The sequence below is a fragment of the Pongo abelii genome, chromosome 4 (genome assembly GCF_028885655.2).
Source record: "Pongo abelii isolate AG06213 chromosome 4, NHGRI_mPonAbe1-v2.0_pri, whole genome shotgun sequence".
NCBI lineage: Eukaryota > Metazoa > Chordata > Mammalia > Primates > Hominidae > Pongo > Pongo abelii.
In genome coordinates, this window is record NC_071989.2 from 43,546,539 (window position 1) to 43,690,717 (window position 144,179).

Consider the following 144,179-nt stretch of genomic DNA (forward strand, 5'->3'; position numbering starts at 1 on the left):
CCGTGATCTGCCCGCCTCAGCCTCCCAAAGTGCTGGGATTACAGGCTTGAGCCACTGCGCCGGGCCTCTCTCCTTTTTAAGGCCTGAGGTAATAACTTTCTCCTTCAACTTTTTTGTCAGCTCCTGTGACTTTTTTCCTTAGGTTTTAACTGTTGTTGTGGTCTGATGCTAAAAAACACTTCATCTTTAGGATCAAAACGAAATGTTTTCTTCCAATAGAACATTCTGTGCTCTTGACTTTTTAAAATATATCTAAATTGTTCTATGAAACCAAAAAACTTCACTTATGTCCTGGGACACACTCTTCCTATGTCTAATTAATTCAAGTGCCCTTTTCATTAGTTTTGACTTGAAGGTTGTCTAAATGGAATCCCCATATGGAAAAGCACATCCTTTTTTGCCTTTTGGTAGCCAGCCTGAGAATAACCTATTTTATATTTTATCAAAATAATTCCTATGTCATTACTAGGTTTTTATTTGCTCAGAAAAACTGAGATTGAAGGAGGCTGAGGCAGGCAGATCACAAGGTCAGGAGTTCAAGAGCAGCCTGGCCAACACAGTGAAACCCAGCTCTACTAAAAATACAAAAAATTAGCCGGACGTGGTGGCGGGTGCCTGTAATCCTAGCTACTTGGGAGGCTGAGGCAGGAGAATCACTTGAACCTGGGAGGCGAAGGTTGCAGTAAGCCGAGATCTAGCCACTGCATACCAGCCTGGGCGACAGTGTGAGACTCTGTCTCAAAAAAAAAAAAAAAAAAAAAAGAAAGAAAGAAAAGAAAACTGAGATTTAAACAACTTAAGGTTAATTAACGTTATTATATCCATGTAACTTTCTGTATTTCTTTTAAAGTCCTTGTGCTACTAATTTTCATGGCTTTGACTCCTGAGTCTAAAAAGGTCACTAACTCCCGCTAAATTGAGAGCAATTGAAGCCTCATCTTCAGATCTAGGAGAAGATGAAAATCAGAATAAGCTGCAGTCATGAGACATGGGGCCAGAAATTAAGACTATTCAAACCCTCTAGTCCCAGGGACTATTGAAGAAGAAGTGGGTGTGTAAGCTTGTAAGGACCTATTTTAACAGATAAAATTAGTTCAGTTTCTCTATAATTTATACAGAATTTAATTTAAACAGGTTTTTTTTTGTTTTGTTTTGTTTTGTTTTTCCAGATAAGGTCTAGCTCTGTCACCCAGGCTGGAGTACAGTGGCATAGTCCTAGCTCACTGCAACCTCCACCTCCCAGGCTCAAGCGATCCTGCCACCTCAGCCTCCTAGGTAGCTGGGACTATGGATGTGCACCAGCACACATGGCTAAGTTTTGTATTTTTTGTAGACACAGTGTTTCGCCATGTTGCCCAGGCTGGTCTCGAACTCCTGAGCTCCAGCAGTCTGCCTGCCTAGACCGCCCAAAGTGCTGAGTTTACAGGTGCGAGCCACCACAGGCAGCCTATAAAGTAAACGTTAATATCAAAGGAACACTGATGCAAGACCAGCATGTGGGACCCCATGTCAGATTCACAATGTTTTCATGGATCATTAACTCATTCTTATTAAAAAATTATGAAAGATTATGAAAAGGTTTATAAAAGTTGTATCTTATGGTCAAGATGATCAAAATTTATTAGATTTGTCTACAATATTTGAGAGATTTGATTGGCTTCGTGCTGTCTTTATTAGCTCTTACTGTTTGGGAAAGCAAGTCTCAAAGAATAAAAGGTTTGGGCTTTTAGTTTTTGAACACTTTGAGTTACTGCTTAACTAAATGAATGACTTATTTTTTACAATGACCAGTGATCCTATTTTGTGATATCAAGTGTTTTAAGTCTTTGATGTTTGACAAACTTTCCAAAATCCAATTCTAAATTCAGTCATTTTTATCTCATTAATTTTTTTGACATTGAGTCCCCTGAAATCCAAAGAGACATATTTGGCTTAGTTGGTATAATCACACAAGAAGTATTATCAAATATAAAATGATGTGTAACCATCTTTGCATTGTATTTATGTAAATGTGTTATCAGTGTTTTAAAATTGTATGAGATTCTTATGATTGTGATATGTCTTAGTATATGTTTTCAGAACTAATTATGATTCTTATATTCAAATGTTATATATCACAGATATAACCACATTTCTTTGTCAGTTGTGTCTTAAACCATGGCTATTATAAGACTTTCGTCATCTACAATTATTGTTTTACTTTGATCCTTTCGTAGAGTGGTTTATAATCAGTTATAGAGCTCTGAGACTACCCTTTGTTTTGTTGTTGTTGTTGTTGTTTTTTGTTTGTTTTTTTGAGACAGGGTCTCAATCTGTCACCTATACTGCAGTGTGGTGGCATAATCACTGCTCACTTCAGCCTTAATCTCCTAGACTCAAGCAATCCTCCCACCTAAGCCTACCAAGTAGCTGAGGCTACAGGCACGCACCATACACTCAGCTAATTTAAAAAATTTTGTAGAGATACAGTCTCCCTCTGCTGCCCAGGCTGATCTCAAACTCTTGGGCTCAACCAATCCTCCCACCTCAGCCTCCCAAAGTGCTGGGATTACAGGCATAAGCCACCACACTCAACCTTTTAATACATTTATCGTGTCTTCATTAACAAATACCAAGTGTCTATATTGTACTACATAGTGAACAAGGTCCCAGAGATAAGTAATCAACAAGCAGACATGGACTTGGCCATAAAGTGTTTGACACCTTCATGGATTGTAAAAAAAAAAAAAAAAAAAAAAATAGCATGACAACAAATAAATAAATAAAACAGTGTTTATATGATAAATGTTATCAAGAAACTTAATGCAACTTAGTTGAAAAGGTGACTAGGAGGATGCTATATTAGCTACTATAGTAAGGATAGAATTGTCACAGATACTTCCACTTCGATATGAGTAATGCAATGAACAACACCAAAAAACAGCAAACAAACCAACCTAGGCTGGGTGCAGTGGCTCACACCTGTACTCCTAGCACTTTGGGAGGCCAAGGCAGGCGGATCACTTGAGGCAAGGAGTTCAAGACCATCCTGGCCAACATGGTGAAATGCCATCTCTACTAAAAATATAAAAAAAAACTGCTGGGCGTGGTGGCCCACACCTGTAATCTCAAGTTACTCAGTAGGCTGAGGCGAGAGAATCATTTGAACCCGGGAGGCAGAGCTTGCAGTGAGCTGAGAACACACCACTGTACTCCAGCCTGGGCAACAGAGCAAGACTCTGCCTCAAAAAAAAAAAAAAGGTGGAGTTACTTTCATGAGAGAATATAAAGTACAAAGTTTCTAAGACTAGAAAACTTTATTACGGGCTGGGCATAGTGGCTCATGCCTGTAATCCCAGCACTATGGGAGGCTGAGGCAGGAGGATCACTTGAGGCCAAAAACTCAAACCCAGCCCAGGCAACATAGTAAAATACCATCTCTAGTAAAAAAAAAAAAAAAAAAAAAAAAAAAAAAATTAGCTGGATGTGTTGGTGTCTGCTTGTAATCCCAGCCACACAGGAGGCTGAGGCAACATAATTGTTTGAGCCCAGGAGTTCAAGGCTGAAGTGAGCTGTGATGATACCACTGCATTCTAGCCTGAGCTACAGAGTGAAACCTTGCCTCCAAAATAAAAATAAATGTTTGTTACAGCCATGGACAAAGAGAAAGCAAATAATGGCTTTCAGTGAACCAAATAGGAGGTATCTAGACTAAAGAAATCTTGTAGTCTTCTGCCCAAGATGGCCTGCTGGCCTCCAGGCAAACATGATACATGATTAGATAAAGATGGAAGTTTTGATTTAGTTTTGATTGAATTGTTAAACTACTGATGATACAGTGCCCACTGTATCATAAATTATCAGGTTGGCCAAAGATGTAGCAAAGGCGTTTGTAAGAAAGCTGTAAATGATAACGCTTGATGGTATATTTCTACATTTTCTTCCTAAGTTGATCAGATTAGTTGATCCCTATATCAGCTGAGTTCTTTATTCTCTAAGTTATGACATGCAAATTCTTGCAGGATGTAACATAATATAAATAAAGTGTAAAAGCAAAATACTACAGGCAATCATTTCACCCATTTCCCATTTGTCCTGAGAATACTTGCAAGTGGGGCTTGCAGCTGCAGCGTTTACCCTCAGATCACTTGCAGATTTCTTTTTTTTCAGATAATATTATAATTGCAGTTTGTGTAAATCAACATTCCCTAAGAAAGTATCACCTGCCTTAACAGTTTTTCTCTGGGGAAGTTGAAAAGAAATAGTACATTCCTTTGCACACGTTGGAGGGAGAAGCATGTCTGCATAAGAGGCTGGACAGCAGGTCTCTGCCTGCGTGACATGGGTCTCCTTTGGGAATGGTCACTACTTTGCGTGTTATACCCATGCAGAGCACTGCCAACTCTCTACAATGTAAGGTTCCATCCACTGTTCACATCTGGAGAGACACATCCAGGCTACGTGCTCAAAGAAATGCTAAAGAGGCTGGGCGCGGTGGCTCACGCCTGTAATCCCAGCACTTCGGGAGGCCGAGGCGGGCGGATCACGAGGTCAGGAGATCGAGACCATCCTGGCTAACACGGTGAAACCCCGTCTCTACTAAAAATACAGAAAATTAGCCGGGTGTAGTGGCGGGTGCCTGTAGTCCCAGCTACTTGGGAGGCTGAGGCAGGAGAATGGCGTGAACCCGGGAGGCGGAGCTTGCAGTGAGCCAAGATGGCGCCACTGCACTCCAGCCTGGGCGACAGAGGGAGACTCCGTCTCAAAAAAAAAAAAAAAAAAAAAATACTAAAGCTAGTTTTCTGGAATCACCACTGGTACTTCTCGAGTAATACTGGCAGGTAGGAGTTGCTCCTGCTCTCAGGATCCATTCTCCAGACACCTAGAGTCCATAAACCTTTCACCTAACAAGAGCTTGCAATCTTCTGCCTTCTGTATCTGTTCTGTCATTCTCATTCTGTTTCCTTTTTTTCACTTCCTGTTGTATAGTTGTATATTTTCCTTTTTTCTAGTAGAAAGAAGCATGGCTTTGAAGGGAAGCTTCAATTCAGACCTTTTCTTTCTGGTCTTCAAATCAGCTCCTGGAATAAACACAGAGTCAGCTGTGTTCTGAATGATCTCCTGACAGAGTATTCTCTCATTAGTAAGAGTTGCGAAAACTGCAACCAGTTCCTCATCTTTGTATTTGTGGCTCCCTTTATAGCCCCTGGAACACGGTAGGGTATCAGAACATGCTTGCTAAATGTTGGGATCAATCAGATTTTACAATAGTAAACAATAATGTTTAATTAGGTAATTCTATAATTGTATCCATTGATGCTTTGCAAATAGCATGTTTAACTCAGACAAATTCCAGTTTCACAGAGGATATGAGAAGGAAAAAAAATCCACAGAAAGAATGCAACAAAGAAGGATTCATTTTACATTCGTTCTGATTAAGAATATCTTTCAGTTTATGATAAAATCAATAATGATAATATTGTTAAAAACTGACCTAATTACTTTCAACCGGATACTGTCCAAACATTAACTTTTTCCATCGAAAGTATCCCTGATAGTTACTTTGTAAAATGAAAGCACATTTGGCTTCCATTTCAGAGGTGGTTAAAATAAAGGCTACCGGGTTAGATAACTTACAGAGGTTCACACATCTAGAATGGCATGTAACCTCTCTGTAACTTAGCCAGTGGGGCCTGAGACTTCTTGCTATTACACACAAGCAGAAGTGTTGAAATCTTTTTTCTTTCTTTCTTTTTTTAGATGACATTTTGCTCTTGTTGCCCAGGCTGGAGTGCAATGCGGCGATCTCAGCTCACCGCAACCTCGGCCTCCCGGGTTCAAGCAATTCTCCTGCCTCAGCCTCCTGAGTAGCTGGGATTACGGGCATGTGCCACCACGTCCAGCTAATTTTGTATTTTTAGTAAAGACGGGGTTTCTCCATGTTGGTCAGGCTGGTCTCGAACTCCTGACCTCAGGTGATCCTCCCTCCTTGGCCTCCAAAAGTGCTGAGATTACAGACGTGAGCCACCGTGCCCAGCCTAAGTCTTTTTTCTTTTTGTGTTTTGAGACAGGGTCTCACTCCGTTGCTCAGGCTAGAGTACAGTAAGCTGAATCTCGGCTCACTGCAGCCTCAACTTCCCAAGCTCAGGTGGCTCTCCGGCTCAGTCTTTCAAGTAGCTGGGACTATAGCCATGCACCACTTTGCCCAGTTGATTGTTGTATTTTTTTTCGCCATGTTACCCAGGATAGTCTTAAACTCCTGGGCTCAAGTGGTCTGCCTGCCTCACCTCGTAAAGTGCTGGGATTATAGCTCTGAGCCGCTGCACCTGGCCAAAATCTTTTTAATATAGCAATTCAGCAGAAGACAAAACTGGAAACGTGAAAGACCACATTAACAATAGGGCAACTATGCTTACCCAGCTCCTCAATAACACCCCATAACTGCTTTATACATTACCCCCAAGCTTTTCTCCTGGTAGAAAGCGTTCTAGTCTCTGCTCTAGGACTAGCAATGTGATTTGGGGCAGTAATGAGCTTTCTAAAGCCAGGCACCATAAAAACAGCTTTTCCTCCACAGACATGGTAGTACTTTTTCCTTTCATCTGCAAAACCAATCTGTCCTAATCTAGATAGTTTCACCCCAGAAGGTAGGATTTTATGTTAATATCATTAATTCCATCTCCTAAGGAAATTTGCTCCTAAGACTAAAGTTATCATCGAGTTTCTTGTTATCTGGTTACAACCACCCAAGAGAGCAGAAGAGTATAAAAACACAAATACTGGAGATTTCTAAGTTCCAGATACTCTGTCACCAATTGTGAGATGGATGCCATGAAGCAGCACTTTCCTCCTGGGGTGCAGCAGGGGCAGGACTTTCCTCTGGGGTGCATCAGGCCTGGGATTCAACAGACCAGGCACCAGGACTCCAGAGGCCACCAACCCTGAGCCCAGGGGATTGTGTGCCCTGTCTGCTCCATTGTATATTATTGCACACATACAACCAAATTCTGCAATACTTTAAATTTAGCAATTCAGCAGTAGAAGACAATACTGGGAGAGTGAAAGACCACATTAAGTATTGGGCAATGACCAGCCTGGGCAACATGGTGAGACCCTATCTTTACAAAAACTACAGTAAAAAAAAATGAGCCAGGTATGGTGGCACAAACTTGTATTTCTAGCTACTCTGGAGGCTGAAGGGGGAGGATCAATTGAGCCTGAGAGTTCGAGGCCGCCAAGGCCATGCCAGTGCATTCCCACCTGAGTGAAAGGGCAAGACCCTGTCTCAAAAAAAAAAAAAAAAAAAAGAATTGGTCAAGTAATAGGCAAAGCATCCTAAGCAAAAAAAAAAAAAAAAAAAAAGAAGAAGAAGCCCGAGGCATCACATTATCCAACTTCAAACTACTCTGTAAGGATGCCATTACCTAGAGCAAATTAATGCAGAAACACATATTGCATGTTCTTACTTGTAAGTGGGAGGTAAACCTGATACACAGGAACATAAAGATGAGAACGGGGCAGGGTGCGGTGGTTCACGCCTGTAATCCCAGCACTTTGGGAGGCCGAGGCAGAGGGGCAGGGAGGGATCACTTGAGGTCAGGAGTTTGAGGCCAGCCTGGCCCACATGGTGAAACCCCATCTCTACTAAAAAGAAAAAAAAAAAAGAAAACAAAAAAAAATATGTATATATATATATAAATAGCCTGGCATGGTGGTGGGCGCCTGTAATCCCAGCTACTCGGGAGGCTGAGGCAGGGGAATTGCTTCAACCCAGGAGGTGGAAGTTGTAGTGAACCAAGATCATGCCACTGCACTCCAGTCTGGGTGACAGAGTGAGACCCTGTCTCAATAAAATAAAATAAACATGAGAACAATAGAAAACTGAAGGACAACAAAAGGAGGGACGGAGACAAGGGGGTAGAGGCTGAAAAACTTCCTACTGAGGACTATGTTTACTCTCTGGGTGACAATATCAATAGAAGCCTTAGCATCACACAATATACCCTTGTAACCTACACATGTACCCTCTGAATCTAAAATTAAAATTTAAAAAGAGGCCACATAACACACAATAGTATTATGAAATACCATAAAAGGCCAGGCGCGATGGCTCACGCCTGTAATCCCAGCACTTTGGAAGGCCGAGGCGGGCGGATCACCTGAGGTCAGGAGTTCAAGACCAGCCTGGGCAATATAGTGAAACCTCGTATCTACTAAAAATACAAAAAAATTAGCTGGGCATGGTGGCGGGCGACTGTAATCCCAGCTACTCGGGAGGCTGAGGCAGGGGAATCATTTGAATCCAGGAGGTGGAGATTGCGGTGAGCCGAGATCTCGCCATTGCACTCCAGACTGGGCAACAAGAGCAAAACTCCGTGTCAAAAGAAACAAACAAACAAACAAAACAAAACAAAACAAAACAGGTATTTTTATTTTAAAAATGGGCGACTACCGTGGCCTGCTCCTCAGTAACATTATGACCCATCAGGCATCTGACAAGCACTGCTCTGGTGTAGAAAAGGATCCAAGTCTGCTCAGGTACTAGTAATGCATTTGGGGGCAATAATGAACTTTCTAATCAGGGTCCCCCAAAACAGATTTCCCTGCACCCGATAGTATTTTTTCTTTTCAATCCCTAAAGCAAACTATTTAACTAGATAACTTCATCTCAGATGATAGGACTTTATGTAAATCTCATTAATTCCATCTCTTGATGTAATTTGCTCCTAAGAGTAAGGTTTCCATCCACCTCCCTGAAATCTGATTTGGACCCCCAGGAGGCCAGAAGAGTATAAAAACGCAAAAGATGTTGACTTCTGAGTCCCACATACCCGGCGTCAGCTGGTGGATGAAAGACGCGAAGGAGCTGCTGTGGAGCTGCTGTCTCCCCTCGGAGTTTGGCAGGCCCGGGATTCCGCAAAGGAGGCGACGGGGCCAGATGCCTCCAGCCCTGAGCTCAGTACATTCGGTGTCCTGGATGCTCCCTTCCTTTCCTTACCACTGCGAGCTCTCCTGGGACGGCCTAGATTTCCACTGGGACCTACTTTCCGCTCCCTGCGTGCTTCTTTGCTGAAACTGCCGGCGAAAAGATCTCTTTCCCAAGCCTCAGAGCACCTTGAGGCCGGGCGCAGAGTCGCCCGCTCTGGATCCCGCGCCAGAGACCCAGGAGGATCCGCAGGAGCCCTCGGGAGAGCAGGAGGCTGCATAGGGTCTCAACGTACTCCCGTCCCCGCAGCCTGCCTCGCAACTCGTCCCTCGCTCGGTAGGCAGACAACTCCAGCCGGACAGGTCCGTCTGAGGAGACCTTTCAGAGTGTCAGCCTACTGCTGACCTCGGAGCCACCAACCAAAGTTCCAAGACTGCTGGCTGCAGATTGCATGCGCTTGGGGCAGACGCCCTAAGAATGTGTCCACCGAGTCCAATGTGTCTTCGGAGTCCTGAGCCCTGAGATTTCCGCTAAGACCTTCCATTGGACGATCTCTTGTAACAGGTGTTGTTACAGTAACACGTGAGTTCGCTCAAACGTGATGGAAGAAGTTTCGCCTTTCGATCACTTTGTGCCTTTTTCTTTCCCCTTCTCAATAAAATCGTACACAAATGTGAAATTCCTGTTGCCTGTGTTCCTGTTGATGTTGGGTAAGGATGAGCCTCAGGGGCGGGGTGGCTGGTTGCTGGTGCCAGGACTATCACGGGGACCCTGAATCCCCTAGATTTGCTGGTTGCAGGGCAAACAAAAAGTACAAGAAGTGTGTGTCTTATGCAGAGATTGGAGGGGAGAATAGGCCAGGGGTCGTGCATGGCTGGTGACTCACAGGCTGAGCCTACAGGAAATCCGGTGAACAGGCAGCAGACCTGAGAACTTACTGCAGGAAATTCTCCTGTTCTGAGGCCCTGGAACTTTTTCCCTCTGAAGGTTTGCACCTTTCTATCTTGAGGCCTTGCTAAACTCATAATTTCTAGAAGTTTTCTTCTAGACTCTTTAAGATTTTCTCCATAGGCTCATGTTCTGCAAGTATGGATAGTTTCATTTTTTCACTTCCAATGTATATGCTTTCTTACTCCTTTTCTCACCTTATTGCACTGGCGAACAATTCCAGTACCTTGTTGCGTAGAAATCATTGGAGCGAATATCTTGGCCTTCTTCCTGATTTCATGGGAAAAGCATTGAGTCTGTCACGATTACATACAATTTTGCTATAGGTTTTTGTAGACGTTCTTTGCACGGTTGATGAAAATCCCTCTATTCCCACGTTGCTGAGAGTTGTTTTTTAAATTTTAAATCACGAATGGATATAGATTTTCTTAAATGCTTTTTGTGCATCATTTGACAGGATTATACAGTGTTTCTCATTGAGCCTATCAATAGTGTGAAATATACTGATTGACTTTTGAGTATCAAACCAGCCTTACATATGGAATAAACCTTACTTGGGCATGGTATTGTTCTTTAACATACATTTCTGATTTCTATTTGTTAGTATTTTGGTGAGGATTTCTGCATCTACGTTTAGGTGCAATCTTGGTCAGTAGTTTTCTCTTAGTGTCCTCGGTTTGCCAGGAAAATGCTGATCTCATAAAATAAGTTGGGAAGTATTCCATATTCTTCTATTTTCTAGAATAAATTGTGTAGAATTTATGTTATTTATTCTTTGAATATTAGGTAAAATTAGTCAGTGAAATGGTAAGAACCTCTAGGTTTGTTTTTTTTTTTTTTTTTTTTTTGGCCATGAATTCAATAACTTTAATAATTGCAAAAATTTACAGATTATTTTTCATGAGTTGGGTAGACTGGATCTTGCAGGATTGATGCATTTTATCTAATTTGTTGAAATTATGAGTACAGAGTTGTTGTTAGACCATTTTTAAAAGTTACCATTGTGGGCCAGGCGGGGTAGTTCATGACTGAAATTCTAGCGCTTTGGGAGTCCAAGGTGGGCAGATCACTTGAGGCCAGGAGTTGGAGACCAGCCTCGCCAACATAGCAAAACCCGATTTCTACCAAAAATACAAGATTAGCCGGGTGTGGTGGTGCATGCCTGTAATCCCAGCTACTGGGGAGGCTGAGTCACAAGAATTACTTGAACCCAAGAGGCAGAGGTTGCAGTGAGCCGAAATCGTACCAATGCACTCCAGCCTGGGTGTCAATGGGAGACTGTCTCAAAAAAAAAAAGAAAAAGTTACCATTGTGAGTAGGTTGATCATCATAAAGACACTGCTAGGTAACAGTTTGCCTCTCTAGATCCACTTAAGGCTCTTCAGTCAGCACTATGCTGCAAGAAGCAACCTGTATGGACTGCACTGGAGAGCTACTTTTGCTCCCAGGCTTCTGATTGAGTTTAGGCACTGAGAGACAACAGCTGTTCAGAGATATGGATTAGTAATTTATTACCTTGTTTTGTTTCACCTAGACCTCAGGGTACTGAATTATTTTATCTGAAGTCAAAAATAGGCTGGCTGTGTTGATTCACATCACACCTGCAACCACAGCACTTTGGGAAGCCGAGGCAGGAGGATTACTTGAGGCCAGGAGTTCAAAACCATCTTGGGTAATAGAAAGATAACCCGTCTCCACACGCACACATACACAGACACAGACACACACACACACACACTCACACACAGTAGCCAGGCATGGTGGCACATACCTGTAGTCCCAGCTACTTATGAGGCTGAGAAGGGAGGATTGCATGACCCAGGATGGTTGAGGCTGCAGTGAGCTATGCTTGTCCCAGTGCACTCCAGCCTGGGTGACACAGCCAGACCCTGTCTCAAAATAAGTGGAAAAAAAAAAAAAAGCCAAAAAATACTGTGGAGTGGCCCTTCCTTCAAGCATCTGCTTGCTTTCTCTAACACCACTCATTCTATTGCCCCTACTGAGCTTGAAATGATAATGCTTTCTTCAGGTGCCAGGTCTGGAGTGCTGGTGCACCTATCTCAAAACGCTGTCTCAAAACTCCAACAGGGAGCACCTAACGGTACTGGGTACAACAGTGCTAGCACGAAGCAAACAGCAGTCCAGTAGCCTGGAAATAACAGGCTCTGCGAAACTAAGGACTCTGACCAAGAGAAATTGCCAATTCCAGACATAGCCTGTTTTAGAGAAATGAATGGCGTTGTCATCGAAAAAACACAGACTCGATTGTGACAGAAATACCTCCACAAACGCCGGTACAGGGGCAGCCGACACCGAGAACCAAGGGAAGCGGTTGAGAGCTTGCGCCTCCACGGAATAACTGCCAGCCGACACAGTGTGAGTGAGAAACCGGCCACTCCATGAAACGACAAGTACTGCCACGGAAAGGAATTCGACGTCGCCAACAAGCGGTGCTACCAGGAGAAACGGCTGCTTCTGAAGAAAACAGCCAGGAACGCGACTGAAAGACATTTGCTCCCAGGAAGAATTGGCATTTGTTCCAAAACACAGCCGGATAAACCGAGAACCTTCGGAGTGGTTGCACCGAAACGGGGTCACCCAACACCTCAGCGTCCTGGGCTCTAGCAAGCCTCACAGAAGCAACCGGCAGTGCTACCACGGAGGAGCACCTAGAGGGACAAAACTAGCAGTAATGCCATGGACGAAAGGCCAGTTAGGCCAAAAGAATAGAATATTTAGTTCCGGGGATTATAGGCCAGCGCAAACCAGACAGCATAAAGCTGAGGGTCAGCAAAACAAAAATTAGGAACAATTTTTTTTTAAAGGGCAAGTTAGCTGAAACACACACACAATAAAAACAATACATTTGGGAAGATTCATCAAATGAAATTTCAAAACTAAGCAAAACATGGAAAAATGGACTCTACAAAGAAGAAAATGCATACACTTCTAAACAATGTGGTTTCACAGAGGTGATATCGCTGTCAGGCCTATATCAATATCTGCTCGGTCTCACCAGGACTTCTAACTAAGGGACGGCAGACCTTAAGGGACTGCTAAACCGCTACTTGCTACTCCTAAAATATCTTCTTCACCTACATGCCCGGACTCCTATATTTAAAACTCAGGCATAAGTAAAGCAGGGTAAGTTATTATGAAACCGAAAGGTACTGGGACTAAGGAGTCGCAGGCATGGCTATGCTAGTACTGGTTGCGACTAAATATGGACTTGCAAGAGCTAAGAAATCGCATTCACAGGGGCACTTAGAATCGAAGCATGCACTTGTTACTCTAAGAAATCCCTAACCCACGACTCGCTCAGAATATTTCGAACGCAGAATTAAGCATCTCTATCGCAGGCGAAATAAGCCGATACTTATTCCGCTTAAGTTCGAACTTGCTATGCAGAGAAACCACAATCAGGGCTATATTCCGAGTGCAGGAGGTTTAAAACTCCCGAAACGGCAGTCAAAGCAGGCAGGGCCAAGCCGGACCTGCTGTGCCTACTGGAATTGCTAAACCCAGTTGTGGTACCATTAAGTAATTGGTAGTTCTCTTCTAAGCCACGCTAAACTGTTCCAAAGAAAAAGACGCAGGAAACACTGCTAGCCCTGAGACCCGTGAACAAGTAATCTTTTCAATTATTTTTGTATTTTGAGACAGGGCCTCGCTCTGCTGGAGGGCATTGGTGCTATCCGGCTCACTGCAGCCTCGACCTCCTGAGCTCAGGCAACCCGCCCACACCAGCCTCCGGAGCAGCTGGCACTACAGGTGCGCACCACCTCACCGGGCTAATTTTTGCATTTTTTGTAGACACAGGCCTCACCCTGTTGCCCAGGCTGTTCTCAAACTCCTGAGCTCAAGCAATCCGCATGCCTCCGCCGCTGAAAGTGCTAGGATTACTGCCGTGAGCCACTCTGCCCCGCCAGAATAAGTAATACTAAGAACTGGTCATCTGTGAAGTTGTATTAATATAAGTAATTGAGTGGTCCTTCCACGAGAAACAGCAAAGATTGATAAACCTCTCAGTCTTATGACCGTGAATAAAATTCCTGAGTGTAAAACACAATGAATTGATATACTGAAAAACAGAAAGACCGCTGTTAAAAATAAAATTAACAATTAAAATTAAAAAGACGTTATAGTAACGTAAAAGACATGATATAAAATTAAATGTAAACAAACAGTGTATTTAAAAAGCAATAATTAGAAAAATAGTAGGAATAAGATTTAAAAATACAATGGAAAAAACAAATACATTTTAAATTTGCCAAAAACTCAAAGAATTCTACAATCGTAAAACAGATTTCTCAAAGTTAAAACAGATACGAATGAAATATTTAATGAAATAAATATACATGTTTAAAATACAAGGAAACTGAAAGTAATAAGCGACGCGAAACAAGAAAGAAACATCAGGGAAAAGAGAATTTAAAAACTGACAACCAGCAATGAAAGCACATCTTAATGTATTTTTATTTTCTAGGTGCAGACGTTTGGTAACTGAGAATCTTTTTAAGGAGGAGAATCCAAAAAAGCCTTCTGCTGCTATCTAAGGCTGCTTAGCGCCACAGATCCGTGGGCAGCACGCCCAGAGTACAGAGAACGCGGCAAAACCAACGCGAAGAATCCACTCCAGGCAGTCTGAGAAACCCGGGAGGTGGCGCCACCGATGGAGGGCAGGAGGATGGCGGCGTTCCAAAAGGCACCCGCTGTCACAGACCTCGGTGTCCTGCTGTCTGTCCCAGGGATGGGGAGGACTGCACCAGGGAAGCTGCTGGAGCTTGAGTCTGTCGGGTTCCTCTGCCTGCCCCACCTCTTCTACGGGTGCCTCTTGCCGCTTCTGTGTTCCCGGCCAACTGAACTCAGTGGGCTTCGATGTACTCGGTTCCAAGGTGCTCTGGCCTCCAGGAAAGAGTCCGTTTTGCCAGTAGACTCCAGGTAGCCGCCAGCAAGGACTGGAAAGCAGTCCCAAATCACAGCTGTCCAATGAGTACTCTCCTAGTACCGGATACAAAGGAAGAGGCCACGGCCCACGATCTTCTGAACTCACAATAGGCGGAGGCTGGGGCTCTGGCGCCACCTCTGCGGAATCCCAAGCCCGCTTCACACAGCCAAGATAATGTTGCTCCATCGCTTAAGCCTCAGACCAAAGTTTGCGCTGATCAAGGAGGGAGAGTCTTCCTGCACTACCATCAGCCTGAGTATTTATGCTCTCCAGAGCCCGTGGGCGGAGGCCAGTCAGATATTAAGGAACTCAGTAGTAAGAAATGCACGAAAATTAGTAAACAAATGAAAAACGATAACATTTTACAGAGTACATAGAACCAAAACGAACCGTAATTCCGACAGAAAAACATAGCGAGAAAATAAACCGAAATGAAATGACACTAAGCAAACCTCGCAGAGAACTAGCGCTACAGAACGCAGGTATTAAAGAGCGCTGCAAGGGCCAAGAACCACCCGTTTCCGGGAAATGAGCGTAGCTGCCACCGGAAAACTGTCCGCTAGGGCTCTGTGCTAACCACCTTGCAAACGAGAAACTGGCGCGTTGAACTTAGCAAGCGCCGGCACCTAGCGGATAGCGCTAGTATTGCCAAACAAATATCCGTTTCGGCGCCATAAAGGGTGCTGCTAAAGAGAAACAGCATGCTCTTAGAAAAGAGCGGTGCTTCCACACCTAAACACCCTGTTTGGAGGAAGGAACCAACTCTGTTTCAATGTGTTGTACCAGAAGAATGTGTTGCGGCATTTTAATGTGCTTTAATCCGTTCAATGTGTTTGATAGGTTTAATATGTTTTAACCCGTTTTAACGGGTTGTGACAGAAAAAGCGCCGGCTAATGGTACCACACAATTACCAGCGCGAGCAGCGGCTCCGTGCAATCACCGTTCTGCACCACAAAACGGGGTTCAGAAAGTTCCTAGGAGATACTAGTGGTTGTAGGACCGAGAAAGTGACAGCACTGAGAACGTAAGGACCCCGCGAACAGGAAATGTCACGTTGGGTGCAGCAACTGAGAAAACGCTCAGTGGGCGCTACTGGCAAACGTGCTGATACAAAACCGCCAGCTCCGCATAGGAAGCGGAGCCGCCAGACAGAACCCGGAACCTGATACCAGCCAGCGAGGCTAAGACCGAGCTCGGCTCCCCGGCTCCTGAGAGAATGAAAGTCAAGAAGCAAGAATCTGAGACGCTCAAAATTAGTACAAAAAAAAATACATAACATTTAAATAAAAATAAAAATTTAAAATAATGAAAGTCTGAAATGCAAGTAAAAATGAAAAACACATCGGTAACATTGTCCTCAGAGCAAAAGACACAAAAATAATTTTAAGATAAGCAAAAATTACAGAGAACCAACCCTACAAAGAAGAAATTACAAATATGGCTAAGCGGTGCAATGCCTACCATTAGAATATTTCTGTCAGATCTAAACCCCTGCAGGTTGCTCCTGTCGTAATTTCCTACGACAAACAAACAAAAATAGCCACGGTTAAACGTGTTTAGCTACGTCTAAAAAGTCGTATTAGCTGGCACATCCCGATTTGGTCTACAAGAGGAAAAAGTCTCGATGGGCAGGACTTGCTATTGTCAAAGGGAGCTTGGTAAAACTGAGAAATCGCGTTCGCCGGCATTTCCTGACTTCCACCGGAGTTTTAAAAACACACAAGCATAGCTAAGACGGGACTCGATGTTGCGAAACCAAACTTGGTATAAGAGCTCCTAACACTGATAAACTGGTTATCACTAAACCTTCAAAACAACAACAACAACAACAACAACAAAACAAAAACGCATTCGCTGGTACCCACATTTCCACAGGAGTTAAACATTTCCTGCGCAGCTAAAGCAAGTCTTACCAGTAGGAAACGGGAACTTGCTAGGACTAAGAAACTTGAGGCTACGCTGACCCTATGGTTGTTACGATTAGAAATCCGAGGCTACTGGAAACCCGGAGCTGCTGACAAATGAGTCGCAGAATAACTTCGCCTTCGCATGGGGAAATGGTGACTTCCTACGGCCTAGATATCGCAGCCAGGGCTAGACCGGTGTTTGTCTCAAGTTAGGACTTGCTTGGGCTGAGAAATCACATTTTGGCTATTCCCCTACTTGGACAGGGGGTGGAAATCCCAGGCACCGCGAAATCGAAACTTGCTAGGACCAAGAAGCCAACGACGCGCGAAACCGTGGAGTCCTGCGACAGAGACGCCGGCGGCGCCGCCACTGGACTGCGTTCTGGAGGCTGAGCCGGAACCCGTGCGGCGGCGCTGGGAAGAGACTGTGCCCCTGCAGCTTCCCTGTCACCGGCTCCGAGGAGCGTCGGGCTCCCCCCGCCCAGCCCTGCAGCACCCATCCGGCAACGCCAGACTCTGCGCAACTGGGGCAGCTGCGACTTTGAATCTCTCAGCTCCGCGGCCTGAGGGCTGCCGCCACCGAGAAATGGAGGCACAGAGCTGTGAACAAGAGACCACGGCTCGGCGAAATGGCAGTGCCAGGAGCCTGAAAGGGAATGCAGCCGGCGGGGTTGTCAAGGACAACATTTGTTTTGGCGCAACCAACGGTGCTGTCACCAAGAAACCGTCGACTCTTGAGAAAAAAGAGAAGTTCGGCTACCGAGAAACTCCGTGCAACAAGTGCTGTGACAGCAAAACCGCCAGCTCCGCGCCGCTGGCGAAAGAGCCAACGGAAACGCCGGGTGCTGCGACCGCGACGCCGGCACTAGAGGTCCTCGGATGGAGAAAGCCCCGCAGTGAGACGAGGAAACTGTGCACAGCACAGCTAGCAGTTGACACAAACAGAAAAGTGTCTGGTCTGCTCTCTGGGAGAAAGCGCGGATCAAAACCAGCAACTCAGTGGAGGGAACCCCGCAGCCACTGAAGAAGTTGCCCACGTGGCGGTGGGGCCAGAGAAACACCGCAATTTCGACGACAGCCGTGGGGATATGACAGAGAAACATACGCGGCCACAGAAGTACATCCAGCTCCGCGCAACCAGTGGTTCTGCGATCGAAAAACCTCCAGCTGGGCTCGACCAGAAACTTCTAAAAAACTGTGGTCCCATAGCAGCTTTCCTACCCACGACAGACAGTCGCCTTTAGAGAGCACCTAACGGTGCTGAGACCGGCCTAGGCCAGCAAAAGCGCAGAGCGGTGCCGGTGCTAGGAAACGCCCGACTTGGTGAAACCAACCTTGTGACCACCGATTCCACTGGCTTCGCAGGACGCAACGGGCGAAGGCGCGGCGGAGAAACCGCAGGCTCCCTTCACCAATTATGCTGCGGGCTGGGGATGGTGGGCGGCACCCGCGAAGTTGTGAAACCAGCGGGGCTGGGACCCAGCGATCACCTGCCCATAGCAAATGCCTGTGCAGTTGCAAAAGACAACTTTTGGCGGAAAGAAGGTTGCCGCCACAGAGCATCCGATAACGCTGACAAAGGCGTGGCGTTGCCAGTGAGAAACCGCCGGCGCTGGGAAAGGAACGGTGCAGCGACCCACCAACTGCGCGCTTGGTGCCACCAAAGTGCTACCGGCTCTACCCACTCTGTCCCCCACGGGCTTAGGGAAGTCTGTTGTCTTTTCCTTTTCTTTTTTCCTCTGTCACCTAGGCTGGTGCAGTGGTGTCATCTTGGCTCAGCGCAGCCTCGACTTCCTGGGATCCAGCGATCCTCCCGTCTCAGCCTCTAGAGTAGCCGAGACCACAGGTGAGTGCTACCACCCCCGTCTAATTTACATATATGTATATTTAAACATATATTTATATTTATTTAATATATATTTATATAATATAATATATATTATATAAATATATAATATATAAATATATTATATATTTATATAATATGATAAATATGTTAAATATATTAATATAATATATATTAATATAATATATAATATATATAATATATAAAAATATTTATATATTTATATTATATATTTATATATAAATATTTATATAATATTAATATATTATATTAATATATATTATATTAATATATATTTATATATTTATTTTATATATGATATATAAATATTTTATATGATATATAAATATATATTTTATATGTATAATATATATAACAAATACATAAATATAAATATATATTTATTTATATATTATATATGAGCTCAGGTCATATATATATTATATATGACTTCCCACCATACTATTTCTTCTGCTACCTGGTTTCTCCCTGGTATTTGAGGATCCTCCAATTGCCTTCTGGTCTTACAGACGGGAGAATAAAGGAAAAATGGCATCGTTTCCACCTTAAAAGTTACAAGCACTTCACCAGATGGAACAGCCTAGGTAGAGCCTTTTTAAAACAAATGCCCGCCCAATGCTTCACCCTCCTCATTTCCACCTCAGCAAAGCATTTTATCAGAAAAGCTGACCCAGAGCAGTAGCTCCCTCCTATAATCCCAGCACTTTGGGAGGGTGAGTCAGGAGGATCTCTTTAGCCCAGAAGTTCAAGACCACCCTAAGCACAAAGCGAGACCCCGCCTCTACCAAAAAAAAAAAAAAATTGAAAAATTAGTCGGATTGGTCTCGAGTGCCTGTAGTCCCAGCTACTCGGGAAGCTAAAGTGGAAGGATCTCTTGAGCCCTAGAGATCCAGGCTGCAGTGAATGATGATCTGGGACTGCAACACTGCAGTTCAGTCTGGGTGACAGAGGGAGACGTTGTCTCAGAAAATAAAATAAAAAATGACATACCAGGGATTACAACCTCTGTAAGAAGGGGTCACCTGAGACATTATTACATATACCATTAACAGAGGAAAATGCTGCAAATTATACTGTGTCCCAATGGTAAGAGGCCACCCATTTAAAAATATATACATATTTCAGAGATACTAAATGAGAAAAACGTTTACCCTGGAACTGATTAAATTCAGGTATCCACTCCTTTATTTTCAATCTTTAGTGCCATTTTTTAGTTTGTTTATGTCTTGAAAATAGCATAGAGATTAGAGTTGTGATTTTTTATTTTTTAAATTATTTTTATTTTGTTCACTTATTTATTTATTTTTGAGACAGAATCTTGCTCTGTCGCCCAGGCTGGAATGCAGTGGCACGATCTCAGTTCACTGTAACCTCTGCTTCCGAGGTTCAAGCCATTCTTGTGCCTCAGCCTCCAGATTAGCTGGGACCACTGGCTCCTGCCACAACACCCGGGTAATTTTTGTATTTTTAGCAGAAACAGGGTTTCACCATGTTGGCCAGGCTAGCCTCGAACTCCTGGTCTCATGTGATCCACCCACCTCGGCCTCTCAAATTGCCAGGATTACAGGCATGAGGCACCATGCCAAGCCGAGTTGTAATTTTTTGAAACCTATTTTTTTGATCGTATTTGTTTTTTTCACAGTGTAGCTCAATACACTGAAATGGTTGGGTACGTGGGAAAATCATCTTCCCCACTCCTCCAGTATCTGTAAGGTGCAATTTCTCATAAACACTTTCAGCTTCTTGCCTCCCCTTTTAGTTCTGTTCACATATTGTGTGGTTTGTGGCATGAAAATCATTATTTGTGACAGACACCATGCCAACTATATTTTGTGCTTTATCTTGTTTCATTCTCAACCGAAAAATGTGGTGAGCACATGCTTTGTGCTGGGCTTGCTTCTCAGTTCTCTCCATTTTGTAGATGCACAGCCTCACTTAGGGAAGTTGGAGTGTGTATAGCTCTGTCTGTGGCTGAATAGATAAATGTAATTTTAGCATTCAGTGTTAAGAAATCAACTCTTGCTGCAAATTTAAGGCTCATCTTCTAATGTAGTGTGTGTGTGTGTGTGTGTGTGTGTGTGATTTTACTGTGTCCCTTCTGACTAACACTCCAGTTCAAGATACCAACCTACGTTCTAAGTTGATTATTCTGGACACACTCTCTCAAAATATGACTGTTGGACACCAGAATACACCACCCCAATATACCAATATACCTCTGGCATATTTATTATTTCAGGCCTAGCATGGTAGCTCACACCTGTAATCCTAGTGCTTCAGGAGGCCAGGAGTTCATGAGCAGGCTGGGCACATAGGGAGTCCCAAATCTGCAAAAGTATTTTTTAAAAATTAGCTGGGTATGGTGGCATGAGCCTATAGGCCTGGTTACTAGGGAGGCTAAGGCAGGAGGATGGCTTGAGTCCAGAAGTTTGAAGTTACAGAGAACTATAATCATGCCACTGCATTTCAGCCTGGGTGAAAGAGTAAGACCCTGTCTCTAAAACAAAAACAAAATAGGGCTGGGAACTGGTGGCTCACGCCTGTAATCCCAGCACGTTGGGAGGCCGAAGTGGGCAGATCACTTGAAGCCAGGAGTTTGAGGCCTGGCCAACATGGTGAAACCCAGTCTCTACTAAAAATATAAAAATTAGCTGGGTGTGGTGGTGCATGCCTATAATCCCAGCTACACAGAGGTTGAGGCATGAGAATTGTTTCAACCCAGGAGGCAGAGGTTGCAGTGACCCCAGATCATGCCACTGCACCCCACCCTGGGCGACAGGGCAGGAAGACTCTGTCAAAAAAAAAAAAAAAAGAAATTTAAAAAAACAAAACAAGATGAGAGAAAACCTTCATCTGTACTGTACTGCTGTACTCCTTACTCCTCTTTATGACAGAACAACACAGAAAGATAAAGACAAAGAAAAGACTATTCTGGGAGGAAAGGGGATGAAACAACATGATTCATACTACAAAGTACCAAAAAGTACACCAGAGTTGATACACCAGCACTAGTCACACAAATCCTTTTCTCCCATCAGTCAATATTTTGGACAAGAAAAATAGAGAGTGATTTTTACTGTCTACTTCCCCAGATTCCACAGAGTGGGGCCTGGAATCTGGCTGGTAAAAATTCTTTATCCTTATGCTGGCTGATCAGCTCCTGGTTTCCCTTAACTGTGGGCTTCCAAAAGAGCCAAACTTTGGGTTCCTGCTTACAGCACCAAATTTTCAGGGGCCAAGGGAAATCTTTCTCTTAGCACTCTGAAAGTTTGCTCTAAAATCGACTCACAGAGGCAGATTAATAAGAGAAAACACACACAAAATGTATGATTGCCCAGCCCCTCAGTGAGGTGCAGGAGGTTATATACCATCTTGAGGTTACAGAAAAAAGTGCATCATGCCAAAACAGGTTATAGGAGAGAGAAAATTTTTAAGCATTCAGACTCTGTTAATCCTTCCTAGATCCAGACAAGAGAAGACCTGTATGAATCAATGCAGATTTTCTACAGATGCAAATTTTTCCCACAAACCACAGCATTGCAGGGCTACTTATTTTGCTGGTTCTCTGACAGCCATCTGAAAAAAATGTCAAATATATTTTGGGGTTAAACATTTTTATTTCTTTCAAGGTGGAATATTAACTGTGTATGTCTCTTATAGATACAGTTTTAAATAAATAAGGGAATCCACTTTTTCTAATTTGTTAAGATATGTTTTGTTTTAATAATGACAAGGGGTTAAATTTTTAAAAGATTTTCTGCATCTACTGATATTATCACATAGTTTACTTCCTTTTTAATGTTAATGTGTTGACTAATATTAACTGATTTTCAAGTGCTAAACCAATATGGAGTTCATGGAATAAATCCCACTAGATCATGATGTATTTTTTAAAACATATATTGCTGGATTCAGTATACTAATACGTTATAATTTTTAACACCTGTGATCATGAGAGCTCTTGGCTAACCAAAAAATTGGGGGATTGACAAGAGTGATATACAAAATGGGCATATAAATATTCATACTTGCTTGATACTTAAAAGGGCCTTTTAATTTTTCTGCCCCACTCAGGCAGACTTATTAAATACTGGCATCATGTCTCATTCAAGGCCATTCAAAGGTCAATAGTCACCTGAATCATTTTATTTTTGTAGGCATCCTCATAATCTTTTCAATACAGATTGAATTATTTAGGATTCAGTCCGCAGAAGAAAAAAGTCAAAGCATATAAGGTAAACAGAGAGGCATATTTTATTGGCCTGGCTTCCACAGGAAGCATTAGCTAAAGTGAAAACTTATGTGCCACTTTTTAATTCAAAAGTGTTTTTTTTAAGAAAGTGGGAGTTAAAAGACAGGGTAATTGGAATAGGAAGGAGTAAGAGACAATTCAATGGTGTGCTACTGAGGCACAAAATTTAAAAATAAATACGCGTTCATTCACTCCAAGAAAAGTAACAGGCAGGGCAAGGGTTAAAAAGAAAGGAACAAGTTTTCCTCTGCCTAGCAAGCTCACTTCAAGGACAGTTATAAGATACCCCTGTCCGGAAAGCCAAGGCCAAAGGAATGGGCTCCAGACACCCACCCCTGCTCCAGAGCAAGGTTGAATGAAAAAAAAAAAAGAGAGAAATACAAATTATTTTACTGTTACTCCTCTCCCAGGCTTCTTAAGCAAGATTATGTTTTACAAATGTCTGTATTTAGCCAGTTCTTGTTTTTCTTTCAATGCAGGCACAAGACCACTTGGGCTATGCAAGGCCACAAGTTATGCTATGCTATAGATTATGTGACCTATCATATGATTAGCTGCTTTTGTTTTACTTTTGTAAGCCAGCTTATAAAAACCCCACTCTGTCTTTGTTCTAGGCTCAGCTTTTTGGATGCAAATCCACTGAGCTGGTGCGTACCTAAAATAAACAATCCTCCTGTTCTCCATATCAGTCTCTCTTGTCCTCAGTTTCCCGCAACACTACCTCATTGGCCCGTACTGGGTATCATGCAGGGTCAGAGGTGAATTTACCATGCAGCTAAGGAAGCTTAGCTTTTAGGATCCATTTGAACAGGTCTGTAATTTTGTACTCAAAATTTTTATTCTTTCTCTTAAAGAGAAACCCTCACTACTTTTATGAACATTGTGTTCTATTAACTGAACCTACCCTGAACACAACAGTTTGCTTGATCACATGGAACCATCTTCTAGGAAGCCCTATCTATGACAGCTTCTAAGAATAATCCAGTTAGGATGAAAGAAAGGGGAAGAATATATATACTGTGGGAGAAATAAAACAATCCTGACAACAAAAAGACCCCTGTGTACCCAACAGAAGAGAGAGAGAACACTAGTATTGAATTAGCCTTAACAGATTTACATGCATGTAAGGTAGCATGACAATAACTATAAAGCTGGGTCATATCTCATATGCTTTGAACAAAGAATGGGGAAGAATGAGAACTTCTTTTACTGCTTCAAAAGAAAAGAGGGTACACCTGTGACAGTTTCCCCTATACTGAGAAACCCTCAGCTCATCCTTGGAGGTGCTGTTAAAAAACATCTGGATGTTATTTTCCTATGGCCTTGGATACATTCTGGAGACCGGGCTTAATCCCTAGAGATATTATATTTCCACTGTTAGAACAAAGATTCAGAGTTGTTACCATGTTGAATGTAATATCACTGTTTTCTTTCTTTTGTGGTTTTTAGGAACAGGAACAATACACTCAGACTTGAGAAACTGGTCTGATTTAAAAGGGTTTCTGGCCTTACAGGTGAGTAAGAAATGTCACTTCCTGGCAGGCCGAGGAACATCAGGATATTTGGAGGACCTTGACAAGGGAAGAATTCACCGAAATCTATAGGTATTCCAGGCAAAGTGTGATAGCAAGATCCTGGTATGGTTTCCTAGCCTTGAGAGGCTTTTAAAAGTCTCATTTGAGATTCCTTATTAAAAGATCCAGAAAAGCCAACTTAAAGAGAGCCTATGTGGTAAAACACTACTCCTGCTGCACTTGTGTAAATATTAGGCCAGCTTTAAAGACACTAAATTTATTTTGCAAACAAACTACTCTTACTAATACTTTGATGATGTTTGATAAAAAGGGAGTAAGTATAGAGAAAAAAATTTCAGAGAAAAAAACTATAGTGCACCTGTTATTAGACTCTAGCTCATTGTTTTTGAGGTTTTGTCATCTACCTGAAATCTAGACTGGATCTTGAATTTTTTGTTTCCTGTAATATCTGGCAATGGGCTGGGTGTCAGAGCTCGCACCTGCAATCCCAGCACTTTGGGAGGTCGAGGTGGGAGGATTGCTGAAGCCCAAGACTTCGAGGCCGGCCCGGGCAAAAGGCGAAACACCGTCTCTACAAAAAGTTCAAAAATTTGCTGGGCTTGGAGGCATGCACCTGTGGTTGCAGCTACTTGGAAGGTGGAGGTGGAAGGATTGCTTGAGCCAAGGAGGTTGAGGCTGCAGTAAGCCTTGTTTGTGCCACTGCACTCCAGCCTCAATTACAAAGCAAGGACCCCATCTCAAAAAAAAAAAAAAAAAAAAAAAAAGGGCTGGACGCATTGGCTCATGCCTGTAATCCCAGCACTTTGGCAGGTTGAGGCAGGTGGATCACTTGAGGCTAGGAGTTCGAGGCCAGCCTGGCCAACATGGTGAAAACCCATCTCTACAAAAAATACAAAAATTAGCTGTGTGTGGTGGTGCGCGCCTATAATTCTAGCTACTTGGGAGGCAGGGGCAGGAGAATTGCTTGAACACAGAGGTGAATGTTGCAGTGAGTGGAGATGGTGACACTGTACTCCAGCCTGGGTGACAGAGCAAGACTTCACCTAAAAAAAAAAAAAAAATCTAGCTATGGCTCTTAAAACTAATATTTCTGATTTTTCTTCTACCCTTCTGGCTTTGAACTGCTGAAATTAAACTACACTTTTCCTGAAGTCTTGTCAGCTGAAGCTGGATGGGTTAATATAGACTGCAGAGAAATCACCACCACTCATACATGGACTACTCAGAAATTTCACCAGAACACCTCATGCAAACTGCAAACCAGGAAATTCTGTCAGATTGCCACTTCCTGACCCCATTCAAACTGAAGATACTTCAAGCTCAACATCTAAAAATTTCTGACTGGCTGCCCTCTAGACTAAAAAAACTGAGTTTACAGTCAGTTCCAATCATTAACCTTTGTTTTTCTCGTTTCAATGAAACTATCTTTTTTTTTTTTTTTTTGAGACAGAGTTTTGCTCTTGTTGCCCAGGCTGGAGTGCAATGGTACCACCTCGGCTCATTGCAACCTCCACCTTCCGGGTTCAAGCGATTCTCCTGCCTCAGCCTCCTGAGTAGCTGCGATTATAGGAATGTGCCACCACGCCTGGCTAATTTTGTATTTTTAGTAGAGACAGGGTTTCTCCATGTTGGTCAGGCTGGTCTCAAACTCCCTAGGTGATCCGCCCACCTCGGCCTCCCAAAGTGCTGGGATTACAGGCATGAGCCACCACACCCGGCTGGAAATATCTCTTATTAAATGAATGATTGCTTAGGCCTAACTTTGGTGGATGCCATTCTGCAATCCCACCACCTGACTTGAGACAGTCCTGTTAACTGTTTAACTGGACTGACCTATTCTCAGGACTGAGAGACTGGTATAATGACTAGATAATATAGTGACCCAGTTCCTGAACCGAGAAACTTTATAAGGAGGTTTCATGGTACCTTGGCAATTGAGAAAACCACAGAAGCAAGGTCAGTATTACCACAATCACTATGCATTTCTGTGTGGCAGCTGGCCATAAAGGAATGCTCTGACCTACCTCCTCTGAAAGTAGGGCATAAAGCCCTTATTCCAGAGGAGTACTTCCTTACCCAGAGGCCAAACGAATCTGAACAGACAGCCATTTCTGGGTTCCCCAGTGCCCATTTATTAGCACTAGATAATACACTTATTGTCCAATCATACTTCTACATGACTTGTCCATAGAATCCAAACCTAAAAATAAATACTTTTCACTGGGTCTTTGGTCCTCATTTCTGAGGGCTCCCTTGTCATGGAAAACTTTGTTAAATAATTTTTTAATGGTTTTCTCTTGTTAATCTGTGTTTTGTTATAAGATTGCAAGCCATAACCCTGGCAATGGGTGACAAAAAACTATTAACTTCTTCTCTCCTACAATAGACACTGTTAGTAACTGGACTCTACGGTCCCATGGAATTTCCCTCACTTCTTCTTTTCTTGCCTGATTCAATCATAACAACCCTGCTGACTTTCAATTGTGCCTACAATTTTCACCTTAATCCTACCAGGTCCTGAAGAAATTTTTCCAGATGAATTAGTGATCATCTCCCAACTATTTGGACTTTGGTGTCTGCCATTCTGTATATGACAGAACATACTATAAAAGCACAGTCTGTACTGGACAGAATCATTTACTCCCTTTCCTAGACCAGCCACATAGCTTGGCCTGATCTGGAGGCTAAAATATGGAGCCCCATTCATCATCTTTGGAAGAGCTGTCTTGAAGGCAGCATGTCCAGAGCCCCACATGCCACCTGGCTTAAGCCTAAAGTAAGCTGGGATTGGGCACTGGACAACTTCACTGCACTGAGCCTCCACTGCCAATGTCCCCAGTTCTGTACACATATGAAGTGCAGTGCATTCAGGCTGCCATGCTGGGCTTACATAGGCTAGAGTCATTTCTGAAGTTTAAAGGGGACAAAAGTGTTGTTGAGACCCACACTCTGGGGCCAATGGCTGAAACCACAGAAGAGTTACACTCACTTGAAAAATAAGTGTATGCTGAGATCATTCGAAGATGACCAAATAGGAACAGCTCCAGTCTAAAGCTCCCAGCGTGAGCAACACAGAAGACGGGTGATTTCTGCATTTCCAACTGAGCTTTGAAGAGAGCAGTGGTTCTCCCAGCATGGAGTTTGAGATCTGAGAACGGACAGACTGCCTCCTTAAGTGGATCCATGGCCCCCAAGTAGCCTAACTGGGAGACACCTCCCAGTAGGGGCTGACTGACACCTCATACAGCCAGGTGCCCCTCTGAGACGAAGCTTCCAAAAGGAAGGATCAGGAAGCAACATTTGCTCTTCTGCAATATTTGCTGTTCTGCAGCCTCCACTAGTGATACCTAGGCAAATAAGGTCTGGAGTGGACCTCCAGCAAACTCCAACAGACCTGCAGCTGAGAGTCCTGACTGTTAGAAGGAAAACTAACAAACAGAAAGGAATAGTATCAACACCAACAAGAAGGACATCCACACCAAACCCCATCTGTAGGTCACCATCATCAAAGACCAAAGGTAGACAAACCACAAAGATGGGGATAAACCAGAGTAGAAAAGCTGAAAATTCTAAAAATCAGACCATTTCTTCTCCTCCAAAGAATTACAGCTCCTCGCCATCAACGGAACAAAGCTGGACAGAGAATGACTTTGACGAGTTGACAGAAGTAGGCTTCAGAAGATCGGTAATAACAAACTTCTCCGAGCTAAAGGAGGATGTTGAAACCCATTGCAAAGAAGCTAAAAACCTTGAAAAAAGATTAGACGATGGCTAACTAGAATAAACAGCATAGAGAAGACCTTAAATGACCTGATGGAGCTGAAAACCATGGCACAAGTACTACATGATGCATGCACAAGCTTCAGTAGCCGATTTGATCAAGTGGAAGAAAGGGTATCAGTGATTGAAGATCAAATGAATGAAATGAAGTGAGAAGTTTAGAGAAAAAAGAGTAAAAAGAAATGAACAAAGCCTCCAAGAAATATGGGACTATGTGAAAAGACCAAATCTACATTTGATTGGTGTACCTGAAAGTGACAGGGAGAATGGAACCAAGTTGGAAAACACTCTTCAGGATATTATCCAGGAGAACTTCCCCAACCTAGCAAGGCAGGCCAACATTCAAATTTAGGAAATGCAGAGAATGCCACAAAGATACTCCTCGAGAAGAGCAACCCCGAGACACATAATTGTCAGATTCACCAAGGTTGAAATGAAGGAAAAAATGTTAAGGGCAGCCAGAGAGAGGTCAGGTTACCCACAAAGGGAAGCCCATCAGACTAACAGTGGATATCTCAGCAGAAACTCTACAAGCCAGAAGAGAGTGGGGGCCAATATTCAACATTCTTCAAGAATTTTCAACCCAGAAGTTCATATCCAGCCAAACTATGCTTCATAAGTGAAGGAGAAATAAAATCCTTTACAGACAAGCAAATGCTGAGAGATTTTGTCACAACCAGGCCTGCCTTACAAGAGCTCCTGAAGGAAGCACTAAAGGAACAACCGGTACCAGCCACTGCAAAACATGCCAAATTGTAAAGACCATTGGTGCTAGGAAGAAACTGCATCAACTAACAAGCAAAATAACCAGCTAACATCATAATGACAGGATCAAGTTCATACGTAACAATACTAACCTTAAATGTAAATGGGCTAAATACTCAAATTAAAAGATACAGACTGGCAAATTGGATAAAGAGTCAAGACCCATCAGTGTGCTGTATTCAGGAGACCCATCTCACCTGCAGAGACACACATAGGCTCAAAATAAAGGGATGGAGGAAGATCTACCAAGCAAATGGAAAACAAAAAAAGCAGGGGTTGCAAACCTACTCTCTGATGAAACAGACTTTAAACCAACAAAGATTAAAAGAGACAAAAGAGACGAAGAAGGCCATTACATAATGGTAAAGGGATCAATTCAACAAGAAGAGCTAACTATCCTAAATATATATGCACCCAATACAAGAGCATCCAGATTCATAAAGCAAGTCCTTAGAGACCTACAAAGAGACTTAGACTCCCACACAATAATAATGGGAGACTTTAACACTCCACTGTCAACATTAGACAGATCAACAAGACAGAAAGTTAACAAGGATATCCAGGACTTGAAATCAGCTCTGCACCAAGTGGACCTAATAGACATCTACAGAACTCTCCACCCCAAATCAACAAAATGTACATTCTTCTTAGCACCACATCACACTTATTCCAAAATTGACCACATAGTTGGAAGTAAAGCACTCCTCAGCAAATGTAAAAGAACAGAAATTATAACAAACTGTCTCTCAGACCATAGTGCAATCAAATTAGAACTCAGGATTAAGAAACTCACTCAAAACCATAAAACTACATGAAAATTGAATAACCTGCTCCTGAATGACTACTGGATACATAATGAAATGAAGGCAGAAATAAAGATGTTCTTTGAAACCAATGAGAATGAAGACACAACATACCAGAATCTCTGGGACACATTTAAAGCAGTGTGTAGAGGGAAATTTATAGCACTAAATGCCCACAACAGAAAGCAGGAAAGATCTAAAACTGACACCCTAACATCACAATTAAAAGAACTAGAAAAGCAAGAGCAAACACATTCAAAAGCTAGCAGAAGGCAAGAAATAACTAAGATCAGAGCAGAACTAAAGGAGATAGAGACACAAAAAACCCTTCAAAAAAATCAATGGAATCCAGGAGCTGGTTTTTTGAAAAGATCAACAAAATTGATAGACCACTAGCAAGACTAATAAAGAAGAATCAAATAGACGCAATAAAAAATGATAAAGGGGATATCACTACCAATCCCATGGAAATACAAACTACCATCAGAGAATACTATAAACACCTCTATGCAAATAAACTAGAAAATCTAAAAGAAATGGATAAATTCCTGGACACATCCACCCTCCCAAGACTAAACCAGGAAGAAGTTGAATCCCTGAATAGACCAATAACAGGCCCTGAAATTGAGGCAATAATTAATAGCCTACCAACAAAAAAAAGTCCAGGACCAGATGGATTCACAGCCGAATTCTACCAGAGGTACAAAGAAGAGCTGGTACCATTCCTTCTGAAATTATTCCAATCAGTAGAAAAAGATGGAATCCTCCCTAACTCATTTTATGAGGACAGCATCATCCTGATACCAAAGCCTTGCAGAGACACAACAAAAAAAGAGAATTTTAGACCAATATCCCTGATGAACATCGATGCAAAAATCCTCATTAAAATACTGGCAAACTGAATCCAGCAGCACATCAAAAAGCTTATCCACCACCATCAAGTTGGCTTCATCCCTAGGGTGCAAGGCTAGTTGAGCATACACAAATCAATAAATGTAATCCATCATATAAACAGAACCAAAGATGAAAACCACATGATTATCTCAATAGATGCAGAAAAGACCTTCGATAAAATTCAACAACACTTCATGCTAAAAACTCTCAATAAATTAGGTATTGATGGGACTTATCTCAAAATAATAAGAGCTATTTATGACAAACCCACAGCCAATATCATACTGAATGGGCAAAAACTGGAAGCATTCCCTTTGAAAATGGGCACAAGACAGGGATGCCCTCTCTCACCACTCCTATTCAACATAGTGTTGGAAGTTCTGGCCAGGGCAATCAGGCAGGAGAAAGAAATAAAGGGTATCCATTTAGGAAAAGAGGAAGTCAAATTGTCCCTGTTTGCAGATAACATGATTATATATCTAGAAAACCCCATCGTCTCAGCCCAAAATCTCCTCAAGCTGATAAGCAACTTCAGCAAAGTCTCAGGATACAAAATCAATGTGCAAAAATCACAAGCATTCCTCTACACCAATAACAAACAAAGAGCCAAATAATGAGTGAACTCCAATTCACAATTGCTTCAAAGAGAATAAAATACCTAGGAATCCAACTTACAAGGGATGTGAAGGACTTCTTCAAGGAGAACTAAAACCACTGCTCAATGAAATAAGAGGACACAAACAAATGGAAGAACATTCCATGCTCATCGATAGGAAGAATCAGTATCGTGAAAATGGGCATACTGCCCACGGTAATTTATAGATTTGTTTTTTGTTTTTTGTTTTTTTTTGAGACAGAGTCTCACTCTGTCGTCCAGGCTAGAGTGCAGTGGCTCAATCTCGGCTCACTGCAAGCTCCGCCTCCTGGGTTCATGCCATTCTCCTGCCTCAGCCTCCCAAGTAGCTGGGACTACAGGTGGCCACCACAATGCCCGGCTAATTTTTTTGTATTTTTTTAGTAAAGACAGGGTTTCACCGTGTTAACCAGGATGGTCTCGATCTCCTGACCTCGTGATCCGCCTGCCTCGGCCTCCCAAAGTGCTGGGATTACAGGTGTGAGCCACCACGCCCTGCCAATAATTTATAGATTTAATGCCATCCCCATCAAGCTACCAATGACTCTCTTCACAGCATTGGGAAAAGCTACTTTAAAGTTCATATGGAACCAAAAAAGAGCCCACATTGCCAAGACTGTAGGGGAAAGAGAGATCAGGCTGTTACTGTGTCTATGCAGAAAGAAGACATAAGAAACTCCATTTTGTTCTGTACTAAGAAAAATTCTTCTGCCTTGAGATGCTATTAATCTGTAACGCTAGCCCCAACTCTGTGGTCACAGAAACATTTGCTGTGTTGACTCAAGATTTAATGGATATAGGGCTGTGCAGTATGTACTTTGTTAAAAATGTGTTTGCAGGCAGTATGCTTGGTAAAAGTCATCACCCTTCTCTAGTCTCAAGTACCCAGGGACACAGTGCACTGTCGAAGGCCGCAGGGACCTCTGCCCTAGAAAGCCTGGGTATTGTCCAAGGTTTCTCCCCACTGAGACAGCCTGAGATATGGCCTCATGGGAAGGGAAAGACCTTACCGTCCCCCAGCCCGATACCCATAAAGGTTCTGTGCTGAGGAGGATTAGTGAAAGAGGAAGGCCTCTTTGCAGTTGAGATAAGAGGAAGGCATCTGTCTCCTGCTCGTCCCTGGGAATGGAATGTCTTGGTGTAAAACCCCATCGTACATTCTATTTACTGAGATAGGAGAAAACCGCCTTATGGCTGGAGGTGAGCCATGCTGGAATACTGCTCTCTATTGCACTGAGATGTTTGTGTAAAGTCAAACATAAATCTGGACTACATGCACATCGAGGCACAGCACCTTTCCTTAAACTTATTTATGACAGAGTCCTTTGTTCACATGTTTTCCTGCTGACCCTCTCCCCACCATTACCCTATAGTCCTGCCACATCCCCCTCACCAGGATAGTAGAGATAGTGATCAATAAATACTGAGGGAACTCAGAGACCAGAGCCGGTGCGGGTCCTCCATATGCTGGGCGCTGGTCCTCTGGGCCCACTGTTCTTTCTCTATACTTTGTCTCTGTGTCTTATTTCTTTTCTCAGTCTCTCATCACACCTGACAAGAAATCCTCATAGGTGTGGAGGGGCTGGCCCCCTTCAAAGGCAATCCTAAGCAAAAAGAACAAAACTGGAGGCATCATGCTACCTGACTTCAAAGGATACTACAAGGCTACAGTAACCAAAACAGCATGGTACTGGTACCAAAACAGAGAGATAAACCAATGGAAGAGAACAGAGCCCTCAGAAATAATACCACACATCTACAACCATCTGATCTTTGACAAACCTGACAAAAACAAGAAATGGGGAAAGGATTCCCTATTTAATAAATAGTGCCGGGAAAACTGGCTAGCCATATGCAGAAAGCTAAAACTGGATCCTTTCCTTACACCGTATACAAAAATTAATTCAAGATGGATTAAAGACTTAAATATTAGACCTAAAAACCATAAAAATCCTAGAAGAAAACCTAGGCAATACCATTCAGGACATAAGCATGGGCAATGACTTCATGACTAAAACACCAAAAGCAATGGCAACCAAAGCCAAAATAGACAAATGGGATCTAATTAAACTAAAGAGCTTCTGCACAGCAAAAGAAACCACCATCAGAGTGAAGAGGCAACCTACAAAATGGGAGAAAATTTTTGCAATCTACCCATCTGACAAAGGGCTAATATCCAGAATCTACAAAGAACTTCAACAAGTTTACAAGAAAAAATCAAACAACCCCATCAAAAAGTGGGCAAAGGATATGAACAGACACTTCTCAAAAGAAGACATTTACACAGCCAACAGACACATGAAAAAATGCTCATCATCACTGGCCATCAGAGAAATGCAAATCAAAACAACAATGAGATACCATCTCACACCAGTTCGAATGATGATCATTAAAAAGTCAGGAAACAACAGATGCTGGAGAGGCTGTGGAGAAACAGGAACACTCTTACACTGTTGACAGGAGTGTAAATTGGTTCAACCATTGTGGAAGACAGTGTGGTGATTCCTCAAGGATCTAGAACTAGAAATACCATTTGATCCAGCCATCCCATTACTGGGTATATACCCAAAGGATTATAAATCATGTTACTATAAAGACACATGCACACGTATGTTTACTGCAGCACTATTCACAATAGCAAAGACTTGTAACCAACCCAAATATCCATCAAAGATAGACTGGATTAAGGAAATGTGGCACATATACACCATGGAATACTATGCAGCCATAAAAAAGGATGAGTTCATGTCCTTTGTAGGGACATGGATGAAACTGGAAACCATCATTCTGAGCAAACTATTGCAAGGACAGAAAACCAAACACCACATGTTCTCACTCATAGGTGGGAATTGAACAATGAGAACACTTGGACACAGGGTAGGGAATATCACACACCCAGGCCTGTCATGGGGTGGGGGGAGGGAGGAGGGATAGCATTGGGAGGAATACCTAATGTAAATGATGAGTTAATGGGTACAGCACACCAACTTGCCACATGTATATATATGTAACAAACCTGCACATTGTGCACATGTACCCTTGAACTTAAAAGTATAATAACAAAAAAATTTTAAAAAGAAAAGTAGCATTTTAAAAAACTTCCCAATAAATAGCCTATAAACAAAAAAAAAAGAAAAAAGAAAAATAAGTGTATCCTATAGACAACACAACACAATGGGCCATGACCCAGCCAGGAGATGCCAACCTGTGAAGCTGGACAGATAGATGCCTAGAGCAGAGCCCAGGCTGCCCATAAGAAATTGCTGAAAACTAAGGCTTAGGACAGACTGGAACCCAGAAAAGAAAGGAATCCCAGTCTTGGTCATGGCTCATGGCACCACTCCTTTATAACAATGCCCTGGAAGAAGCCCATGCACCCCAGTGGGAGCCCTCATGCTGTTCTTGGGGAACTTTCACAGGACTGTGCCCTGCCTTGAGCTGGAAGTCTCTGCAGTAGAGATCCTTCCATATTTTGTTCTTCATCTTCTGAGCACCTTCAAGGTTTTTCAAATGGAAAAATTCTATCTGCATAATCAACAATGTGCTAAGGAACTCTACTTTTAGATCTTAGAATTCACAGTTCTTTGTACATGAGGATTAAAGCATTCTTCTATATTCTGTACCTGTGAAATAGATTTGAGTTTGGTGGAGTCAGGATTGGAAACATACAGGTGGGCAGGGGCATGAAAGGGACTGGGACCCAGATCAGAGCTATAGGCTGAACTCCAGAGAGCCTTTGAATAGCCATGGATATCACCAGGGTGGGAAGGGACAGTGGTCCACTGTCCTGGGATTCTCTTGAAACTGAGCTTGGCCTCCCTGCTGAGAGCAGAGAACAATCGTCAATAAATATTCCTTCAATGGTCTGAAGTTTACGTTTACAGGGTGGAGGTGGAAATTAAATTTAGGGGGCCATGAGGAAGACCCCCAGCCCTGTGCCTTTTGAATTGACAACCATGGCATTTCAGGGCATCAGCTCCAGGTCAGGCATTCTCAGGCAGTTGCATAATTCTGCCAATGTGGGGCCCGCCCACCTCAAAAATCCACATGGATTGGATCCAGCAAAATCAAATATTCAGCAAAACTTTAAGATCTAGCAAGACTGAAGGCTCAAGTACATCACCGGTGCATACTTGGCCCAAGGAGGCTATTCTCTCACAATCTCTACCCATCTCGGGGCCTGCAGCATCTGAGACTCACTGCTTCCTGCAGGTATCCCAGGAAAAAGATTTATGCATCCTCATAGCTTCAACATGCAGTGTTTCAGGCACAGAAAAACGGTTGTCTTCAGAAAGAGATGAAAAAACATGCAGTAGCAATCACCCTTTGGACTTTGAAACTTTTCTGTCACCTTAGATGTCAGAAACTAAAACCCAGAAACTTGGTGTTGGCATTAATTTGGTCTAGCTATGAAGACTTTTTTTTTTTTCCACACAGTGACCGTTCTGAATTTGAATATAAAGGAGCTTAGTTGCTACAATCTGAATGGAACGTGGGAATAAAACTGTCTTTGCCTTGTACTTCTTGTTAGATTAATTAAATACCAATTATCAGTATAAGAAAATGGCAATAAAATTGTCAAAGTGGAATTGGAAAGTGTTTTTGTGATTTGGATATGAAGCAGGCTTCCCATGTGACCATTCTCACTTCCTATTCTGAAGTCTAACAGTCTGCTTTTCTTTCTCTCCCTCTCTTCATTGATTCTTCTAGTGGCTGGTTTTTGGGTATTGTGGGACTGAACTTTCATCTCCTATGTTAGCCATACAGATGAGGGCTTTGAGGGCACCATGGAATCCGATTGTTGGAAATGGCTCATAAATCACAGGCACTTAAGCCCAACAGAGCTTAAAGGAAAGGAAAATTTAAAAATCAGGTGCAACAAAAGCAAAATGAGAAAACTCCTAAACTCTACAATTCTATAAAGAAGAATTGCATAAAAAGGAAATAACAGGAAAAGGTAAGAAAATTTAAAAGGATATCAGAAAATATAGCATACAGGGCAGAAAGATTTGAGAATATGACGAGATGGTTTTAGAAGGCAGGATGGGGCCGGGCACGATGACTCACGCCTATAATCCCAGCACTTTGGGAGGCTGAGGCGGACGGATCACGAGGTCAGGAGATCGAGACCATCCTGGCTAATAGGGTGAAACCCTGTCTCTACTAAAAATACAAAAAAAAAAATTAGCCAGGCGTGGTGGCGGGCACCTGTAGTCCCAGCTACTCCGGAGGCTGAGGCAGGAGAATGGCGTGAACCCGGGAGGCGGAGCTTGCAGTGAGCCGAGATCGTGCCACTGCACTTCAGCCTGGGAAACAGCGAGACTCCGTCTCAAAAAAAAAAAGGCAGGATGGGCTGAGCGCAGTGGTTCACGCCTGTAATCCCAGCACTTTGGGATGCCGAGGCGGGCCGATCACCTCAGGTCAGGAGTTCGAGACCAGCCTGACCAAAATGGAGAAACCCCGTCTCAATTAAAAATACAAAACTAGTCGGGCATGGTGGCGCGTGTCTGTAGTCCCAGGCAGGAGAATTGCTTGAACCCGGGGAGGGGGTGGGGCGGAGGTTGCAGTGAGCCGAGATCTCGCCATTGCACTCCAGCCTGGGCAACAAGAGTAAAACTCCGTCTCAAAAAAAAGAAGAAAAAAAAGAAAGGTGACAGGATGGAATTTGGAAAAAATTAACATTTTAAAAATAGAAATGTAAAGGCGGATGGAAGGAGAGAAATTGAACAACAGGAAATGGATACCATGCATCTCTGAAATAATAACTGTTGAAAATTAGTGTGTCAATTTTAGGGTTTAATGCATTATTATAAACAAGTGGATTAACAAATATAAGTGCACATACCAGTTATAAAAACATGTCTTAAAATAAGGACTATGATTAGGACTTATCTGTTACTCAGTGTCATGCTTCTAATGGCCAGTTGTGTTTTTTTTAAAGAAAGAAAAGCCCCTATAAATGTGGCTCCTAAATATCCAACCCTCGAAGTTGTTCCTTTGCAGGAGTCTGTTCCTTTTGGCCGGCTGCTGAACCTAGGCAGGCAGCGTGGGATGGAGCTGGCACACATCCTGCAAGTCCACGACCCATGAAGAGCCGCTATGGTACCACTAGCAGTGCTAGGACCCAGAAACTAGCGAAACTGTTTAGGAGAAGCTGCCGGCTGGACCCACCAGCGGTGCTGCCACGGAGGTCAATCCTGCTTTGACAAGTGAGCGGTGCTGCAACTAAGAAAGTTCCAGTCTGAGGAACCAGGGGTACTGGGACACAGGAAAAGGAGTTAGCCAGCTTGCTTTAGGCACACAGTAAGGGAAGGGTCCCCAGAGAACCTCCGGAATAAAAGAACTTGCACAGGGACCTGGCCTAAATGTGCCCTTGCTAAGGGCCCGCATATGCACTGGGGGAATGGGGGTGGAACCACCAGGAATTTTCGCCTTATACAAACAGGGAACCTAGCCCCATCAGCTTTTATATAAAAGCCCTTGTATTTAAATATTAAGGGGGCAACCGGAAGCCTGCTCTCAGAACCCCTCTTTTTGCTGTGAGCTTTCCTTGTTGCTTAGTAAATTCTACTGCACTCAGTCTTCGATATCTGCGTGCCCATTTCTTCCTGATGGTGAAACAAAAACCTGAACTTAGCCGGATGCGAAGGCTCACGCCTGTAATCCCAGCACTTTGGGAGGCCGAGGTGGGTAGATTACCTGAGGTCAGGAGTTCAAGACCAGCCTGGCCAACATGGTGAAACCCTGCCTCTACGAAAAATACAAAAATTAGCTGGCAGTGGTGGCATGTGCCTGTAATCCCAGCTACTCAGGAAGCTGAGACAGGAGAATCGCTTGAACCTGAGAGGCGGAGGCTGCAGTGAGCAGTGATGGCGCCATTGCACTCCAGCCTGGGCGACAGAGCCAGACTCCGTCTCCAAAAAAAAACAACAACAACAACCTGGACTTAGCTGAGCTGAGGAGCCAAAATCCTGCATCAATATCAAGTGTCACACTGAATAGCGGTGTATCCTGCGACAAACTTTATTTTTGGCGCAGTTAAGGCATTGCTACTTAGAAACTCGTCTCTGAGAAATATCGGTGGTTGGAAGGTTGTAGGGTGCTTCCACCGAGAAAGCGAAATACGCCTGTGACAGAAAAACCGAGGCCTACCCAGTGAAATACGCCTGTGACAGAAAAACCGAGGCCAAGCCCTGCCAGCAGTCTTGCCCAATCACAGTGCTGAGACAGTGAGACAGCCAGCCCGGGGAAAGTAGCCCTGCTAGGACACAGGAAGCGATACCACAAAGAACGTCTGAGTCTTGTGAACGAGGAATGTTGTTTTGTTCAGCGCTACCAAGAGCGCAGCAACGAGAAAACACGCAGTCGCCCGCCGCTAGTGGCGAAAGTGCGGATGCGAAACCGCTGGCTCCGCATAAGAGCAGAGCCGCGGAAGAGAACCCTAGCGGTGGCGCACCAGCTAGCCTTCAGTGCTCACGTGAGAAGGCAAGCTAGAAAGAGCCTGAGACGTGACACTGAAAATCAGTAGAAGAAATACGCCACATTTATTCTACCGGGGAAGACAGTGGTAAGAAAAAAATACCGTAACATTTAAATTAAAAAATAATTAAAATTTTAAAAGCAAATAGAAATTAAAACAAAATACACTGATAACCTAGCTGCCAGAACAAGATACACCAAAAAAAATTTTTTTTGAGTATACAAAACATACAAAGCATCCTACAAAGAAATTGCAAGCAGTGTCGAATGGTGCGATCCTACCATTATATTTGTCAGCACTAAACCCCTGCCTCTTGGCGCCTATCCGAAGTTTCCTCGGATTAAGAAGAAACAGCCACGGTTAAACCGGTATTTGCGACACCAACAATTATCTGTAGTCTACGTACCCCAACTTCTACATGAGTGAGAAATCGCCAGCATAGCCAGGGCGAGACTATTGCGAATTCTAACTTGGTATCATTTAAAAATTCCAGACACGGCTAAATTTTTTTAAATTGCATTCTCCAGTACCTAGATTAATACAGGAGTTATAAACCGCACGCATGGCTATAATGGGGGTTCCTATTACGGAACAGGAATTTGCTACTACTAAAATTATGTAGGCATGGTTAAAGCCAGAATTGTTACAACTAGAAATCGCAAACTGTAATAACTCAACTTGCTACGGTAAGAAATAATTAAACTCTGACTTGGTCAGACTAAGAAATCAGGAGTTTGAGACCAGCCCAGGCAACGTGGCGAAACCCTGTCTCTAGGAATGATACAAAAAATTACCCGGGCGTGGTGGCGCATGCCTGTGGTCCCAGCTACTCCGGAGGCTGGGGTGGGAGGATCGCTTCAGCCCGGGAGGCGGAGGTTGCAGTGAGCCGAGATCGCGGCACTGCACTCCAGCCTGGGCGACAGAGCCGGACCCCGTATCAAGAAAGAAAGAGAAAAGAAAAAGAACCAAAGAAAAAGAAAAGTCACCATCGCACAGTTAAGTCTGCCTTGCTATAGCTCAACAGTGACTTCCTAGGACCAAGAAATCGCAGCCAGGGCTAGACCGATGTTTGCCCTAAATCGGGACTTGCTTAGGCTGAGAAATCACATTTTGGCTAGTGATTTGGACAAGAGGTAGAAATAGCAGGCACCGCGAAATCGAAACTTGCTAGGACCAAGAAGCCAACGACGCGCGAAACCGCAGCGGCCTGCAACAGAGACGCCAGCGGCGCCGCCAGGGGACTGGGTTCTGGAGGCCGAGCCGGAACCCGGGAGTCGGCGCTCGGGGCGCTGTGAAGAGACGGCGCCCGCGCAGCTCCTCTGCCTCTGGCTCGGAGGAGCGGCGGGCTCCCCCGCCCAGCGCCGGCGTCGCCCGGAAACCCCAGACTCTGCGCAACTGGCTGCGATTCCAAATCCCTCAGATCGGCTACCAGAGCGCTGCCGCCACCGAGAAAATGGAGGCACCGAGGAACAAGCTGTGTCGCGACCAAGAGAACTCGGCTTGGCGAAATGGCGGTGCCGGGACCCTGAGTGACGCCAGCCGGAGGAGTTCCCAAGGACAACATCCATTTTGGCGCAACCAACGGTGTTGTCACGGAGAAAATGTCGACCCTCGGAAAAGAGAGGTTCTGCGACCGAGAAATTCGGTGCAACAAGTGCTGTGACAGAAAACCTCCCGCTCGGCGCTGCTGGCGAAAGAGCCAACAAAACGTTGGGTGCTGCCACCATGACACCGACTTTAGGACACCGGCCTCGGATGGAGAAAGGAGGGCACGGAGCCACCACATAACTTCCTAATGTCTTCAAATAGCGAAAGTGCTAGCCGGAAACTGCCGGCTGGGTTTGCCTATTGGTGCTGGCGTGAGACCAGCAGATTCGAGAAACCAGCGGGACTGGAATCTAGTACACTTCGGCAGTTGGGAAATGACTTACCAGGACAAATACTGCTTCTGGCTGGATGGTGCTGCCCATGAACATCCGCCGGCTCTGAGAAACGAGCTGCACTGTCAGTGAGAAACCGTGGGCACTGAGAAACAAGTGGACTGCAACTGATAACTGCCCACCCAGAGCCACTACGACAAAGTGCTGCTGGCACTACTCCCACCCTCCGTCCTCAAATCAATCCCCTCCCGCCTAAGAAGACCTTTATTTTTCATAGCGAAGTCATACTGAGGGCCCCATCAACCGACCCCTTGCGATGTGCATGGGAAAAGGAGGCAGTATAGGGACCGAGAATCGGGCGGATTGGGCTGGCCCTGGTAACAAGGTAAAAGCCATCAGGGTCGCCAACCGTCTTCCACTGCAAGAAACAAACCTTCCAGTGGCTGGGCTCCGCCCTTCTCCTTGGTCAGAGCCCTCCAGGCTCCTAAGGGCGAAGCCGACACCTCATCCCTTTGGAACTTGAAGCTCTCAGTCCAAGACCTCCGTGGAGAGTGAAAGACTCAATGCCTCCTGACCCAGGCTTCAGGCCTGCCCCGGCAGCTAGGTACCTCTCCAGGGGATGGAACTCTGTGGGAACTGCTATTTAATTCTGATGGCTAACTCTGTCAGATGGCCTTGATATATGGGAATAATCGTTGGAAGAGGGTAGAGGAAATAAGAACGGCAAGACTCTAGCACAGGACGTGTGGATTGATGGTGAGGCCTCTGCCCCCTCTCCCCTTGAAATCCTCAAAGGGCAGTTCCCGATTTCTATCACCTTTGAAATTCATCCCTGATATCTTCTCCATCTTTGGGAAGTGCAATGCAATTTCAAGCTCTTGAATCTTCCCTCTCCCACATTTGTCAAATATACTGACGCTACAAACTCCTTTCTTACAGGAAGCCTGAAACTGCCATTGAGCAGAAGGAAAACATCCCTTTCCAGAACCTTTCTCGTTTTTCTAAAAATCTGCACTTTTGGAAGTGATCCCCCGAAGAGACCTCCAGACTCTACCATGAGTGTCTCCAGCTGAACTCATCATGTCTAATCCTCACCCTAGCTTATCCTGTTCAAATCGTTTCCATCTTTTTCTGGATGAACCTGGGCGGATGTCAGACCAGAGAAGAGCACAGAATGTACCAGAGAGGTAAGAAGACCCATTTGGGGCTCTCATTTCTCACCCACTTCCAAGATGGTCACCTCCAGTCTTCCCCCCTATACCTTACCCTTTCTTCAGCTAGCCAAAACCTGCCCTGGTACTTGAGGCTTCTTCAATTGCCGCCTTTTGCAGGCAGTAGAATAAAGGAAAGAGGGCAGTGTCAATAGAAGAAAAGTTACAGCCACTTTATCTAATCGAAGATACCGTGCAGAGCCTTTGAAAAAACAAAATATCTCACCCACCATTCCTCTCTCGGTTTCTACCCTAGCTTCCTATTTTAGCAAAAATGCTGGGATCAGCACCTCTGGAGGGAAGGGGTCACTCTTCCAGGTTAGGAATGTGGACAGGAGTTATGGAGCTTACTTCCCTAAAGGAGGGGGCATTCTAGTTCTGGCATTCAGATTCTGTCTGATTCCAATATGGTGTTGTGTGGGGTGGTCAGAGAAAGGGCAAATTGGGAACTGTATATTCCTCAGCAATATACAGACATTTGCATTTGGAAAATCAGGAGAGATGCTGATATAGTTTGGCTCCATGTCCCCACCCAAATCTCACCTTGAATTGTAATAATCCCCATGTGTCAAGGGTGAGACCAGGGGGAGATAATTGAATCATGGGGGTGGTTTTCCCCATGCTGTTCTCGTGTTAGTGAGTGGGTCTCACGAGATCTGATAGTTTTATAATTTTTTTTGAGACAGAGGCTCACTCTGTTCCCCAGGCTGAAGTGTAGTGGTACGATCTCGGCTCACTGCAACCTCCACCTCCCAGGTTCAAGTTATTCTCATGCCTCAGCTCCTAAGCAGCCAGGATTACAGGTGCACACCATCACACCTGGCTAATTTTTGTATTTTTAGTAGAGACAGGGTTTCACCCTGTTGGCCAGGCTGGTCTCAAAGTCCTGACCTCAAGTGATCCACCTGCTTCGGCCCCTCAAAGTGCTGGAATTACAGGCATGAGTCACAGTGCCCAGCCGCAAAGTATATTTTTGTAAAATTTTATCAAGATAAACCTAGCCAAACCAATAAACTAATAATAACAAAACTTGGGTTATTATTGACTAAAGGAAGGTGGCACAAAATGGAAACATTTTTAAACATTCAAAAAAAAAAAGACTGCCAAACCAATAAACTAATAATAACAAAACTTGGGTTATTATTGACTAAAGGAAGGTGGCACAAAATGGAAACATTTTTAAACATTCAAAAAAAAAAAGACTGGTCAGGTGCAGTGGCTCACACCTGTAATCCCAGCACTTTGGGAGGCTGAGGTGGGCGGATCATGAGGTCAGGAGATCGAGACCATCCTGGCTAACACGGTGAAACCCTGTCTCTACTAAAAATACAAAACATTAGCCGGGCATGGTGGCGGGTGCCTGTAGTCCCAGCTACTCGGGAGCCTGAGGCAGGAGAATGGCAAGAACCCAGGAGGCAGAGCTTGCAGTGAGCCAAGATCGCGCCATTGTACTCCAGCCTGAGTGATAGAGCGAGACCCTGTCTCAAAAAAAAAAAAAAAACAAACCAAGAGTAGTCTTTACACAGAAGTGGTATGCACAGGTGAATTGTCTGGGAAGTCAGGATGTTGCACAGAAGCTATGCAAGTCATAGATTAGAAAAGCAAGAATCCACATTCATGCTTTCCAGCATAGATGAGGAGATACTTTTTCTCCACCTGCTTAGATTCAATGGCTGGGCAGGGAGTGCTGTGAATTCATCTGACAACAGGCAGATTAACAGGAGAAAAGGAATATACGTTTTTTATTTATTTATTTTTTTTTGAGACAGAGTCTCACTCTGTCTGCCAGGCTGGAGTGCAGTGGTGCCATCTCGGCTCACTGCAAGCTCCCACCTCCCGGGTTCACACCATTCTCCTGCCTCAACGTCCTGAGTAGCTCAGACTACAGGCACCTGCCACCATGTCCAGCTAATTTTTTTTATTTTTTAGCAGAGACGGGGTTTCACCTCCCAAAGTGCTGGGATTACAGGCATTAGCCATCACACCCGGCCAAGTTTTTTAATGTTTAATCTAACGTGCATGGAGGCATCATAGAAAGAACTGAATATCCAAAAGTGTGGTGAAATTTGAGACTTTAGATATCATCTTAATGATAGTGGCAGGAGGCAGACAAATCCTAGGGAGACAAGGGTGGGTCCCTGGTGAAACCCCACCTTCAAACCAAAGACAGTTTAAAGCATGAAAGCCAAGCTACAAGTCTCCAGTAAATCCACGGACCGGATTAAGAATCTCTCTTCCCCTTTAGCGCACTTCCCTCTGATTGATCCACACACTTCACCTAGTGCACTTTCCTCTTATTGATCCCCACACTTCACCTATTTTACATATACCTGCATTTCCCTAATTGGTTTTTTACACAGTTGTGCCCACCTTTGAGTGGTGCCTTTGTTTTAGCCTTTTTTGCATATGCACAAACCAATCAGCATGTACGCCCCCATTCTGAGCCTATAAAAGCCCTGGACCCAGCCACATTGGGAGAGAGACCACCCAACTTCTGGTGGGGAACCATCCTCTAATCCCCTCTCCACTGAGAGCTGTTTTGTGGCTCAATAAAACTCCTCTCTGCCCTCCTCACTTTTTGATTCTCAGCGTAACCTCATTCTTCTTGGATGCAGGACAACAACTCGGGACCCACCTAACACGGGTACAAAGAAGACTGTAACACAGGAAGCAGCTGTTGGGCCAAGCCAGCCCTGGAGCTGTAGGCCAGAGCGAGACCACAGGACTGACAGAGCTGTTAACACACTGACATCTTTCGGGCTGCAGAGGGCAGGACTGAAAGAGCTATTAGCATGTTGTAACACCCACTCTGGGGCTTTGGGGTCACGGGCATCCCTGTTTGGGTGCCATCACACTCCCCTCATCTGGATGCCAGAGTCCACCATAGGAGTCACTTGCAACATGCCTGGTCCAGCCACAAGTCCCACACAGAGCCTGCTCCTGTGCTGGTGCTTGGAGCAACCAGTGGAACCCCACACTCACTAGCTCACACACCCCTCCTGCCAGAGGCTGAGTGCACAGTCGTGGTGGCCACAGGATCTGCACCAGAGGACACGCCAGGCACAGCCCAGCAAGCCGAGTAGATGGGGCATCTCCTGTGGTTAACCTGGGCTCCAGCAAGGCCTGGGTAGGACATCGCCAGCCAGAAGTCTCTGGCTGGCAAAGTTGCCGAGAAACATCCTATGTCATTAAGGAGATGAGGAGGGGCAGAGGGGCACTTATGGAAATATGAATGATTTTTTTTTTGAGACAGAGTCTCGCTCTGTCACCCAGACTGGAATGCAGTAGCGTGATCTCGGCTCACTGCAAGCTCTGCCTCCGGAGTTCACGCCATTCTCCTGCCTCAGCCTCCCGAGTAGCTGGGACTATAGGCACCTGCCACCACACCCAGCTAATTTTTTGTATTTTCAGTAGAGACAGGGTTTCACTGTGTTAGCCAGGATGGTCTTGATCTCCTGACCTCGTGATCCATCCGCCTCAGCCTCCCAAAGTGCTGGCATTACAGGCATGAGCCACCGCACCAGCCACAAATGATTTTTTAGAAGATAAATGGTCCTTTAGAAGAATAGATAAAAGATATGACAGTTTTTACAGAATGTCTTTTTTTGGGTAGGGTGGGTGTAATCACCCAATGGTTTCATGTTGCCCATTGTCCACAAAGGCCAATGCACTGAGAACAGCAGCTTTTTTGCAGCAAAGAAAGACTTTAATAATTGCAGGGCTGGCCAAGTGGAAGCACAGGAGTTAATTCCCAAATCCATCTCCCTGATAATTCTTTTTTTTTTTTTTTTTTTTTGAGACGGAGTTTCACTCTTGCTGCTGCCCAGGCTATAATGCAATGGCACCATCTTGGCTCACCGCAACCTCCGCCTCCCAGATTCAAGTGATTCTCCTGCCTCAGCCTCCCAAGTAGCTTGGATTACAGGCATGTGCCACCACGCCCAGCTAATTTTGTATTTTTAGTAGAGATGGGGTTTCTCGATGTTGGTCCGGCTGGTCTCAAACTCCCAACCTCAGGTGATCCTCCTGCCTCGGCCTCCCAAAGTGCTGGGATTACAGGTGTGAGCCACGGCACCCGGCCAGGCTGATAATTCTTAAGACAGGATTTTTTAAGGATAGTTTGGTAAGCATGGGGCTAGGGGATGGGTTGATGTGTTGGGTACTATGGGGAATGTGGAAGTGGAGAATAGTGTGGACTTTCGAAAGGATGTCTGCCTAGGAGTGGAGTTGGGCATGAGGGCAGGACTAAAAAAGAGTGAGTGAAGGAAAAGGTATGCAGGGAGCAGAAGAGTGGAGGGGTGGCTCGGGGTTTGGAGACTTGCCCGTCAATTCCCACAACAGAGACTTGGGAGGACTGGGTGGGTCCTGAAAAATTAGGTAAAGCAGAGTAGGTTGCCAAGTATTAAATAAGAAAAAATACTGGCCTACCTGCCACCATCAGGGTTACCCTTGTCTTAGATGAAGCAATGGTAGTTGCCTGGGCGTCCGTTCCAGGGCCCCGTCAGTCTTCAGTGGCAAGGCCAGTGAGAACTGAGTAGGAGGTTTTGGCCAGCTCAGGAAGGGATGGGAGTGGTCCTTGCGGGGGCCGCTCACAGTCCAACTTCTAGTGGGGTCCTCCGCAGAGGGGGCATGGCCTGGTGGGCTTACCTGGGTTTGGGCATTGTCTAGACCAGTGGCCTTCATTACCATACTTGAAACATGCGCCAGGTGGAGGTGGATTGCTAGGAGGCTTCTGTGTGGAGCTGCGGCCCTGTGGGCCTGCAGGGCCCCTGATGGCGGAGGCAAGCATTTGAAACTCTGCATGTTTTTGCCTTTTATTTTCCTCATCACGATTGTTAAAGACTTTGAAGGCTAAATTAAGAAGGTCTCGTTGTGGGGTTTGAGGGCCATCATCAAGCTTCTGTAGCTTACGCTGAATATCAGGGGTGGATTGGGAGATGAACCGAAGGTTTAAAAGAGTGGTTCCTTCTGGGCTGGTTGGGTCTAGGTTGGTATATTTTCTCATGACTTCAGTTAAATGAGAGAGAAAAAGGGCTGTTTCTTCGTCAGGATCTTGGGGGATTTCTGAAAGTTTTTCATAGTTTATCGCTTTATGGGCACCCTTTTTGAGACCTGCAAGGAGACACAATCGTGGTCTCAATGGCGGCATCCAGAGGCCCTGTCTTGATAATCCCAGTGGGGGTCCTGGTTGGGGACTGCCTGTGCGCCAGTAGGCTGGGCAGGAGCTTGGTGATAAATTGATCAGCATGCACCTGAGCTAGGGTCCAGATATGGTCCCGGTCTTCTGGGGTGAGGGTGGAAGAGAGGATAACGTAGAGGATATGCCAGATTAGTTCATAAGACTGGGTAAGGTACTGAAACTCCCTAATATAAGAACCCAGGTCTTCTGGAAATGAACCGAGTCTTTTGTTAATTTGGGAGAGATCAGTGAGGGAGAAGGGAACATGAACTCTAACAATACCTTCAGTTCCTGCTACTTCCTGAAGAGGGCACTCTAGCACAGGCACTGAAGTAAGGGTGGGGCATGGCCAAACAGGGCACGTGAACAAGTGTGGACTGGAGAGAAGGAAGAACCTGGAAGTGGTTCCTGCTGAGTGTTTGAAGGGGAAAGGGGAGTTAACAGGCAGTGGAGGATACATAGGGGCGTAAGGTGGTGGGATGGGTTTACAAGCCTCAGGAGAGGGCAGTAGCGGAGGAGAATGGGTACAGGCAATACTAGAATTGTCCTGAGGAGGGGACGGTGTAGGAAAAGAAGCGGATACTGCTGACTGGGAAGATGGTGGCTGGGAAGATGGCGGTTGAGAAGACAACGAGGAGGCTTGGGCTAAAGAAGACAGTTGAGAGGAAGAGGTAGGGGTTTGGAGGGGTGGACAGCAGTCTGCTGGATCTAACGAGGAAAAAGAGGTAGGGTTGGGAGGAGAAAGGCAACCAGGGTGGCGAGAATGGAGGAGAAGGATTTGAACAGGTGAGCAAGAATTGCAGAGGTCAGGTTGTGATCTGAGTGCAAAAAGGCCTGGACATAAGGAATTTCTCCCCATTTCTCTAGTCATTGTCAATAATTGCTTAAGTCAGTTAAAATTGTAAAGTTGAATGTTCCATTTGCGGGCCATTTGGACCCATTATTCAATTCGTATTGTGGCCAGACTGAATTGTAAAAAAAGACAAGGCGCTTAGGGTGGATATTTTGCCTGAGGCCTAAGGTTTGCAGGTTTTTTATGAGGCAGCCTAGAGGGCTGTTTTTTGGAATGGAGGACCGGGAGTTTCCCATAACAGAGGGTAGGCTCGGGAGAACAGGGAAAAAGGAGACCATCCTGGACGGCCAGAGGGAGACAATAAAAGGAGCAATCATCACCGCTGCCTTTTTCATTCCTGGAACGGGATCAAATGGATTAGAGGCATCTCCCTAAGACCAGATGATGAGATGATTAGCGAGTGCCTGGCACACGTCGGAGGCTTGCTGGACCAACGTTGGATTTTTGGACCGTAGACACCAAGAGAGGCCATGTGGCTTTTTCCTTGTTAACTGGGCTCCTAGGGAAACTTACCAATAGGCAAGACTAGTGACCAATGTGCATGCACAGAGAGGCAACTGGAGGCTGAGGAGCTTCCTTTGTCCTACTGCTGTGGCCTGTTCTCCAGGGTGGAGGGGTAGGTCCATGGGGGATGTGGACCAGAGCCCCTCCCTGGTTTTGGCACTAGATGTAAGGTTTTTGTATTGGTTCAAACCCTGAGAGCACGCCAAAAGACAACAGGAGGTGGTGTGGAGCAACGTGCTGTTTTAATGATCACGTGGGTGCAGGTGGGCTGAGGCCTAAAATGGCATCAGCCCCAAGTGAGGACGGGACAGGGGGTTTACAGTCCTCTGTAAACAGGAAGTGTCCCAGTCTAACATGACTGCTATGTAGTTTGCGACTGCCTCTTTCTCGATCTTCAGGGGTATGTGTCTTCTGGCCAGGGTACATGTCTTCCGGCTGGCTCTCTTCCTGCTTCTGCTATCTTGCTGACACACGCTGCTGGCGCAAGTGGCCTTGTGCCTTGGGACTGGGCCTGAGAAGGGAGGAGTTACTCATCCCTTCAAGCCTTCGGTCCCCGGGGAGAATCTTTCAAGTACGAACCTGGCCTTGTGAAAGCAGAGCTCCAGTTACACAGTGTATCCCGAATCCATGAATGTTATGATGGTGCTAATTTGAACCACTAAGAGGCCTTTGAGAGTCTCTTCTTTCCCAGAAAATGTGGGGAACACAGAGAGTGTCTTTCTGGATAGATATACCCAAGAAACTTCTGCTGAGGAAAGTGAAAGCAAAGATACAACTTATCCCAGAAAGGGGAGTGCATATGTAGATGGCGATAAGTAATATAGCCTGAAGTATTCACATGGATATAATTAGAGTTAGGGTTATAGTTAAGGAGGAAGGGAAGGGAGACAGAAAGAAAGCAAGTAAGAAAGGAAGCAAGAAAAGATAAAACTGTGTCCTAGTTTCTTACTTGTATTAAACAAAGTATTTTTCTAGATATCATTAACCAAGATAAGGAATCCCTAAAGAGAGGCAGGCTTGATTTAGAGTTGTCTGAGGGCTTCCAGAAGAGCTGTTCAGTGAATAAGAAGGAATCCAACCATGGAGCATCAGAGTCTAAGTTGGATATATAGATTTGTGTGTCTTCAGTATTGTCTTGTATTTTAAGACAGAATTAGATGTGCCCATCAGAAATGAGTGTATGGCATGAAAAAGTTGCAGATGGTAGGCCGCAGTGAATCCAATTGTTTGGAAGGCTTAACTTGAACCTTGCTAGGCTAGAGAATTTTAAATGACTGAGATATTTCTAATGTGCCTAGAACTTCTTTTCTAATGAGCCCAGGGAGCGCTAGAATCTCAATCAGAGTTAGTCTGAGATGTAAAGGGGATCAGGATGTGCCACCCCAATATATGCCACTTTAGCCTATGGATTATTTTGAGCCGTTAAAAAATTAGAAATAGCAGGCCTGGTGCAGTGGCTCATGCCTGTAATCTTAGCACTTTGGGAGACTGAGGCAGGTGGATCACCTGAGGTCAAGAGTTCAAGACCAGCCTGGCCAACATGGCGAAAACCCATCTCTACTAAAAAAAAAAAAAAAAAAGGTACAAAAATTAGCCGGGCGTGGTGGGGGCACGCCTATAATACCAGCTACTCAGGAGGCTGAGGAAGGAGAATCGCTTGAAGCCAGGAGGTAGAGGTTGCAATGAGCCGAGATCGTACCACTGCACTCCAGCCTGCGTGATGGGAGCGAGACTCCAACTCAAACAAAAAAAAAAAAGAGAAAAAAAGAAATTAGAAATAGCAGACATATGAGGATCTCTGACCTCCCTTTCCGGCGGAAAAGCAGGGCATACATTTTGCTTTTGTAAAAAAATTTCCATTTATAAAAGCTTCCACCTCTCCCCTACCTGGAAGAGAAGGAAACTCTTCTACTCTAATACTTGAAGGGGGCCTGCCTCTCCACACCTGTGGGTATTTTTGCAAGGTGGAGACGAGACACTGAGAGAAGAAATAAGACACAGAGACAGTATAGAGGAAGAAAAGTGGGCCAAGGGGACTGGTGCTCAGCAAGTGAAGACCTGCACCGGCACTGGTCTCTGAGTTCCCTCAGTATTTATTGATCACTATCTCTACTATCTTGGCGAGGGGGATGTGGCAGGACTATAGGGTAATGGTGGGCAGAGGGTCAGCAGGAAAACATGTGAGCAAAGGACTCTGTGTCATAAATAAGTTTAAGGAAAGGTGCTGTGCCTGGATGTGCACATAGGCCAGATTTATGTTTGACTTTACACAAACATCTCATTGCAGTAAAAAGCAGTATTGCCGCCAGCATGGCTCACCTCCAGCCATAAGGCAGTTTTCTCCTATCTCAGTAAATAGAATATACGATTGGGTTTTACACCAAGACATGCCATTCCCAGGGACAAGCAGGAGACAGATGCCTTCCTCTTATCTCAACTGCAAAGAGGCCTTCCCCTTTCACTAATCCTCCTCAGCACGGACCCTTTATGGGTGTCGGGCTGGGGGATGGAGGTCTTTCCTTTCCTACGAGGCCATATCTCAGGCTATCTCAGTGGGGGGAAACCTTGGACAATACCCAGGCTTTCTTGGGCAGAGGTCCCTGTGGCCTTCCACAGTGCATTGTGTCCCTGAGTACTTGAGATTGGAGAATGGTGATGACTTTTACCAAGCATACTACCTGCAAACATTTTTACCAAGGCACATCCTGCACAGCCCTAAATCCATTAAATCTTGAGTCAGTATAGCACATGTTTCTGCGAGCAGAGGGTTGGGGCTAGGGTTACAGATTAACAGCATCTCAAGGCAGAAGAATTTTTCTTAGTACAGATCAAAATGGAGTTTCTTATGTCTTCCTTTTTCTACATAGACACAGTAACAGTCTGATCTGTCTTTCTTTCCCCCACAATGCTTGTTTGAGGACATGTATTATCACCAGAGAGGACTTGAGACTGCATAACAAACCTTACTTGCCAGACATTTCCTAATCACCTTCTCACTGTTTACTCCCTCCCCCGATAATCGCAAAGCTCCCTTTTCCTTTGACTATTCTATTCTCTTCACAATTTATCACCCCTTGTTAAATGGCATATAAGCCCCCAGCCCTCAACTCGTACTTGGGTTTTCACTTCTCTTCTGTGAAGCCTCATTATGTATGCAAAATAAAATTTTTCTACTGTTAATATGTCTTTTATCAGTTTAAGTGACAGGCTGGGGCTGGGCACGGTGTCTCACGCCTGTAATCCCAGCACTTTTGGGAGGCCGAGGTGGCCGGATCACGAGGTCAGGAGATCAAGACCATCCTGGCTAACACGGTGAAACCCCGTCTCTACTAAAAAATACAAAAAATTAGCCGGGCATGGGCCGGACATGGTGGCTCACGCCTATAATCCCAGCACTTTGGAAGGCCGAGGCGGGCGGATCACGAGGTCAGGAGATCAAGACCATCCTGGCTAACACAGTGAAACCCTGTCTCTACTAAAAATACAAAAAATTAGCCGGACGAGGTGGCGGGCGCCTGTAGTCCCAGCTACTCGGGAGGCTGAGGCAAGAGAATGGCGTGAACCCCAGGGGGCGGAGCCTGCAGTGAACCGAGATCGTGCCCCACTGCACTCCAGCCTGGGTGACAGCGAGACTCCGTCTCAAAAAAAAAAAAAAAAATTAGCCAGGCATGGTGGTGGACGCCCGTAGTCCCGGCTACTCGGCAGGCTGAGGCAGGAGAATGGCGTGAACCCCGGAGGCAGAGCTTGCAGTGAGCCAAGATTGTGCCACTGCACTCCAGCCTGGGCAACAGAGCGAGACTCTGTCTCAAAAAAAAAAAAAAGTGACAGGCTCTACACACTGAATTTAAGAAGGTAGAGGTCGGGTTTTTTCATCATCTACAAAGGTATTCTGCTTCTAAAATGAGTTAGAACAATGGATTTGACCACAATCAGATGGGCATTAAGGGTAAGAAAGAAAAGTGGCTCAAAGCAGCCTGAGGAATGTAAAGTATGCAAAATTTATCAGGCTCAGAGAGACTTCAGCAAGAGCCTTCAGTCATATCCCTCTCAGCCATACCCAGGAATAATTGTTTCAAGGCATTTTGACAAGGGCGGCGACTCAGCTCTTGCCTGTGATCCCAGCTACTCAGGAGGCTGAGATGGGAGGATCACATAAACCCGGGAGTTTGAGACTGCAGCAAGCTATAATCAGGCTACTGCATTTCACCCTGGGCAACAGAGAGAAAACCCATCTCTAAAAAAAGTTAAGATAAATAAAAAATAAATAAGCAAAAAATAAATTTGGAGCCGGTTTGGTATCTCATGCCTATAATCCCAGCACTGTGGGAGGCCGAGGTGGGTGGATCACCTGAGGTCAGGAGTTTGAGACCCACCTAGCCAACATGGTGAAACACCATCTCTACTAAAAATACAAAAAATTAGCCAGGTGTGGTGGTGGACGCCTGTAATCGTAGCTACTCGGGAGGCCGAGGCAGGAGAACCACTTGAACCCAGGAGGTGGAGGTTGCAGTGAGCCAAGATCGCACCATTGCACTCCAGCCTGGGCAACAAGAGCAAAATTCCATCTCTAAATAAATAAATAAATAAATAAGTAAGTAAATAAATAAATAAATTTTGGTGTTTTTTTTTTCTTTCCTGTTGTTTCCAGACTAATAACCTAAAATGTTACCACAAGTTGGGCAATGTGAGTCTCACCCATTACTTTCTTTTTCCTGAAATTAGTGACATAAAGAAAAATGTATAGCCAACAATAGCTTATGTTATTTTAATAAACCAATGTAAAATTTTGTTTGTTTTGTTTTTGAGACAGAGTCTTGCTCTGTCACCCAGGCTGAAGTGCACCCAGGCTGAAGTTGGAGGCTATGGTGAGCTGCACCACTGCACCACTATGGGAGGCCGAGGCGAGCGGATTGCCTGAGCTCAGGAGTTTGAGACCAGCCAGGGCAACGCTGTGAAACCCCATCTCTACTAAAACACAAAAAATTAGCCAGGCCTGGCGGCGTGTGCCTATAGTCCCAGCTACTCAGGAGGCTGAGGCAGGAGAATTGCTTGAACCCGGGAGGCAGAGGTTGCAGTGAGCCGAGATTGCACCACTGCACTCCAGCCTAGGTGACAGAGTGAGACTCCGTCTCCAAAAAAAAAAAAAAAAAAAAAAAAAATATATATATATATATATATATATATATATATATATATATGGTGAAGGCCAAGCAGGGTGGCACATACCTGTTGTCTCACCTACTCAAAAGGCTGAGACCAGAGAAGGATTGCTGGAAGTGAGTTCAAAGCCAGCCTAGAGAATATATTGAGACTCTGTCTCTAAATTTTATATATATATGGTGAATTCACCTTTACCATATCTTTTATGTACAAGCAATGGGATTGATTAGCAAGTAATGGGACTCTGAAATCAAAGGGGTAAATTTGAGTAGATCTTTATAAATATAATAACCTTGAACCCCACAAATCTCTCTAAGCTTCCTTTAAAAAACAGACTTTCTGTCTGAGTAGGTGAGTCCTTTTTTTTGTTTGAAGATACTAGAAAGCTCTTACTTGAAACAGCTCCTAAAAGAATGTCAATTCAATGGAAGTCTCATAGCCAGTATAACTAATTCTAAACCCCTAGCTAGAGTCAGATACTAGGATACCCCTAAGGGACAACAATGAAATCTGAATTTGGGTATCATTGCTTACATATCAAAACAGTTGCAAGAGATAGTTAATTTATATTTGCAGAAACCATATGAATTTGTATGAAAATGATTTTTTAAAGTGCTGTATCAAGAAGACTAGAACATAATGCAGAACAAATAAAATTTACTTATATGGGTGCCAAGAATAGAAATTCTGGGTTCCACTTACGTCAGCATCTAGAAGAATCTGCAGTAGGTATGGATGGTTGATTGAGGCCTTTATTCAATGGTAGTCTACAAAGAATAAGACTGAGAAGTAAGAACTTTGCTGTTAAAATGGAAAGATAGAGTAAACAAGTTTAGGAATATCTCATAAGCCACTGATTCCATTCTTAGGTCTATATCCAAGGGAAATTCTTGCACGTGTACACAAGGAAACATGGAAGAGAATGTCCATATATGTACTGTTCACAGTAACAAAAATTTGCTGAGGAGGAATGAACTAAAACTCCAACAATAGGAGAGCGGATAGAAAGGAACATATTATATTCACAGAATGGAATATTTTACAAAAATCAGAATAAACTACAACATTACTCAAAATAATGAAAAAGTTTAAAAGACTACATAGAACTGTCAGTTGAGGAAAATGACAAGACGAGTCTCAATCATTTTAGGAGGTTTATTTGCCAAAGTTAAGGACATGCCCGGGAGACAGGTTTATGCCTTTCTCTGATGATGATTTTGAGGGCTCCAAATTTAAAGGAGAAAGGGTAGGATATTGAGAAGCGCACAGTTTTCACATAAACCAAAGGGGCAGAGGAAAAATATGGGGAATCTGCATTTTACATAAGATAACAGACAAAATGGGGTAGGGGGAACAATCAGATATGCATTTGTGTCTGGCGAGCAGGGTGACTGCACATGTAAAGATAAGCTATCAATTTGCATTGCCATGGTGAAGTTTTAACAGCTCACCAGGAATTTCCTTGTGGGCAAAATATGTGACAGGTATGTAGCTCTTCATCTTGTAGCCATCTTATTTAGGAATCAAAAGCGGGAGGCAGGTTTGTGTGACCCAGTTCCCAGCTTAACTTTTCCCTTTGGCTAAATGAGTTTGGGTCCCAAAGTTTAATTTCCCTTCACAGAACACAGTTTTATTTTACAAAATTAACAAAAACACACAATGTGTAGATACATATTGATAAAAATAAAACTATGTAAAAAGGTAACAGAATATTCAATTTAGTAATAAAATAACCAACTGTGGATGGTTATCTTGAATCGAAGGGTTGGAAATAAGGGATACAGGAAAATCACACACAATAAACTAAATTGAAAGATGGGCCTAATGCTAACACCAAAAATGGACCTCTTGACACTGAACGGCAAAATTGCATTTATCTATCCAGCCTCAGGAAGAGTTACACAACCTCAAGTTTCCTCAAGTGAGGCTGTGTGTCTACGAAATGTGGGGCATGGAGAAGCAAGCATAGCACAGTTTTCCAGGAGGAGCTGGCTTAATAAAAGAGGGTGGAATGTGAGGGGACAAACTTTTCATGGGCAGATCCCCTCTCTAAGTCTACAACCAGATAATTCATTAGTTCAGTGGTGAGAACTAAAAGATGAAACATGAAACAAATTATCCAGGTATAATTGTACCTTATAGAAACTGGACAAGGGGGATGCCACTTTTCCCACTTATACAATCATTCAGTGTATTGAACTACCCCATGAAAAGATAAGTACAATTGCATTAATAGATTAAGTAAACTACAAAAAGGTATGGGGTCACACACCTGTAGTCCCAGCTACTCAGGAGACTGAGACAGGAGGATTGCTTGAGCTCAGGAGTTAAAGGCTGTAATGAGTTATAATCATGCCACTGCACTCCAGCATGCATGACAGAGTAATACTTCATCTCTTAAAAAATAAAGAGAGAAAGAAATTATAGCTTCAAACTCTATGCTATTTTGAAGACATAAAGTAAAATGATAAAAAGAGTTGAAAATAAAGGAGTGGACAAAGATACATCTGAATCTAATCAATTTTTTGAACTTTTAGGTTCAGGGGTACATTGGGTACATTTTAGGTTCAGGTGGGTGGAGGGATGTCTTTTAGTTCTGTCCTTTGTCCAGTACCCATGAAGATAAGCTGTTAATTTACCTTGTTAGGGTGAAATTCAACAACTATTTTAGGGTAAAGATATCAAGGTCCACAAGAAATTTCCTCGTGAGCAAACTGTGAAGATGGTATATAGCCTTTTGTCTTTGTAGCTATCTATTTAGAGGAAAAAATAAGAGGCCATTTTATGTGACTTGGGTCCAAGCTTGACTTCTCCCTTAGACTTAGGGAATTTGGGGTCCTAGTATTTTTATTTGCCCTTCCTAGCTGTTACATGTAAGTTGCTCTGGTGATTTTTCCTGAAGTTTATATTGCCTAACTTCAGTTGGCAGGGCTTTAAGAAAAAGCACAATTTTAATCTTTAGTGAGTCTAACCAAGAAAAATGGAAACATCAGTTCGGAGACTTGTAGAGACAAAAATATTTAGTATTTGGTCTAAATTGTAGCCAAATAACAAAAACTCAAAAACAATGGGCAGGGCTAGAGTCTAATAACAGGTGTACTATAGTGTTTTTTCTGAAATGCAATTTTTCTTTCTTTTTTTTTTTTTTTTTGAGATGGAGTATTGCTCTGTTGCCCAGGCTGGAGTGCAGTGGTGCTATCTTGGCTCACTGCAAGCTTTGCCTCCCAGGTTCACACCATTCTCCTGCTTCAGCCTCCTGAGTAGCTGGGACTACAGGCGCCCACCACCACACCTGTCTAATTTTTTGTATTTTTAGTAGAGACAGGGTTTCACCATGTTAGCCAGGATGGTCTCGATCTCCTGACCTCATGATCCACCCACCTTGGCTTCCCAAAGTGCTGGGATTACAGACTCGAGCCACCACGCCCGGCCCCCACAATTTTTCTTTTTTTAGTCTCTCATTTATACCAAAGACAAATCATAGTAAGACAAATTTATTTGTAAAATGTTTTAGTCTTACTATATTTGGCCTGATTATTTGCATAAAGTATAGCAAGAATAGTGATAAGTGATATAGGCATTTTTTAAGTTGGTGTTGCTAGAACTTTTTCTTTTTTTTTTTTTTTTTTTTTTTTTTGAGATGGAGTCTGTTTCTGTTGCCCAGGCTGGAGTGCAATGGCATGATCCCTGCTCACCGCAACCTCTGCTTCCCAGGTTCAAGCGATTCTCCTGCCTCAGCCTCCCAAGTAGCTGGGATTACAGGCGCCCACCACCACACCTGGCTAATTTTTATATTTTTAGTAGAGACGGGGTTTTGCCATGTTGGCCAGGTTGATTTCGCACTCCTGCCCTCAGGTGGTCCGCCCACCTAGGCTTCCCAAAGTGCTGGGATTACAGGCATGAGCCACTGTGCTCGGCCACCAGAACTTTTTCATAAGGAATCTCAGGTTAGACTTTTAAAAGCTTCTTAAAGCTGAGAAGCCAAGCCAAAGATTTGCCATCAGACTGTGCTTATAAAACCAGTGTATAAAACCGTATAAAATATGTGTGTATAAAACCAGTGAATTCCTCTCTTTTTGAGGTTCCCAAAATATCTGGAGAGTCCTGGGCCTGTCATAAGGTGATATTATTTACTTACCACAAGGTCATCAGGAACCTTATAAGGGAGCCGTGTAGATGAAGCACCAAGCCAGTCTTTCCAAGGGGCTTTTTATTTGCTCTATGAAGACAACCTAAATTGCTCAAAGCAGTCTGGTCATATCCAAAAATATATCATTCCAGTTAAAGCCTTGGCAAAATAACCAGTATATCCAACTGTGAGCTGTTACAAAAGAAAACAGATTCTTACTGAGTGTATGCAAATAAGTATATTGCCATAAATTAAGAATACTCACAAATAGCTTCCAAATTTTGGAGAAATCAGGTACAGAAAGGTAAATGTTTCCATTTTTTTTTTTTTTGAGATGGAGTCTCGCTCTGTCACCAGGCTGGAGTGTAGTGGCGTGATATCGGCTCACTGCAACCACCACCTCCCAGGTTCAAGAAATTCTCCTGCCTCAGACACCTGAGTAACTGGGACTACAGGCGTGTGCCACCACACCTAGCTAATTTTTGTATTTTTAGTAGAGATGGGGTTTCACCATGTTGGCCAGGATGTCTCGATCTCTTGACCTCGTGATCCGCCCGCCTCAGCCTCCCAAAGTGCTAGGATTATAGAAGTGAGCCACCACGCTTGGCAAATGTTTCAATTTTATTCACAAAAGTATACTTTACCCAATTGTTGTAAACTATAAATATTAATATTTAAAATAAAAGTTTTTCTTGACTCAAAAACAAAACACGAAAAGAATCAGCAATAGTTTAAGCAAAAAAGTTACAAAAATTATTTTAGTCTTTTATCGGTTTAGTTCCATGTAATTCATTCCTGTTCTGCTTGAAGTTATCAACTTTCATGAACCTATTAACTTTGTTTACTAGAGTCTTGAAAAATTTCACATTGCTCAATGTTATGATCTCCAAAGTTATCAAAAACCTGTATTCAAGAGTACTTGTCAGGATCCTTATTATGAATTTTTTTGAAGAAGAATCAAATTTTGGACTATAGCTGATTATAAACTGTCTTTCAAGAAGAATAAAAATAAAACAATAAATGTCTATGGATGGCAAAAGACTTACAATAGCCGTAATTAAAGACACAATTGACAGCCAGGTGTAGTGGCTCATGCCTGTAATCCCAGCACTTTGGGAGGCCAAGGTGGTCAGTTCAAAAGGTCAGGAGATCGAGACAATCCTGGCTAACATGGTGAAACCCCATCCCTACTAAAAATACAAAAAAAAAATTAGCTGGGCGTGGTTACAGGCACCTGTACTCCCAGCTACTCGGGAGGCTGAGGTAGGAGAATGGCGTGAACCCAGGAGGTGGAGCTTGCAGTGAACCGAGATGGCACCACTGCACTCCAGCCTGGGTGACATAGTGAGACTCCACCTCCAAAAAAAAAAAGGCACAATTGACAAGAAAATTTGCTTATTTCTGTGGCATATAACAATTTAACACAATAATCATATGACTCATAACATAGGCCAAGACATATCATAATTTTAGGAATCTCATACAATTTTGGAGCACATATTAATAACATTTCTGCAAATGTAACTCAAAGTTAAACACCACTTCTATTTGACAGTGTTTTCCATATGATTTTTATATACCGAAATTAAAAGTTAGTTTCAGGTCAAAAAGACTTAATTTTTGAATATAAAATTTGATTTTGAGAAGTTTGTCAACTATTAAAGGCTTAAAACACTTGATAGGAAAATAAGAAAGGTTTCAAACCCTGGATCCAAATAGAATTACACATAAGTAATCCTTATCTTACACAAATAAGTTACTCATTTGCCGAAGTGATAATTCAAAGATTTCAAAAAGCAAAAACCCTTAATCTTTGATAGAGAGGAGACTCAGTTCTCTAAACAATCAAAAAGACAAAGACAGCATGAGGCGAACTCTCTTTTTTTCTTTTGCAATGTATTTAAAAGGTGAACGAAAAATCTTGTATTTGTTATCTTATATGGAAATTTTGTTAAAAAATTTTTATCTCTATATCAGTATATTATTAATGCTAAAGCTAATTTTAGTAAAGCCTTAGGAACAGGTCTATCTAACCTCAATTAGTTTTGACCACAGAAGATAAGATTTGTATAAACCTTTTATAACCTTTTATAATTTTTTAATTCAGTTTTATCTATTATTAACTATTAAAAATTTAAAACATTAAAACAAACATCTAAACTAAGCTAGGTGTGGCAACTCACACCTGTAATCCCACCACTTTGGGAGGCTGAGGCAGGAGGATCCCTTGAGTCCAGGAGTTCAAGACCAGCTTGGGTAATAAACTGAGATCCCATCTCTATAAAAAAAAAATTTTAATTAGCCAGTTATGGTTGTGTGCACCTATAGTCCCAGCTACTTGGGAAGCCGAGGCAGGAGGAACCCTTGAGCACAGAAGTTTGAGGTTACATAGTGAGCTGATAACACCACTGCAGTCCAGCCCAGGCAACAGAGTGAGACCCCGTCTCAAAACCCTCAAAACTGAACAACATTTTTCTTACCAACAACTATATTTTTATGTCTTTTTAATAACTTTTTTTTTTTAGACTAAATCTTGCTCTGTCACCCAGGCTGGAGTGCAATGGCACATTCTCGGCTCACTGCAACCTCTGCCTCTCAGAATCAAGCGATTCTCCTGCCTCAGCCTCCCGAGTAGCTGGGATTACAGAAGTGTGCCACCACACCCAGCTAATTTTTGTATTTTTAGTAGAGACAGGGTTTCGCCATGTTGGCCAGGCTGGTCACAAACTCCTGACCTCAGGTGATCCACCCACCTCCTCCTCCCAAACTGCTGGGATTACAGGCATGAGCCCCTGCGCCCTTGCCAACCTTCTGTATTTAAAACATCTTTTTTGTATACATTGCATATAGAAGTGTTTTTGTGTATGTTGTATATATTTTGTATATAGAAGCATTTTTTTTGTATCTAGAAGGCTTTTCTTTTCCTTTTTTTTTTTTGTGTGTGTGTGTGAAATAGAGGATCTTACTCTCTTACTCTGTTGCCCAGGCTGGAGTACAGTGGCATGATCATAGTTCACTGCAGCCTAGACCTCCTGGGCTCAAGCAGTCCTCCCACTTCAGCCTCCTGAGTAGCTGGGACTACAGGCATGTGCCACCATGCCTGGCTAATTTTTTTTTTTTTTTTTTTTTTGTAGAGACAAGGTTTCACCATATTGCCCAGACTCATCTTGAACTCCTGGGCTAAAGCAATCTACCAGCTTTAGCCTCCCACAGTGCTGGGACTATAGGCATGAGCCACCATGCCTGGCCTAACCTAGAAGTTTTAATTATACATAATAATTATAATATTAATGCTTAATAACTCTGATTTTTAGTGAAAACTCAAGGAAATAAGTAATTTTAACTGTTATATACCAGATGTAGAGACCAATACAAAGGAAAGAGCTCTCAAGACAATCTCTGTAGGTCCTGATTTCTCTCAGCATGGCCAGGAGGCACAGCTGGACTAGGGAAAATGAGGCACAGGTCATGTCCCCAGTCCTCACAATGGCCACTGGTCTAGGCCACTGGTATGGGCCGCTCATATATATATATATGGCTTGAATATCAGCTTTTAATTAAGCTCACTTCTGACCATGTAGCTCTTTTTTAATTTAAAAAATCAAAAATTTTCTTATTATCAGATTTTAGCTGAGACAAACAGCTAACACTGCTGGCTTTTGAACTTTTTAACCAAAGGCACCCTACATAACCAAGAATGCATGAGGTGTCTCCAAAGAGGCACAAAGAAGTCCTCACAAGATCCAGAACTAACTTCAAAGATAGCTCAAAGAAGTAAGAGTTTTGCTAATCACAAATGGGGTATAATTTGTATCTGTCTGATTATATTCTCTCTAGGGTCTCAGCTTCTCGTCTGGCCATCACAAAAGCCCAAAAAGCCCCATGTGCCCTTACAGATGGAAGACAATCAAAAGCTGTCCATGGAAAGGAAAAAGATGAAAAACAAATGGGTACCCCCAAAAGTAAAAAGTCACACAGTTATCAAACCAAAAGGGGCTGATTCCCTGCCCAGGAGTCAAACCCAGGCCACTCTGGTGAAAGCACAGAATTTTATCTAAACTACAAGGTGGAGCAGACTATTTAGTGAATCTCGAACGGGATCCAAAGTAAGGAGTTTGAGCTCATAAAGGGTTTTAACTTTGCTTTCAGTTAGGGGTTCGCTCTTTAATTTTGTCAAGAGAATTTCTAAAGCTAGCCATGACACCATTATATGTCTTTCTTTTAATGTAATCTTCCTATAAGTACAAATAAGGCAATTGTTGAGAATGAGAGATCTTTAAAAATGTTTTTTGAGTTTAGGAGTCTTTCTAATTTAAAGGATCCATTGTCTGGACATTGGAAATTAGAATTTTCACTGGTATACTTAATTCAATGCAATAGCCTCTACATTGGAAAACCCAAGATATAAATTTCTAGGTTTAATGTAAGTTTTTATCATTTAAGAAAAAGATGTTTCTTGAAGAGGCATAGAAGTGGCAATCCCAAAGAGTCTCTCCCTCAAAAATTTACTCCCAGGAATAGGCCGAGATAGAAAGATTCTTATTGCCACACATGGTTAAGGATGCTGTTTGTGCATACAGTGTCTCTGCTGACTTAGAAATTTGTGGGGATCACCAGTCACAGACCTCTTAATTTGTGACACCAAGTAGGCACTTTTAGGATAGGACTTTTCTAGCACTAACCAGGCAACAAGGGTTGAGGCAACAAAAAGCCTGTAGAGATGGTACTTTTAAAGACAAACTACCTCAAGAGCTTGACACATTTGGAACAAAAAGTGTATTGCTTCAAATCTTATATGACTCTGATTCCCAGCCATTTTCAGACTGGCCACCACACATGATCCGAAAATTGTGCCACCCAAATGACAGAGACAGAGAGTGCTCCCACTTGGTCACAGGTCAAGCTCAAGGACATAAGACAAGAGGGGAACCTCATCCAGTTTTTATTTTGGAGACCCACAGCAAAGTTTATACGCTGCTCTGATCACAATCAAAACTGACCAGTTTTCAGGGTTGGCTTGAAAAACGGGCTTATAGGAGGTTTAGGCCCATGTTCCACCCTATGGTGTCCTTCTTTATCACAGAACAACACAGAAAGACAAAGAAGAAAACTGTTTCTGGGAGGAGAAAGACCAAACGATATGAATATTCATACCAAAAAGTACATCAGAGTTGTTAGACCCACTACTAGCCACACAAATATTTTTCTCCTATTAATCAAAATTTTGCAGAGGAAAAAGAGACATACAGTGATTTTTGCCATCCACTTGACTGGATTCCACAGAGAGAGAGACAGAGAGCCTGCTTGGTAAGAAAATCTTAGCTTTCTGCCATCTAGTCAGGTCCTAGGTTCCCTTCACTGCAGTTTCCAGAACAGCAAAGAGATTTTGGGATCCTGCTGACAGCGCCAAAACTGTAGAAGCTAAGGGAATATTTCCCTTCATCCTCTGAAGGTTTGATGAAAAATCAACTGACAAAAGGCCGATTACTAGGGGAGATGGCATAGAAATTTACTAGCATGCATTGGGGGAAAGTCACAAGTGATTACCCTAACAATGGGGTATGAATGTTTATATACCAACTTAAGGTTACCAGAAAGAATGGGGGCTTAAGTCTGGCTACATCAATACAGGTTTTCTCTACAGATGAAGATCTCCCTCATAAAACACAGTTTTTAGGACTACTTCTGTTTGCAGGCCCTCTGAACCACTATCATGAAGTATGTCAAACAAATAGATTTTGGAGTGAAATGTTTTTATTTCCTCAGGAAACCAGCCCTAACAACTCTGAGGCAAGAAGAGGCTTCGGGACTGGATATGGGACTTATGTGACAGAAAGTCTTCTACCTCTTCAAAAGCGCAAACACACTTTATTTCTGTTAAAGAAAAAAATGTAACACAGTTGTTAAGATAGTAAAGCAGACTTCATTCAGCATTAGTGCCATAGGTGTACTTTGCAATAGAGGATAGAGACTGGGATCAGCTCCTAATACAAGGAAAATAAGGGATTTACAGCCAAAGACTGAGAGGTAGGGATGGAACGTGGGGAAGGACAGGGGTTAGTGAATGGAAAATTACTAAAAGGATAGGTTAATTTTTTCTAAAGTGACCTAACAGTATTCTTGCTATAGGCAGACCAGGGTGATCAGATATCAATTGGAGAATAAGGAATGTGGTCAGATATCGAGGGTGAATCAGATATTGAAGACAGGGGATGCTGGCTAAAACTGGGCTCTTGAGGCAATGTCCAAGGTCCAAGCATAGGTGGGAAAGGGGTGAGGAGACTGTGTCTAAGGTTTGGTCAAGAAGGGTCTTTGTCAGTCCCTTCTACTTCACTCTGTAAAACCCCCTAGTAATTTTATTGGAACCTTAGGGAAGGTGTTACACAAACACAATTTAAGCTCAAGGTTGCCAGGAGATTTTGACCCCTTCATCCTACAAATTCATGTGGTGGCCACTGTGATGAAGGAAACCCACATATTCTGGAAGAGGGAAGGCCTTGCTCATTTCTCACAAATCTGCTCATCCAGAATTGGCCTCACCAGTTAGGAGACTCAATTCATTTGGACCAATCCTGTCTTTCCACTAGAACTTTCCTGGCTCTACTTAAGCCCATTTTCCCCAAATGTGTTCTTCCGGAATTGGCTTTGCTAAGTGACTGCTTGGTTCTCTCCGCTTCTTCCTCATGCGTCTTCCTAGTTCAGCATAAGCCACCACACTGATCCTAGGTTGACCCTTTCTTCAACACCTGGAACAGCATCCAGGAACCTAGACAGAAGTCAATTTGGAGATTTGTTTGGCATCCTGGTCCCCACCCAAAATTGAGGTCCTAGCTCTGCAAACCACCCCCAGAGTACTCTGGTATCTCTATCCTGCACTCCTGGCTTCTCTTTCCATTCCCAGCTTTCCTATGGTGCAGGAAGGTGCCTCCCCTTTGGCCCCACATCCCCAGTAACTTACTTGAGACAAAGTTGCAATGTAAAAAGCCATGTTTGCTCATTTCTGTTGCCAGCATAATTTCACAAAGCCCCTGACTCTGTGATGATGTCCTTCTGTCTGGGAGAATGCTTTAAAAACAAAACGGGCTGGGCACAGCGGCTCATGCCTGTAATCCCAGCACTTTGGGAGGCTGAGGCAGGTGGATCACCTGAGGTCTGGAGTTTGAGACTAGCCTGGCCGACATGGTGAAACCCCGTCTGTACTAAAATACAAAAATTAGCCAGGCGTGGTGGCAAGTGCCTGTAATCCTAGCTACTCGAGAGGCTGAGGCACAAAAATCACTTGAACCCAGGAGGTGGAGGTTGCAGTGAGCCGAGATCGCACCACTGCACTCCAGCCTGGGTGACAGAGTGAGAGTTTGTCCAAACAAACAACAACAACAACAAAAACAGGCAGGATACAGCACATTGCCCCCCACATCTCCTGTCTGAGTCACTATGTTCCTTAAAAGATAAATGGGCTGGGCGCAGTGGCTCATGCACGTAATCCCAGCACTTTGAGAGGTCAAGGCAGGTGGATCACCTGAGGTCAGGAGTTCAAGACCAGCCTGGCCAACATAGTGAAACCCCGTCTCTAAGAAAAATACAAAATTTAGCTGGGCGTGGTGGTGGGTGCCTGTAATCCCAGCTACATAGGAGGCTGAGGCAAGAGAAACGCTTGAACCCGGGAGGCAGAGGTTGCAGTGAGCCAAGATCGCGCCACTGCACTCCTGCCTGGGCGACGAGAGCAAAACTCCATCTCAAAAAAAAAAACAACAAAAAAAAACCCCACATAAATGAACTCAGTCCTTGCACATAATATGTGTCACATATTTTCCTACACATAATATGTGACAGAGTTAGTGATTATGCTCTATAATCTATAACCCGATGTACTCTTGCACCCAAGCATTGATGTGATTCTGCTTTAATGTAAAATCTGAGCAAGTTTGATGTAAGTTCTGAAGGCATACTGAAACCTCAATGACCTGTATATAAGTTATGAGCAGAAACGCTGTTTCTAAGCAGTTTGCAAAATCTCTCTAAAAGACTCCTCCAGGGCTATAAGTCCCCAGTTTGTAGTCCTCAGAAAGACTTCTAAATAAAACTAAATTTAAATATTTAAAAGCTTGATTTTTTTTTCTTTAGTTGACATTAACAAAGATTATCTCCTTGACCAATCTCTAGACAGGTTCCTGGGAGTACTCTTTACTAAGCTTCAACCTTGGTCTATAAAGACTTGAAAAACACTAACACAGTGTCTAACAGCTCAAGGCCACAACTCTGGGATGACCCTAGCCCTCCTTTAGGTGCCTGACTGAGAAAGATCAAGGCTACAAAAAGAATATACTGTGTGTTCCAGGCAAGACCTGAAAATAGGGCTGTGTCTCCCAGCCTCTGTGGGAGGGCAGGAGCCTAGCTTTGTTTAGCCCCAGTTAGGAGACTCAGTTCATATGGACCAATCCTCCCTTTCCACTTTCTATAATTTTTCACTTTCCTGTTTCTACTCAGGTCTTCCTCACTCACACCCCTCCCTATTCCCTCAGTCTCCCTTTAAAACACCCAGAAGTTTTAAACAACTCTATACAAATAAAAGTTGTGTTCATGCTGGACTCCTCCCTATTGCACCAAGGGCCATGCACTTGTCCTGGCCCAGCCCCTGGCCACCAGCTCCTCTGCTCGCTGTCCTTCCTCAGCAGCCAAACCAGAAACATGCATGGGTAAGAATTTTGAATTTTTGCACAGTTTTATCATGTGGGCAAAAACACATGTACAAAGTTCTCTGCAGGCACAATCTCTACCATTGTGTTTGAGCAAACCTAGAGGTGTCTTGGTAGCAATACCTTTTGGCACAGGATCACCCTGTGCCAAAAGCAATACCTTTTGGCACAGTCTCAATGAAAGAAATTTCAAGGAGGCCAAAGGCAGGTGGCAGAGGCAGCCTTGCATCAACTCAGCCACTGCTCTTGGGCTCTACTGCCAACAAGACTTGGAACATTGGGTGGTGGCTGTTGGGAGGCAGGAGGAGGGTGATGCTTGGTAGGTCTCCATCATCTGATTTCTCAGGCTCCAGTTGTCTGTTCCTGGAGCAGAGTGATCCAGCCAAGTGAGGCAGTCAGGGAGTGCATTGGCAGGGCTCAAGGGAGGCTGTGACTTGGGGGCATCTCTGGGGGCATCTGTGTCTCCTCCTGGGTTGCAGTCATCAGTTCCTAGGTGGGTGGTTCTGTGCCCGGCCTAAAGGTGCTATGCACTCTGGGTTCTTGCCTCAAGTGGGCCCATTTCAGAAGTCCACAGGAATGGGAAAGCAATTCAATGTCCTGGTGGTCCCAAGAGAGGTGACCCAGCTTTGGATAGAAAGCAGGCTGCCAGGGACTTGAATCCTCTGGTACACTGGAACATGCTCTACAGAATCTCAGGCCTCAAACACAAGTTGTTGAAAGTGCTTCACATCTGTCCTGTTCCAGGTGACAAAGGATGAGTGCCCTTTTTTGTGGTCTTCTGGCTGATTAGGCAGTCCCAAGCAGATAGGGGCAAGCTGGGTGGTGACAGGAAGCCCAGAACTGATCACAACAGAAGACTGGCCTGGTGTTATAAACATAAAAGCCAATCACCTTTGATGAAATTTTCTAGAATGAAATCCTTTTGGTGACAGACTGGGTTAGAAGTTGAAAAGAAAAGTATTAGCTTCCTAGAAGGAAGCTCTTTTGGGGGACACTGGCTTGTAGTATGCTGATTATCGCCCCAAATCATGTAGGTAGTTCTGAAACCCAGGTCTCTTAGCAGAGGAATTCTTGGGGAGATGCCTAAGGAATGGTCTGGGTTTTGGATTAGAGGTGGGGCAGAGATAGTTGTACATTCCTAACTTGGACTTTCACAAGCCCAGTTTTGGCTTTTACTGATGAATTGCTAAGTTAGAAGGATTTCAGAATGTGTGTGTACATGTGTAATAGCAAGAAGCCAAGTTCTCCAGCTGGCTGACTCGGTTATTTTATCATCTCTGAAATGGAAGTGAAATTTGCTCTCATTTTACAAGGTGGCTTTCATGAAGGCATTCCATATAAAAGTGAATATTTAACAGAGCATAGCAGAAAATAATTTGGTCAATTGCTATTAATACTAATATCATTATTATTGATTTTATCATGGATTCAAAGATAAAGTAATGAGAACAAATGTAAAACGGTACCTTTCTTGGAGTATTCTGTCTGAAAGTGGATTGTGTTTCCTTCTCATATCATAGCCATAATGAAATTGTAATACGTTTTCATCTGAGTCAAACTTTCTGTTTGCAAAAACATCAAGGGGTATGAGAACTAAAAATAAAATCCTAAGGCCTCCAACCAATTGAATGGACCCTCTATTGGCCAAGGGGACCCCAGAGAAACCTGAGTTCCTAGCTATGACAAGACAGGAGGTCAGATATAGCTTGTTATACCTACTCCCTTTTGCGGTTTAAACATGACTGACTAGCATTATTATTACAATAGGAATCATGAGACTGACAGAACAGACTCCTTGTAGCATTAAGACACCAAATTATAAATGAGACCTAAGGCTGTGCCAGGCAAGGGTTAAATCACACATCTCTACACTTAAAAAACAAATTATGTTCTAACTACCACAAGGTTTTTTTTTTTTTTTTTTCTAGCAGCTAATCAAGCACTGGCCTTGAGATAATCACTATTAAAACCATTACAGTTCATCCATCGCCAGACAGTGACTAACTGAGGCCCTTGTTCCACAAGCTATAACTGCAGCTTTGATTGGACAAGAGACTGATTTCAGTAACTTTCTCCTAATAAGAAGACCACCAGCATGGACTGTTCACAGAGGCTGCGCATTTGAGTGCCTTCGTGTCCCTGCTTCACCTTTTGACATATATAGCCTAATTGCAATACATTTGAATGTTGTCTCCACCCCAGAATGAATATGGGCTATATGTAACAGGCATATTTATTCAGTACACATGCATTAGGAACACATTCATGAATATTTATATGCCTCCTGTAACCTGTTGAATATGTATACTTGGTCAACCCATTCAACATAAATCCCTGTTCCACCCTCCACTTCCTCAAAGTGCCTGCTTCTGTCTTTGGCTGGGGACTACACTTTCCAGCCTGTCAGAATAACCACCCTACAGGCCGTAACACTTTATAAGAAATAAAATTAAGTCTGGGCATGGTGGCTTACACCTGTAATACCAGCACTTTGGGAGGCCAAGGTGGGCAGATCACTTGGGGCCAAAACCAGCCTGGACTTCGAAACCAGCCTGGCCAACATGGCAAAACCGTGTCTCTACAAAAAAAGAAAAAAAAAAGAAATAAAGTTGTCCGGGGACAGTGACTAACACCTGTAATCCCAGCATTTTGGGAGACTGAGGCAGAGGGGTCACCTGAACCCAGGGGTTTGAGACCAGCCTGGGTAACATGGAGAAACCCCATCTCTACAAAAAGTACCAAAATTAGCCAGGCATGATGGCACATGCCTGTAGTCCCAGCTACCAAGGAGGCTGAGGTGGGAGGATCTCCTGAGTCTGGGGAAGCTGAGGCTACAGTGAGCCATGATTGTGCCATTCCACTCCAGCCTGGGTGATAGAGTGAGACCCTGTCTCAAAAAAAAAAAAAAAAGAAAAGAAAAGAAAAGAAAATCTCCTTTCTAAATTAATAATTGTGTGATTTTTTTAAGTTGACAGATACAAATACAGACTTTTTTGGTCAAATATCATTCTTACTGTAAAAGTCTGATTAGTTTCAACATTTCACAAGCATGTGTTGATATCCTTCCATATGCCAGATGCGGTGATGGGAGGCATATACACAAAGATGAAGGACTGGCTACAGCTTTCACAGATCTTACAACCTACTGAGAGAGCAAAGACACAGTGAAGAGACCATTCAGAATACAGCCAAACTCCAAGATCACTGGGAGAGCTTATTTAAAGACCAGAAAGGTTACTGAACATGGTGACTCTCTTCAAAGCCAGACCTTTGTCCTTGAATTTAGGGCTTAAAAAACAATAGTAGGGCCGGGCGCGGTGGCTCATGCCGGTAATCCCAACACTTTGGGAGGCCAAGGTGGGCAGATCACCTGAGGTCAGGAGTTCGAGACCAGCCCGGCCAACATGGTGAAACCCTGTCTCTACCAAAAATACAAAAAAAAAAAAAAAATTACCTGGGCTTGGTGGCAGGTACCTGTAATCCCAGGTACCCGGGAGGCTGAGACAGGAGAATCACTTGAACCCGAGAGGCAGAGGCTGCAGTGAGCCGAAAACGCACCATTGCACTCCAGCCTGGATGACAAGAGTGAAACTCCATCTCAAAACAAAAACAAACAAACAAACAAAAACAGTAGAAAACCTAATGAGAAATCATGGCACAGGAAAACAGAATAGCAGAATGGTCAGAGGAAGCATAGAAGTTTACCTATTTGAAAGATTTATGAGACACTTAAGACGGAAGAGCTTCTGCCTTAAAATGGTGGGACAGACAAGATTTATTTGAGCTCAGCAGCACTTGAAGTCCACTGGAGAGGTGTAGAGCAGCTAGCCCATGTTATGGTTGCAATGGAAAAAAGTCAATAGGGTGAGAATCAAGAATGGATCCATCTTGTGGATGATGACATCATTCAGCAACAAGGTGCAATTGCTACAATAGAGGATCATATTTCCAAGCCAGGTCCAAAGAGGCATCAGGGCTGTCAAGCTTAGGTATAAATGTTGACAAAATCTTCCTTTGGATTACCTAAGGCTCTGAATTTCTGGGAAGATCTTGATGCCCTCTAACCCCAGCAAATTGATGCTAGCTATACATTGAATCTGACAGTGGCAGCTCAGACAGATTTTAAACACATTTTGTATGTATCCATTCGTACACATCTACATATTAAAAACATGTCTTCAAGTTTGAGCTTTCTTGGTGTATCTCAGGTACCTTTTGACGTGGTTCTCTTTTTATTGTATGTACTAATAGAGTGAGAACCTACTTATTACTTGGGGACTGCACCAAGCTATTCATGATAGCTTGACTCCCATGACCCAAACACCTCCCTTTAGGTCCCACTTCCAATATTATCAAAATCTTTTTTATTTAATTAATTAATTAATTAATTTTTTGAGATGGAGTGTCACTCTGTTGCCCAGACTGGAGTGCAGTGGCGCGATCTCGGCTCACTGCAAGCTCCACCTCTCGGGTTCATGCCATTCTCCTGCCTCAGCCTCCCAAGTAGCTGGGACTACAGGTGCCCGCCACCATGCCTGGGTAATTTTGTGTGTGTGTGTATTTTTAGTAGAGATGAGGTTTCACCGTGTTAGCCAAGATGGTCTTGATCTCCTGACCTTGTGATCAGCCCGCCTCAGCCTCCCAAAGTCCTGGGATTACAGGTGTGAGCCACCGCGCCTGGCCTTTTTTATTTTTATCAAGACAGGGGTCTCTCTGTGTTGCCCAGGCTGGTCTTGAACTCCTGGCCACAAGCTATCCTCCTGCCTTGGCTTCCCAAAGTGCTAGGATTACAGGTGTAAGCCACTGCTCTGTCCCGAACCAAATTTCAACATGAGATTTGGAGGGGGACAAATATTGAAACAATATCATTGAGATTAAAAATTATTAGAGAAGTTTCAGGGTTAGAGCCATGCTTCAGTTTAATCCTCAGTATAAGAATTATGTAGAACTAAGACAAAATGATGAGGAAAAGATTGCTAGAATAATAAGGAATTGTTATATATCATGGAAATATTGACACAAAACTATCAAAAATAATTGAGGGACCGGTGTGGAGGCTCATGCCTGTAATCCCAGTACTTTAGGAGGCCGAGGCAGGCAGATTACAAGGTCAGGAGATCGAGACCATCCTGGCTAACACGGTGAAACCCCGTCTCTACTAAAAATACAAAAAATTAGCTGGGCGTGGTGGCAGGCGCCTGTAGTCCCAGCTACTCAGGAGGCTGAGGCAGGAGAATGGTGTGAACCTTGGAGACGGAGCTTGCAGTGAGCCGAGATGGCGCCACTGCACTCCAGCCTGGGTGACAGAGCAAGGCTCTGTCTCAAAATAAATAAATAAATAATAATAATAATTGAAGCTGGACATGGTAGATCATGCCTGTAATCCCAACACTTTGGGAAACCAAGGCAAATCTTTGGTTTCTGATGACCCAGAAGTGTAAAAGTACGAAACTGGAAGACTATCGCATCCTTCTCCTCAGTTTCAGCACAGATGTATTGTTTCACCATCTAGGAACTTGAAGGTTTGAAGGACTGTTAAGTTTATCTGCATGCAAGAGCAGAGATCCCACGTTACTGCCTGCCTGCACAGGACAGAAGTCTGGACAGCTTCCACGTGCTGAGTGATACACAGAGAACACCCAGTTTTGCTAAGATGGGAACTACTCTGTGTGCAGGGAAATGACTGGGACTCAGAGACTTTCTCATCGCCATGAGCATTTTGGAAGACTGTCCAGACAGGCCTGTCTGTGGACAGATGTCCCAGTTTCAAGTGCCTTCAAGGGAAGTGAGTGCTACAAACAATGTGGCTGAGTGAGACTAAGAAAAGCTAGAAGACACAAGAGCTGGCAGACGTAAGAGACTAGGGTCATGTTGTCCATGTGGACAGGGATCCTGGAACTCTGCCCTTCTCTAAGGGCTTTTCTTTCCTACTTAACATCCTGCCCTCTCAGCACTGGTGCTATAGCCACCAGGCTGCCCAGTGCTGAGTTCTTCTTACTGCACATGCCACCTCTTGGATATCTTTCAAATCATGTATCCCATTTTATTTCCAAGGGCTTAATCATTTTGGAATTTGCAGTTGCACTCTAACTTATTTTTTCCCAATCCTTTATTGAAAAGCACATTTGGGCTGGGTGCAGTGGCTCACACCTGTAATCCCAGCTCTTTGGGAGGCCGAGGCGGGCGGATCACAAGGTCAAGAGTTCCAGACCAGCCTGGCCAACATGGTGAAACCCCGTCTCTACTAAAAATACAAAAATTAGCTGGGCATGGTGGCAGGCGCCTGTAATCCCAGCTACTTGGGAGGCTGAGGCAGGAGAATCATTTGAAGCCAGGAGGTGGAGGTTGCAGTGAGCTGAGATACTGCCATTGCACTCTAGCCTGGGCGACAGGGCGAGACTCCACCTCAAAAAAAAAAAAAAAAGGAGAAAGAAAGAAAAAAAAAAAGGCCGGGCGCGGTGGCTCACGCCTGTAATCCCAGTAGATTACAGTAGTAATCAGTAGTAGAAGTGTGACAATTCTAAATAGATCTAGAAGCAAACTTCTTTAGTACATTAGTACATGTCATTCATGAAGAGAGTTTTTCTAATTGAAAAATCTTTAAGTCATTCAGAAGAATAAAACCGAAAATGTTTCCAATAACTGAGCCCTAGAAGCTCTTAGGTCTGAAGGGTTCAGTCCCAGCGAAGTCCACAAGGGCAATATGAGGGCCCTCACTGGGGTGTCTCTGCATGGGGAAGTGGGCAGTACTGTGAGCCAGGAGCAAGTCTGGGGTTCCTTTCCTTTCCTGGTTCCACCATGTAGTTAGCCTTTCTTCACAGCTTCAGGGGTGGCCTGTGCTCTCCAAGGCACTCTGGACATGTGTCTGTCCACCTCCCCAAGTACTGGCTTTTAGCTAATATAAGCCCCATTGGGATGCAGCATCTGTGTCTTCTTGAAGGAACTGCGGCATCTTGGCAATTTCAGTCATTGATTCTTAGGCAGGTGGGTCTCAGTGTTTTGGCCTCTCTCAACTCTGGGAATGTCTCCTTGCCCTGTGCATACCAACACAACAGCCAACATGCACGAGAGTTCAAAAAGGGCAGCTGGGGTGATACTTACCTGATTCAGTGTTTTCAAATTTCTAACAGTTTCACCCTTAGGGAGCCAGTTTGCAGTTTGGTTCTTTGAGTTTGGTTCTGAGAGCCATTCCTGAAGTTCGGTTGAAAATCTGCCTTCACCTTTCCATCAAATTTTAAGTTATCTTTAACCCCTAATAAATCTCTATATGCTTAAACTGTTTGAGTGTGCTGTTTCTTTTCCTAAAAACCAAAAAAGGAAATATGAGTGATATCACATTCAATTTTATGTCTACAAACTTATTACATCCTTTTCAAAAATAATATTCTTAAAGAAATGAATCTAGGCCAGGCACGGTGGCTCACGCCTGTAATCCCAGCACTTTCGGAGGCCGAGGAGGGTGGATCACGAGGTTAGGAGATTAAGACCATCCTGGCTAACACAGTGAAACCCCGTCTCTAATAAAAATACAAAAAAAATTAGCCGGGCGTGGTGGCAGGTGCCTGTAGTCCCAACTACTCTGGAGGCTGAGGCAGGAGGATGGCGTGAACCTGGGAGGCGGAGCTTGCAGTGAGCCGAGATTGCGCCACTGCACTCCAGCCTGGGCGACAGAGCAAGACTCCGTCTCAAAAAAAAAAAAAAAAAAAAAAAAAAAAATGAATCTAGATTCCTTAATAAAACATGTAAATAAATATTCAAGATATATTTTGTTTTTGGGATATTTTGAGAATGTTTATTTTTTATGATCACAACTTTCAGATAAGAAAAACACAAAAGAAAAACTCTCAACATTTCATCTTGAAAGTTTATAAATATTTTTTCTTAATGCTCTCCCACAAAGAAGTAAGTAAAATATTTAAATAGACATTTTGATCTCTTTTGTATGTGTTAATTCCTATCTTTTTAATTTAATTTAATTTTTTTTTCGTTTTACTTTGTGTGTGTGTGTTTTGACAGGGGCGGGGGGCGGGGGCGTTTTCCCCGTGTTACCCAGGCTAGTTTTCAACTCCTGGCCTCAAGCAATCCTTCTGCTTCAGCCTCCCAAATCCCTGAGATTACAGGCATGATCCACCACGCCCTGCCAAATTCCATTAACACAGTGTTCAGAACAGGAGCAAGGAGCTCCTCCAATCCTTGCTGAGTACCGAACTAGTCCAGAAATGGGGGCATCAGGAGTGTGATGTGCTTAGGAACTGGGAGTGCTCATGGTTGGGTGGGGTGTGGGAGAGAACCATGAAACTGAAAGTGAAACATCAAGATGAAAGTGCCGCTTCTTAGACGAAAATTGTCCAAGGAAAGGTTTCCCACGTAACCAGATTCCAGACCTACCCCAATCCCAAGTCCCAGGTGTACCGAGATTGTATGATTGAATTTGAAACCAATAATTACAGCTCCATTGTCACTGACCATGCTGGAGCCTCCCACACACAATCCCTAGTCTATAGGCCTACCCTGCCTGCAAACAGAAAAATGTCATTCTCTAAACCCATGCCAGGATGACTGCAGAATAGGCCAGAATCAGACGTCTGTCCCCTACCACTTGCTCTTCTCCAGCCCGATTATTTGATCCAAAGCATTAAGAAGCAGGAGAATGGTAGAGATGGCAGGGAGAGCAACAGGAAGGCTTCAGAAAGGCGCCCTGGCACACTCGGACTAAATTTTAGGAGGACCCAGTAGAGGCATTTCAGGGCTAAGCACAGTTGCAGGGGCTGTTGTCTGTCTGCTGAATCTTTCGGCAGCCCAACCCATGTCCGCAATTTTGACTTCTGGCAGCTCTCTACCCTTGGCCGGCTTCCCCCTCCCAGAAGCCCTCAAACCCTGACCGCAGACAACCCCCCCACACACCCCTTGGCCAACAAAGCCAAGATACCCAGGACCAAGGGCCAGTTCCCCCAATGGGCCTCCCCACCACCACCTGCCCCACCAATCTCCTCTTTCCTCAACGACCAACCAGGAACACAAATGTAATCCTAGCACTTTGGGAGGCAGAGGCAGGTGGATCACGAGGTCAGGAGCTCGAGACCAACCTGACTAACATGGTGAAACCCCGTCTCTAGTAAAAATACAAAAATTAGCCAGGTGTGGTGGCATGTGCCTGTAATCCCAGCTACTCAGGAGGCTGAGGCAGGAGAATCGCTTGAATCCGGGAGGCGAAGGTTGCACTGAGCCGAGATCGTGCCACTGCACTCCAGCCTGGACGACAGAGCAAGACTCCGTCTCAAAAAAAAAAAAAAAAAGCCTGCATGAGTCCTGATGATGGCCTTGGAAAAGATGATGAGGTCACAGGATCTAGCAGCTATCCGAGCAAGTGAGTCTAGGGAGAAAAATAATGTGGAAGAAAGAAAACTGAGAGGACAAGAAGCCTTGGTTGGGAAATATAAACAACAACAAACTAGGAGAATTGAAGAGTGAATCAAACTACAATGGACATGTCACCTTTTGTCCACTAGAGACACTACTGCCACATGCCCTCCCTCCCAACGGTAACCTAATTCATTTGCGGGGGGGCGGGGGAGTGGGGAGAAAGACAGTTTGGCTTTGGGTTCCTGCTGGCAGATCCATTCTGTCCTCGGTCCTCGTCCCCTTGGTTTTGTATCTTTGAAAGCAGGGAATGGCACTGAAGAGGACTAGCGGTGCGATCCTGCATTTCAGTTGAAGGACCAAATCTCATCTCTCCCAGTGTTGGGCCTGATGACTCCTGCACTATTTGATGATCTCGGGTGCCTTGAGGGGGAGGACCATGGACTTGGCTGGTTTCAGCAGCCCAGCGGATTTCAGCGTTTGACAACCTGGAAGTTTTGCTGCCCCCTCACGGTGGGAGAAAAGCGGTGGGTCCTGCACAGGCCGAAGAACCACTAGAGGGCAGCAGCACACCAGGCTCCATAAGACTGTTGTTGCAGTGTCGACCCTGGCTCATACAGTGCTAACAGAATTGATCAATGCTGTCGTTCTAAATTCAGCCACGAGGAGGTGGTGCTGCTTTCCACAGACTGGGATGTTTCTAGAACTTTCTAGGACTTTCATGTCTAGCATACACCTGAGATGACTCTAGAAAGTCCCTCAATGAGTCAACCCTTGGTTTTATCCCTAATAAAATGGGTTCATGGGGTCAGTAGTTGAGGTATTTACTGCCTTCCCTCCCCCTCCACACACACATCCTTTATGCTTAGATTTTTCCGTACCAGAAATTTGAATCATGTTGGGAAAGCATGAAAGACAATCATCCACTGTAAGTTTAGTAACAGTTTGGCAAAGCCTGAAAATTATGTGTAAAATAGTGCTTTAGGAGTTCTAGAAACTGAATAGCAAACTCATTTTCTGGTATGTTGACTTTCAGAAGGCAAATGAATCATTCTTAAAACAGTTTAGTTTAAAAACAAATGTCAACAAGCATTTGTTGAGTGTCTGCCATGAAGCAACCACTGTACTAGGCTCATGGTACAAAGATGAATAAGACCAGGGTCAAGACAAGAATTTAGGCTGAGGGAGACAGCAGGCACATTTGATGTGACACTTCTTATATGTGGAAGGCCTCACAGACAGAGCTACAGGGACAGGACTTAAAGATGCTAATTCTTCAACTTTAAATTTTTGTCCCCCTAGGGCACGATGAATTATTAACAAATGTTGTTTCTTAGAATTCCGAAAATTAGCTTTTGAAAAGCATGATTATATTGTATTATATTCTGATTTGTGAAAAAGTAGAAATTTGTTAAATGTAAATATTTAAAATAGGCTACAATTTTTGGAAACTTGGGATTTCTTGAATTTTTTTTTTTTTTTTTGAAATGGAGTCTTGCTCTGTCCCCCAGGCCGGAGTGCAGCAGTGCGATCTCGGCTCACTGCAAGCTCTGCCTCCCGGGTTCACACAATTCTCCTACCTCAGCCTTCATAGTAGCTGGGACTACAGGCACCCGCCACCACGCCCGGCTAAGTTTTTTGTATCTTTAGTAGAGACAGGGTTTCACCGTGTTAGCCAGGATGGTCTCAATCTTCTGACGTCGTGATCCGACCTCCTCGGCCTCCGAAAGTGCTGGGATTATAGGCCTGAGCCACTGCGCCCGGCCGATTTCTTGATTTTTTAATATACCAGGAACCTCTAAAATGAAAGTGGTCCTGATGACCTCTAGGAGACCACAGAGAAGATATAGTCTCAGTTTCCTCAAAAAAATTCTAATCTAGGGAAGAGAGACACATTAACAGGCCACTTTAGTACCGTGTAAGAGGAAGCTTTCTTAAGCCCTATGCATGAATCCTTTAAGACAAACCAATACCAACAATTTGCCAAAAACATGTCCTAAACTGCACTGCTCAGTGCTGAGAGAAAGCATGCTGAATTTAAAAAAATTTTTTTTTAGTCAGAGCCATGAGAGTGCTGAATTTTATCATTCTATGTATTCTTTATTTTTCAATTAATTCCATGTCCTATTCTGCTATTCTTATTTTTTCAATAAAGATTCTAAATGCGTTGATACGGCTACCTTGTCTGTTTTTATGTAACTAATGTCATCTTATTAAGTGATATTATTAGTAATCCCTATTTCAGGAAAACACGAGTTATTTGATTAGAAGTATATTCAAATCAAGGGTCTGCACTAAAACCATCCAGATCTTCTCCCTATCACAGGTTATCAACACAACCCTCAATGTCTCTATCTTCACCACTATAATGTTATTTTTTGGCCAGGACTCTGTTTGCTTGGCCCTCAAAGAAGACAACAGGAGCTTAAAAGATTCAGAAGAACCCAATGAACATATAAGAAAGTGTTACCTTCATCACTAAAAATAATGCTCTGGACTCTAAAGTTTACACACAAGGGGTGATGAGGGAGGGAGCCTGACTAAACTCATGCTTTCTCACTATCTCTCCCTGGTTTTCTCCTAGCCTTTTGAAACTCATCGATCACTATCACTATCAAGCTAGCCATGAGCATGGGCACTGATTCCCTTTTAACTCTGTCTGACCCAACTAAGGACAAAACATTGATTACCAACTTAACACAAAAATGGAATATTTAAAGGAGCCTTTAGTGATAACATCTCAGAAATGAACAATGAGAATAAATCCAAACAATCTTTTTTTTTTTTTTTTGAGATGAGTTTTGCTCGTTGCCCAGGCTGGAGTGCAATGGCGAGATCTCAGCTCACCACAACCTCCGTCTCCCGGGTTCAAGCGATTCTCCTGCCTCAGCCTCCCAAGTAGCTGGGATTACAGCACGCACCATCATGCCTGGCTAATGTTGTATTTTTAGTAGAGACAGGGTTTCCCCATGTTGGTCAGGCTGGTCTCGAACTACCGACCTCAGGTAATATGCCCGCCTTGGCTATCCAAAGTGCTGGGATTACAGGTGTGAGCCACCGCGCCCAGCTCCAAACAATCTTAATAAAGAGGAGGCCTCAGATGTGGGTTAAAAGCCTAAGCTGCTACATCCTAGGAATAAAGGAGAACTGGTAATAAACTAGTCCTCAAAAGGAAGTAAGTTAATCTTCGAATTATCTCCATTTCTCTTTTTTTTTTGAGACAGTTTCACTCTGTCACCCAGGCTGGAGTGCAGTGGCGCAATCTTGGCTTACTGCGACCTCCACCTCCTGAGATCAAGCGATTCTCCTGCCTCAGCCTCCCGAGAAGCTGGGATTACAGGCATGTGTCACCACGCCTGGCTAATTTTTGTATTTTTAGTAGAGACAGGGTTTCACCATGTTGGCCAGGCTGGTCTCAAACTCCTGACCTTGTGATCCATCCGCCTCAGCCTCCCAAAGTGCAGGGATTACAGACGTGAGCCACTGCACCCAGCCGAATTATCTCCATTTCTAAAATTGAATTAAGGTTATCCCAATTGCCAATACCCCTAGCTGCCAACCAAAAGCAAAATTCTTCTATAGAGAAAGATAAAATTATTGCAGGCTTCAAATTATTTGTAAAAAATTTCACATACAGTATCCAGCATTCAATTTAAAAAAAATGATTAGGTAAGTAAGACAATAGAACAACATGAAGAAACACTGAGAGAAGCAACAACGAAACAGTCTCTAGATACTGAGACATAGACTGTAAAATACCATTCAATATGAATAAGAAAATAAAAGACAAGATTGAGAAACTTACAGAAAATTAGAAATGATAATAAAGAAGCAAAAATAACTAAAACATAAAGCAGCCATGGCCAGGCACGGTGGCTCACGCCTGTAATCTCAGCACTTTGGGAGGCCGAGGCAGGGTGGATCACTTGAGGTCAGAAGTTTGAGACCAGTCTGGCCGACAGGTGAAATCCCATCTCTACTAAAAATACAAAAATTAGCAGGGTGTGGTTGTGGGCTCATGTAATCCCAGCTACTCGGGAGGCCGAGGCAGGAGAATTGCTTGAACCTGGGAGGCAGAGGCTGCAGCGAGCTGAGATTGCGTCACTGCACTCCAGCATGGGTGACAAAGTGAGACTTTGTCTCAAAATAATAATAAATGAAACATATAGCAGCCAAATCAATAACTCAATGAGTTTAACAGAAGATTAGCACAGCTGAAAAGAATTAGTGAACTGGAAGAAAAATCAGAAGAAAATGTCCATGAGGAAACAAGGAGAAAAGACAAGAGATGGGAAATACAGAACAGATGGGAAAACACATAGAGTGTACAACAAGAAAGCCTAATAAACGGGTATTTGGAATCTCAATAGGAGGTTGAGAATTGAGCAGCAGCAACATAAAAAATATTGTGCCGCTTCCTTCTGTCCTCTGTGGTTTCTGATCAGAGGTTTGCTGTCATTTGACTTGTTTTTCTCTGTAGGCAAGGTTTTGGGTTTTGTTTCTTTTTCTGACTGCTTTCAATAATTTTTTTTTGCCTTTAATTTTTATAAGCTTAATTATGTTTCTTGGTGTTGATTTATTTTAGTTTATACTTTCTAGGGTTTGGTCAGCATCTTGAATCTATACCAAATCTTACCACATTTGGGATGTTTTCAGCCATTATTTCCTCGAGTACTTTCTCAGCCTCTCTCTTTCTTCTCTCCTTCGGGGTTTCTGAGAACACAAATGTTAAATCTTCTATTACAGCCCCACAGATTCCTGATGCTCTACTTATTTTTTTTTTCCCCGTCAATTTTTCTCTGCTTTTTAAATTGGGTTGTTTTGATTCTTTTGTTTTCCACTTCACTGATTCTCTGTATTCTCTAGTATGCTGGTCAGCTTATCCACTGAACTTTTAATTTCAGTTATTGAATTTTCAGTTATAAAATTTCAATTTGCTTCTTCTTTATATTGTCTATTACTTTACTGAGGTTTAAAAAAATTGTTTCGGCCGGGCACAGTGACTCATGCTTGTAATCCCAGAACTTTGGGAGGGCGAGGCGGGCAGATCACGAGGTCAGGAGATCGAGACCATCCTGGTTAACATGGTGAAACCCATCTCTACTAAAAATACAAAAACAAATTAGCCGGGCATGGTGGCAGACGCCTGTAGTCCCAGCTATTCGGGAGGCTGAGGTGGGAGAATGGCGTGAACCAAGGAGGCGAAGTTTGCAGTGAGCCGAGATTGCGCCACTGCACTCCAGCCTAGGCGACAGAGCGAGACTTCGTTACAAAAAAAAAAAAAAAATGTTTCAAGCGTGTTCATAATTGCTCCTTGAAGTATTTTTTATCATGGCTTTTATCATGGTTTTGTTTGCTAATTACAACATCTCTTTTATCTGTTGGCATGTATTTATTGTCTTTTACGTTTAGTTTGAGAGTTTCCTGATTTTTGCTTTGAAGTATGAGTGATTTTAAAAATTGAAACCTGTATATTTTCAGAAGTTATGAGACTCTGAGTTTTCTTTGAACCATCTGTTTTACCTGGCTTTTTATGACACTGCTCCCATAGAGGAAGGAGGTGGGGTGCCAGCTCATTACTGCTAGATGGAGGTAGAAGTCCAAGTTTCCCACCTGACCTCCATTTGACACCCAAAGAGGAGGTTGCACCTGGTTATTACTGGGGCGGAGCAGGAGTTCTGGCTCCCCTCATGGCCTGCATCAGCACTGCGAGTGAAGATGCTCCTATTCCTGCGGAATAATGGTGAAAGTCCTGACTCTCCATCAGGCCTCCTCTGACATTACCTTAGGAGAAGAGGAAAGAGAACCTTGTTACTGCTGGATGTGGATGAAAGTCTGAGCTGCTACTTGGCCTCTGACACCACCCTAAAAAGGTGGGAATTGAGGTGCCTCGTTATAGCCTGAAGAAGGCAGATGCTTAGGCTCCTCACCACAACAGGTCTCGCTCTGTCACCCAGGCTGAAGTGCACTGAATTACTGCAGCCTCAACCTCCCCGGGCTCAGGTGATTTTCCCACCTCAGCCTCCTGAGTAGCTGGGATTATAGGCACGCCACCACACTTGGCTAATTTTCATGTTTTTAGAAGAGATGGGGTTTTACCAGGTGGGCCAGGCTGGTCTTGAACTCTTGTGTACAGGCAACTCGCTGGCCTCAGCCTCCCAAAGTGCTGGGATTACAGGTAGGAGCCCCTGTGCTGGCCACCACAGCCTTTCTGACATGGATGCAGGTGGGGTCGCATTTCTAACTGTGGTATTTGGCCTCAATACTATGACTTTTGTCTAAAAGTTTTGTTTTGCTAGACAGCCCCTTTCCTGAGCCTTTGGCTAAAGAGCAGGCTTTCATTAAGAGTTTTGTTTTTGCCTGTGCTCACTGGCATTCCTGGCTTGCCCAGCTTCTTTAACTCGAAGTCTGTAACATGTAAAAAGAAAATTCAAGGAGTTTGCCACTGTGTCGTTCTTCAGGTTCTGAGATGCCTATAGTCAGTTTGCTTTTTTCTCTCAATTTTTTTTTTCTTTCTTCACTCTGTCCCTCAGGCTGGAGTGCAGGGGTGCGATCTTGGCTCACTGCAACCTCCACCTCCAGGGTTCAAGTGATTCTCCTGCCTCAGCCTCCCGAGTAGCTGGGATTACAGACGCCTGCCACCACGCCCGGCTTATTTTTTTGTAGAAGCGGGGTTTCACCATGTTGGCCAGGCTGGTCTGAAACTTCTGACCTCAAGTGACCCACTCACCTCACCCTCCCAAAGTGATGGGATTACAGGCATGAGCCACCGTGCCCAGCCAATTTTGTTTGTTTTCTAGATCATATCCAGAGTTTTAAATTGTACTTAGTAGGAGAAATAAGGAAAAATACAACTACTCCAGCCGCCCAAAAATCAAAGTCTTGTGTTCATTTTGCTTTTATAAATGTTGTGGCCGGGCGCGGTGGCTCACGCCTGTAATCCCAGCACTTTGGGAGGCCGAGGCGGGTGGATCTCGGGGTCAAGAGTTCGAGACAGCCTGGCCAACATGGTGAAACCCCGTCTCTACTAAAAATACAAAAACTGCGTCCAGAATTGGTTCCTTCCAGTGGGTTCTTGGTCTGGCTGACTTCAAGAATGAAGCCGCGGATCCTCGCGGTGAGTGTTACAGTCATTAAAGATGGTGTGTCCGGAGTTTGTTCCTTCAGATGTTCAGATGTGTCTGGAGTTTCTTCCTTCTGGTGGGTTCGTGGTCTATGCTGACTTCAGGAGTCAAGCCGCAGACCTTCGCAGTGTTACAGCTCTTAAAGGTGGTGTGTCCAGAGTTGTTTGTTCCTCCCGGTGGGTTCGTGGTCTCGCTGACTTCAGGAGTGAAGCTGCAGACCTTCGTGGTGAGTGTTATAGCTCATAAAGGTAGTGCAGACCCAAAGAGTGAGCAGCACCAAGATTTATTGCAAAGAGGGAAAGAACAAAGCTTCCATAGCAGGGAAGGGGACCCAAGCCAGTTGCCACTGCTGGCTTGGGTGGCCGGCGTTTATTCGCCCCCCTCCACGTCCTGCTGATTGGTCTATTTTACAGAGCGCTGATTGGTCCATTTTACAGAGTGCTGATTGGTCCGTTTTCACAGAGTGCTGATTAGAGTATTTACAAACCTTTAGCTAGACACAGAGTGCTAATTGGTGCATTTTTACAGAGCGCTGATTGGTGCATTTACAAACCTTTAGCTAGACACAGAGTGCTGATTGGTGGGTTTATAATCCTTTAGCTAGACAGAAAATTTCTCCAAGTCCCCACTCAACCCGAGAAGTCCAGCTAGCTTCACTTCTCAAAATTAGCCTGGCATGGTGGCTTGTGCTTGTAGTCCCAGCTACTCGGGAGGCTGAGGCAAGAGGATTGCTTGAACCCAGGAGGCGGAGGTTGCAGTGAGCCGAGATAGTGCCACTGCACTCCAGCCTGGGTGACACAGTGAGAATCTGTCTGAAAAAAAAAAAAAAGTTGTGTTGGCCTGGTGCAGTGGCTCACACCTGTAATCCCAGCACTTTGGGAGGCCAAGGCAGGCAGATCATGAGGTCAGGAGTTCAAGACCAGCTTGACCAACATAGTGAAACCCCATCTCTGCTAAAAATACAAAACATTAGCCAGGTGTGGTGGCGGGTGCCTATAATCCCAGCTACTTGGGAGGCTAAGGCAAGGAGGTGGAGGTTGAACCCGGAAGGTAGAGGTTGCAGTGAGCCAAGATTGTGCCATTGTGCTCCAGCCTAGGCAACAGGCTCCACCTCAAAAAAAAAAAAAAAAAAAAAAAAAAAAAAAAGTTGTGTTAAACCATTACTTACCTTGATTTCTGAGTTTTTGGCACCCCAGACAAATGCCTCACTCTCCTCACTCTAGTCCTGGTCTTCTTTGGAAATCATCTTAGAGGCTGCCTATCCAGCAAGTGAAAATAAAGGTGACTTCAGACAAAATCTGTGAGAATTTGTCACCACCAGAAAGTGAAAATAGTTTGAAGTTTGGAAGCAGAAATTAAATGATGAGTAACATAAAAGATTTACTCTTATGTGCAAATCTGAATGAAAGTTAACCACGTGAAACAATCAAAACAATGTCTTGTGGGATTTAAAATATATGGATTTAAAAAGCAAAAGACCTGGGTGGACGAAGAATGAAGGAAATTAAAGTGTCATTGTTTGGGAAAAGGGTAACTGTGATTTAGATGTTTTAAATCTAGAATTCATGATGTAATCTCTAGGTTAACCACTAAAAGAATATATAACTATCAAGTTAATAGAGAAATTAGAATCATTAAAAAATCCAAAATAAGGTAAGAAAGAAAAGTAACAGTAAGACAAGTAGAAAACAAATGTTAACATAACAGATTTAATCCCAAATATATTAGAATGACATTAAAACTGATGAACTGGCCGGGCGTGGTGGCTCACGCTTGTAATCCCAGCACTTTGGGAGACCAAGGCAGGTGGATCACGAGGTTAGGAGTTCAAGAAACAGCCTGGCCAAGATGTTGAAACACCATCTCTACTAAAAATACAGAAAAAAATTAGCCGGGTGTGGTGGCAGACACCTGTAATCCCAGCTACTCGGGAGGCTGAGGCAGGAGAATCGCTTGAACCTGGGAGGTGGAGGTTGCAGTGAGCCAAGATCACACCTCTGCACTCCAGCCTGGGCGACAGAGCAAGACTCTGTCTAAAAAAAAAGGGTTGAACTGGGGCACTCCAGCGCTAAGAGGTAGAGGAAAAGAGGTTGAGCCACAAAAAGATCAAGGAGCAGGGTCCAAAGAGTTCCATGTTTGCAATAAAAATAAAACAATAAAGGCAGCAACACTTGGATATTAGTGGACCCTTTGACAATAACAACATCCTGGAGGTCTCCAATCTAGGAGAGCAGCAACTATTTCCACACCTGGTTGTTACTGCATTTCATATTATTATGCCAAGATGGGACAAGAGCCAAACTTGGACAAAGGATTTAGCCGCCACTGTGAACAACACTGCTGAAAAGAAAACTTCTGGCCTGGTGTGCAATCCCTACTTTAGCACACTATCTTCTGTGATTTTTGCTACCTGGCCCCTGTCCTGCCTTCTTTCCCAGCACCAGAGGAATGATGCCGTACCCTCCAAATTGGGAGTTTCCAAGCCAGAATTAGAGTTTACTAAGTAAAGGCCAATATCCACCAGCTGGGAAACAACTAAGTAACTTTCCTTAAGTAAGTGCTACTTTCCTGAGTCCAGCAGGTTGCCTGAAAAAGAAAAGAAGGAAATAGCCCTAACAATTGTGTCAGTTTCTTATTTGTGGCATATGTAAAATATCATGTGCTCTTCCAAAAAAGTTTGGACCTGTCATGATCCTTTTTTCATCTTGCTGCATCTGAGGGCTCACTGGCGATGCCCTGAATTTTCAGTTCCTTTGGGCAAACACAAAGACAAGCTCATTTTTTGTTCCATAAATGCTTTTTTTTGAGACGGAGTCTCACTGTCACCCAGGCTAGAGCGCAGTGGTGCAATCTCAGCTTACTGCAACCTCCACCTCCTGGGTTCAAGCGATTCCCCTGCCTCAACCTCCTGAGTAGCTGGGACTACAGGCGCACGTTACCACGCCTGGCTAATTTTTGTATTTAGTAGAGACGGGGTTTAACTATGTTGGCCAGGCTGGTCTCGTACTCCTGACCTTGTGATCTGCCTGCCTTGGCCTCCCAAAGTGCTGGGATTACAGGCGAGAGCAACCGCGCCTGGCCACTTTTTTTTTTTTTTTTTAAGTCCAGCAGGTAGAATGTAAATCTTATGCTGGAATACAACGATGATGACTGCTTGCTGAAAGCTAATGTATACCAGCTACTAATCCAAGTGTTTCCTGTATGTTACCTCATTTGCTTCCCACAACACTGTTTCAAAGGTGAGGAAATGGAAGCTTAATGAAGTTAAACTACTTGCCTGAAATCACCCAGCTATTAGGTTGAAACAAGATTTCAACTCAGGCTCCCAAACCAACCTCCTTAACCACTCTGTTATTTCCTTCCTAATGTTGCCTTAAAACGTATAAAAGTGCCTGGATACCACTAGGGTAGCCAGAACTATTTGTCAATTCTTATTAAGTTTGAATAATCTATTTTGATTCCACAGAAAATCTACAAACCTGCTTATTAACTGGCATAACATCTGCACCACAGGGAACTGTGTTTTAACACTAACTCATTCTAAGTCATTTACCATGTACCTGACTATGAATGTTACTAGTGGAAATCATAATGTCCGGAAGATTGCTATCATAAATTCCTGGCCACCAACTCCTACTGCATGCTGTTACTGCTGTGCTTCCTGTTGATGCTACTGTGTTATTACTGTGTCCAGGGTCCATTTCAAATCATTTCCATTCTGTTCTGTGGTAGGCAGCGTCTATGATTGTTCCCAATGATCATGCCTTCTGCTATTTGTGCCTTTGTGTCATTACTTTCCTTTGAATATAGGCTGACCCTGGTGGCTTGCTTCTAAAATATAGAATATGGCAAAAGTGATGGAATGTCACTTCTGAGATTGGAATACAAGAAGACTTTGATTTCTGTCTTGCTCACCCTTTCTTGCCCTCTCACTCTGATGGACTCTAGCTGCCATGTCCTGTGGAGAGCCTGGCATGAACAGAGGCCTTGTGGAGAACTGAAGCCTTCAGTCTAAGAGCCAGGGAGGAACTGAATTCTGTCAAGAACCACTTGAGTGACCTTGGAAGCAGATCCTTCCCCATTGGAGCCTTGAGATTAAAGCCACCTTATCTGACAACTCAATAGGAGCCTTGTGAGTGACCCTGAAAGCCCAACTATGTGACACTTAGATTTCTGACCCATAGAAAGTGTGAAATAATAATATTGTTTTAAGCCACTAGGATTTGGGGTAATTGGTTACATCACCTTCGATAACTAATACATTTTCCAGTCTCAAACTTCTTCATCGCCAACACATAAACACTTTTTCTCTCCTATTCTTGACTTTTTAGTAGATGACCTGACCGTCTATTTCAGGAAGAAAATAGAGGTCTTCAGTTTGATAAGCATTTCCTTAACTTCTTGAAAGCAAATCTACTCTCCTGATAACTTTCAATCCATTAATCCCTCTCTTGTACAATTAGCTCCTTTTCCTCTTGTACTTTTATTTTCTTCCTCCGCTGGATCCTTCCCCCTCACCATTTAAATAGCCTAAGTCTCTCCTATCCAAACACACAAAAATAGTAAAACTGGCTAGACTCTATAGGTACTCCTTTCAACTCTTCTCTCATTTTTAAATGAAAGTTCTAAAATTGCTGTCCCAATTTTCCTAGCTATTCCTTAACCTACCTGAATATAGACTTCTCACCTCCCCTCTCTTCCCCTCAGAACTCCATTAAATCTTTTCTTGCTAAGGTCTTCTGCCAAAGACATTCATGATGCTAAATATACCAGACCATTTCCAATCTTTTTTTAGCTTGACCACTTGGCAGCATTTGGCACTGCTAACCACACTTTTTTTTTTTTTCCTTGAGATGGCGTTCTGTTGCCCAGGCTGGAGTGCAATGGCACCATCTTGGCTCACTGCAACCTCCGCCTCCTGGTTTCAAGCGATTCTCCTGCTTCAGCCTCCAGAGTAACTGGCATTACAGGCACCTGCCACCACACCTGGCTAATTTTGTATTTTTAATAGAGATGGGGTTTCTCCATGTTGGTCAGGCTGGTCTCAAACTCCTGACCTCAGGTGATCCTCGGCCTCCCAAAGTGTTGGGATTATAGGCTTGAGCCACTGCACCTGGCCCACACCCTCTCTTTTTGAAACACTCTCCTTTCACGGCCTTATTGATGTCATACTCTTCCAGTTTTCCATCTTTCTTCAGCTGCAATACTCAGTTCTTTCAGCTTCTTCCTTTCCTACTCAATCCATAAACATTGATACTTTTTAGATTAAAAAGTCCTACACTCTCTTCCATTCTGACCCTATACTCAAAAGCCTTCAGGCTTCCCAAACTCAAAAGCCTTCAGGGACTAAGCAAATAAGGAAAATGAATGATAGCTGAGTCTAAAACATTAGAAATTGGTGGGGATTATAGTGAGCTGGACAGCTCAAATCCTATGTAGAAAAGGGTTCTCCATTTGGTTAAATTCAATTGCTGTAAAAGAAGAGTGGCCCTATATACTGGAATTTCCAAAAAGCCTATTTTTGTGTCCAATTTCTTCATCTTAAGAAATACTGTGGCCAGGCACGGTGGCTCACGCCTGTAATCCCAGCACTTTGAGAGATGGAGGCAGGCGATCACCTGAGGTCAGAAGTTCGAGACCAGCCTGGCCAACAGGGCAAAACTCTGTCTCTACTACGAATACAAAAAATTAGCCAGGCATGGTGGCGGGCTGTGTGAATAATAACAATTATGATAATATTTAATTTAATTTGTGTTATTTTATATTTATTTATTTTTTTGAGGCAGAGTCTCGCTCTGTCACCCAGGCTGGAGTGCAGTGGCACGATCTCGGCTCACTGCAAGCTCCGCCTCCCAGGTTCATGCCATTCTTCTGCCTCAGCCTCCCCAGTAGCTGGAACCACAGGTGCCCGCCACCATGCCTGGCTAATTTTTTTTGTATTTTTAGTAGAGACGGGGTTTCACCGTGTTAGCCAGGATGGTCTCGATATCCTGACCTCGTGATCTGTCCGCCTCAGTCACCCAAAGTGCTGGGATTACAGGCGTGAGCCACTGCGCCCAGCCTATTTTTTTTTTTTTTTTTTTGAGATGGAGTCTGGCTCTGTCGCTCAGGCTAGAGTGCCGTGGCTTGGTCCCAGCTCACTGCAACCTCCGCCTCCCAAGTTCAAGCGATTCTCTTGCCTCAGCCTCTCGAGTAGCTGGGACTACAGGTGCATGCCACCATGCCCAGCTAATTTTTGTATTTTTAGTAGAGACAGGGTTTCACCGTGTTGGTCAGGCTGGTCTCAAACTCCTGACCTCATGATCCACCCCCCTCGGCCTCCCAAAATGCTGGGATTACAGGCATGAGCCACCAGCTGATGACAGTATTTTAAAACACCAATTCAATCTACAAGCGGCTAGCCTATCACTCCTGCAGACTCTCTTTAAACAATTCCATCTATTCTTTACACTTCAATATTCCTTTTATGCTGTAAACTTGCAAATCTCTATCTCTACGGTTAGTCTTCTTCCCTAAACTATATATAGGCCCATATATCCAAGGGCCTCTAACATTATCTCCTTATAATAACACCTCTTGTTCCATCCTCTCTCCCCAACCAGCTCCGCCAGTTGTATGTCCTATTTTGGTAGATGGTACCAACAATCTACTGGCTCAAGCCAGAAATCCAGGAGCCATCTTTGACTATTCCTTCTCCCTTGTCACCAATATATCCAGCAATATTTATTTAGTATCTATGGCATGCTTTACAGCCAATGTTGGTTCTATCTCTAGATTTTTTTTTTTTTTTGAGACAGGGTCTCACTCTGTTGCCCAGGCTGGAGTGAAGTGGCACCATCTTAGCTCACTGCAGCCTCAACCTCCCTGAGCTCAAGCGATCCTCCCACCCCAGTCCTTCAAGTAGCTGGAACAATAGGTGCACACCATCAATAATTATTTTGTATTTTGTAGAGACGATGTTTCACCATGTCACCCAGGCTGGTCTTGAATGCCTGGGTTCCAGCGATCCTCCCCGACTGGGCCTCCCAAAGTGCTGGGATTACAGGCCTGAACCACTGCGCCCAGCCTATCTCTAGATTCTGACCAGCTCTCTAATTCCATTTTCCCCCAAGGTTTCATCTACGTTACTAACAGTCTCCCAGTTGGTCTCTACTCCTAGCAGCTTGTCCCATTTAATCTGTTCTCCATATTGGCGCTAGAATTATCTCTTTAAAAAGTAAATCTTAGGATGTCACTATGCTTCAAGGCTTCCCCTTGCAAAAAGAAAATCTAACATCTTCAACACCGTTTATAAGGCACCCTTGTGCGTCTATCCAGCAACACTGTTTTCAGTTTCCTGAATGCTATAATCTTGGTGCCTTTGCATGTGCTATACTTTTTTGGCTAGGAACACTTAGACTTCACATCACTTAAAAACATTTTTTGTTTTAATACAGATGGGGGTCTCGCTATGTGCCCAGGCTGGCCTCAAACTCCTGGGCTGAACTCCTCCTCCCCAACTCGGCCTCCCAAAGTGCTAGGATTACAAGCGTGAGCCACCGCGCCCACCCACATCTCTTCTTACAGGTCAACTGGCTTTCCTTGACACACAGTTACTTAGTTCTTCAGGTGTTGCGAAATTCATCACTAAGCACCTAGGCAATTACTCTTCAAAATATCTATGCACTCTACCAGACTTAAGATTCAGAAAGGCAGAAACCACATATACCTTGTTCACAGCTGGACTTCTCAGTGCCAAGTACTAGGATTCTCAATACATGTCTGTTGAAGTTATGATTACATTATTAGCATATAGCTATTTCAGTTCCTCCGTAATCCCAATTCTCAAGTTCTTTGAGAGGGAAAAAATAATAAGTAAATCTCAATTATAGAATTATCCTCAAAATGTATTTACATATAATATTTCTTTGGAGGAATTATGGAAGTAGTCACGTGCAGCTGACTGTGGGTCACTGGACTTTTTTTTTTTTTTTTGAGACGGAGTCTCGCTCTGTCGCCCAGGCTGGAATGCAGTGGCACTACCTCAGCTCACTACAACCTCCACCTCCCCGCTTCAAGCTATTCTCCTGCCTCAGCCTCCCGGATAGCTGGGATTACAGGCGCCCACCACCATGCCCGGCTAATTTTTGTATTTTTAGTAGAGACGGGGATTCGCCATGTTGCCCAGGCTGGTTTCGAACTCCTGACCTCATGTGATCCGCCCACCTAGGCCTCCCAAAGTGTTGGGATTACAGGTATGAGCCACCGCGCCGGCCTGGACTCTTTAAAGGGGTGGGGAAGGCCTGCAGTAAGGGGATCCGGTGTAAATAATTCTGAGCAGCTCCAGGTCTTGAGCCCAGAAAGCACGTGCTGCGACAGGGCGCGGGGAGGGCGCGCTTTGCTGAGGAAGATTCCGGGCGGCCCGAACGTGCTCGCGCCCGTCGCTGCCGCTGCCGGCGCCGCGGCCGCCCGGGTGCCCAACCGAGCGCACGTGCGCCAGCGGGGCCCGAGCAGAAGGGGAGCCCCGGATCTCGCGAAGAAAATGGAGAGCGACCCACGGGTTAGGGGTCAGGAAAGGCCTGGGGCGCATTATGCCCTGGGAGGGGAAAGCACGGAACAAGAGGCTCTGAGGGACGGAGAAGAAGGAGGGCGGCCCACGAGCTAGGTAAGGCGGGCCAACCTAGGTCTCGGAAGGAAGGGGGCGGGGCAGGACGGGGCGGGAGGGGCCGCGCAGTAGCTGGGCTGTGAGGACGGTTGGCGAGTTCATTCTGGGCTCGGGTCGGGGAGTGTCCGCCCCTGGAGTCAAGCTGGGGAGGGTGAGAGATTGAAGGGCGGCGACTTAGGTTCCTAGCTTCTGGCACTGCCAGGCCCTGCACGAGCCTAAGCCCACCGTTGCCCGGTTTCTTCTCAGAGAGCAAGCCCTCGCCCTTCGTGAGCGCCAAATCCCCGCGCTCGGCCCCGCCCATCCACTGAGGGGTGTGGGTAGGGGCGTGGCCCGTTCGCTTGCTGATCGGCGCCCGGAAGGCGTCCGCGTCAGGCGGAGCTCGACGCGGTGACGGTGTGCGTCGACGTAAGTGACGCGCAAGCCTGGGCCGCTCCTCCTTCCCTCAGTGAGTGCCGGCCCGGTCGGGGCGGGGGAGAAGAGGGAGGGCGGGGGAGGGAGAGGCGACCCGAGAGTCGTTGTGGGTCGCGGGCCGGACCGGGTCCCGGGGCGGTGGGAGCCCCGGCCGGGCAGAAGGGCTTGGCGGGCCGTTAGAGGGCCGCCACGACTGTCGAGTCCCCTCCCTTGTTGGACTTGCGCGCCCGGGCGCTCGGAGCCTCCGGCGCTGTGCCCACCCCGCTCCAGCTCGCGTCTCCCGACTCCAATTAGGTCAGGCTCGGAGTCCCGCGGCCGCGGCTCCGGTCTCAACGCGCCGCGGCCGCTCGGCTCGCCTTTCTTTCCTCGCCTTCCTCTCCTCTTGCTTCACCCTCCCCCCTTCTTTTCACGTTGCTGGGTTTTTTTGTTGTTTTATGCTTCAGGGGTTTTGTTCCTCGGCTCGAGCTCATGGGTGTACATTATCATGCTCTTCTTTTGTAGAGCAGCCCGACGGCCATGGAGGCTGAAGAGACGATGGAATGCCTTCAGGAGTTCCCTGAACATCATAAAATGATCCTCGACCGATTGAATGAACAGCGAGAGCAGGACCGGTTTACTGACATCACCCTAATTGTCGACGGTGGGTAGGGCAGTGGGCAGAGGAGCGAATTTTTGGCTTCAGTTTTTTTCTGTCCTTCGGACACCCGCCTTTTTTTTTTTTTTTTTTTTTTTTTTAAACCCATCCTCTACGGTCTCCCTACCAAAGTCTGCAGAGTGTGCACTGGGACCAGATTGCACTTGTCAGTGTCCACTCACACAGAGCGTGCTGCAGAAGGCTGGTTGGTCAGTCATGCTTTCCACGTAGTCTGGTGTTCATCTCATTTTAACTTCTTATATCCTGTTGAGTGCAAGATGATGTCGTTGGGGACAGGATGTCTCAGAATGTTTGGTTGATAGCCTCTTGTTGGTAAGCTTTGAGAAGTCCCTTACAGGAGTCATTTGGGAAGTGTTGATTTTTTTTCTAGTTTCCCAAATGGTCTTGAAGGGAGAATGAGAGAGATTCCTTTGCAGCACTCATACCCCCTTTGAGAATCTCCAAAATAAAATGGGGTCTTTACCAGTCTTAGGAGTTGCCTCTATAATGGCAGGAAATCCAGCTTGGGTATGTTTTCTGTTTAGTGCAAATGGGTTTCTCAAGGTAAGCTGTTTTTAAAATTATGGATCTACCATAGATGGAGTTTCCAAATATTAGGCATATTAAAATGTTTTTATAGCAGACATATCCAGCTTTGTGCTTACGGCTTTTTCTCTCTTTCCAAATGGTATGTGACCTTTTGGGTTGTCCTTTTATTTAGCAGTTTCAACTGAGTTGGATATGCTTCTCACTACTTAATTGGAAATAACAAAGTGTCAAGAGGCTCCTTACCTAGTGTTGTAAATTAGCCTTTATAAAACTAAAGGGGTTTGAAGTGAAGATTTAACTTTATATCTAATTGAGATTAACATTTGCCAAGATAGCTGCCAAGAATATTCTGCATTTAGTTCAATAATTTCTATAGTTATTTAATGAAGGAAGACCTATTTTGCTTTATATGATTTTTAAGTCTATTTTATAGTTATACATTTGATTTTCGTGCTTGTGTATGATTTTCTTTTTTTTTATTTTACCTAGGACACCATTTTAAGGCTCACAAGGCTGTTTTGGCGGCTTGTAGTAAGTTCTTCTACAAATTCTTTCAGGAGTTTACCCAAGAACCTTTGGTGGAGATAGAAGGTAAATGATTGTTGTTGTTGTTTTTTTATTTAATAAATCAAAGAAGCCATTTTATTTAAATGCTTGTTTTAAATACAATACTTAGCAAACAATTGGTGAAGCAGTTTTAGGCAGTTTATCAAGACACCATAGGAAATAGGCATCAGTAGTTCCTATAGATAAAGGTAGATAAATTGCTCTTTTGATACCTGAGAAGTCTTACTTTCAGTGAAGTGCTTGGTTGAATGATCTGCCAAGAAAAACTTAGGATGGTAGATGTTGGTCTTTTCCATTGTGGAAACTGGTGGTCATTGTCTTTTGAAAACGTATTAAACGTGAATTACTATTTTTGTTCAGTGGGCTTATGTTTCAGACTGGTGGAGATGCTGCAGGTTACAGTAGAAGCTTCTACTCTGCTCTTTAGCAGAAGTAGTGATGTACTGGCAGAGGTACAGATGACATGCAGTGTAAAGTGGGCTGCCATAATAGGGAGAAAGCTAGGAAGAATGAACTGAAGTAGCGTTTAGAGGAAATTCTGGCTCTACAATGGGATGGATCAATACCTGTTACCTTGAAGCAATAAGTGATTTTTGTACTTTCTAGACATTTTTCTAGTAATAACCTGCCGAGTGCCAGGCGTTGTGATATGTAGTTTTGTGTATCGTCTAAGGCTCACAGCAATCCTTTGATGTTGGACAGGATGGCTTGTGCTTGTAGTCCCAGCTACTCGGGAGGCTGAGGCAGGTGGATTGCTTGAGCCCAGGAGTTCGAGGCCAGCCTAGGGCAACATAGACCCTGTCTTTTCAAAAAGGAAGTGGTATTATTTGTAATAATTTACACTTCATGAAACAGGCTCTAAAAGGTTACTTGCCCAGGGTTGCCCAACTAGCAAGGAATTAAGTTTGTGCTATTAATTACCATGCTTTTTCTTCTGCTGCTGCAGTAACTCCTCCCCTACCACCAGCATCAAAATCCGAAACAGCAGGAAATAAATGTTTGCCTACGTAATTACAGAATTTTAGCTTCTTTTAGGGTTCTTGGGTTTTGGTTTTATATCTATTTCATTGTGTACATATTCTTTGTTCTGAATGGGTTGCCTAAAAACATTCTTTTTTTCCCCTTTGATGCCTAGGGGAATAAAGAAAACAGAAAAGAGTTAAGAATATTCTTTAATTTTGGTATATTCCAGTTTAGCATTATAGCTGATATATTTGCGGCTAGAGTATCTTTTAATATCTATAATCAGAACAGAGATATAATTATGAAAATCCACAAAACTTAATAAAGTGAGAATCTAACTGCCCAGATGATAGTGGTTTCTACTACAAAGCAAGCCTCCATGAATTCATTCACACCTGAGGCTTATTAAACATGTAACCCCCCAGGCAGGTTACTTTACCTCAATTGCATACTTTTCTCCTCATCTGAAAAGTGGGTTCATAGGATTATAAAGACTAATTGCGATAACATGTAGAATGCTTGGCATAATATTTGGTGCATTGTCAAAGCTTGATAAACAGGGTCCGGTCTAAGAAACATTAGGGAGACCTCTTGTTTACAAAAAATTTAAAAAATTATTAACTGAGTCTGATGGCACATGCCTGTGGTCCCAGCTATTCAGGAGGCTGAGGCAGGAGGATTGCTGGGGCCCAGGAGGTCAAAGCTGCAGTGAGCCATGATTTTGCCACTGCATTGTAGCCTGAGTGACAGAGCAAGGCCCTGTCTCAAAAAAAAAAAAAAGTCAGTTTATCATATTGAATACCTATAATATGTACTATGTTAGACCCAGGAGATGAAGAATTAATGAATAAGATGAAGTCGGAAAATTTCATAGCAGGTGAGCAACAGGCAAATAAAGGAGTACAAAAAGTATTACAAAGACTATTACTGTGAAATGGTATCAATGAAGAGGGAGAATGAGTGGTTTGATCTTCCTTAAAGAGGAAAGATTTCAAAGAGGAGTTCTGAGTCTGAGCAGAATTTTTTTTTTTTTTTTTTTTTTGGAGATGGGTTTTAGCTCTTGTTACCCAGGCTGGAGTGCAATGGTGTGATCAGGCTGATCTCGAATTCCCCACCTCAGGTGATCTACCCGCCTCTTCCTCCCAAAGTGCTGGGATTACAGGTGTGAGACCACGACTGGCCAAGTCTGAGCAGAATTTTTAAGTCTTAAAAAATAAGTGGCCTGGCCAGATGCGGTGGATCACGCTGTAATCCCAGCACTTTGGGAGGCCGAGGCAGGCGGATTACCTGAGGTCGAGAGGTCGAGACCAGCCTGACCAACATGGTGAAACCCCGTCTCTACTAAAAATATAAAATTAGCCGGCGCGGTGGCGGGCACCTGTAATCCCAGCTACTCAGGAAGGCCGAGGCAGGAGAATCGCTTGAACCTGGGAGGCGGAGGTTGTAGCGAGCCGAGTCACGCCATTGCACTCCAGCCTGGGCAACAAGAGTGAAACTCCGTCTCAAAAGAAAAAGTGGCCCAAGCTGGAATATTTGTTGCTGATAGAATGAGCACAGATAACCTGGAGAAGTAGAAGTAGAGCCTGGTCTTCTGAAGACTAGTCACCTTGAGATTTAGGTCTGTGGCACACACAAGTCTTCAGTATTTGAACTGAAGATAAGAAAGCAAAATAGATAAGAAAGCAAAATAGACACACACTTTATTTCTGTCATTTGGTCAGATTCAGGTTTAAATAATTAATTTGGCTCAGTATCTTAAGCCCTTAACTTTAGGGTTACTGTACTGTCTAGCAAGGTCACCTGGCTGTGGAGAAAGCCCTGGGCATATAGTTAGTTAGAAAACTGAGTTTTAGCCCTGGCTTTAACTGTTTGTGTGCTGTGTGACCTTAGACATTTTGGCTTCCTTATTTTTCATGTCACATAATTTTGGAGTGTGTCATGGACATTTGAATGTTTTGTTACAAAACTAGATGCTGTTAAAATCCTCTGGAAAATATTTTTGGTTTTTTGGTTTTGCTTTAGCGGGCAGTTAACCTGGTTAGGTTCAGACTGCCTTTGTGGGCTGTGGATCCAGTTTGAACTTAGTTTTCAAAACCTTTGTATTGCCGTTCAGGTCCCAGGTGTGCCATCCATGCCATTGTGCAGTTCTCAACGCCTTTGCTCTGCCGCCTTGGGTCAGTTCACACATGGGCATCTTGGTGGTAAACTTGAGATTGTATACACAAATTTAGAGGACGTTTCTCCTCTCCATGACTTCGCTTGTACGCAGGTTCCCAAGAGTTTCTTTTCGTGGTTCTTTGGTGAGAAAACTGGGATTTTAGCTTCTTTGTGCTTTCATACGTTTTCTGTAGAGGGGCTCATGTCCTGGACAAAATGGAGAGAGAGAAAAGTTAGAGAAAAAATAAAATGAATTCCCTCCTTCATACTCTTCTGATCATTGTCTTTTTCCTAGTTCTTTTGTCAGAAGAACTAGAGTTTAGGAGACAGCCACCAGCCACAGGTGTGCAGACTCAGGATTGGGGCTTGCTTTGAGGCAGAGCTGAGAGAGAAGAAAAATTACCAGATATCCACCCCTCCCCATTGTCCCTCTCCCATTCATCATCTTTTCTGGTTCTCTAGCCAGAAGGAGTTTCTCTTGGAACTTTTCTCTGTCTTCACTCACTGCACAGTTAATGAGATTTGGGCTGTCCTCAAGTCTAAGCCGACATGTGGGGGAAAAAAAACCAGGAAACTCACTACTGTTTTGAGTTTTGATTTCTCTCCCCAGTCTGATTGCTTCAACTTACTTTTCAGAGTCCTTGTATATTTGCTTTATGTACTCTTTCCAGGATTTTTAGTAGTAATCAATGGACAAGATAGGGTGGAGTGTGCTTTCTCCATCTTAGCTAGAACTGGGACCCCATCCCCCACTCGTAAAATATAAATAATGACTTTTAGCATGGTACATTAGATGGGCATTAGAGACACCAGGGAAGCTATTACAAATATAAATGCCCAGGTTGTATCTCCAGATAATTAAAAGTCTTTCAAGAGTGGGATCCAGGCAACTATATTTAAAAGTTCTCTAGGTTCTTGCTATGTAGGTTGTGGTCTGAGGACCACTACGTGGGGATCATTTGGAAACTTGTTAGAAATGTAGACTCAGGTTCCACTCCAGACCTGCTGAATTGGAACAAGATCCCCAGATGATGCCTACGCACAGTAGAATTTGAGCAGCACTGCCCTAGCATGATTCTAGTGTGCAGTCAATGTTGAGGACCACTGTCTTAGAGGATTGCGTAAAAGCAAATGACGTGTATATAAATTTGGATTGTAATATTCTCTATGAGTATAAACTCATTAGGTGCAAGCTGAGCTCACCCTCCGTGTTTTCTGTGTTCCTGGTTAAAGTAAGTTACCTTTGATGAGAACCACAGGTTCATCTTTGACTTCAAATCAGATTTGTTGCTATTGAAGCTAATTGGATCCCAGCTCAGCTTTGTGGCTTGAATTCACAACATATAAAATCTTCAACAGACATTCATTCCTTTGTTCAGAACACACAACCTTCTAACCTGAACCTCCAATTTTCTAAATTCATTTTTTTTCTACTTCACCTGAAACCACAGATCCATGGCACTTAGTTTCTCTGTAACAGCAGCTCTACCATGGTGTCCAGAAATTTTAGCCCCTACTATCAAGGACAAAACATGCTTGTACATGTTTATACATCTTTTTGAGTAGGAGTTTTCCACCAGTTGCAGAGATTCCCTGAGTCTAGAGTAATGCCAGAATGCTGCCCCCTTTTACTCCTTTCTAAGCATTTCTGTCAGGGAGAATACTCAGATTCAGTTGTTCACTTTAACATTTTCCTTAAATACTCTCTTAGAAAAGTTGTATTCTGCACACTTCTGTTATGAAGGGAGTAAGGGATTGCTGAGATTTGTTAAGTTACCAAACTAGTCTTGGGTAGATGTATAATTATTATATATCTACCATCACTTCATTTAGCTGGGCAAGTGTTATCAGTTTGGTTCATGTTGGCTAATTAGGTCACTGGTTTGTTCCTAGGACAGTGTTGGGCTGGTCATATAAGTTAGAAGCACCTGGGGGCCAGGCGCGGTGGCTCACGCTGGTAATCCCAGCACTTGGGAGGCCGAGGTGGGCGGATCATGAGGTCAGGAGATCAAGATCATCCTGGCTAACAGGGTGAAACCCTGTCTCTACTAAAAATACAGAAAAAATTAGCTGGGCATGGTGGTGGGCACCTGTAGTCCCAGCTACTTGGGAGGCTGAGGCAGGAGGATGGTGTGAACCTGGGAGGCAGACCTTGCAGGGAGCTGAGATAGTGCGCCGCTACACTCCAGCCTGGGCGACAGAGCAAGACTCCATCTCAAAAAAAAAAAAAAGCACCTGGGGTGCTCATAATAAGAAAACAAAAATCCAGATGTTTATCCCAGTTTTGATTCCAAAGATCAGGTACCAGGACTTTCTTTTTGGAGACAGGGTCTTGCTCTGTCACCCAGGCTGGAGTGCAGTGTACCATCATGGCTCATTGCAACCTTGACCTCCTGAGTTCAAGCAGTCCTCTCACCTCAGCCTTCTAACTAAGGCACATGCCACCAAGGCCAGCTAGTTTTTGTATTTTTATTTATTATTTATTATTATTACTATTTTTGAGACGGAGTCTCACTCTGTTGCCCAGGTTGGGGTGCAGTGTGGTGTGATCTTGGCTCACTGCAACCTCCGCTCCCAGGTTCAAGCAATTCTCATGCCTCAGCTTCCCAAGTAGCTGGAATTAAGGCTCCCACCACCACGCCCAGCTAGTATTTTTTGTATTTTTAGTAGAGACAGAGTTTCACCATGTTGGCCAGGCTGGTCTCAAACTCCTGACCTAAAATGATCTGCCTGCTTCAGCCTCCCAAAGTGCTGGTATTGCAGGCATGAGCCACCATGCCCAGCCTAGTTTTTGTATTTTTTGTAGAGAAGAGATCTCACTACTTTGCCCATGCCGGTCTTGAACTACCGGCCTTAAGCAATGCTCCTGCCTTGGCCTCCCATAGTGCTAGGATTACAGGCATGAGCCACCACACCCAGCCCTTGGTACCAGTACTTTATTTAGTCTATAGGTGATACTCATCAGTCAAGACAGGGAGCTAGGTCCACAATTCCTTATTCAGATCTTCTCAGAGACCAGACATACTTCTCAACATTCCAGATTTTAGAATTTTTCTAAGGGTAATGAAAAACATAATACTCACAAATACTAGTAGTTTAGCAGCATAGCGTGTTAGTATTCACTGTAAGTGGGATAAAGACGACATAGCCTCATGTCAGTTGAGATCAAATTTTGCTGCCAGATTTATGGAGAAACTTCTGGTTTTTGTTTGTTTGTTTGTTTGAGATGGAGTCTTGCTCTGTCACCCAGGCTGGAGTGCAGTGGCACAATCTCAGCTCACTACAACCTCTGCCTCCTGGGTTCAAGCGATTCTCCTGCCTCAGCCTCCCGAGTGGCTGGGATTACAGGTGCGTGCCACCACGCCCGGCTACTTTTTGTATTTTTAGTAGAAACGGCAGGGTTTCACCATGTTGGTCAAGCTGGCCTGGAACTCCTGACCTCGTGATCCGCCTGTCTCGGCCTCCCAAAGTGCTGGGATTAGAGGCATGAGCCACCACACCCAGCCGAAACTTCTGGTTTTAAGAGAAATGGGAGGCCAGGCGGGGTGGCTCATGCCTGTAATCCCAGCACTTTGGGAGGCCGAGGCAGGCAGATTGCCTGAGCTCAGGAGTTCAAGACCAGCCTGGGCAACACGATGAAACCCTGTCTCTACTGAAAATACAAAAATTAGCCGGGCATGGCAGCGTGTGCTTGTAGTCCCAGCTACTGGGGAGGCTGAGGCAGAATTGCTTGAACCCAAGAGGTGGAGATTGCAGTGAGCCGAGATTAGGCCACTGCACTCCAGGCTGGGCGATGGAGTGAGACTCTGTCTCCACAAAAAAAAAAAAAAAAAAAGAGATACAGGAAAGTAGAGGCAATGTGGCTGAGAGATAATAAGGCAGAATCAAAAAGATTTGTCATTGATTCAGTATGGTGGTGAGGGAGAGAAAGAAATAAAATATACATTTTGTGAGATGAGTAATATAAGAGTAAGAGCAGATTCAAAATGATATTTTTTCTTTGATAACTTTCTTCTCCTAACTTCAAAATTAGTTTTCCTGAATGTTCATAGTGCTGGTTGTTAAATGAGAAAAGTTTTGAAGTGGTTGATGCTTCGATTCTTTTACCACATTTTTTAATTTTAATTTTAATTTTTTTTAAGACAGTGTTTTGCTCTTGTTGTCCAGGCTGGAGTGCATTGGTGTGATCTCGGCTCACCGCAACCTCCGCCTCCCGGGTTCAAGCGATTCTCTTGCCTCAGCCTCTCGAGTAGCTGGGATTACAGGCATGCGCCACCACGCCCGGCTGATGTTTTTGTATTTTTAGTAGAGATGGGATTTCTCCGTGTTGGTCAGGCTGATCTCGAACTCTCGATCTCAGGTGATCCACCCGCCTCGGCCTCCCAGAGTGCTGGGATTACAGGCATGAGCCAACACGCCCGGCTATTTTGTTTGTTTTTTGAGATGGAGTCTCACTCTGCCACGCAGGCTGGAGTGCAGTGGCACGATCTCAGCTCACTGCAACCTCCATCTCCCGGGTTCAGGTGATTCTCCTGCCTTAGCCTTCTGAGTAGCTGGGATTACAGGCACTCACTACCACACCTGGCCAATTTTTGTATTTTTAATAGAGATGGGGTTTCGCCTTGTTGGCCAGGCTGGTCTTGAACTCCTGACCTCAGGTCATCTGCCCGTCTTGGCCTCCCAGAGTGCTGGGATTACAGGTGTGAGCCACAGCGCCCGGCCTCCAAGCTTACCACTTTTTTTATTTTGAGATGGAGTTTCGCTTGTTGCCCAAGCTGGAGTGCAATGGCGCGATCTCGGCTCACTGCAACCTCTACCTCCCAGGTTCAAGCGATTGTCCTGCCTCAGCCTCCCAAGTAACTGGGATTACAGGCGTGCACCACCACACCCGGCTAATTTTTTGTATTTTTAGCGGAAATGGGGTTTCACCATTTTAGCCAGGCTGGTCTTGAACTCCTGACCTCAGGTGATCCTCCTGCCTTGGCCTCTCAAAGCGCTGGGATTACAGACGTTAGCCACCACGCCTGGCCCTTATCACATTTTTTGACCACCTCTGTGTTGACATGGCATACGAGGTTTTCTCCAAGTGGAAGATCCCCCTCAAAAGATTGTCAACAAGCGTTTGGACTTAAGCAGGAAAGCAGAGGAACGATCATGAAATTGTAATATATTTGAGAATCCTAGTGGTATTAAGATTTTCTAGCTAATATAGTTTACATCCCTAGCATTTGATTCCCTCAAGAGTTCAGCAAAGCCTTTCTGGTAAAAATATTAATAAAGGTCAAGATGTAAATTGGAAGAATAAGCAGTAATTCACCCATCCTACCACCAGAGAACAACATGAGTAGGCATATGTGCGTATGTACAAAAAAAAAACATGGGGGGACTTTAGAATTATGAGTAAGAGATTGTGAACCTATAGTGAATGAGAACATGTATCTTCAAACTTTTCCAAGCAGGAAGGAAAAGTTTGAAGTTTTTGTCCTGTTAGTATCCTATTTAAAATCTTTGTCATAGACTTAGGAGTCAGACCATCTGGGTTTTATCACTTTATAGAGTTGTTATGAGGATTAAGTGAGTTAATGCTTGTAAAGTATTTAGAGCTTTGCTTTTTATATATATAGTAAGTGTTACGTATGTGTGTTTGATTAAAAATCAAAATTTCCTTCTACTTTGGAAACATTTACACATTGTTTTAAAAAGGATTTTTCTTGTACTTTTAAACTTTTGGCCAAAACTTCTGAAAGACAGCAAAAGCTAGTTGTGTTTTCTTTGGGCTACTCTCATATACTAAAGAATAAATGAAAGCAACAAGGAGAAAAAATACTAGGGGAACCAAATAAAATTAGCCCTCAGTGAGTCCAGTTATTTTTGTTTGCTTATTTGGTAGAGTGTAACTCGGTCTTTTTATATTTTATGGTATTTCTCAATATTCAGATTGCTTTTAGACGTTTTGAAAATGAGTTTGCTGAGGCTCAGAGGTTCTGAATTGCCCCAGATCACTCAGTTCATGGAAGAGCTGTGAGTAAAATATGAAAGTTCTGACTTCCTGAATGGTATCCTTTCTTTTTTTTTTTGAGACAGAGTCTCGCTGTATTGTCCACCCTGGATTGCAGTGGCATGATCTCGGCTCACTGCAACCTCCACCTCCTGGGTTCAAGCAACTCTCCTGCCTCAGCCTCCCCAGTAGCTGGGATTACAGGCGCACACTACCACACCCATCTAATTTTGTTATATTTTTGGTAGAGATGGCGTTTCACCATGTTGGCCAGGGTGGTCTCGAATTCCTGACCTCAAGTTATCTGCCCACCTCATCCTCCCAAAGTGCTGGGATTACAGACATGAGCCACTGTGCCCAGCCAGGAACCTTTGTTTACACAAATAGAGGATGCTGCTTTGAACACTTAAATGATATTCCACCAGCATTCTTACTGTGGTCCTGAAGGCCGCATTCAGATGTGTAAAACAGGTGGGAAGAACATATTTTGTGAATTGCAGTTTTACCTATTGTGTGCAGTTTGGACTTGGGCATTTCTTAGTCTAAAATCTATGTTAAATGTAGGTTTTCTTTTTGTTTTTCTTAATAGCGTCTCGTAGCCTTTCATTAGCAGACTGAACCAATAATATATAGCATTGAGAGATATAAAGAAACAGTATCACTTTAGGACTAAGTTTTAAACACAAAACTGTCAAAAGTATCAATGATAAATGGCATAATTTTGAAAGTGACGTTAGGCCTGGTGTGGTGGCTCACAACTCTAATCACAGCACTTTAGGAGGCTGAGGCGGACGGATCATGAAGTCAGGAGTTTGACACCAGCCTGGCCAACATAGTGAAACCCCATCTCTACTAAAAATACAAAAAATTAGCCAGGCGTGGTGGTGGGCACCTGTAATCTCAGCTACTCGGGAACCTGAGGCAGGAGAATCGTTTCAATCCGGGGAGGCGGAGGTTGCAGTGAGCCGAGATCACGCCATTTCACTCTAGCCCAGGCAACAGTGGGAAACTCCATCTCAAAAAAAGAAAGAAAGAAAGAAAAGAAGGTGACTTTAGTATTTATTCATTTATTCCTGCTTTGTGTTCTTGCATTTTAGGAAGCACTGTTAGGTACTGTGATGTGAGTGTACAGATCAAAAATCACTTTCCTGAAGTAGTTTACAGTCAAGAGATGTCCATGAATTGTCATTATCAGAATGGGTACAGAGTTTACAGAGTTGAACCTTGGAGAATTAAAGAATGTTTAACCCATTTATGCCTGAAATCACAATTTTTTTTATTTCAATTTGAAATCAAATTTTTCACAATTTGAAAAATCAGACCTTGGTGATGACCTTGAGCAGTAGGATATTAATAACTCCCCCATGCTTAGTGTTCAAATAATGGAACGCTAGGCATAAATGGATTAAATAATGAAGGAATGGAAAGTGTGAACAGACCTACAACTACTGTAGAGCTTGTATCAGTTGTCAGAAACCTTCCAACAAAGAAAAGCATAGGACCAGATGGCTTCATTGATTAATTCAGTGAAATGTTAAAAGAGAAATTAATGCCGGTCCTTCTCACAGCCTTCCAAAAAAACTGAAGAGGAAGGAATATTTCCAAATTCATTGGTAGGCCAGCATTACCCCAGTACCAAAGCAAGACAGGCCACAAAAAAGAAAACTATAGCCCAATATCCTTGATGAATATAGATGCAAAACTTTGCAGTGAAATACTAGCAGACTGATTCTAACAGCAAGGTACAGGTATCATATTCCATGACTAAGTGAGATTTATCCTTAGGATGCAAGGATGGTTCAACATACGAAAATTAGTTAATGTGATATACCATACTAACAATAAAGAAGCAAAATGACGTGAGCATCTCAATAGATGAAGAAAAAGCCTTGGACAAAATTTAATACCCTTTCCCAGTAAAAACTCTTGAACAAATGAGGAATAGAAGGAAATTATCTCAACATAATAAAGGCCCACAGCTAGCATACTCAACGGTGAAAAACTGACACTTTTTTCTCTAAGATCAAGGAACAAGACAAGGATGCCTACTCTTATCACTTCAATATAGTACTGGAAATCCTTGCTAGAGCAATTAGGCAAGAAAAAGAAGTAAATGCCATCCAAGTAAGAAAGGAAGAAATCAATCTGTTTTTGCAGATGACATCTTATATATAGAAAACTTTAAAGACAACACAAAAAACTACTAGAACTAATAAATTTAGTAAAGTTGCAGGGATTTCGGCATACAAAAGTCAGTTGCTTTTTTTTTTTTTGGGAGACGGAGTTTCACTCTTGTTGCCCAGGCTGGAATGCAGTGGCGTGACCTCGGCTCACTGCAACCTCCGCCTCCTGGGTTCAAATGATTCTCCTGCCTCACCCTCCCGAGTAGCTGGAATTACAGGCGCCCCCCCATCACACCCAGCTAATTTTTTGTATTTTTAGTAGAGACAAGGTTTCACCATTTTGGCCAGGCTGGTCTCGCGCTTCTGACCTCAGGTGATCCATCCGCCTCAGCCTCCCAAAGTGTTAGATTGCAGGCATGAGCCACTGCACCTGGCCATCAGTTGCATTTTTTTTTTGAGACCGAGTTTTGCTCTTGTTGCCCAGGCTGGAGTGCAATGGCGCGATCTCGGCTCACCACAACCTCCACCTCCCACGTTCAAGCAATTCTCCTGCCTCAGCCTCCCGAGTAGCTCGGATTACAGGCATGCACCACCATGCCTGGCTAATTTTGTATTTTTAGTAGAGATGGGGTTTCTCCATGTTGAAGCTGGTCTCGAACTCCTGACCTCAGGTGATCCACCCACCTTGGCCTCCCAAAGTGTTGGGATTACAGGCGTGAGCCACTGCGCCCGGCCATCAATTGCATGTTTATACACTGACAATGAACTATCTGGAAAGGAAATTAGGAGAACAATCCCATTTATATTGACACCATAAAGAATAAAGTAACTGGGAATAGGCTTAACCTTTCACTTCCTTAGGTGAGAGACATGCAATACGGAGAACCATAAAACATTAAAGAAATTGGGCTGGGCACAGTGGCTCACGCCTGTAATCCCAGCACTTTGGGAGGCAGAGGCGGGTGGATTGCTTGAGGTCAGGAGTTCAAGACCAGCCTGAACAACATGGTGAAACCCTGTCTCTTCCGAAAAAAAATACAAAAAGTAGCTGGGTATGGTGGCCCATTCCTGTAGTCCCAGCTACTCGGGAGGCTGAGGAAGGAGAATCGCTTGAACCCGGGAGGTGGAGGTTGCGGTGAGCTGAGATCACACCTCTGTACTCCAGCTTGGGCAACAGAGTGAGACTTGGTCTCAAAGAAAAAAAAAAAATGAACTGCTATAACATTTGAAACTCTCTGAGCATCAACATGACTCAATGGAAATGCTTGTTGGAGAATTTTGGATTTCGGATTTTCAGATTTGGGATGCTCAACCTGTGTCAAGTATAATGCAAATATTTCAAAATCCAAAACAGTTGTGATCCCAAGCTTTTCATATGAGGGATATCCAGCCTGTATTACAAAAAGTGGGCTACAGATTCAATACAATCCCTCTCAAAATCCTGATGGAATTTTTTTTGTTTTATGGAAACAGGAAAAGCAGTTCTAAAATTCATATGGAACCACAGAAAATCATGGACTAGCCAAATCAGTCTTGAGAAAGAACAAAGCTAGAGGCATCATACTTTTTTTTTCTGTTGCCCAGGCTGAAGTGCAGTGGTGTAATCTTGGCCCACTGTAGTCTCCGTCTCCCCAGTTCGTGTGATTCTCCTGCTTTAGCCTCCCAAGTAGCTGGGATTACAGGTGCGTGCCACCATCCCCAGCTAATTTTTTTTTCTTTTTTTTTTTTAAGTAGAGATGGAGTTTCACCATATCAACCAGGCTGATCTTGAACTCCTGACCTCAGGTGATCCACCAGCTTTGGTCTCCCAAGGTGCTGGGATTACAGGCATGAGCCACTGTGCCCAGCCGACATTATACTTCTTGATATCAAAATATTTTATGAGCTACAATAACCAGAACAGTATGGACCTAGCTTAAAGAGACATACAGACCAGTGGAGCAGAATAGAGAGCCCTCAAATAAAAACATGCAAATAATATGGTCAACTGATCTTCAAGGATGCCAAGAATGCACAATAAGGAAGGAATGTTTTCTGCAACAAATGATGTTGGAAGAACTAGGTATTCACATGAAAAAAGATGAAATTGGACCCCGTCTTCTTCCATAAAAAGAAAAAAACTCAAAATGAATTGGAGACTTAGACATAAGACCAAAAAATGTAAATCTCCTGGAAGAAAACATGAGGGGAAGCTTCACCACATCATTCTTAGTGATTTCATGGATGTGACATCAAAAGCACAGCCAACAACAGAAAATAAGACAGGTGGGACTACATCAAACTAAAAAGCTTCTGTACAGCAAAGGAAACAACTGAGTGAAAAGGAAATCTAAGGAATGGGAGAAAATATTTGCAAAACCAAATAAATGATAAGGAATGAATCCCAAAAATATATAAGAAACTCCCACAACTGATAGTAAAAAATATCTGCCCAATTAAAAACAGTCTAAATGATGCAGAAAAAAATTAAATTAAAAATGTTTTTTTAAATGTGCTAAGAACTTGAACAGACATTTCTCCAAACAGATGGCCAACAGATACATGAAAAAAACGTTCAGTGTCACTAGGCATCAAGGAAATGCAAATCAAAACCACTATGAGGTATCAGTCACTTCACACCTTTCAGGATGGCTATCAAAAAAAAGACAACTAGTATTGGTGAGGATATAAATAAATTGGAATCCTTGCACAATGTTGGCAGGAATAGGTGCAGCCATTATGGAAAACAGTATGAATGTTCCTTAAAAAATTAAAATACAATACAATTCAGCAATTCCACTTGCTGAACATTTATCCAAAATAACTGAAATCAGGATCTTGAAGTTTTAGCACTCTTGTGTTCATTGCAGCACTATTTACAGTAGCCACGAGAGGAAATAAATATTCGTCAACAGATTAATGGATAAAGAAAATGTAGTATATGTATCCAATGGAATACTATTCAGCTCTTAAGAACAAGGGTGTTCTGCATATGCAATCACATGGATGAACCTTGAGGACATTATGCTAAGTGAAATAAGCCAGTCACAGAAAGACATACACTGCATATTTCCATTTATATGAGGAATCTAAAATAGTCACTTCCACTCATATGAGCTATCTCAAATAGGTTGAAAGAGTGGAATAGGGGTTGCTAGGGGCTGGGAGGGAGGAGGAAATGGGCAGTCACTAATCAGTGGGCATAAAGTTTCAATTGAGCAAGATGAATAAACTAGAGGTCTGTACAACATTGTACCTAGAGTCAACAATAATGTACACTTAAAAATGTGTTGAGTGGGTAGATCTCATGTTCTTATTACAATAAATGTTAAAAGGTTTCATTGAACATGTGACATTAGAGTTGGACCTTTGAGGGGTGGGTGGTAGGATGAGTATAACCAGAGATAAAACGATTAAGCATCCAACTAGGAGGTTGTTAATAAAGGCAAGTCAGGCTGGGTGCGGTGGCTCACGCCTGTAATCCCAGCACTTTGGGAGGCTGAGCGGGCAGATCACCTGAGGTCGGGAGTTTGAGACCAGCCTGACCAACATGGAGAAACCCCGTCTCTACTAAAAATTCAAAATTAGCCAGGCATGGTGGTACATGCCTATAATCCCAGCAGCTCGGGAGGTTGAGGCAGGAGAATCTCTTGAATCTGGGAGGCAGAGGTTGTGAGCCAAGATCATTCTATTGCACTCCAGCCTGGGCAACAGGAGTGAAACTCCGTCTCAAAATAAATAAAGGCAAGTCAGGTATTAGAAAGTGCAGGGTTTATTTGAGAAATAGTGTATAGTGTGTGTGTGAGATGTTTAAAAATTTGGAAAGCTAAATAGGAAAATAATGTGAAGGGCCTTGAAATAAAGTCAGAGAGGTACTAAATTTTGTTTGCTAAGTTGTGAAAAGCTATTGAAGATTTTGGAGCTGAATTGGCACAGCTCTAATCTCCCTGGCAAGAAATGTAGCATGTTTGACATGTAATAGCCAATTCATATATTTGAGTGATAGAATCTTACTGTTCTCCAAGAGCCTCAGGAAATCTTCCGGAAAAATCTTAAAGTAGTTTAAGATTTTCCAGCTAGGTAGTGCTGAAATTTGGCTATAATATTACGGTATTGCTAATGAGAATTTTTCCAGAAAATAGTTGTCAAAAATAAATACTCATCAAGCTCCAAGCCCTGGGCTTTTCTTTCTTTACTAAACATTGTAAGATTTGAGTCAATATGATTACATGCTCTAATGTACATCTTCTTTACAGGTGTTAGTAAAATGGCCTTTCGCCATTTAATTGAGTTCACATATACAGCAAAATTAATGATACAAGGAGAAGAAGAAGCCAATGATGTATGGAAAGCAGCAGAGTTTCTACAAATGCTAGAAGCTATCAAAGCCCTTGAAGTCAGGTACTTAATTTCTTTAATGGGGTTCAGATAGTCATATTCAGTCATGTTCATTCTGTTAGTGAAGAACTTATAGTATGTGTCATGCCATGAAGAACAGAGTTCTTCAGAAGAATTAAGAATATTTAAGGATCTATAAAAAATTTTTCTGGATACTGATTTTTCTTTCACTTTGATTTTCTGATCATGTGTTAAAACTGTTTATATTAAAGTAGCATCTTTGGTATGTAATAAAATAAGTCTAGACAGCTTTTTAAGGATCTGGATCCTTATAAACTGTTTTGTTGGATTCAAGTTATTGTTTATACCAAGCCTTATCCTACAAAGGGATTGGCTTACAAAGATTAACATAATACTCTTTAAAAATAAGGAAATAGGTGGAAATAAATAAATTGGTGGAATAAGGAGATAATCGTTTCAAGTTAGAAGTATGATAGCCAAAAATGCATACCATAAGTCTATAGTAGATGTGCTTAATCTAGCTCTAAGTGCACGTAGTTCAAAGAAAAAGAGTATTCAGTTACATTATTCCTTGTTAGAAGATGAGAACAAATCAATTGCTGAGGAGCCATTCCTAGTATTAAAATTTCTCCTGAGAAGTATTAAGAAAACATTAGGCCAGACCCAGTGGCTTACGCCTGTAATCCCAGCACTTTGGAAGGCTGAGGTGGATGGATATCTTGTGCCCAGGAGTTCACAACCAGCCTGGGCAACATGGTCAAACCCTGTCTCTACAAAAAATTCAAAAATTAGCTGGGCGTGGTAGTGCATGCCTGTGGTCCCAGTTACTCAGGAGCTGAGGTGGGAGGATCACCTGAGCCTGGCAAGGTTGTGGCTGCAGCGAGCTGTGATCACGCCACTGACTGCATACCAGCTAGGGGAACAAAGTGAGACCCTGTTTTTTTAAAAAAGAGAAAACATGAAAGGATATAATGAAGAAAGACCTCAACATCCTTACTTGATGAATAATGGCAGTGTAACATAGTTACTAAGAACAAGAGCTCTGGAGTCAGTTTCCCTGGGTTAACATCCTGCTTCTACCACTGTGTGGCCTTAATTAAGTTACTTAACGCTCCTGTCAGCTGTGTCCTCGTCTGTCAAATGAGAGTAATAACGGTACTTTCTACATGGGATTTGATTAGTTGTGAGGGTTGAATAAATTAATGCATGCAAAGCATTTAGCTTGGTGTCTGGCTAAATGACTCTGAGTACTCTAAGTATGAACTATTACCTCCTGGTACTGTTTTTTATGTTTCTCAATACAGATCATTGGCGTGATGCCAAAACAGTTTGGTAAAATCAGTTTCACATAGCAGCACAGTGGTTTAATCTTAACTCACTGTTGTGGTTTAGTTAAAAGATAAAATTTATTTCTCTGAGGACTGTACTGGAATTTTATTTTATTTTATTTTTTTGAGATGGAGTCTTGCTCTGTCTCCCAGACTGGAGTGCAGTGGCAGAATCTCGGCTCACTGCAACCTCCATCTCCTGGGTTCAAGTAATTCTCCCTGCCTCAGCCTCCTGAGTAGCTGGGATTACAGGTGCACGCCACCATGCCCAGCAAATTTTCGTATTTTTAGTAGAGGTGGGAATTTCGCCATGTTGCCCAGGCTGGTCTCAAACTCCCAACCTTAAGTGATCCGCCTGTCTCAGCCTCCCAAAGTGCTGGGATTACAGGTGTGAGCCACCGTGCCTGGCCGAATAAACGTTTTTTTTAAGAGATAAAAATTTAGATAACTCTAAGAATACTGAACTGTACTTGTCCATAAATACCATCTCTTAGTTTGACAGTTCAAGATTAAACCTTTCTGACAAGAGCTTGATATGTATATATATTCTTTGATCCTGTACACCTGGCATATAGCAGGTGTACAGGAAACATTTGTGAGTAGATAGATGGATACATGCTAATTAAAACCAGATCAGTACTCTTGCAGAGAGACCTGAGCATGGATGTCAAAATAGAGATGCGTTCTGAGGATGTAAACCTGATCAGGCCATCTCTTCTCAAAAAGATTAAAGGAAATATATATGGATGGAGCGATGTCAGATTTGTGGTTAAATCTTGAACGAGAGCATTCCGAAAGAATGTTCTCTGTGGCCCTTTTGCTGCTCATGATAGTGAGTGGTATGTCGCTTTGGAGAAGGTTCAAGACTGGGATCCCAAGCCTGGCGCAGTGGCTCATGCCTGTAATCCCAGCACTTTGGGAGGCCAAGGTGGGCGGATTACTTGGACCTCAGGAGTTTGAGACCAGCCTGGGCACCATGGCGAAACGCCAACTGTATGAAAAAAGCAAAAATTAGCTGGCACTGTGGCGTGCAACTGTAGTCCCAGGTACTACTCAGGCGACTGAGGTGGTAGGATCGCTTGAGCGTGGGAGACTCAGAGATTGCAGTGAGCCAAGATTGCACCACTGCACTCCAGCCTGGGTGAGAGTGAGACCCTGTCTCAAAAAAAAAAAAACAAAACTGGGATCCCAATAGTACCTAAAACCATCAGTGCTTTTCAATATAAATACAGTAACATGTTGAATTGTTTCTTGAACCAGATAGGCATGTAATATGTTCTGAAGAGTTCCCTTTGAAAACAGGAAGACAGTAGTATTATATGTTGGCTGTTTATAATAATGCAGTGTTCAAGCTTCTACAGGGATGGTTTCTGTTGACTTTTTTCTCCATGCATGAGCCGTATTTTACTGTTTCTTTGTATGTCTCATCATTTTTTTTGTTAAAAATTAGATTTTTGGCCTGGGCACGGTGGCTCACACCTGTAAGTAATCCAGCACTTTGGAAGGCCGAGGCGGGTGGATCATGAGGTCAGGAGTTCAAGACCAGCCTGGCCAAGATGGTGAAACCCCGTCTCTACTAAAAATACAAAAAAATTAGCCAGGCGTGGTGGCGGGCGCCTGTAATCCCAGCTACTCGGGAGGCTGAGACAGAGAATTGCTGGAACCCAGGAGGCGGTGGTTGCAGTGAGCCGAGATCTCACCAGTATACTCCAGCCTGGGCAACAGAGACTGACTCCGTCTCAAAAAAAAAGAAAAAAAAAAAATTGACTACACACTGTATTTGAAGTTTCTTAATTTCCTATCCCACTGGAACTAGTTTAGATGAGCCAGACATCATTTCTTATTGTTGTTACTGGTTTAGCGACTTTCCTGGACTTCTGTAATTCCTTTCCTGTAATTCTGTACAGTCTATATTTTGTGTGTATGGCCATTGAAGTCTCTGCATAGGTAGTTTACTGAACAAACTGATCATTGGACAGAAATTTTCTTAAATGTCTTAAACCAGCAAGTCTCCACATTTTTGTTGGGGAGCTCTTTATAGGGCACACCATCAGTGTCCCAACAAGCAGTTTACAACTGCTTTAGCCTTTACTTCCTGTGTTAACAGAACCTCAAGGTCAGATAGAGATGAGAGTTGCTGAGGTCTTTCCTGGACATGTATACAGCTCTGTGCATGTGCATGGCCTTCTAGGTTCTCTGGAATATGTCAGAGGTTTGTTTTATTTTTATTTTTATTTTTTTTTTGAGATGGAGTCTCGCTCTGTCCCCAAGGCTGGAATGCAGTGGTGTGATCTCGGCTCACTGCAAGCTCCGCCTCCCGGGTTCACACTATTCTCCTGCCTCAACCTCCCGAGTAGCTGGGACTTCAGGCGCTCACCACCACGCCCAGCTAATATTTTGGATTTTTAGTAGGGACGGGGTTTCACCATGTTAGCCAGGATGGTCTCGATCTCCTGACCTCGTGATCCACTCGTCTCGGCCTCCCAAAGTGCTGGGATTACAGGCGTGAGTCACTGCGCCCGGCCTTTTTTTTTTTTTGAGACAGTTTTGCGTTGGCACAATCTCGGCTCACCGCAGCGTCCACCTCCCAGGTTCAAGTGATTCTTCTGCCTCAGCCTCCTGAGTAGCTGGGGTTACAGGCGCTCACCACAACGCCCAGCTAATTTTTTTTATTTTTAGTAGAGTCGGAGTTTCACCATGTTGGCTAAGCTGGTCTTGAACTCTTGACCTCAGGTGATCCACCCGCCTCGACCTCCCAAAGTACTGGGATGGCAGGCATGAGCCATCACGTCCAGTCTTTCAGAGCTTTTTAAAGCCCCCTATGAACATCTCGTTCTCCAGTTTTTCCTTTCAGTTTTTGTTCAGCTTCTTGATAGCCCAAACTTGTAATGCCACCACAGTAGTTGCAATGATAAACAGTTGCCATTGATTGTTTTTTGACAAATGTCTTGTGGTTAACACTATTTGAAAAGTGAGCTGTGAGTCAGATCAAATCTCCAAATATTTTATCCTGTCTTAGATTTCTCTTTTAAGGAAGTGGTACATGTAAAGCTCTTAAAACAATATCTGCCACATAATAACATGATTATGCATATGTTCTTTTCATTTCTTGGAATGCCATCTGTCTGCTTGTTGATGGCAAAATTTTACTCATCTTTCTGGTCTCAGGTGAGAGCCAACAACCTGTTCTCTGAAGCTTTTCCTTACTGAGCCAAGCAGGTTGACTTAGGTACTTCTATTCTGTATTTTTATGTTTTACATTTTCCATTACAACAATAATCATATTAGTGTTCCCACATTTTTCTAATAGTCTCCAACCTCTCTGAGGCAGGGATTATGTGGCTTTTTTCATCTTCAGGAGGCATTTGTGGATGGGTTTGAAAAACTACCTCGAAATTATGCCTCTTAGACTCAGTTGCCAGGTTTATGTCCATTCCCTCATAAGCCTCTAAAATCTCTTTCCTTGCTGTTCAGTTGTGAATACAGGTTGGCTTATCCCACTCTGCAAAACAAAAGCCTGGTAGCAGCACTTTTTATTGTTCTTTAATTATTCCTGTTTGGGATAGGGATCTGAGTTCAGAGGTCATACCTATAGTTAGGACAAGCATAAGAAAACTGGCTAAGAAGTAGTTTACGACCGGGTGCAGTGGCTTATGCTTGTAATTCCAGCACTTTGGGAGGCCGAGGCAGGTGGATCACTTGAGGTCAGGAGTTTGAGACCAGCCTGGCCAAAATGGTGAAACATTGTCTTTACAAAAAATACAAAAAATTGGCCGGACATGGTGGCACGCCCCTGTAATCCCAGTTTTCACGAGGCTGAGGCAGGAGAATCGCTTGAATCCAGGAGGTGGAGGTTGTGGTAAGCCAAGATCGCACCACTGCACTCCAGCCTCGGTGACAGAGTGAGACTCCATCTCAAAACAAAAAAAAAAGAAGTAGTTTACAATTTACCTCAACACTTGTACTTGAAAAGAACAAAAAGAAACCGTACTTTTTCAACATAAGATGCACAATTTTTTTCCTCATTTTAATGTATTTCAAATAGGAATTCCTTTTAAAAGTGAGTGGCCAGGCAAGAGTTAACAGTTAGTTTCAACTGTTAATAAATTCTAGTAGTTATTTGCGTTACTGATACCAGACAAGTTGAGTTTGTCATTTAAAATGTCTTCCAACTGATTATACCGTGAGTTGATCCTTAAGCGGAAAGTTATGGTAGAATTGGTATTGGAGCATTCCAAAGTGGGGTATTAATTTCATATTAATGGAGCAAATATTTGTCATCAAAGGAATGACCACAAAAGCAATAACCAAGGGCTTTATGGGACCTTAGGAAGACATATGATTTAACAGGCTAAACAATTTAGGAATAAAAATTAATTTAGCTGGACTACTTAAGGCAACTGTATATTTTGCAAATACAGAAGGTGCATGAGGTGCTCTTCTCACATATGCAGTATGGAATTATTTTTGGAATGTAGTGTAAACTTTTTGAACGACACCGAAAAAGAAATTAGGACCTCATTTTGCTTTGCTGACATTACATTATTGTTAACTTAAAACTGTGTATGGCCGGGCGCGGTGGCTCACGCCTGTAATCCCAGCACTTTGGGAGGCCAAGGCGGGCGGATGATGAGGTCAGGAGATTGAGACCATCCTGGCTAACACGGTGAAACCCTGTCTCTACTAAAAATACAAAACAAAATTAGCTGGGTGTGGTGGTGGGCACCTGTAGTCCCAGCTACTCTGGAGGCTGAGGCAGGAGAATGGCGTGAACTGGGAGGCGGAGCTTGCAGTGAGCCGAGATTGCGTCACTGCACTCCAGCCTGGGCGGCAGAGCGAGACTCCGTCTCAACAACAACAACAACAACAAAAACTGTGTATGAGTCAGGCACGGTGGTTCATGCCTATAATCCTAGCACTTTGGGAGGCCGAGGCAGGCAATCACCTGAGGTCAGGAGTTCGAGACCAGCCTGACCAATATGGTGAAACCCTGACTCTACTAAAAATACAAAAATTAGCCGGACATGGTGGGGTGCGCCTGTAGTCCCAGCTACTCAGGAGGCTGAGACAGGAGAATTGCTTGAACCCTGGTGGTAGAGGTTGCAGTGAGCCGAGATCACGCCATTGCATTCCAGCGTGGATGACAGAAAGAGACTCCATCTCAAAATATATATATATGTGTATATGTATATATACAGTGATACAGACACCACCACAGTCAAGATCAGGGGAATACTTTTATCATTCTAGAAGCTTGTCTCATGATTCTTTGCAGTTGATCCTGATCTCTAGCCCCAGGCAATCATTGATATGATTTTTATCACTAGTTTTTCTATAGTGTACTATACAAAGTTCAGGTTTGACTTTATTTACCTTAGCATTGTGTTTTAGAGATTTGTCCAGGTGGTTGTGGGTGTTATTTTGTTCCTTTTCATTGCTGAGTAGTATTCCACAGTGTGGGTATGCTACAGTTTGTTTATCTGATGACTTTTGCGTGTTTTTTTTTAAGTTTTTATCTATTAAAATAATGCTGCTGTATACAAATCTGAGTGGATATATGCTTTCATTTCTCTTAGTAAACATCTACAAGTGGAGTAGAGCTTAGTTGTTTGGTATGTGTACGTTTAACTTTGGAAAACAGTTTGGAAGTTTAAAAAAAAAAAAGTTTGGAAGTTTTTTGGTTTTATGGCCGGGTGTGGTGGTTTATGCTTGTAATCCCAGCACTTTGGGATGCCGAGGCAGGTGGATCACCTGAGGTCAGGAGTTTGAGACCAGCCTGGCAACATGGTGAAACCCGTCTCTACTAAAAATACAAAAAAAATCTGAGTGTGGTGGTGGGCACCTGTAATTCCAGCTACTTGGGAGGCTGAGGCAGGAGAATCGCTTGAACTTGGGAGGCAGAGGTTGCAGTGAGCCAAGATCGTGCCATTGTACTCCAGCCTGTGCGACAAGAACGCTTTTTTTTTCCTCAAAAAAAGAAAAAAGTAGTTTTATATGCTGGGTATGGTGGCACATGCCTGTAATCCTAGCACTTTGGGAGGCTAAGGCAGGAGCATACCTTGATCCCAGGAGTTCAAGATCAGCCTGGGCAACATGGTGAGACCCTATCTCTACAAAAAAAAAAAAAAAAAATGTAACTAGCTAGGTGTGGTGGCACATGCCTGTAGTCCCAGCTCCTTGGGGAGCTGAGGTAGGAGGATTGCTTGAGCCCAGGAGGTTGAGGCTGCAGTGAGCAGTGATCGTGCCGCTGCACTCCAGCCTGTGCAACAGAACGAGACCCTGTCTCAAAATAAAAATTGGTTTTATCCATTTACATATTTGTGTGCAACACAACACTTACGCCTTGTCTTCACCAGCACTTGATATTGTCAAGGGTTTTTTAAACTTTAGGTCAGGAGATGACAAACATTTTATTAAAGGGACATAAATATTTATACTTAAATGCCATATAGTCTCTGTTGCAATTACTCAGATCTACTGTTGTGGCAAGGCAGCTATAGACAGTATGTAAATGAATGGGTGTAGCTATGTTTTAATAAAACTTTGACGTAAAACATGCTACTACTGTTAGGCCAGAGTTTGCTGACTCCTGCTTTAGTCATTCTAATTGGGTATATAGTGGTATGTTATTGTAGTATTAATATTTTTAAAACTTTAATAAGGTGTAATATAAGCTGCACATATTAAAGTACACAGTTTGATGACTTTTAACATGCGTGTACATTCTTGTGAAGCCATTGTCACAGTGATAAACACATCCATCACTCTCCAGTTTCCTTGTGCAATTTTGTAGTCCATTCCTCTCTCCCTATTCCTATCTTCATCCCTACAATTTTATGTGCATGTAATAGTATGGTAGTGCTTGTCTAATTTCTTTCACTTGCCATAATTATTTTGAAATTCATGCCGGGCACAGTGGCTCGTGCCTGTGATCCCAGCACTTTGGCAGGCCAAGGCAAGCAAATCACCTGAGGTCAGGAGTTCAAGACCAGCCTGGCCAACATGGTGAAACCCCGTCTCTACAAAAATTATCTGGGCATAATGGTGGATGCCTATAATCCCAGCTACTCGGGAGGCTGAGGGAGGGAGAATCGCTTGAACCTGGGAGGCAGAGGCTGCAGTGAGCCGAGATCGTGCCATTGCACTCCAACCTGGGAGACAGAGGGAGGAAAAAAAAAGGCTGGGCACGGTGGCTCACGCCTATAACCTCGGCACTTTGGGCGGCCGAGGCGGGTGGATCAAAAAAGAAAGAAATTCATATATATTAGTGTGTGTATGAGTAGTTCATTCCTATTTCCTGCTAAGTATTCCATTGTATGGATATATCACCATTTGTTGATTCACCTGTTGATGGACGTTTAGGTTGTTTCCAATTTTTGGCTATTACAAATAAAGTGGTTATGAACGTTTGTGTAACAAGTTTTTGGACATATGCTTTCATTTTTCTTGGTAGATACCTCTTAGTAGAATAGCTGGCGAGTATGGTAAATATATGTTTAATGTTTTAAGATACTGCCAGACTCTTTTTCAAAAATGGTTGTGCCATTTTACATTCCATTCTGCAGCCTGTGAATGCTCCAGTTTTTCACAGCCTTGTTAATACTTGATATGGTCAGGCTTTTTTATTTTAGCCGGGCTGGTGGGTATATGGTGGTTTAAATTTGCATTTCTCTAATGACTAATGGTGTTGGATATTTTTTAATGTGCTTTTTTGCCATCTGTTTGTATTCCTTGGCAAGGTGCCTGATCAAATCTTTTGCCTGTTTTTTAAAATGGGGTTATTGTCAAGAAGTGGGCAGCATTATGGGGGTCTGAGATTTTATCCTATTTGCAAGGTAGTAACTTTTTAGCTAACAGTTTCATGGATGCCAGCAAGAGACATGAGACTCTTGAGTCAGAAAAGGGCTTGATTACTTAGAGCAAAGAAAGCAGCATGAGTTCCATGTTTGTATCAGTGTTTCTTGTTCCCTGTCCCCCTAGTCCCACAGGGGTGGCACAGTGGCCTAGGTGTGTACCGTGCTCACAGTTGTTTGCATCACAGTTGAGGAATTCTGAGCTTTAGGAAACCCAAATCTTCTGTAATGAGCTGCAAGCAAACCTGCCTAACCTTTGCTGTAGAAGAAACATTATTGTACTGGACAATAAATAAACCTACTCTCCACTCTGGAAGAGGACAGGCTCTGTTTTCCAGTCCTTTGCTGTACAGACAACTTTGAAAAGATAGTCCAAAATAAAAGGCTCTCAATGTCCTTGTTTATAAGACATGCAGAAACATGAGTATCCATGGAGAGTTGTCTTGTTCCATATCCTTGTTTCTATATTATCCTGGCTGTTACTGAATTTTCCCCATAAGTACAGCACTTCTTTAGCTGCTCTGATAAATCTGACCATAGGGACCAGGACCTGGCTGGGTGCGGTGGGTCACGCCTGTAATCCCAGCACTTTGGGAGGCCGAGGCGGGTGGATCATCTGAGGTCAGGAGTTCGAGACCAGCCTGGCTAACATGGTGGAACCCCATTTCTACTAAAAATACAAAAAAATTAGCCAGGCGTGGTGACACATGCCTGTAATCCCAGCTACTCAGGAGGCTGAGGCAGGAGAATTGCTGAGGCTGCAGTGAACTGAGATCGCGCCATTGCACTCTGGCTTGGGCAACAAGAGCGAAACTCTGTCCCAAAAACAAACAAAAAACACAGGGACCAGGACCTAATCCATTCAGTTTTTCTCATAGTGGATTTATTTAAGGATTTATTGAAGTCAACATAACTTCAAGCAGCAGGATTTGGCCACCCTGCCATGTTGACCTTAATCATGCACACACCACACTAAGGTTCATTCTGGACTCAGCTAGCTGAACAAATCCCTAGAAAAACAGGTGACTTTCTTTTTCGGTTTCTGTATTGACTTTTCCACTTAGCCCTGGGCATTAATCTAAGTATAGCAAGATGTTTTACAATTATACAGGCTCCACATTGTCCCATAGGGAGGATGTCTACTAGGGCAAGTTTTTCATTCATAATAAACCTGGCCCCAGTGGCTTGAAGCTGACATAAATGCCTTCCAGAGCCCAAGTGATATCAGTGAACATATCAGCTTAAGTCATGCACAATGTTGTACCACTTTTTTAATTGGATTACTCCTTTTAGGGAAAACTGCCCACGGGATGTGCATAAATAAGTCAGTTATTATTCTAGGAAGCATCCCTTTGAGAATTTCTAACCAAGAGTATCCTTAAATGAGACCTCCACAGTCACCCGAGGGCTGCTTGATCTTCCTTAAACACTTGATGGTCTCCTATGACCACCTCTTAGGTGTAAGTCATCGTTTTGTTTTGTTTTGTTTTGTTTTGTTTGAGACGGAGCCTCACTCTTGCCCAGGCTGGAGTGCAGTGACTCAATCTCAGTTCACTGCAACCTCTGCCTCCCGGGCTCAGGCAATACTCCTGCCTCAGCCTCCCTAGTAGCTGGGATTACAGGCACCTGCACCTCACCTTGCTAATTTTTGTATTTTTAGCAGAGATAGGTTTCTCCATGTTGGCCAGACGGGTCTCTAACTCCCGACCTCAAGTGACACACCAGCCTCGGAGTCCCAAAGTGCTGGGATTACAGGCATGAGCCACCGCGCCTTGCAAGTCATCATATTTTTGTGAGGCAAGGAATGAGTACCTGGCTTCCACACAAGAAGCACAGTCCCAGGAGCACATAGGAACCCTGAAAGGAAAGTACTGTTTGCAATTGTTCGTGCCTCCAAAGTAGGACCTGCATCAGTGTAGAGGCACAGATTGACATGGCCTCCAATGTAGTCTCCTTTCCCAGTTCAATTAGAATGATTGAGTCTAGTTCTAGTTTTTGGAGAGACTGTGAGGACAGGACAGTCAGTTGACTTCTTTCCTGTTTATTTATTTATATATATATATATATATATATATATATTTATTTATTTATTTATTGAGATGGAGTCCCGCTCTGTCGCCCAGGCTGGAGTGCAGTGACATGATCTTGGCTCACTACCTCTACCTCCCAGGTTCAAGTGATTCTCCTGCCTCAGCTTCCCCAGTAGCTGGGACTACAGGCAAGTGCCACTAGGTTGAGCTAACTTTTGTGTTTTTAGTGGAGACGGGGTTTCACCATGTTGGCCAAGCTGGTCTCGAACTCCCGACCTCAAGTGATCTGCCTGCTTCAGCATCCCAAAGTGCTGGGATTACAGGTGTGAGCCACCACGCCCAGCCGAGTCTGTCCTATTTATCACAAGCTCCTGAATGCCAGCTGACTTGAGTAGTAACTGTCCACCTCATGGACTGATGTCAGCTGTGAGAACGGTAGTGGAGCATGGTGTTTTGCCTGCGACACACAGGAGTCATCCCCAGCTGTTTTTAGAAGACATGTTGGTAAAGTTAAGGGAAACCACTTGGCAGGGAATGGCAAACACAGCAGTCAGTTTAAAAATGCTTATAGCCGTTGGCGAGACCTGCAACTGAGCATTTTTCTTAATTTGAAAGGTTCTAGGGGCAGTTCTGAAAGACAAAGTTGGTTTGTTTTGTTTTGTTTTTGGAGACAGGGTCTCACTGTGTCACCCAGGCTGGAGTGCAGTGGTGCAATCACAGCTCACTGCAGCTATAACTTTCTAGGCTCAAATGATCCTCCCACCTCAGCCTCCCAAAGGAGCTGAGACTGTAGACATGTGCCACCATGCCCAGCTAATCTTTTATAATTTTTTGTAGAGATGGGGTCTTACTATGTTCTCCAGGCTGTTCTTAAACTCCTGGACTCAAGCGATCCTCCTGCCTCAGCCTCCCAAAGTGCTGGTATTAAAGGTGTGAGCCACCACGCCCAGCTTGACAAAGATTATTGTCCCTCCCTGCCCCATGTCTTCTGGAGTCATAAGATGTTTCTCTCCCTAGATGGCAAGGTTGTCATTCCTCCTTCACCTCTTTTCCAGTCATCCCCTCCTCTTATCCAGACCTTTCATCTGGTATGGTCAGGTACAAGAAGGGCAAGGACATTTAAAACTTAGAGACCCATTATGTTTCCCACTTTGGCTCACATGGGCTATTATAAGTGAGTGTACTTGGCAAGCAGTGAATTCAATCAAGTGGTCAGTATTCCTAAAAGATGTCACTCCATTAAGAGAATCCAGATGGCCGAACTAGAATGAAGTTCGAATTTCCTAACCCTGGCTTTGACCAGGCTGTCACCTTTAAGAGGTACCAGGCTATTCCAGGGTTATTGTTGGGGAAAAGAAAATGTTTAAGAATGTTCAGGGCGGGCCAGGCGCGGTGGTTAACGCCTGTAATCCCGGCACTTTGGGAGGCTGAGGCGGGCAGATCACATCACCTAAGGTCAGGAGTTCGAGACTAGCCCTGACCAACATGGTGAAATCCCATCTCTACTTAAAAAAAAAAAAAAAAAAAAAAAAGCAGAATTAGCAGAGATCGTGCCATTGCGTTCTAGCCTGGGCAACAAGAGCGAAACTCTATCTCAAAAAAAAAAAAAAATTTCAGGGCACAGAATCCTACTTTTTCAGATTGGGTTTATATTACTTCCCTCCCCTTCGGTCTTCATCATTATCCAGGAAGTAGCCAAGAAGACATGATCCCTTTCTAGGGACAGCTAAATTCAGTAATCAAACTGCTTTACTCAGATTTTTGGACAAAGAGGAGGTGAGGGAAGTAGAGTCAGAAATCATTTTGAGTCATTGTTTGAGAAAGCTGTTGCCATACTCAACAAGGTACTCAGTATCTATGGATGGTAGCATGAAACATCCATCAGTACCTTGACTGTTATTGGTTTGCTTTTGTGGTCATTTTTGTGTATGTGATAAAGCTGAACCATTATCAGACTGCAGATGGTCTAGAAAGGTGAACATAAGACATAAGATTAGTTTCAAGAGCCACAGTAGTGTGACCAGAACCAGCTGATGAAACTGGAACAGCAACAGTGTAATCTAAAGAAGTGTCAGCATGGCGGGGCGGGGTGGCTCACACCTGTAATCCCAGCATTTTGGGAGGCTGAGGTGGACAGATTGCCTGAGGTCAGGAGTTTGAGACCAGTCTGACCAACGTGGTGAAATCCTGCCTGTACAAAAACAAAAAAAAATTAGCCAGGCGTGGTGGCGTGCGCCTGTAATCTCAGCTACTTGGGAGGCTGAGGCAGGGGAATTACTTGAACCAGGGAGGTGGAGGTTGCAGTGAGCTGAGATCGCGCCACTGCACTCCAGCCTGGGCTCCAGAGCGAGGCTCCAGAGTGATCCAGAGCGAGGCTCCAGAGTGAGACTCCGTCTCCAGAAAAAAAAAAAAAAGTGTCAGAAATGTCAGCAATGATGAAGCACCACTGATAGCCCTGCATTGGGGTCACAGCTCCAGTACAGTCAGTCTGCAAGGAACAGTCAGGGACAACGCTCTGTGTTATGTGATCCTTCACTATGAGACAAGCAGACCAAGTTGTAACAGGTGTCAAGTCTGACATTAACAGTCGCAAACTTCTGCATAAGAAACATAGGGTCCTCTAATTTGTGCCCAGTCTCTGATGGTGGTGCATGTGTTACCATATCCAGAATAATGTTGGCTGTAGGCTTCATTAGTGGCAGTCTGGGCAGTGCAGGCTTGATTAGCATCTTGATTCCAGTTGGTCTCATTAGAGAATAGTCCCTTATCTTGCACATCTAAATGAGTGACCCAGATAGTTCCGGCAACAGCTGCTATTTTTTCCACAGTTGTGGCCCCAGAGGCGTGGATGTCTTTAATCTGCCAAGTCTTCCAAGTAGCAGACTAAACAGCTAGACCATTGGCAACAATGTAAGTGCCAGTATAGCAAGGTTAATTTGGGGGAATGTTGTCCAGAGTCATGAGGACAGCCTTGAGTTCTGCCCACTGAGCAGAATGACCATGTCTGCTTTGGGTTTTCATTGTTGGTGCAGAGGCTGAGCACTTGCAGCAGCCCAGTGAACACCATCAAATTTCAGCTTAGCCAAGCCATCAGTTAATTAAGGGTTCCATTAATCTAGTGACTTTGCTTTGGGCAACAGTTGGGGAGCTGCTAGTTTTTCATGATGGCCAAGGGGGCCCACTACTTTCTTAAGTATACCATTTGTATTTGACAAGTGACACTTGATGGGCATTTCTCACCTTGTTAGTCGTGAAGTCTGAGTTGACTCACCCCCAAATGGGAATATCAGACTGGAGGACCTCAGGGCCTGCATGGGTAGTTAGAGATCAGTTTCAACAAGAGCCCAACAGCAAACTAATTTTTTTTTCACAGATTTGGTGTACCTTGGGAGCTGTGTCAGGGTTTAGCAAGTCCAAAACCCAAGGAATAACTGTTGGATAGAGGCTGCCTCCTTTTGCCAGAAGCTCCAATCTACAAAAGCATCAGGCTCAGACTAGTGGCTCAAAGGGCTCATTAGCGTAGAGAGAATGCACTGCGGTTTGATTGTTAACTTGCAAAGCAGCCTGTTGGTTGCAGCCCCACTTAGAGGTTGCTGTTTTGCTTGCAGATTAGCTGATAGAAAGGAGAAAGTAGAATGCCTAAGTAAGGCACATACTGTCCAGCACCCAAAGAGTCCAGTAGGATGCTGGGCTTTATTTTTGTTGGGAGGAGGGTAGGAGAAGAAACAGTTTTTCTTTTACTGCTGGATGGATGGAGTGTTGTGAATCTATCTTTATAAACTTTACCTGATGAGTAGGCCTCTGAAATTTGCTGGGGTTTATCAGCAACCCCTGCTGATGGAGGTGTGATAACATTGCAGTCTGCCTTTGAGACTGAGACTTCTGATTTACCAGTCAATAGGATATCATCAATATAACATAAACTAGACATCAGAAGATAGAGACACTGCACTAAATCCTGACCTCACCACTAGCGGCAAATGTCAGGGAGGTTTGCAGGTTTGCTCGGCTGTTCTGTTAGCTCTTCTTCCCAGTTGGGGTGATTCCCTCTGGTACTTACGGGATGAAGAAGTATAAATGTACTTCCTGCTGTACATTCACATGTTGAAGCAACAACAGTATACATAGAATCAGCCGTACCACAAGGTCAGGATAGCGTCCCTTTCCTGCTGTGAACCATGCCCAAACCCCATCAGTTAAAAAATGCAAGTCCATCCTCTCCCCATGGAAAAGTGGTATGGTGAGTTTGGCACCTTAATCTGACATAGCCATGGAAGTTTGAGTCCTCCCATTCCTGAGTTTTCTCCAATATACTTGGATGAGTATACTGCTTTCAGTCCCCTTTGGGAACAGGGAGAATTTGGCTCCACTCCTAATTATCTTTCTCCTAAAAGCACTGAAGTCAAAGGAGAGGGTAGAGGAGGAAAAGATGTGGAGGGAGAAAAGTGACTGTGCCAATAAGTAAGGCACATTTACTTTTGGTTTCAAGCAGCACAGAAGCTGCATGTGGCTTGACTAAACAAACCACTGGGTGTTTTCAGCCCACCCAATGACCTTAGTCAGTGTAACGTCATCCCTGCTGACACCCATCTATTTCAGCCTTGGGGATTCCTTGATTCATTGGCTCCCTGCATGTTACTTTGCATTTGGGGTTATGAGGTTTATGTCTTTTTGACTTGTCTCAGGTTTGACTTGGACAGTAGTGACTAAAGAGTACACCTAGGCCAGGTGCAGTGGCTCACGCCCATAATCCTAGAACTTTGAGAGGCCAAGATGGGAGGATCACTTGAGCTCAGGAGTTTGAGACCAGCCTGAACAACATGGTGAGACCTTGTCTCTCTACCCCCACCAAAAAAAAAAAAAAAATTACACCTTAATTCTGGACATTGCTGCCCTGTTATTCTTTTGCCTGGTTTTAACATAAAGGTTAGGGAGCTTTTCAGCAGCATTGACCACAAGAATTCATATTACTTTGGATCCTTTTCTCATTCCCCAGTGAGAATCTTCATCAGCATTGTGAACCCACTTGGACTGGAAGGCTCTATATATTCAGTATCTTATCTATGGTTTCCCATAGGAGTTTGTCTTAAAGACATCTCTCAAAGAAGGCCCTTATAGAAGCCAGGACTGACTGCAAAAAAAACTTTGAGACCTTTTACTGTCCTCTCCAAATGAATCAAAGGTGGGCATGATAAACTGCAGGAAGGACGGAGCCCAAAGCTGGTCCAGGTTTTGTCATTCTTCCTTGATAAGCATTATGTTCTCCTCTCATCTCCCATGTGAACCGTCCAAAGCTGTGACTCACCTGGCTTCTGCCTATAGCAATGGCAAATTTCCCTTCTTTTACATTCATTGTAGGTGCATATTATTGTAACTTGTCTGAAAAGAGGCAGAACCTTCTGTCCCACCCACCGATTCCCAATGAATCTTAGTATGGTTGTTAACCATGGAGCAGACATGGTACCAGATTGATAAGAGTCTTTCTCCCACAGAAGAGTTTGCAATAACCAGGGCACCATTTCAGCAGCTGTTGAACTTGCTGCCCAATACTCTTCCTGCAACTACCTTCCAAGTTTTGCTTCATTAATAGGTACTTTTGTTTCCTAAAGCTACTACTGTAACAAAGTACCATAAACTGGGTGGCTTTAAACAACAGAAATGTGTTGTTTCTCAGTTCTGAAGGCTAAATGTCTGAAATCAAGGTGTTCATAGTGCCATGATCCCTCCCAAGACACTAAGGGGAGCATCCTTTTTGCCTCTTCTGGCTTCTGGCTAAAAGGTGTTTCTTGGCTTATGGTAGCAGAACTCCAATCTCTGCCTTCATCTTCACATTGCCATCTTCTCTGTCTTCATAATGGCTTTCTCCTGTGTCCAGGTTTATTCTTCCTTGTAGAGACACTAATTGTGTTGAATTAAGGCTTGTCTTAATAACCTCATTATTTTTTTTGAGACTTGAGTTTCACTCTTATTGCCCAGGTTGGAGTGCAGTGGTGCCATCTCGGCTCACCGCAACCTCCACCTCCTGGGTTCAAGCGATTCTCCTGCCTCAGCCTCCCGAGGAGCTGGGATTACAGGCATGCACCGCCATGCCTGGCTAATATTGTATTTTTAGTAGAGACAGGGTTTCTCTGTGTTGGTCAGGCTGGTCTCAAACTCCTGACCTCAGTTGATCCGCCTGCCTCGGCCTCCCAGAGTGCTGGGATTTACAGGCGTGAGCCACTGCACCCGGTGTTTTTTTGTTTTGTTTTGTTTTTGTTTTTTGTTTTTTTGAGACAGTTTCACTCTTGTTGCCCAGGCTGGAGTGCAGTGGCGAAATCTTGGTTCACCACAACTTCCACCTCCTGGGTTCAAGTGTTTCTCCTGCCTCAGCCTCCCAAATAGCTGGGATTACAGGCATGTGCCCCCACTCCCGGCTAATTTTTGTATTTTTAGTAGAGATGAGGTTTCTCTGTGTTGGTCAGGCTGGTCTCGAACTCCCGACCTCAGTTGATCCGCCCGCCTCGGCCTCCCAAAGTGCTGGAATTACAGACGTGAGCCACCACGCCCGGCCAGACGTCATCTTAACTCAGTTATATCTGCACACTTATTTCCAAATAAGGCCTATTCACAGACATTAGGGTCCAGGACTTCAACATACCTTTGCGGGAACACAATTCAATCCATAATAATAGGCAGTAAAGTAGAGGGCCATTTATTGCTTTGTTGACTATACAGTGTAGTCCACATGTTTGCTGCTGGTTCCCGTGGACTTCCCTCAAATCCGATCAGTTGCTCTGTGATGCCTCATCCTTCCTTTTCCAGAAAGCCTTTTTTTTTTCCCAGCATCTTATTCTCAATGCCAAAAAACTGGCAAGAGCAGTGAGGGATCTGAGATTTTACTCTACTTGCAAGCCTACAAGTTTTCCTGCCACAGTGTCATGGATGCTGGAAGAAGATACAAGACTTCTGAGTCAGAAAGAAAGGACCTTATTACTGTCTACATAGCAAGCAGTATAAATTTCATTTTTATACCAGTTTTCCCTTCCCCTCAAGTCCCACAAGAGTCACATAGAGTGGCCCAGGTGAATGCATAAGATTGATATATATTGTAGCTGAAGAATCTCCAGCTTAGGAATTCCAAATTTTTTATAGTGGGCTACAAACAAACCTGCCTAACGTTTTTCCCAGAGTGGGGGCATTCTCTTTATTATATTGGACAATAAACCTGCCCTTTCATCTACTATACTATGCTGCAAACATCCAAACCAAAAGTTTTCAGTTCACAAGATGTGAGGAAACTGAAGAGACTCAAGGAGAATTGTCTCCCAACAGGTGCCGTCTTTTACTGAGTTTATTGAGTTGTGAGAATCCTTTCTTCACTCTAGATATAAGATCTTTAGGCTGGGCACGGTGGCTCTTACCTGTAATTCCAGCACTTTGGGAGGCCAAGGTGGGCAGATCACCTGAGGTCAGGAGTTCAAGACCACCCTGGCCAATATGGTGAGACCCCGTCTCTACTAAAAAATAGAAAAATTAGCCGGGCATGGTGGCGGAAGCCTGTAATCCCAGCTACTCGGGAGGCTGAGGCAGGAGAATCACTTGAACCCTGGAGGCAGAGGTTGCAGTGAGCCAAGATCGTGGCACTGCATTCCAGCCTGGGCCACAAGAGAGATGCTCTGTCTCAAAAAAAAAAAAAAAAAAAAAAAAAGATCTTTGACAAATAAATGTTTGCAACTATTTTCTTCTGGCCTGTGGCTTGCTTTTTTATTAACTGTATTTCAGAGGGCAGTTTTTAATTTTGATGAAGTCTATTTTATCAATTTTTGCTGTTACAATTTCTGCCTTTTGTATGCTGTTTAAGAAATCTTTCAGCTGGGCAGGCCGGGCGCGGTGGCTCACGCCTGTAATCCCAGCACTTTGGGAGGCCGAGGCGGGCAGATCACAAGGTCAGGAAATCGAGACCATCCTGGCTAACACGGTGAAACCCCATCTCTATTAAAAATACAAAAAATTAGCTGGTCGTGGTGGCGGGCGCCTGTAGTCCCAGCTACTCGGGAGGCTGAGGCAGGAGAATGGCGTGAACCTGGGAGGCGGAGCTTACAGTGAGCCAAGATCACGCCACTGCACTCCAGCCTGGGCAACAGAGCGAGACTCCATCTCAAAAAAAAAAAAAAGAAATCTTTCAGCTGGGCACAGTAGCTCATGTCTGTAATCCTAGTACTCTGGGAGGCCGAGGCAGGAGGATCACTTGAGCCCAGGAGTTCAAGACCACCCTGGGTGACATAATGAGACCTCGATTCTATCAAAAATAAAATTAGCTGAGTGTGATGGCATGCATCTGTAGTCCCAGCTGCTTGAGAGGCTGAGGTGGGAGGATCACTTGAGCTCAAGAGGTTGAAGCCACAATGAGCCAACATCACACCCCTGCACTCCAGCCTGTGTGAGAGAATGAGAACTCTTTCACTAACCAATGTCACTAAGGTCTTCTCCTGTTTTCTTCTAGAAATTTAATGATTCTTAAATTTAGGTCTTTGACCCATTTTGAATTAATTTTTCATGTATGATATGAGGTAAAGGTTGAGGCTTATTTTTCCCATGCACATAATTGTTCCAGCACCACTGTTAAATGATTACCTTGGAACTTTTTTTTTTTTTTCCTGAGACAGAGTTTTGCTCTTGTCGCCCAGGCTGGAGTGCAATGGTGCGATCTTGGCTCACCCCAACCTCCGCCTCCTGGGTTCAAGTGATTCTCCTGCCTCAGCCTGCCGAGTAGCTGGGATTACAGGCATGCCACCATGCCCGGCTAATTTTGTATTTTTAGTAGAGACGGGATTTCCCCATGTTGGTCAGGCTGGTCTCAAACTCCCAACCTCAGGTGATCCACCTGCCTTGGCCTCCTAAAGTGTTGCGATTACAGGCATGAGCCACCGCACCTGGCTGGCACCTTTTTTTCCCCAAAAAAATCAGTTGACTAAGCGTGGGTTATTTCCATGGACTGTATTCCATTAATCTTCGTGTCTATGCTTTCACCACTACTATTGTCTTAATTACTGTAGCTTTAAGTCTTGAAATCAGGTAGGATAAGCCTTGCAGTCTTGTTTTCTAACTGTTTATATAAATTCTATTGCCACTTCATCAGTTTCTTCAAAAAAGCCTGGTAGGATATTCTTATAGATTTTTTAAACCCCTACATTATGTATTTCAGGAACAAAGAAAACTCAGCTCCATTAGAGGAAAATACCACAGGAAAAAATGAGGCCAAAAAAAGGAAGATTGCAGAAACTTCAAATGTTATCACTGAGTCATTGCCATCTGCAGAATCAGAACCTGTTGAAATTGAGGTAGAGATTGCCGAAGGCACCATTGAAGTGGAAGATGAAGGCGTCGAAACATTAGAGGAAGTGGCTTCTGCGAAGCAGTCCGTAAAGTACATACAGAGCACAGGTTCCTCTGATGATTCTGCTCTAGCACTGTTGGCAGATATTACCAGCAAGTACCGTCAAGGTGACAGAAAAGGGCAGATTAAAGAAGATGGCTGTCCATCTGACCCCACGAGCAAACAGGTAGAAGGTATTGAAATTGTGGAACTTCAGCTGTCACATGTGAAGGACTTGTTCCATTGTGAGAAATGTAACCGTTCATTTAAATTGTTTTACCATTTTAAGGAACACATGAAATCACACTCCACTGAGAGTTTCAAGTGTGAAATATGCAATAAACGATATCTTCGAGAGAGCGCATGGAAACAGCACCTAAATTGTTACCACCTTGAAGAAGGTGGAGTCAGTAAGAAGCAAAGAACTGGGAAAAAAATTCACGTGTGTCAGTACTGTGAGAAACAGTTTGACCATTTTGGACATTTTAAAGAACATCTTCGAAAACATACAGGTAATGAGCAAATACTTTGCTAAAATTTTTTTTTTCCCACATGCACTTCAAATTTAAATATCTAAATCCTTTTAAAAAAAATAGTGCCTCAGAAGCCATCTAATGTATTATCTCTAATGTGTAGGCTAAGTACACGTTTTTATAGTATTACATGTTCAAATATTGGTGCTTTAAATGCAAATCAGTATCAACTTTGGAAGTAATTGTTACTTTTATGCCTTGCCCAATTTTTATATTTTTCAAAGAAATAGAGAAAATAGTTTGTGATTTATTTCCTAAAGATTATAAATAATTAAATCTTATAGTGAGACTTTACCATTTCTATTTTTACATTTCTTGTATCATGTTACTTACAGTACATTTACAAGCAATCCCTGACAGCCAGGCGCGGTGGCTCATGCCTGTAATCCCAGCACTTTGAGAGGCCGACCTGAGGTCAGGAGTTCAAGACCAGCCTGACCAACATGGTGAAACCTCATCTCTACTAAAAATACAAAAATTAGCCAGGCGTGGTGGCGGGCACCCGTAGTCCCAGCTACTCCGGAGGCTGAGGCAGGGGAATCACTTGAACCTGGGAGGCAGAGGTTGCAGTGAGCCGAGATCGTGCCACTGCACCCCAGCCTTGTCGACAGAGCGAGACTCCATCTTAAAAAAGAAAAAAAGCGGCCGGGCGTGGTGGCTCACGCCTGTAATCGCAACACTTTGGGAGGCCAAGGCAGGTGGATATCTGAGGTCAGGAGTTCAGAGACCAGCCTGACCAACATTGTGAAACCCCGTCTCTACTAAAAATACAAAAAATTAGCTGGGCGTGGTGGCAGGTGCCTGTAATCCCAGCTACTTGGGAGGCTGAGGCCGGAGAATTGCTTGAACCCGGGAGGCAGAGGTTGCAGTGAGCCAAGATCACGCCGTTGTACTCCAGCCTGGGCAACAAGAGCAAAACTCTATCTCAAGGAAAAAAAAAAAAAAAGCAATCCCTGACATGTTTATACTTCTTTTCTTTTCTTTTCCTTTTTTTTTTTATTTTTGGCAGATGGAGTCTTGCTCTGTTGCCCAGGCTGGAGTGCAGTGGCACGATCTCGGCTCACTGTAACCTCCGCCTCCTGGGTTCAAGCGATTCTTCAGCCTCAGCCTCCCGAGTAAGCTGGGACTACAGGCGGGCACCACCACGCCTAGCTAATTTTTGTAATTTTAGTAGAGATGAGGTTTCACCCTATTGGTCAGGCCAGGGTGGTCTCAAACTCCTGACCTTGTGATCCGCCCGCCTCAGCCTCCCAAAGAGCTGGGATTACAGGCATGAGCCACCACATGTGGCCCATGTTTATACTTCTTAATGTACATTGAGTTACCTGCTTTGGCGCAGTAGGTTAGTAGGCAATATATGTCCATCTCTCTCCACCTTTTCAACAACAAATATATCAGGACTGGCGGACATTCAGGGAGCTGAGGAGAATAAGGTCTTTATACTTCTCCTGGGAGCCATGCAGGCATGATGGAAATGTCCCGAAAAATGTACCTCAGGGCCTCACCCACATAGTTCTTCATCCCCTATTCCAGTCGTCTCCCTGTCAAGAGTCCCTGACCTTGCTCAGGTCTCTTGCTTGCTCCCACTCCCCAAACAATCTTTGCTGGGTCTCCTATACCAGACACAGTAGCTACCACCAACAAATTGAATCTTGGATAGTCCCTAAACCTACTATTACAAGGGTATGGAGAGAGCAGTTAATAAAGCATGCTAAGTGTCAGACTTATGGACATTTGTCCCCAAGTCTTTGTTATATGTGGTGGTTAAGGCTGCTTAGACTGTTAATACAGAAAATACAACATAGATATCCTACAGTATTCAGAATCTTTCTCTTTGATGCTGGAGTTTAGAGAGCTTCTGGTAAAAGTTTTTTTAAAATAGATTTGTCACTGTCACTTGGTATACATCACTTGAAATTAAGGAACCACATAGATTCAGATGATGTTATCCCCCTCACTGTCCAAACTTACTGTTAGTATTCGAGGACTGAGTAAATACAGAAATAGCAAAGGGATCTTGTACTTAAGGCTCAGTATGGATTTAAAAGTCTTTAAGGTACTTAGTTGGGATAACTAATAGGCGTTTATGAAATCTTTTGGGAAAATGCTTTCTGATTTCAAACATATGTATATACAGTCTACTTTTGAACAACGTGGGTTTGAACTGCTTGCATCCGCTTATATGCAGATTTCATTCAACTAAATGTGGATCAAAATTATAGTATTCTCAGGATGCAAAACCCATGTATGTAGAAGACCAACTTTTAGTATGTGTGGTTCCACAGGGCCGGCTGCAGGACTTGAGTGTGCATGGATTTTGCTATACGAACCAATCCCCCACATATACACCAAGGGACACCTGCCTGTTTTATATAATATTTGGAAACTGCCTATAGTTACAATTTTTGGTCCTTAGAAAACGAATAATAGTCTGTTGGTGAACATTTTTGTGGTAATTGGGTTAATTATGCAAAACAATTGTTACACCAGCAGCACAATAAACAAACGTTGGTAAGTAACTTGCAAACTTCGATAGCAGTTTCCAGTACCCCAGCAGATAATCAGGATAATCAGTAGCTTTTATAGCCTATGAATGTGAAAGTAGCCGCAGTTACCTCTTTTACCCAAAACATTGCCTGCTGACTTTTACCTCTTAGAAAATAGCACAACACGGACCACTTTGGATATCTTTAAATATGCCTCTCAGGTCTTAGATTTTTTTATTTTGTATTGGAAGCAGAATATAGGGTTAAAGTACATTATCTTGTATGTCTTGTCTTTCCCTTAGAAATGATGTGAGATAAGTAATTTACGTAGTTGTTATAAATTACTGAACCATATACCCATTGGAGGAACAGTTGAGCACGTAAAGCAAACTGAACCCCCACTTCATTGTTTTTTAACTTCAACCAATTTCTATACTGGTAATTAGTTCCAAGATCGTTGTTGTTCTCTTCTCTCCTCTCCTCTGTCCTCTCTCTCTCATTTGAAACAGGGTCTTGCTGTGTTGCCCAGGCTGGAGTACAGTGGTGCGATCATGGCTTACTGCAGTCTCGACCTCCTGGGCTCAAGTGATCCTTCTGCCTTAGCTTCCTGAGTAGCTGGGACTACAGATGTGTGCCAGCTAATTTTTCTATTTTTTGTAGAGACGCGGTTTCACCACGTTGCCTAGGGTTGGAACATAGGCATGAGCCACCATGCTTGGCCCTGTATTTCTTTTTTTTCTAATTTTTTTAATTTTTTTATTTTTAGCTTTAACAACAGGAATTCATTTTCTCACAGTTCTAGAGGTTAGAAGTCCAAGATCAATCTGTTGGTTTCTTTTGAGACCTCTCTTTTTGGCTTGTAGATGGCTACCTTCTCTCTGTGTCCTTACATGGTTTTATCATCTTTGTGCATGCGTCTCTGGTGTGGCCTTGTATTTCTTAATAAGACTGGAAAGTCAAAATTACTTCTTGATCTGTGGGCTGCAGAATGGCTGTTGTGTTTGCAGACTGAAAACAATATTAATCTCCTTGTACCTCTCCCTCTGAACTCTTGGGTGACCAGCTGCATTGTCAGTGAGCAGTAGTATTTTGAAAGGAGTCTTCTGAGCAGTAGGTTTCAACAGTGGGCTTAAAATAGTCAATAAACCATGCTGTAAACAGATGTTCTGTCAACCAAACTTTGTTCTTCTATTTCTGTAGCCCAGGCAGAGTACATGTAATAAGATTCTTAGGGACCCTAGGATTTTTGGAGTGATAAATGACTGATTGGCTTTAACTTAAAGTCACCAGCTGCATTAGCTCCCAACAAGAAGGTTATCTGTCCTTTAAAGCTTTGAAGCCAGTCATTGACTTCTCCCTAACTATGAAAGTCCTAGATAGCATCTTCCAATACAAGGCTGTTTTGTCTACATTGAATATCTGTTGTTTAGTGTAGCCACCTTCATCAGTGATCTTAACTAGGTATTCTGGATAACTTGCTACAGCTTCTGCATCAGCATGTGCTGCTTTGCATTGCACTTCTATGTTATAGAGATGACTTCTTTCCTTAAATTTCATTAACCTCTTCTAGCTTCTACCTTTTCTTATGCAACTTCTTACCTCTCTCAACCTTCATAGAATTGAAGAAAGGGCCTTGTTCTGGGTTAGGCTTTGGCTAAAGGGAATGTTGGTTTCGTTTAATCTCTTATCCAGGTTACTCACTCTCCATAAGCAGTAAGGCAATTTTGCTTTTCTTACCATTCATTAGTGTAGCACTTTTAATTTCCTTAGAGAACTTTACCTTTTCAGTCACAACTTAACTACCTGGCATAGGAGACCTGGCTTTCGGCCTGTCTCAACTTTTGATATGCCTTGCTCTCACAGGCTTCATCACTTCTGCCTTTTGATTTGAAGTGAGAGACACGTGACTCTTTTTTTTTTTTTTTTTGAGACAGAGTCTTGCTCTGTCACCCAGGCTGGAGTGCAGTGGCGCGATCTCGGCTCACTGCAAGCTCTGCCTCCCGGGTTCACGCCATTTTCCTGCCTCAGCCTCCCGAATAGCTGGGACTACAGGTGCCCGCTACCACGCCCGGCTAATTTTTTGTATTTTTAGTAGAGACAGGGTTTCACCATGTTGGCCAGGATGGTCTCGATCTCTTGACCTCGTGATCCACCCCCGCTTGGCCTCCCAAAGTGCTGAATTACAGGCATGAGCCACCACGCCCAGCCGTGACTCTTTTTTTTGACAGGGAGTCTCGTTCTGTCGCCCAGACTGGAGTGCAGTGGCGTGATCTCGGCTGACTGCAACCTCTGCCTCCCGGGTTCAAGCAGCTACTCTGCCTCAGCCTCCCGAGTAGCTGGGATTACAGGTGCCCAACACCAGGCCCGGCTAATTTTTTTGTGTGTTTTTGAGTAGAGACGGGGTTTCACCATCTTGGCCAGGCTGGTCTTGAACTCCTGACCTCATGATCCACCTGCCTCAGCCTCCCAAAGTGCTGGGATTACAGGCATGAACCACCGCGTCCGGCCGAGACACGTGACTTTCACTTAAACACTTAGAGACTGTTGTAAGGTTATTAATTGATCTAATTTCAATATTGTTGCCTCTCAAGGAATAGAGAGACTTGAGGAGAGAGGGAGGGAAGAGAGAAAAGCTGGTTGGTGGAATAGTCAGGATGCATACAACATTTATCAGTTAAGTTCTTTGTTATGGGTGTGGGTTCAGGGCACCCCAAAACAATTGCAGTAGTAACATCAAAGATCACTGATCACAGTTCATTATAAGAGATAATTTAAAACTTTAAATTTAAATTTGAAATATTACAGTAATTACAGTGACAGATGTGAGATGAGTACATGCTTTTGGGGAAAATGGCACCAATAAACTTGCTTTACACGGGGTTGTCACAAATCTTCAATTTTTCAAAAAGTCCAGTAAAGTAAAGCACAATAAAATTAGGTCTGTTTGTAAGCAGTTTTAAACTATGTTTAAGTTAATTAAAAAATGGATCATTTTTCCTTGTAACAAACTGTGAAGACAGGAGACAGTCCTCTTCCTGTTTCTTATTCTCAAAACGTATACCCCATTAGTTTCATATTTTGCATGTTTTTATTAGTTTAATGGTTTGGTTTCTTGTATGTTCTTAAAGCATGCAGTGTAATCTGTGGCTTGATTTGTAAAATTTTAGCTATTTTTTGTCCTCTGAATTTATTTTTATTTGGAAATTAGTAATGATAATGCCATATACCACTAGGCCATGAATATAAAACAGTTTTAGAGTCTCTGCCTTCAAGGAGCTCAGGATATGCTGGCGGGGGACAAGCATGTGCAATCTGTGTAACATGTTAAGTGCTGACCAAAGTAAGCAGAATCCTGTGGGAATGCCTGCCTGGGTTGCTTGTTTGTGATGGAATGAGACAAAGGTGATATCTTTGTCTGTTCTGTTGCTTATAACCATACCTGAAACTGGAGAATTTATAAAGAAAAGGAATTTATTTCTTACAGTTGTGGATGCTAAGAAGTTCACTGTTACGAGGCCTCATCTGGTGAGAGCCCTGCCAGTGGTGACTCTGCAGAGTCCTGAGGCCATGCAGGGCATCACATGGTGAGGGAGTTGAGCATGCTAGCTCAGGTTTCTCTTACTCTTCTTTTAAAGCCACCCATTCCATTCCCATGATAACCCATTAATTCATTGATCCATGAATGGATTAATTTCTTCATGAGGGCAGAGCCCTCATGATCCTATCACCTCTTAAAGGTGCTACCTCTCAATACTACCATATTGGGGTTTCAGTATTAACCTGAGTTTTGAAGGGGACAGACATTCAAACTATAGCAGGTGGCTTCCAGGGGTCGTTACCCTTTGATGACTCAGAAAGGAAAAGGAGTTAGCCCCGAAACAGGTATTCCAGGCAAAGGAAATGAAACATACACAGTCACAGAGGAATGAGAGGAAACAAATTGTTTGGATCACTGTTAGTAGGGTATTATGGCCAGAGGGTTAGGTCCAAGTAGAGGAATGCCAGGAGATGTGGCCAAAGGGGTTGGAAGGGCTAACCATGTGGCATGCACTTGGCCATCATATGGGAGATCTAGAGTAAGGATAAGAAAGAGGGAGAGTAATGAGAGATGAGTTTGAGATCATGTAGTTATTTTCATAAATTCCATAAATGAGTTTGAATAATATCTTGGAAGACTGGGTCATTTTAAATGAGTTTCAGCCAGGCAGAGATCTCATCAGATTCATATTCTAGAGAGATGACTGGCAAGATAGATTGGAGTGGGTTGAAACCTGCTAGCTCAGTGAGGAATCTTGGAGTCGTCTAAACCAGAATGGGAGGAAACAATTACTCCCTAGTTTTCAAGAAAGGTAGTGTGGAATCATAGAGGGAGTGTGTGTCCAGAAATCAGAATTTCAGTTCCGTCTCCAGTTCAGCATCTGCCAGCATGATGAACTTGACCAGTCACTTTATCTTTGGGCTTTTCTTGTCTGTGTAAATAAGGATAAAGATACCTACTTTATAGGGTTGTAACAAATAAGAAAATGGTGAAAGCACATTGAAAACTGTACTGTCCACACGTCTAAAATAATTAATATGTTTCTATTTCTACATTTTACTGAGCTTACTAAATTTTTTAAATAGGAAAAAGCGCAGATGGCACAATGAAAATTGAGTCTCATTTCTACTCAAGTAGATCTCTCGAAGTAACTACTGCTATCCTTTTCTGATTTATCAGATACATTCCTTGCATTTTCAGGTAGCCATAGACACTCCGGCACGCATGCTTTTGGGAAAACAAACGAGCATGCGATAGTACAGCATTACGCCATTTAATTTATCTTGGAGTCATTTTAAAAAATATATGGAACATTTATGAGTATTTAAATTTTCTTCCTGTGGCTGCACAGTATTTTAATCTATGGGTATATCATCAACTACTATTGATGAACATTTAGGTTGTTGCTAGGCTTTTGGTATTACAGACTATGCTGTAGTAAGCATACTTGTATATATGCCTTTTCATATGTTCAAGTAATTTCATTTTTAAGAGCAGAATTGCCAGGTCAAAGAATATGCACTTTTTTCTTTTTCTTTTTCTCTTTTTTTTTTTTTTTTTTTTTTTTTTTTTGAGACAGAGTCTGGCACTATCACCTGGACCGGAGTGCAATGGCGTGATCTAGGCTAACTGCAACCTCCACCTTCTGGTTTCAAGCAATTCTCCTGCCTCAGCCTCCCGAGTAGCTGGGCTTACAGGCACCCGCCACCACGCCTGGCTAATTTTTTGTATTTTTAGTAGAGATGGGGTTTCACTATGTTGGCCAGGCTGGTCTCAAACTCCTGACCTTGTGTTCTGCCTGCCTCAGCCTCCCTAATAATATGCACATTTTATATCTTGACAAAGATTATCAAATTGTCATTTAAGGAGAGGCTATGCCAATTTGTTTCCAGGTCTCACTGATAATGAAAAATTATTCATTGATAAAAGCACTAAACCATTTAGCGATATTGCCCATCATTTTGGGAGTTGAAAAGAGTTTCTGTATTACACTAATCCAGCTAATTAGGTCTTTTCTCTCAAATTAACTTTTCATCACATAAAAATTGTACAAAATAAGCTATAAATGTTTTGTCAGATAATACATATAGCTCAGTTACTTGACTATGTCATTGTATTTAAGCGTGAGGCTCACATCTAGGACCTCCTCATTACTGGGGCTCCACCTTCCATCCTGGAATCGTTCAGTTATTTACTCCTACCCGCTGGTTGCTGAGGACTGCTGGAGAAAATTCATATCTCAAACCTTAAGTTAAGCACTTTAGTGTCTGGTTTATCTCTTTTTCCTAATTGCAGTTTCAGAGCTTCCCCATATATTCAAGACCTCTGTCCACACCCCATCTCCAGCAGATTACTTATCTTCCAACCCCCAACTTACCTGTAACAGCATTCATCTTTGTCCCCCTTTTTTTTTTTTTTGAGACGGAGTCTCACTCTGTCATCCAGGCTGGAATGCAGTGGTGCAATCTCAGCTCACTGCAACCTCCGCCTCCCAGGTTCAAGCGATTCTCCTGCCTCAGCCTCCTGAGTAGCTGGGACTACAGGCGCCTGCCACCATGTCCAGCTAATTTTTTTTTTTTTTTTGTATTTTTAGTAGAGACAGGGTTTTACCATATTGACCAGGCTGATCTCGAACTCCTGACCTTATGATCCGCCCGACTCAGTCTCCCAAAGTGCTGGGATTACAGGTGTGATCACTGCACCCGGCAATGTTTTTAATTTTTTTTTAAATTTTTTTGAGACAGAGTCTCACTCTGTCATCCAGGCTGGAGTGCAATGGCCTGTTCTTGGCTCACTGCAACCCCTGCCTCCCAGGTTCAAGTGATTCTTGTACCTCAGCCTCCCAAGTAGCTGGGATTACAGGCGCCCGCCACCACCCCCAGCTAATTTTTTTTTTTTTTTTTTTGTATTTTTAATAGAGACAGGGTTTCACTATGTTGGTCAGGCTAGTCTCCAACTCCTGACCTCACGTGATCCACCCGCCTCAGCCTCCCAAAGTGCTAGGATCACAGGTGTGAGCCACCATACCTGGCCTGTCCGCTCTTCTTTTATTCTAGAGAAAGGTTTCCCTTTTCTTCAAAGCCAATTCAGGGTCCCATGCCTTGATGTCCCTCTAAAACCATGTCCCATCTATCATTCCATCTCCTTTCTCCATTGCCCCTTTGCCCATCAACAAATAAATAATGGATGTCCCTCCTGGCTTAAAGAATCCTGTTATTGGCTGGGCACAGTGGATCACTTGAGGTCAGGAGTTCAGGACCAGTCTGACTAACATGGTGAAACTCTGAGCTGAGATCATGCCATTGTACTCCAGCCTGGGAAACAAGAGCGAAACTCTGTCTCAAAAAGAAAGAATGCTATTATTAACATGCTCCCCTCTAGCTAGTCATCTCTCTTGTAGGCCGTTTTTTGAGATGGAGTCTCACTCTGTCGCCCAAGCTAGAGTACAGTGGTGTGATCTCAGCTCACTGCAACTTCTGCCTCACGGGTTCAAGCAGTTCTGTCTCAGCCTCCCAGGTAGCTGGGACTACAGGCTCGTGCCACCACGCCCAGCTAATTTTTGTATTTTTGGTAGAGTCGGGGATTCGCAGTGTTGGCCAGGCTGGTCTTGAACTCCTGACCTCAAGTGATCCGCCCGCCTCAGCCTCCCAAAGTGCTGGGATTACAGGCGTGAGCCACCGCTCCTGGCCAGCCGTTTTATTTTTAAATAGAGATGGGGTCTCACTATGTTGCCCAGGCTGTTCCCGTCAAGCAATGCTTCTGCCTTGGCCTCCCAAAGTGCTGCTGGGATTACAGGCATAAGCCACCAAGTTTGGCCTTGTAGGCCTTCTTAAAGGAATTTTGGTACTGACAGTTTTCATTGTCATCCTTCTCACTCACTCACTTTTGCCCCATGGCAGTGGGCCTTCTGATCCAATTACATCACTGGTTAAAGTCATTTCCTTATTTCCTTTCCTTCTACTTCTGGCTGTTTCATTTTTTTCACTAGCTCATCTACCTACTGTTTTAACTTGGTGTTTCACTGGGTTCTGCCCTTGATTTTTGTTATCATACAACATACTCAGAAATGTTTTCCTGCCTGGAGGTTTTTACTTTCACTTAATCCCTAATTTGGCCAGGTGCGGTGGCTCACACTTATAATCCCAGCACTTTGGGAGGCCAAGGCAGGCAGATCACCTGAGGTCAGGAGTTCGAGACCAGCCTGGCCAACATGGTGAAACCCCGTCTATACTAAAGATACAAAAAAATAGCCAGGCGTGCTGGCGCACACCTGTGATCCCAGCTACTCGGGAGGCTGAGACACAAGAATCACTTGAACCCGGGAGGCGGAGGTTGCAGTGAGCCGAGATTGTGCCACTGCATTCCAGCCTAGGTGACAGAGTAAGACTCTCAAAAAAAAAAACCCTAATTTATATATAAATCACCCTCTATTTGGCTCCAGAATTGTCTTTACAGCTATCTACTGGACATCTCCACTCTGTTCTGAGAACCTTCAACTCAGCAGACACAAAACTGAATTTATAGTCTTTCCCAGCATACCCTGCTCCAAACCTACGTGGACCTGTGTCCTGTTTCTTTATTCTCATTGGTATTCTAAGCCAGGGATCTGAGAATCTCCATCACTGATTCCTCACTCCTTATTCCTCACCCACCGTACTGTTTTATACTTCTGTGCCTCTTTCTTTTCTCCTATTTCATTCCAGGCCTAATTGATCCCCTCCTCTGTGCTGCTGCAGTACATATTCCATCGCTCTTTTCTGTGACACATCTTTTACAGTGCATTGCATTTGTTTATTTTCATGTATTTCATCTTTATACCTTGGCCTTTGATAGGAAGTTTTTTGCAAAGAAGGACAGTTTATCTTCTTACCTTCATCACCTAGCACTTGGTCTAGCACATGGTAAGTGTGCAAAAAATGCAGAAAGGATAATGATGCAATTCCGCAAAATAGAGCTTGATCATGATTTTCATCTAAGGGAAAATAATTTTTTTAAGAAGTGCAAAGACATGGAACAGAATTTAGATGCAAATTATATTTATCTTTGTCAAAGCACATATACAATTAAATATTAAATTTTATTATTTTTGCTACTTCTAGAAAAGTCTTTGGAATATGGTGAAAATATTTGAATTACGAATTGTGATTTCTCCTTTTAGGAATTTAGTATTAAAGTTACCCAAAAAGAAAAAGTAAACATTTAAAATTATTTGCTCTTAGGATTTTTCTTAATTTGCCAACGTATCTTTTTTCCCCTCTAATAGGTGAAAAACCTTTTGAATGTCCAAATTGTCATGAACGATTTGCTAGAAATAGCACTCTCAAATGTCACCTCACTGCATGCCAAACTGGAGTAGGGGCAAAAAAAGGAAGGAAGAAGCTCTACGAATGCCAGGTATGTGCAGATACATGCATTCAGTTCTTAACGAAGGAGTCTTGTGTTTGCAGTCATCAAAAGCAAAGGGAAACAGAGTCTCAAGCAAAGGTATAAGGGCTGATGGTCTGGAAAGAAATGAGAATAAAGAACATTATTGTCTTGGGGACTAAATTAGTTTTTTTTAACCCAACCCTAGATGATACCAATGTCAGTAAAAATTATGTCCTAAATAACAATCTGGAACTATAGTTAACCATGGAGCAATTATTAAAATTTGGGGTGGGGATTGGAGGAAGCATTTCAGCTGTAATTAGATTTCCCCCCCCCCGTGATTAGTGTATTTTTATATCAAATATCAAACAATTATTACATTATTTGATATAAAATACAAAAATTACATTATTTGATAAATGTTCTGTGTTATAGGAGAAATTAAAATATTGTTACTTTATGTTTCTAGAATTTATATGATGCTTAAACAATAAAGGCAGTATTGAAATGTTTCTCAAAATGTATTTAAGTGGCCAGGCACGGTGGCTTACGCCTGTAATCCCAGCACTTTGGGAGGCCGAGGCAGGTGGATTGCCTGAGGTCAGGAGTTTGAGACCAGGCTGGCTAACGTGCTGAAACCCTGTCTCTACTAAAAATACAAAAGTTAGTCAGGTGTGGTGGCAGATGCATGTAATCCCAGCTACTTGGGAGGCTGAGGCAGGAGAATCCCTTGAACCCAGGAGGCGGAGGTTGCAGTGAGCCGAGATCGCACCATTGCACTCCAGCCTGGGCAACAAGAGCGAGACTTCGTTTAAAAAAAAAAATGTATTTAAGTTACTAGCTGTGTAAGCTAGAAGTCCAAATGAACCAAAGAATTATGAAATAGCTTGGACTAGATTCTATTGCAGGTACCATATTTATAACATTTACAGAATAAGCCTTCAACCTTTTCTTTACAGAGAATAAATGCATTCATATTTCCTTCAGTTTGGATATAAGTATTGTCTACATCATATTTTTGGTTATTTCAGGTCTGCAACAGTGTGTTTAACAGCTGGGACCAGTTCAAAGATCACTTGGTAATACACACTGGAGATAAACCCAACCATTGTACTTTATGTGATTTGTGGTTTATGCAAGGAAATGAATTAAGGAGGCATCTCAGTGATGCTCACAATATTTCAGAGCGTCTAGTAACAGAAGAAGTTCTTTCAGTAGAAACACGTGTGCAAACTGAACCTGTAACATCAATGACTATTATAGAACAAGTTGGGAAGGTGCATGTGCTACCATTGCTTCAGGTTCAGGTGGATTCAGCACAAGTGACTGTGGAACAAGTCCATCCAGATCTGCTCCAGGACAGCCAGGTGCACGATTCACACATGAGTGAGCTTCCAGAGCAGGTCCAAGTGAGTTATCTAGAAGTGGGTCGAATTCAGACTGAAGAAGGTACTGAAGTACATGTAGAGGAGCTGCATGTTGAACGGGTCAATCAAATGCCAGTGGAAGTACAAACTGAACTTCTAGAAGCAGATTTGGACCACGCGACCCCAGAAATCATGAACCAAGAGGAGAGAGAGTCTAGCCAAGCAGATGCTGCTGAGGCTGCCAGGGAAGATCACGAAGATGCTGAGGATTTAGAGACCAAGCCAACAGTGGATTCTGAAGCAGAAAAGGCAGAGAATGAGGACAGAACAGCTATGCCAGTTTTAGAATGAAATTACACATTAATATATTTTTAAATTTACTTGTTGGGTTTTTGAACTGATTATGGGCAGTATGACTGTCCTTAAGCCTAACAGACAAGTGGACCAAAGTTAAGCTGTTTCCTGTTGTGCTGAACTGTTTCTATTGAAACACATTGATTCCCCTCCCCCTACTTAATGCCACAGAGGAGGGATCTTTTCCATAACTGAAGGGGGGAGTTTTGAGAAGTATATTTCTGGAAACTTAAATGGATTATATTCTTATTATATAGTTGGGTACGAATGTATCTATTTTCATTGTGGTAAAAGTTCTTCCTTTTCTCTTTCCCAGGTCATGTTCTTCCTCAAATTTTTTCCATATTGTAAAATCAAACTTAAATCATTAGAATACAAGTTTATGTATTCTAATGCATGTTAGAAAATTGAATAATATAGGAAACACAAGGCTGCATGATGAAAAGTGCATTGTTACTGTGCAGTTAAATTTTGGCTTCTGCCTTTCTTTAGTTTGAACAAACGTTCTTGTCTACCCCAGTAGTCACAGATGCCATCTCTGCAACAGAAAGAGTGGTGGTGTCAGAATTTCTAGAATGTTAAAAAAAAAAAAAAAAAATCCACACCCATGTGCCTTCTCAAAACCAACTGAACTTCTATAAAGCATCTCTGGTTCTTTCAAAGTTTGTGTTGTAAGGAGCAATGTAGGTGATGCTATAATACTTTATATTTTTGCTTATAATGACAACCACCAGTTCTTTTTCACTTAAGTTAGGTTGAGAAATTTTAT

The 144,179-nt window shown here is 43.5% G+C and overlaps 2 protein-coding genes and 1 long non-coding RNA gene across 26 annotated transcripts in view; 2 read left to right on the forward strand and 1 right to left on the reverse strand.

Annotated features, from left to right (window-relative positions):
• Positions 1–14,148: 14,148 nt before the first annotated feature.
• Positions 14,149–18,593, reverse strand: ANXA2R (annexin A2 receptor). The gene has a single exon (XM_054555541.2). The coding sequence runs from the start codon at positions 14,985–14,987 to the stop codon at positions 14,406–14,408; it is 582 nt and encodes a 193-aa protein (XP_054411516.1). The 5' UTR covers positions 14,988–18,593; the 3' UTR covers positions 14,149–14,405.
• Positions 18,594–19,021: 428 nt separating this feature from the next.
• Positions 19,022–71,494, forward strand: LOC134761390 (uncharacterized). Of its 4 annotated transcripts, none has more exons than XR_010139950.1 (5): positions 19,022–24,342; positions 37,243–41,355; positions 41,539–41,786; positions 61,473–61,741; positions 63,402–71,494. It is a non-coding gene; the product is annotated as an uncharacterized LOC134761390 (long non-coding RNA). The 4 variants fall into 4 exon arrangements; XR_010139949.1 differs by lacking the exon at positions 63,402–71,494 and adding an exon at positions 53,157–53,211 and having other exon boundaries at positions 19,023–24,342; positions 61,473–63,395; XR_010139947.1 differs by having other exon boundaries at positions 19,023–24,342; positions 61,473–71,494.
• Positions 71,495–91,222: 19,728 nt separating this feature from the next.
• ZNF131 (zinc finger protein 131) overlaps positions 91,223–144,179 on the forward strand; it is a 53,301-nt gene continuing 344 nt past the window's right edge. Inside the window, exons 1-8 of one of the 21 annotated variants that reach the window (XM_009240686.4) lie at positions 91,229–91,459; positions 92,372–92,510; positions 93,543–93,644; positions 109,097–109,241; positions 129,595–129,952; positions 130,055–130,277; positions 141,586–141,716; positions 142,721–144,179. The exon at positions 142,721–144,179 is cut by the window's right edge and continues 344 nt beyond it. In XM_009240686.4, the coding sequence (XP_009238961.3) occupies positions 92,387–92,510; positions 93,543–93,644; positions 109,097–109,241; positions 129,595–129,952; positions 130,055–130,277; positions 141,586–141,716; positions 142,721–143,407 (1,770 nt within the window). In that variant the 5' untranslated portion in view covers positions 91,229–91,459; positions 92,372–92,386 and the 3' untranslated portion in view covers positions 143,408–144,179. 21 annotated transcript variants of the gene reach the window in all.

Bases quoted from the DNA above. Each gene is read 5' to 3' on its own strand.
- ANXA2R (XM_054555541.2), bottom strand. From the start codon at position 14,987: ATGGAGCAACATTATCTTGGCTGTGTGAAGCGGGCTTGGGATTCCGCA.